This window comes from Liolophura sinensis, chromosome 7, assembly GCF_032854445.1.
Source record: "Liolophura sinensis isolate JHLJ2023 chromosome 7, CUHK_Ljap_v2, whole genome shotgun sequence".
NCBI classification, from domain to species: domain Eukaryota; kingdom Metazoa; phylum Mollusca; class Polyplacophora; order Chitonida; family Chitonidae; genus Liolophura; species Liolophura sinensis.
This window is the reverse complement of record NC_088301.1, coordinates 46,920,109-47,048,732: the sequence shown is the minus strand read 5'-3', so window position 1 is coordinate 47,048,732 and position 128,624 is coordinate 46,920,109. Positions and strand designations below refer to the sequence as shown.

Genomic DNA, 128,624 nt, shown 5'->3' with positions numbered 1-128,624 from the left:
CTTTCTCACGGTAGGATCTTTCACAACTTGCTTGGCTGTCACATGAGCATTATTATTTATAGAGTGGATTGCATACACAACCTGTTTCTTTTGCATACACAAGCCATGTGTCAAGGAGAGAAAGTTCTATCTTCTCCCGTTTAGACTATTTTTTTTTGGCCAATTTATCAGCCACTGAAAGGACTATTTTCTTATAAGTATTCATTTTTCACGGCTCTCTACTTCGGACCGCTCACAAGCAGACTTCGTAGATCATCATTGTTTACAATATCAAAGGTTACCAGTCATGACAGGTTGAAATGAATAGTAAATGAAGTCTGACGATTCACAGTCACGACTGTATCCAACAGAAGTATAATCAGACATCTCAAAATCTTTAACTGCTTTCGGGTAATTAAATATCTTGAAAGTGATTGGTTTTTGTATATTGGTAGGGGCTGCATGGGATTTGTCGTATGTTAAAATAATTCGGCACAGCATTGCAAACCTCTGGATCATTTAAAATCCGTGGTACGTTGATTAAATCAAGGCCCCTATCTAGGAACTTCAATTTTAGGAACAGTTTGTTTTAGCTGTTTTGACTGGATGATAAAGTCGAAAATAGTATATGTCTTGATATACACGAATCACATGGGGTAGATCAGAAAGCGCAGAAGTGGAGGCTACAGAGGGCTTGATAATTTCTTTTTTCAGCATAATAATCTTACCGTACGTGATTTTGAGGTGGTGAACAGGCGCATAATAAGGACCTGCTTCTTCTTTGGGTGTAATTATGGTACTGATTGGTGTTCCCACTGAGGAAATGATCATGACGGGTGAGAAGACATTGTTGGTAACACTAGTAGAAGCGAACATCTTGGCCTTCGCCATGTCCATATGAAGATAAAGAAACAAACTACTTGGATCAGGAGGTGCGCGGAGCTACAGATACATCTTTTGCCAGAAGAGTATGCATCTGGGATGTGAACAGTGAAAGTCAGCGACCTCGGCAATGACGTTAGCACAGGTCAGTTTTCACATTCGCAGACTCTGGTAGCTGGAAAGCATCTTTTTTCCGCAGTGGCCCGCTTCATGAAGGTTCTACGATCAACAGGGTGCCCGGACTGTTTGCCTCTGTTTTGTGTTGATATAAATAAAGCTTCCAAGTGTGCACAATCAACTTGGGCTAGCTTAGGAAAGAGCCAATATACAAGGTAAGCTAAAACCAAAGCTAAGTCTATATTAATTCCATAAAACGCCTTCACTCCTAGTTTCTCAAGCTTTACAATCAGTATAATTCTCTCGAAAGTCAATATGGACACAGCGTCCACTATCTCTGGTGCTCTGCTTCATGATTGTGTCTAATTGCGCTTAACCCTGGGCTAGGGAATGTATATTCATGAGGTTGCCACGTTGGATATATGAACAGTTGCATTCAAAGCGCATATATCACATATGTTGTGAAATTCTAAGATGGTACACGATGTGAGTACTCATTTCACCCATTCGCCTAGAACATACCTTGTATCTTTCCAACATCACTGAAAAGCATGATTCCTCCTATTTTCGTCCTTTTTATGCACTTTCTTAGTTCTTTGGTTTGTGCTATAAATCAGTTTTGGGAATTGGCCTTGCGATTATTGACCTGGATCGTTCTTATTGGTTGACGGCCGGTATACGAATGTTTTGACGCATAGATCTGATGCATAAAAAAATGTGTAATTATAACATGGTTGTAATAACAACAATAACAGGTGAAAGTTCACTAGCGAACAGCGGCATCATTTTATATGTATACTTTATTAACTAATTGGATTAGGTATAGGGCAATACATCCTCCCCTCCTTATACAATTTTCCTGAATTGGTACTATTTAAATATTTACATCCCTCTCCTTATTTACACAGCTTTAATGAATTTCAAAGTTAAAATCTAACTTATAATGAACTGTGAATATTAATAATTTTCTGCTGATTGAATTCCGCCTCCATTTCCAGGCGTAGCGGAATTCCAGAAGCTGGCAGAGGATATCCGTTGAGGTGTCCCGAGATGATCAACTGTTTGCCAGCATAAAAACAATCCTAAACTGCATGTTATGGTTAAATCCTTTGTCTAAAAGGATTGTTGGTTTGCGGACCCAAGGGTTCCTTCGATGAATAGCGGCTCATCACAAGGCGCTTCCAGACTGTGCGTGAGGACAGCAGGAGAAGAGATGGACGAAAGCTCAGCAGGAACATCTTTGTCTGAATCTGAATTCAAAAACCTCTTCTTCAAAAGAGGCACCTTTGGAGCTGGTGACAGGAGAACTGACAATGGTAGTTAAAATGACCTCATACCTTGGTACATTGGAAATACTCATTTTACGGGCTACCTCATCAATTGTCATCTTGAATAGCATCAGTACTTCCTAATACAGACTCTGCGGCGGTATTTACTCCTGTAGATTGCTATGGACAAATTAGGTTTATACACCTTTCAATTTGACGTACATGTCGGGTCGTAATTTCATGTACATCAGCAATCTTCATCGCCATTGCATCAGACATCAATACTTGGAGAGGTGAGTGTCCCAGGAACATCACCAGTGGATGTCAGCTTTCTCACAAGTGACTGAACTTGCTTGGAAGTCAGAAATATTTGCTTTGAGATGATGATGCGATAGAAGATGCATCCTCCAGCCTTGGATGACATCCAGTGAAAGATTCTTGGTTGATCTTGATGCTGACAATGTTTAAGACCTTGTCATGTTGTGGCTTTGAAGGATTGTGTCCATCAGACTGGGCTTTGGAAGACATCATTGAGATATCAAGTTTTCTAACCAGAGATTCCCATCCTGCTTCTATCACCCTCAAACTTTCTGGCTTGACTTTTTCTGTCCAGGATAACATCAATGTACGAGCTTGAATGGATGCAGGAGTATTCCAAGGTGAACTGGCTGGCCGATGAATGAATCTATGTGCCGAAACAGATACTTGTATAATGTATGTTCGAGGCGACTAATTGAAAGCAGTATTGAAACCGTGTACATGCTAGAATATCAGTTGCCGATAAAAAATACGTTCTCTCAGTTGCTCTTTGACTGCAACTGTTCATATATCCGAAGTGGCGATCTAAGTTATAGCACCTAACCCCGGGTAAAGCGGAATTAGACACAACCACAAAGCAGGGCGCTTGAGATTCTGGACGGCCTGTCCATATGTCTAACGTGGCGATCTGATTTAATATGATGAATAGACAGCCCTTAGGCCCTTTGGGCGCACGGGATAGCCAAAACCTGTTAGCTTCTTGATAGAAATATGACTCCATCAGTAGACTGGGATGTTCATTATCTACATGAACTCTTAAGTTGACTATATCATCACACGATCAATGGATTTTGTTTTTATCTCACATTATTCCGAGTACCATGTAATTTATGCTGGGGGGTGTGTTGCCTCTCAGCCAGTGATAGTCGTTAAAACTGCAGGCTTGTTCGTGTAAACTCGGAACCTACGTCAAATATTCCGGTGTCCCCATCGTCAAGCGGAAAACGCTATGTACTATTCGCTACCTTCTGGGAAGAAGAGTTCTACCGGAAATGTACGAACTGCACTTCGGTGAATTCCAACGGCAATTCTCCTAACACAGAAGACTTCAGGACTAGTTCTTAGGCAAAATGGAGTCGCCCACAGCGGATTTTGGCGCTGACTTTATTTATAAGTTATCAACTTGAGGTACATATTAGAATATTTTATGGCATGCACCAGCGAAAAAATGCATTTTCTTTTCAATGGTATTTATTTGATATTTAAGTTTTCTTCTCCTTTAACTGGTTGGAAATATGACGTGTGATACTGCTGACCTGGAATCCAACACTGAAGACAAAACCTTCAAAATACTGTCTACAGATTCTTCCATGGTTTTTTGCCGTAAAGTTTCAATACTTTTATGTTAGAGCCTCTGTCACTGTGAACATGCTGTTCACTGTGGTCTGCAGTGGGTGAAATATCTCATCTAAACGTATTTAGCTGATGATTTATGCCATTTCCTGGGCATGTCCAAAGGCTCGAATACTGATACACCTATACCACATACAAAAAGAAAGGTCACCAAAAAGAATACAAAATCAGGCAAACACGAATAAGGCACCTCCGATACAAATAAATGAGACATCTCAAGCACTACGCACCAGATAGTGCAAGCTTTATACTTCGAACGTCGCCGGGCTATTTTTTAAGCGGAAGGGCATTGTTGCGTACTCAAATAACCCATATTTGGTTACATATTCTGTTAGAAATATCATGCTCTTTAACTGGCACTTGGTAGTAGGCCTATGCAGGTGTCAGGTGTTCCGAACTGTGACGCCCCTTTTACCCGCGTTCGAGCTGGAGAAAAACCATGAGTTTCTGAAACTGTATTCAACTGCAGATAATCGACATGGTCGAATATCGCCATTCTTCTTCGTCACTAAAACAAGAGATGATGCGCATGGTAGACATCTCTGTTTGTGCAAGGTTTTGTTGGCTTTCTTATTCTCTCCTATATCAGCGAATGGTAACCGCCTGGGAGGTTGTTTCATTGGCTGAACATTGCCAGTGCGAAGTGTCTGTTCTACAAGGCGTGTGCGACCAAGATCGTACTTCGGAAAATACACTTCCAAGCTATATCAGAAACAACCTAATGTTTTTCAGTACTTAGTCCATGAACGGAGTCAGTGTAAAGATCCTTGACTGAGATGTTCACGCACTGATGCGTTGCTTTTTATTCCTTCAAAACTGGGGTTCATTTTTCTAGCAAGAAAATTTACATCCTGAAGCAAACGAAGTTTCCTCACTGCTGCAAAGATATAATTTTCGGAAAAAAATCCCATGTTGCAGGAAGACTTTGATAAAGATAAAATACGTTCTGCATAACCATGACAAGTTCCGTTTCTAATTCGTTTTGAATCAATGAAAGAGTTCAAGACTCCAACTTTAGAATCTATGCCTCGAGACAGATATCCCTACATCAGCCATCAACCGATATGGACGTTTCAGCTCAGTAATTGCAAGCCAATTCCCGAAACGATGTTTAACACAAACCACCAAAGAACTTAGAAAGTACATAAAATACGAAATTACGATGGAATCACATAAGAGTCAACAGTTTTCAATGATGCTGGAAAGATGCAAGGTAAGGTCTAGCCGAATGAGTTCAGTCAGTATTCAAATAGTGTACCATTCTACCATATACATTGTCGATAAAATATGTATCTCACTTGCGCTTTGATTACAAATGTTCATATATCCATTGTGGTCATTTAAATCTACACGATGAACATACGTCCACTAGATCCCGGTCAAGTGGAATAGACACATTCGTGAAGAGTGACAGAGATTCTGGATGCTCTGTCCATATTTACTTACAAGAAACTTAAAGTCATTGTAAACCTGAAAAAAGAAACTTCGTTTGATGGAAGTTACTGCAATAATAGCTTGTAACGTTGATTTAACTGGTCACATAGTATATAGGATCTAACAAATGCTACAAGGCGAGATCTGTTCATGCCATATGCAGGACCCTTCGGTATATTGCTGTCCAAGTAAGGATAATTTACAATACCAAAATTGAAACTATCCGTCATGTAAAGTTGTATTTCAGTGTTTTAAAGTGTATGACCATTTGCAAACTGTCACTGTGTCGTCGCTGCTCTGGTTTAACTCTCTATGGTGTAGTCATATTGTAATCATGCATAATCCGGGATTCTACTGGCATGACTGGTAGACTTAAGCGTCTCAGAGGCCTGGTCCTTTTTCATTTTTTAAATGTGTTCTTATATTAAATATTGTCGTTAAAGAACATTTTCCGTAAATCTAGACCAGTCAACTAAAATGCATTACAATTATTAACATCAATTCATGTATAATTTCTTTTATTCAAGCATTTACATTAAAGGCAAAGACACCACCTGACTAATGTTTATGTCCACTGACAGACTACCTTCAAAGTATCTGAAATGGGCATTAAATATTTTTTTGAGATTTTTTAAAAAGTTTAGTGAAACTTCGTCTCCATTATCGAGAGCGAGGTAACGTAACGTTTTACTCTAGCTCTCTGAAATCTAAGGTATAAGCAGCTAAGCAGTAGCCCAAGACAGATGAAAGTTGTGGACTTCGGCGATGAAGGGCCAAGTGATAAATATAGTCTTCTCAGAAAGTGGGCATACTGGAAGAATATTCCTTCCACTGCTTGAACCGTTGATGCAGTAGGTCTATTATATCATTTACAAGGAACTCCATCCACCCTGTTCAAAAAGTCTAGCTGGGGAGGAGATGTGCTGGTGATTTTGACCCCTATTAAATATTTACAAAATTACAATAGGATTGTTGTACAACTAGATTCATGCTCAAGTCTGAAACAAATGGAAATAAATCTAAGCATCACTCAGGTTGATCTAGGCATTCGGCTATGGCTGTGTATTATGCTTCAGTTTTTCATCGGTGTCTTCTAAGATGAAAGCAGTGCTGACCTAGTTATCGCGGATGTCATAGAAAACACATGGGGGTTTCAGTAATTTTGCTGTATTTTATGAAAGAAAAGAAGAAAAAAAACATCCCTTGTAAGGGAGAAAGACGAAAGAGCAAAATTTAAATTCTTCGTCTGTAATAATATCAGAGAACAAAAATTATATCATAAGATTTAATCTGGGACAAATATAACCGATTAATTTTAAGCCTTGTCCGGTTGATGGTGTCACATAAACATTCGGCATCCCTAATGAATTTCGCACTGACTCTGATATTTGTTATTTAGAAACTGCTAACTAAACGCTAAAGTGAACGACAAAAAATCTCATTAAAATATGGAAGCATGATACTTCGTAGAAAGCTTGAGTATCCTGCTTTCGACTGAAATATGTTTTAGCTAGGTGCTGTCTTGTCCTTTAACAGTTGGAATAGAGCCCAAACTGAGATAGACTGACAATTTTCCGTATTCACCGGTTACGTATGTCCATTTGAAAAGCAGTGGAAGGGTAGTTAATCTAAATGGGATACTGCGGCGCCACTGGTTGAGTTCAAAAGGCGAGATGAATGCAGTCATGTGCTTGCTTGATACTCCCACAAGCCCACTGATTTTAACCTTTACCCCTTCCCTGGTCGAGAACGCTGAACCAGTGGTTGCTCCTAAAACGTAATTTCCAGTACTTGGATGCGATTCAGTGGTTAACGTTTTTTTTAAGTTGCTACGGGGCGGTAGATCTAGGGTCAATCCTGGGTCGGGTCACACCTAAGACTTTAAAAGAGAAAATTGTAGTTTCTCGCTTGGCGTTCAGCATTAAGAAGTGCAACGTATCAGTGAAACAGCACTTGATAAAAGAGCGATGCAATAAGGACGCGCATTACATGCACTCTAAGGACTCAAGAACTTCAAGCGCTCATTCACTCACTCTTCCTACGTTGGTTTTAGCTAATTCATTTAGCTAATGAATGTACTTGCTGCCTCCGTTGAGATTACCTTGTCTCGGTATCGTACGATCACATACGATCTCTAATGACCGCACTCATCCTAGAGTTACATCCCTTGGATCATTCAAGTAACTTAGATACTTATTTACCCTCTGCAGGACTAGTTGCCCAAGAAAAGATACTAGGCCCACCTAACGCTTTCCGCGTGTTGTGAGGTAGGAGTGTCTGATGTAAGCGCAAAGACCCAGGCATGAGATTTGTCCACTTTTTGGAGGAATTCGTCTTTATTTTTACAAAAAATACATCAGAAAAATGTTTAGAATGTAATTCAGGAATGCTATAAATATAAAAAATATGAGTACCGGTAGGCCTATAATGTATAGTTTCCTCTTTTTCATCCCAGTATCTGATTTAGCTTGAAGATCCCCGTTTCCTTAAGGTAATCGTAGCCTTTTTGGCGCCTGAATATAGCGTAGACGGGACGCTGTGCTAGAGGCATCTGTTAGCTCAGGAAGCCTTTATACACTACGCACGGTTGTGTAGTTGCAGGCTGGCATCTGTGTATATATTTAAGCACGGGTACCTAAATGCAATCCAGTAGCCCTACACAAAACTTCTTGTTCTATGTAGTCCCTTTAAAAAGGTTTTCCCGACATAATCGTTATCGAACGTCCACAGCAAAATTGTTGATCAGGCACACTGATAAATTTTTTGACAAAAAGTCGTGTTTGGCCTGTCGGTTGGCAGGCAAAGATACCACCATTCCCTGCTCAGACAAGAACGACAACTCTTGAGATTGACAAGCCGACCGTCACCTTCTGCCTTTCCGTGCAACCCCGGAAGTCAGCAACGAACACAAAGATGGCGGGGCATGGACAGGGACAAGTACAGAGACATATTCAGCAGGACTGGCGTGAACGCGAATATATAGAAGTCATGACAGGAAGCATCAAGAGGATTGCAGACTTCTTAAACTCTTTTGGTAAAGTCTATCATTAATGTGTCAAACTCGTACGATTTCTGTGTTTTATGAGAAGGGTCTCCTGATGTCAGATATCGGCAGATTTGTTTTCGACTCCCTATTTCTCACATCTATAATATGTCATGTAAAACAATCCTCGTGCCTTAATGCAAGGTAACCCAAAAGAGCTTTTTTAAAATATCTAATGTAATACCACTAAACAGCTAATGCAACCCACATAGACCGTAAGCTAAAGAATTTTTTGGCAGCGAAATTTGGGGTAAGGTGCACACGGCTTGTTTTGTGTTATGTTCATTACCGGGTACTTTTTCTTGGAGTAGTGCTATGTCACTAAATTGAAAATGTCCGTTCAGTTGTCTTCCCATATAATACCAAACGAATTGGAAAATATTTATTTACCATAGTGTGTAAGGCATTTCAGGAATCTCTCAGTGCATGCAGGAAGAACGAGACAGGGTGGAGGGCTCTCACTAACTAACGCTGTAAAAAGGCGTGATTTCATGGCATTTGCGGGTACCATTGGGCCGACAGGCCCGGCTACGGAAGATGTGTAGCAAGTACCATAAAATCTCATGTTTTAGCTGGGTTAGTTTGCGAGAACCCTCACCCTTTCTCATCCATATCTGCGTTAACTCGTGGGACTCCTGAAATGCTGACTTGGTTTACCGTACAGTAATATCCAACATTCACAAAGCTTTTGTAAAAAAAATTTTGTAACTAATGTCGTGGATGAAGTCGGCTTCTGTAACCATAACTTCTTTTTGAAAGAAGTTTCAAGACATGTTACTTATTAAAGTTTGCGAAAGAGACCCCTTGATGATAGCTACCCCACTCTACAAGTAGCGAGACATTATAATTAGATGGCACAGTGTACATGGTAATAGGAACTACAATTTTTCTGCATTGCAGTGAAGTCATGTCCCAGATTTTACTCATTAAGACAATGATGGTGTAAAATTCTGTTCATTTATTGGGATAGGTAGTTTAGTTTTGATTACAGGAGTTTGTGTTGACATAGTTGAGAAGTGATACAAACCTAGTTAAGTTAAAAGCCAATTGTGGCAATATTTCACGATCTCATAGTTGTGGGTTGGATGTGGTATAGTTATCAAATATTGCCACATTTGACAGTTTATTTGAACTACAACGAACCATACAGCCATACAATACTACATTCATACTGACAAGCAATCTTCACAAGGACCATGATAAATAACATGTGACAAAATGTTGATTTTTACAGGTTATAATACAAATTATATTAATAATAGTATTTCACAGAAGGCTCATTAATTTTTTACAGAAAAGTTTTTCATGGTAGTCCTACATCACGGTATCTTCTGTCCGATATTATTTTGAAGTCACTATGTACAGTGAAGTTACGTGTCCTCATATTTACTCTTCTTGGAGTAGTGCCAGAGTTCTACCACCTCACACCTCAGGCACTTATAGTGTGTCTCCTGTGAAAGTTGAAACCGCCACAAATATGCTCACGTGCAGAACATTGTCACCATTAAGGGTTGGTTTGTTTCAATGAGGGTCGATGGTCGAAACCGACAGGCAACAAAGGAAGATGAAGATGAAGCTGAAATTATATACTTGTATGGGTGTGAACTTTCACAGGAGACACACGTTTCATGGATTGATGATGTGGTTAAATGACTGTTCATGCGAATTAATGTTTGATATGTTTTAGTCTTCACTCATAAATGCATTATCAATGCTCTTACCTTTGTTTTGTAGACACATCCGTAAGGTCCAGACTGGCCACGCTGAACGAAAAGTTAATGCAGTTAGAACGACGCGTAGAATACATAGAAGCTAGAGTAAGTCTCTGTCTTCATTTTGAACCTTTTGCTTTGAATAGAATCTGTAGTCAGAAAGAACTTTGAGAGTGCAAACATCTGCCAGAGTTACATCATGATGTACAAAGTCGCGTATTGCTGACATCTTTGGTAACGATACTCTTCATTTCTGTTCGTTATGTCACTGGTGAAGTATAGTCTTAAACAGTAGTGGATCCTTCTGCAAATCACCATCAAGATTTAAGGGGTTGGAGCTTATTCCTAGGTCGGGCTGTGCACAGAATTTCATTCAAGCAAGTGAAAGAAAAGTACAAAAATGCTTCTTCGCTTTCTTGAGGTGTAGATATAGCTTTAAACGTTTTTCGTAAGGCCTCAGTGGTCATTATGGAAATTAAGTAGGCTGAAATAGTGACTTAAAGAGTGAAAGAGCTGTCCAAAGAATTAAAAATGCGACAGAACCAGGTGTGGCACTTCCATTACCTTTATTGATGAAGTCATTTCCAAAAATTTCCTACTATTGACATTTTTTTTTGGCATAAATTACTTCATTTCCCTTGAAACAATAGTCTTCCTTCAAGAGTTCCTGTTCATTTAATCTTTAATATTTCTGTTAAGTAGCTGACGGACAGACAATCAATTTCCAACAAAGTATAGCCCCCTGGGCACCGATAACTAAACAGTAAAGTTAAATAAATATTGAAAAGTAGTGTGTTATCTTAACATCATTTTCCTTATCATTTGTGATGGGAATTTTAAGGTTTATAACCCCTCAGCTGGTGAAGGGGTACACGCGCACTGCAGTGTCAAAGTAGAGGCGTTTTACTGTTATTTGGACCGTCTGTGTAGCTTTTTCGAGTCTCCCATTAAATGATGTATATTGACATTGGTTGTATTTGTTGCTTCAGATCACAAAAGGAGAGACATTGCATTAACAGAACCTTTACCTGATGCTGATACAGGAATGTGGCACTTGATGAAGATCTGAGATTATAATCATACAGTGCACTTGTGTGTGTTGATGTAAGAGGAGACAATGTTAAGATTGTGGTTGGAAGTGGATGCACTATGTACATGGGGCACAAGATGGTGCTTCAAGCCCTCATTGAAGAAAGTGAAAGACTGACAGGATTTTCACTAACATGTTATGGTAGAGAAATGCAAGCGTGTGTTTGTGGTATGCTTTTCTTTGTAGATACATTATATTATCTGCATGTAAATATTTGTAGACATCTTAGCTATTCAGTTGTTTTTAGAACACTGTGATTTGGTTTTTGAATAGTCAGTGGTAATAGAATCCTGTTTCAGTCCTATTTCATAACTAAAGTGCAGCACTTGCTTATCTTGAAAGTATATACATCATTATTGACATAGTTTGTACAACAATGTTAAATCATCACAATCTCATTATAATTACTATTGTAAATAAATGTGATGGTAGAGGTGGGGGAGTTTCTCTGTATATGCAAAGGACATTTTCCTGAGGTCATTCAGCAGGAATTTTGCATTTCAGTACGGTTCTTAAATTAGGCAAGAAATCTAGGATACTGTTCGATCAAAGCGAGTAAAATTGTCTCTATACAAAACTCATAAAGTTGTCAAACCAACTTTTGTATCCAAAAATAAATAAAAGTCTATTGTTTTTCCTTTTTCTTAAAAAATGTGCTTAGAAAATTAGAGTATTAATGATTTGCAGATCTCAAAATACTGTGACCTTGTCATTGAATCTTTTGATCTTGTGTATGTACCCTACGACTGGGACCTACATCAGTTCTGGAAAAAAGTTCTGGAATCATTTCTGGGTAAGAGAGAAATATATAATTTTTGATCCCAAGTAAAAATGCCGTTGACATGTCTATGTTATACATCAGTTCAGATCTGGTGAATTTGCAATATGGAATGTTGAGTGATATATTCAAAAAAGTTATTTAAATATTATAGGAGCTACTACATCATTTGTTACTTAAAGAAATGCAATGACTAGAAGAATATAGTTTGGAATCACACTATTAGATTTTGCCCATGGGAATGGCCATATTTTCTGTGTTCTGTTAAGAAAGGGAGATAAATGTTGAATGCAATAAATTACTGTTGTAAAAAGTAGTTCCCCAATATATGATTGGAGAGTTGAGGTACAAGTACTTCCCATCTTTGCTTGAAGTAAAATACATGTATATGATTTTATAGATTAGCTGTGAAAGTTCATATTTATCAGAAATGTGATATTTGTGTCACATAAATATGATGTGAACAATAATTCTTTCCTTATGAACGATGATTCTCAGTAACAATTTAAAAAAATATCAATTTCAGTTCATTTTTAGAGAAGGGTGAACTTGTGCTGACTGCAGTTTGTCTCATGAAACACCATCAGTAGACTCACAGTCTTGTTGATGCATGTGTTAACTGCCTTGTGTCTGCATTTTTTTGTTAAGCTCAGGTTTTATATCAATCTTCTTGCCCAGTCATTCTCCAAATTGGTAGACATCAACACACAACATTTAAGACGAGGAATATAATTAATTCAGTGGATTTTATGTAGAGTAATTGCCATAACCAGGAAATTGTTTCCGTTTCTGACTTAACTTTTGTACTGTTACTTTTACTTCAATCTCTTTGAAATGCGAAATAACGACGGAACTCAACTGGAGCTTAATTCCAGTCATTATTTGTATGCGGAGGATCTCTGTGGCCGAGGGGGGTAGCAATCCAGCACGACTCAGTGAGCCAGGAACCTCCCACCAATGCAGTCGCTGTGAGTTTAAGTCCAGCTAGCTTCCTCTCCGTGAGAAGGTCTGCCATCAACCTGCAGATGGTCGTGGGTTTCCTCCCACCATAATGTTGGCTGCTGTCGGATAAGTGAAATATTCTTGAGTACGGCATACAATACCTATCAAGTAAATAAAAAAATACAAATAAATTACGGTTTGCGAGTTCAATCTATAAAGTCGTATGACCATGATCGTCTGGGACCAACCCTGTAAGACCAGTTGAGTTCATTCGTGTCTCAAGCTCAACATGCAGTGAAATTTAAAGGGGCTTTCACACCTTGCCGAGATTCATTCCCAGATTTCCCCATCTATAACTCTGCAAGAAATTTTTCATACATCAAGAAGACAGCAGTATCTGACGAGTTCAATATAACTGAATTTCGAGTTCGGTATGAGGACTGCCGAGATATCCACAAGTTGTTCCGGTTTTAGCATGGGTTTTCACGATTTTGTTACGAGTTGTCATGATTTATGTACGAGTTATCTACGAGCTCAAGACGACTTCCCCAGAATTTAGTGTGGGAATTTTTCCCTCTCTGGCAAGATAATTCACTTTATGGCTAGAAGGCCACAGAGACCAACACATGCTTCTCTTCTTGTAGAGGAAGAGGAAACTTGGGAAGAAAAGGAATCTTCAACGACAATGAAGAACTGGTTCAGTTGACGTTGGCTCGTCACGTGATGGAAAGAATATACTTGTAGTGCACTCTTATGTGGTGCGGGTTCCTCCCAGACAGTTTTGGAGTGCGTAGCAATGAAGTATTTATGAAATCGGGGCAACTCTGAACGACTAGGGACTGCTGGTGGTAGGCCCTAACTCCAACTGAACTCGTAGCAACCTCTTAACCAACTTGTCCCGTTCAACATCCTTACAGACCTCGGGAAAGTAGCCATAAATAATAATCATAGATCGGTCGTTTACGCAGGGTATTCTTTCATCCATATAACTGATTGCCGTCGTCAAAGTATACGGAAACAAAATATTTTTGTCCATTCCACTTTGCCAGGTGTGACGTTACACACGAACACATGACGTCATCAATCGTTGACATATCCACAAATGACGCAGCCCTTTCAAACACTCCTGACGTCATCCCGGCATAAATGCTTTACTCAGCGTAACATCTGCCTGATTCGACGTCATACAGGGAGTATTATCACGTCACATCAGGAAGATTTTACGAACACAGTCGAAGATTTTGTTTTTCAAGGAATCTTCAGTTACATGGATTAAATAGTGTTTTTCATCAAAATTCTACTGAAACATAGTGTTAGGCTTACTCTGTAGGATTTCTTTCATATCATTGTAATATTTCTACGCAATCTGTATTCTGACCAGAGTTTAGTTCAACTAAAAAAATAACGTCGATTGTGACGATATTTGACGATCTGATAGTTGACGGCTGTTTGTCGACGTTTATTTTAATTGATGTAGGCAAGAATACATGTACATAAAACGCTTGGTTTTAGTGTCCTAACATATAAAAATACAATAAGTTTCTCTGGCACATTTAACCGAACATGAATAGCCAGTGCCTTATTTCGTCAGCTTGAAGGGAGGTAACCCATCTCATACAAGGCATTTGATTCAGTTTTGTCCAGTAAGTTAATCTAGCATGTATGGTTGCCAGTTCAAGGGCGTTGGAAGGGGATGGGGGAAGGGGGGGGGGGGGGGGGGGGTCAAGTGGGCCATGCATATGTTCCCCCCCCCCCCTACCCCCCTCCAAAAAAAAAAAAAACACACACACACACAAACACTTTTCAGGTCCGGAAATTATATATAGGCCTAGTTGTAACACAAACAGGCCCCTTCGCCGAATAAAACATCACACTATTGCAAATATATTTTCTCGGTAAACTAAACATGGTAAACAGCAATTTTCCAAGTGCACATTACTATTAATATAGGGCCTACATGTTTTTTCCGACCTTGGGCCTACATATTTATATATGTTTATGAATTAGCTCCCTTAGGTGAGACTCGTCAGTCGATTGAAATGGGGCCGCCTGACAAACTTCGTCGAGTGCAACTTTAAAATATATCCAACCACCTGGACATTTTTCATGGAGTTTGACATATGTTCATTTTATTGTTTTTATTTCTGTTTATGAGAGTTACTTAGCGAAGGCGGTTTTTGAAGTACAAACGTTCATGCCACATGTACTGAAATAATGGTCTTTTTTTTAATAACAATTTTTCTGCAACGTCGGTTTTGTATTTTCTGCATCCATACAACCATGGCTGCAATTGTCGTAAGGTTGTGAATTTTGATTATTTCTCAAAGATTTTGCTTTTCCAGATCACATGATATAGTGTCGCGAAGTTATATATACCTGTTTTTCCAAACTGATAATGTGCCAAAATTACATAGGTTTGCTTGTTTTAACTTTCAGTACACATGTGGAAGTAGCATATATTAATATAAACAATTCTCCCATGGATGGGCAAATCATCTACAGTGTAATTTGACCAAAAAATGGACTCATTTGTCTCCAAACACCATGTTTTTTTTTTCTAATTTAGTGACAGTGTTTCAATGCGATGACGTTGCAGTTCTATTCAGCCCAAAAAGCAGAATAATTAATATATTTGTACAATATATGCAGTAATTGGTGGTGTTGAGTTATTTATTTCATTGTGGTTTATCGTCGTGTATACATGTGAATGGCATTGATTTCAATGAAAAGCAAGCCAGCGCGAATAGGCCGGCAAGTTTACCATGGATGTTTCTTTCCACCGACTCTCCTCCATACCAGCTAAATGTTTGTATTAGTCAATCTACACCAACATTTCCCCGACACGCAAAAAATTAATGTTGAATTCTGGATAAATTGTTACATTGTTCTTTGTTGACCCGTGGTTCTCCAGGCAAAAGCGTCAACAATTGAGATAAACGTCTATTTCATTTTTTTTTCAGACAGGCTTAAATAGTCAATAACACCTCAAATGGCATATCTCAGATACGGCAAATCATCTTAAAGGCGATATAGCTCCTTCATCGCTATATCGCTTCCGGGGCCTTGACGCCCCCCACCCCCCAACTTTGAAATGGCTTCCTACGCCACTGTAATTGATTTACACAAGAACACATCAAATAGCATGCACTTTGTCAGTGCACTTCCCTCGATCATGCACGGAGGAATATATTATTAGTTGTGAAGATCGGCGGTGTAATCCAGGATTTCCACTTTCCACCACCCAGAAACCTTACTGCCGTCAGAGAAGTGATAAAGTCGTGAGCACCATGTTAAACACCATGTATAGTCGATCGGCTAATGCTGAGTTGTCCAAATTTGTCTGCATCATTAGAAAATCCGAATCAACGCACACTGCGGTATCATGAACTAGGCTTAAGCAATGGTACATGTCACAAAGATTTGATTTATTTATTTGATTTGTATTTTACACCACTCTCAAGAGCGACAGCAGCTATGCAGTCATGGGAAGAGACTGAGTATGCAGAGTCTGGGCGAATTCCACGACCCTCCACCGGTTGCAGCAAAGTTAAGGACAAGTTCTCTCAAAAGTATATCCATGCATGTTTCACAGAATTTTAATAGGCTTTAAAGGTCTTAAATAGGCCCAAAGAAATATATTTACTCTTTGTATAAGTTGAAAATACGTTCTTATTATTCCTCTGACAAGTGGGCCGGCCGTATATACAATAATGGCCGTGTAGTCTTTGCATGTAGAAATCTTAATCCTGGCGTCGACATAAGCATGCATGGACAGTGATCTGATCTGCTCTAATTACCAGATTTCATACTTGCCTCAAAGCCCATAATGTTCGATATAGTTATAGATACAAGTATTAAAGTCAGCTTTAAAAGTTATATCCAAACGAATGCATACATCGGCGATGAATCTATACCCCATGTGTTCATCATATATCAAGGTTCGCCTTACGGAGGTGCATGGACACAACAACTGTCATATATAGAGGTGTAGGGCGGTTTGGACGACAGGGAGTTTGGACATATATTGACTAGGCCCCAGAAACTCCACATTATAGCTTCTCTGAATTCGTTGAGACAATGCAGCGAATAACTGAAAAAAGTTTTGTGTCACTGATTGATCATGGTGGTAAATTCAACCCATGTTTAATCGAGAGGACCTTTCTCAAGGTCAATCCTGATCGCCCCCTCCACCCCGGTTAACGTGGTGAGGTTTCAGAGGAAAAAGATTTATTTATTTGATTGGTATTTTACGCCGTATTCAAGAATATTTCGCTTATACGACGACGGCCAGCATTATGGTAGGTGGAAACCGGGCAGAGCCCGGGAGAAACCCACGACCATCCGCAGGTTGCAGACAGACCTTCCCACGTACGGCCGGAGAGGAAGTCAGCATGAGCTGGACTTGAACTCACAGCGGCCGCATTGGTGAGAGACTCCTGGGTCATTACGTTGCGCTAGCGCGCTAACCTACTGAGTCAGAGGAAAAAGAGGACAAGGAGAGAATTCAGTTCTGTTCTTCTGGTGCAATAACCATCATCACATACAGTATAACATGTATGGTGTATGTCTATTTCATAGGTAGGCCTGGTTCGAAATTGCTGTAAGGCACAGTAGACCTAAGATCATTTTGTGCCGACACGATAGGCCTATAGCTAGGCCTTAAATTCGGACAACAATCTTGTCTCCGCTGTTACAGACAGCGTTTGGACTAAACAATATGTGCGATTTCAAACTGGATGTAGGTCAGTTTACATTTGTGCAAGCGTAAACCTGATGACAATAGATACGTTGCACCAAGTAACAAAAAGCGGAAAAATCGGTCTTGAGAGTGTTTTGAGTTGCTATCCCTGCGAGGAGTTTGTAAATCTCGTATTTTCTCGCAGGTGCCCGTGTGCATCCGGGTTAGTCATTTCAAATGGTTTGTTCAATGGAGTGAGGTCAGCCGTGCTTGATTTTGCGGCATCGGTACCATTTCTTGTGATTGTGTACTAGTTTTACAATCGTTGAATGAGGCTCGCTGAGAAAGCAACCCCCAAATCTTTGGATTTTACAAGATCTGTTGAATAATTGTGTCGTAGTTCGCGGAGGAAAGTGAAGAAATCAGACTGTTCTGTGGTGACGCCCGTTGACTTGCGGACAAAATGGGGTGTGCGGTGAGCAGCGAAGATAAGCTAGCACAAGTGCGTTCAAAACAGATAGACAAAGCATTGCGGGCAGATGGTGAAAAAGCAGCACGAGAAGTTAAACTTTTACTTTTGGGTAAGTTTGGAAATAGTTTGTGATCTGCATTGGCTTACCCGTGAGTAACACGACATTGTTGTTCGGCAGTGCAACCGACGTTATTTTACCGTAAATCCCGGTGAAGTCCAACCCGGAATGTTGCCTCTGTTTCATTTATTTCTAGGTTTCATGGTTATCCATATATATATATATATATATATATATATATATATATATATATATACACACACAACATATTTGATATATGTTTGTACTTTACTGATAATTTGTCTTCACATTTTTAGTGAACTGTCTTCTAGTTCAATGTTGTATGTTATGAAAGTTTCTCATTTTCATAATAGTTACGGTAATGGCTTTATTTCAAGCGGGATTTTATATCAAAAATTCTTACTTCAAATAGTTGTTCATAGAGTCTAGCCATGTTTTCAAATCACATTCCTGGAAATTCCCAATACTTTTATTTTATGTGTTTTAGACTTTGGATAAAAATTTAACCCACATGTAAGGTCACGATATTGTGTGATCAGAGTGAAGAGAAAACTGGATTTATGTCTGATATTAAACATAGATTGGACCTTTTGTGATCTGTCTTATCATATTTCGGTCATTATCATCTCTTTCCACATTAAATCAGTTGCATTCCGGGATCATCAGTTTTGCATTATTTCATGTCATTGCTCATTTGTTTTCTGAAATGCAACAGTAGAATTTAAAGAACTATGCTGACTTTACTAGTCATTTTATTCCATGTTAATACTCATGATTGGATGCATAATTCAGGTTGCTTAAAAATACTATCATTTAGCAGATGCACTTGTGGTGACATACATCTATTCTACTTTAATAAAATCAGGTCTGACAGCAATCTGTGATGGTCGTAGGTTGCACTGAGCTCTGCCTGATCTACTACCAACATAATGCTAGCCACTGTTGTATATGTGAAATATCCTTAAGTACAGCATGAAACACCAATCAAACAAATGTATAAATAAATTCACTGAAAAAAAAATGATTTTCAAACTTTTTAATGTATAGGCCTATATATGTGACCAAGCTTGGCGTGAGTGGATTCGCGCGAATGCTCATCTGATTTTAAGGGTGACGTCCTTTTACCTAAAGTTTTCTACATTATTCATGTGCATGAACAGCTTCTAAAGCCTACAAAGAATAAGAAGTCAGCATTTATACCTTCAAAATATCATTTCGTTGATACTTAGTTATAATTTTGGAGTTATAATTTTGGCATTTATAAATTTAAGACATGAAATTGCCTGTAGTGGAGAGTAGCAATTATGCAACTGACTTAATATATATAAGCGTGTTAGGGCCCATGTTAATTTCAGATAGAATAATAAATTGGATGAAATACTGCTAATGGGAAGTTATAATTTCTGAAGCGAATTACTCTGTTAACTTTGAATAATTTTAGAGAATAGATATATGGTTTCAAAATTTAGTCCATGCCAGTTTGAATTTCTTATTTTGCATTGAGGTGGAGTACTAATGGAAGCTGTGATTATCTTGAGGGATTTCATTCAGTGCTACCAGCTGTTATCCAGCTTGGCAGATACTGTGAATACACAGGGCAAGGGAACTGTGTACTTCTCACAGTTTGTATAAAGTGTAGATTTGGTCAAAGCTGAAACAGCTCCATGTACATGCCATCTGCTTGGTATACAAAACAACAAAGAGTGTGTGTGACACCGACTAGATTTTCTGTAGAACGCATGAGGATTTGATAATTAATGGGATTATAGATTACTCAGTAGAGTACCATTTTCTGATCCACTGATTTAACATATTATTTAACATATGTTTTAACTGCGCTCTAAAGTTTTACTTTATAAATGCATTTATTGTATTGACAACTGTACAAATATATAATACAAAGTACATCAGCTATCTGCGTGTTGAGAAGGGTATATGGGAATTTGCCTGTGGCTCAAGGTTAAAACTTCACACCCAGGGTTTAAATCCCCACATACCCTTTACAACATGCGGATAACGATTTTGTCCCTACAGTATTCATCAAATAGAGAGCCATTCTTGAGTATATGTAAAGCTGAGCTAAGAAATATCATGCAAGCCATATCGCATGCATACAGCGCTGTATGCTGCTGTGACGTCACAATGACATGCCATGAAATGCAGCGTTACAAAGAATAATGACTTCAGTTGAACGCATCATGCTCAGTGACGCGCCATGGAATCAAGTGACTCAGAGAAACCTGACGTCAGCCAAACTCGTCCATATCCATTAAACAGCGATTTTGTATCAAAATGCCATTACAAAGGGAACTTTAATTTTATATAGGCTATCAATATACCCTTGGGGTTCATTAGTAGTGGGCTTTATCTGTGACCAGCTCTAATGTGTGTACATCTATCGTGTAACCACACTTTTATTAGAATTGCAATCATTCTATTAACCAATCAAATCATATTTAATCTGGCAATCTGTGTATAACGCATGCAATGTCGACTAGAAATTTAATGAGTGAAAAATGCTGAAGCAAAAACTAGATGATGAACTGTGTAAATGAATTTAATAAGAAATTCTTCTTTGTAAGCATTTATGTTCACTTTTTATACCGGAACTCAGAAATGTACATGTAAGTATATGTAAGCCTTTTGCATCGCAGGCAAGGATGAATGTACTAACTTTTCACTAGCAGACGACATATATTTAGCGGGCCTATATAGGCCTGAAAGTAGCTCTTATCTTGGACCTTCATCTAGAAAACAAACTGCTAGTATGTTGAATTTTAATTATGTCGACATAGCAGACAACATATATACATAGGTGGCCTATGTACAAGTAGCCTTTATGTTGGCCCTTCGTCTAGAAAACAAACCTTATAGTTCAATTTATAAGTATGCCTATTTCTTAATGATTAAATTAACTAGATCAGAAAAAATTGGATCGGAAAAACCGCAAGTGTTAAAAATTGGGCCTGGCCTGAGACAAGTTTAGAACTATATCGTTCTGTGTTTGAATTTGACCCAGGCCTTTATAATTGCACAGTCTGCTCTCCAGCTCAAATCAAAATCTTGATACATATATTCTCCGTCAATCAAGGTTACTGGTGAGGGATGAACTAGTGCATCACCAAAGAAGATATTACTTGGCCAAGTTAATGCTGACTGTAAATTGGAAGCCGATGAACTGGAAGTTACAGTAGCGGGAAGTATGACTGGAATGACTGCAGGCAGTTACAGTTTTGCAGGAGGTTTCATTCCAGAGATAGGCATACTACGTTTTGTTGATGCCATACCAGCAGTCATGGTTTCCCTCATTACCAACTTTTCATCCTCTGATACACGCTGATACACAGCAATGCTTGACACACTTTTGTGACCCATGACCGCCGTAATTTGTGACGCGCTGAAGGCGAACAGAGAAAGTATTATGGCCCTTGTGGCACGAATGCTGTGATTGGTATATATTTGGGACAGATTACTTGTTCACTCAGTCTGGACATGAAGCGTGATATAGTTTCCTTCCCAACTATTTACTGGTAAACCAGGAACGAATCCTTTGGGTACTGCCAGAACCTGTCCAGACCGGAATGCGGTTTAGCGATGTATGTTTGAAATGAACCCACTGGGCACATCGATGAGTGTGGTTCTTCTGGAATGAAACCCAGACACGTTATCTTTGTCACAAGCTCTATTATTTTTTGTCAGTTCGTCCACAGCCTTATATACGTATTTCAGTCCAGTGGTACTGCCAACTTTCACTGCAGATGTTGTCTCAGTTCATTAATGGCTGTCTTGAACATTTCATTTACATTGGTAAATGCTGGGCCTCTGATGATGTCAAATTTCTTACAGTGCAGCGAAGCTTTCAGATAGCAATTTAATCGTCCAGGAAACTTTCTAGGGAATTTGTTTTTGAGTGAGTACCGTCGTCTTTGCGACAGTCAGTGTAAAAGTGCGATAAAGCTTCATTAAGACTCACTGTGTCATATGCCTCAAAATCCACATCTTGTTTCTCAAGGAGGTATTCGTGAAATATCTGCAGTTAATTTACACTCTTTCGTTGACTCTGGAATAACTTTTTTTGCTAGCAATTATTCACTGGTGTGAGATGCAAATCATTTCTGGACGCCAGTAGACACATTGACATTATCCTCCATTTTTAGCGACCAACAACTTCAGCAGATGACAGTGGGCTGAACTGAGTTATCCCCCTTATTATAATCCTGCGCAGTAATTCTATTGCGCAGGGTATATGACATGTAAACCCCCAATGAAGATTAGGAGGCAATAGAAAATATTCATTTACATATAGTTTTGTGGAAGTGAATGTTTTTCTTAAGCCATATCAGAGATAAAATTTCTACTGGTAGCAATGTGTGTTTACATGTATTCTGTAAAGTTGGATGTCACGTGTTCACCCTAGTTGGGTGAACGCATAATGGCCGCCCCATGTGGAAGCATAGAGAAATAAGCCATTCTTAAGTAAGGCCTGGTTGTACGAAAGAACATTACGCAAGTTCTACAGGAATACTCTCTCTGGAAAGCTGAAAATTATATAAATCAAACAAATACCTATCTTTGACAGCCGTGCAAAAAAAAGCATTTTCTATTTTCTATTTCTATTGCACGGTATATGACGTGGCTAATCCTCGATGAAGATTAGGAGAGAATAGAAAATATTCATTTACATTCTAAATATTCATTTTCTGTTGAGGGGAGTGTGTTTTTTCTTAAGCCATATCAGAGATGAGATTTCTACTGGTAGCAATGTGTGTTTACATGTATTCTGTGAAGTTGGATGTCACGTGTTCACCCTAGTTGGGTGGAAGCAAGATGGCCGCCCCATGTTGAAGCATAGGGAAATAGGCCATTCTTTGCCATTCTGTCAGCGACCAGTGAGGCCTGGTTGTACAAAAAAACATTATGCAAGTTCTACAGAAATACTCTATCTGGAAAGCTGAAAATTATATAAATCAAACAAATACGCTATCGTTTAGAGCCATGCAAAAATAGGCATTTTCCTATGCTATGACATTTGGAGGAAAATTTTCTTCACCCACGGCGTCTGTTACTAAGGAGATCACATGGTCTCTAACCTCTGGGCTGCATTACAGATTGTAGTCTTACAAATATTTATTTCCAAGCAATTTTGTTCAAAAGCTTGACATAGCCTGGAAAATCATATGGGTCAGCATGGTGTTAAAGGTCTGATGGTCTAAAATACCTTCTTACACACTGAACTGTATGAATTTATACCGACATATCATGACAAAGCATGTATGAATATTCTATCCACAGAATGGGGATGTGTTTGAATGTAGTGGGATCTGAGCTTACATGTACATGTATGTGTTTTCTGACCAGTAATGTATTAACATGGATTCTTTCTAGTCTCTAGGAGAGAAGAGAGTAATCAAATTAAAAGTATCATGCAGTCTCAGCTCTGTCTTTCATTAAATATACATCAATTGCATTTTGAATATGCAATATTTAACCATCTAGGAAGAATAGTACAAAGCATTATCCCCACTAATGGTACATTGTCATATTGAACCACTTTATCATTATAACTAACAAGTCTATCGTACCCGACTTGAAGGTCAGGATCAAGGGGATATGTCTCGTTTTACATGGTCACCCTAATTCCTCAACCTTTTCGCATACGAAAGAGCAACTTTCAGTGTGATTTATGCACCATTTCACTTCGATTTTTGAGACAAATCTATATTGGTTGGGTTGCCCAGTTTTTGGGCTTCAGAGAAAGTATAGTTTTATCAGTCTACACAGAGTATTGCCTTCATAAACACCTTGCAAATGTGCGAAAAAGTTAAAGAATTAGAGTAATGTATAAGTATTTAATAAATAACACATATTTTTTTTTGTGAAATATATACCCCTGAAACTACAGATGTTAACAGCTTAAGTTTCATAGTAAAATCTCAATATAAACATGTGGTGCATTTATTCTTGTGTAAAAGGAAAGCTAAAGCATGTTGACTGTGCTTGTGTGTGTGTGTGTGTGTATATATGTAAATGTGTGTGTATATATATATATATATATATATATATATATATATATATATATGAATTATCCATGAAATGAATTCAGGTTGCAAAGGTGCAAAATTTGCACAATTTTATTTAGAACATATGTATTGTATGTTTCTAGTGTAATATATTGACATTGTTTCCTGTTCAGGACATGATTGTGGTACTCTGTCACAAAAGGGTAAGCTATCACATCACTTAAGCATTAGTCATAGATAGGTGCATTGGAACAGACATGGGTCACTTGCAATATTGACTCTTTCTGCATTTCGTTTTTTTATATCAAAGTTGGCTTGATGAGTCAGAGGAGTTTTCAGGTGCCTCGAGAGTGGTACAGCTGATCTGCTTGTTATGGATAGGTCACATGATGTGTGCCATTGTATATCCCATTTTAACGATCCAATCACCTTGGTTCATACCTGGACAAAGGGTAATGCTTTCAGACAGGCAGTTGTGGAGCCTGGCATAAATGCATTACACTGAACATTGTTGTAGGCTACATACATTAGAATAGTGCTGCACAACTGCCGTACGAAATGCATTCATGTAATTTTGCATGTCAAAAACCTTACATATGTAGTGAAAACCAATTGTGCAGTATATGCAATGTTGGTGAGATAATACAAATAGAGGGAACGTTTTATATTGGGTTTAGACCAAAATGCATTGTTTGAACTGAATGAAAATACATTTTAGTTGAAGGTGCATCCATTGTTGTACTGAACTGTAACTTGAGAGGAGAAATTCTATAAAATATATTTTAGACATTCTGACATGTATGACAACCTTACCTGGAAAAATTTTGGTAAGATTAATGAAATCAGGTTGAAAAGACAAGCCCTGATTTAGGGAATGTTTTTTAATGGATACTGCCCATCCAAAATATATATACTACTAGATTTCAAGAAGAGTTATTTGTAACCTACGTGTTTACTGGCCGTTGGCTCTATTTTCATATTTATTTGACCGTTCGTAATTGGGGCCTCCTCTCTGTTCCTCCACTACTGACTCAGACAAATAAGATATTCTGTTGATAACAGCTGTCTTTTAAAAATGTTGTGCATTTAGCAGAAAGTAACTTCTTGTCAAGATGCAGGTTGTTTAAACTTCACATGCTGAATGTTTGAATTTAATTTGATCATATACACATGCCTGGCTACAGGATATGTGATTTTATTGTTATTGTAAATGTTTATTTGGTATTTATTTACTCCAAGGACAAGATGTTATATGTTTGCCTGTTTCTCAAGGTGTGTTGTATACAGTCGATTTGCCTAGGATACATGAAGCATGTACACCATCCCTTTAACTTCTGAGGAGTGCTTTGAAGCCACAAGCAAAAGCTTTCTCAGATTCTTAAAGATGATGGAAGTTTGAAGCATTGAACAGTTTGGCAGACTGGATGAAAGTGTAAGGATTTCTTTGCAATTATTTCAAATTCCAAATGAAGAATGGTTTATTAATACATGTAGGTTTCCCCATTTCAGACCTCTGAAGGCAGAGAAGGATTGTGTTCATGTGTGTGTGTGTTTTTTTTTTTTTTTTTTTTTTTTGCAATCTCAGTAGGTCTATAAATTTATACAGCTGAATGAAGAATTTGTCCCATAGAACATGTAGATACATGAAATATTTACTTGTGCTGGAAATTAATGTGGGAGCCACGGTAACAGTGATTTTCTGGATCACCTGTGAAACAAATTTATTGAATAAAAGAACAAACTATAATGTGTATGTCATGAGTAGCATAGTTCAGGATTTTTCCTGCTTCTAACTTTTCAGTATTCATTTTTTAAAGTATATCATATTTATGCTAAATGTAGCTTTAGTTTACATGAAGCTTGTGTCGATAATTTGCTTCCAATTGCATTTATTGACTTGATGCTATGATGACCATGACTGTCCCAGCGTCATGTAGCCATGGTGAAGTAACTGTTTGTTTGCTTATCATGTTTTAGCTGCCAGGTCCAACTTTTCTTGTTTCACATCTCATACTCCTAGTGCTGGCTTTAGTGTTTGTATTCATTGATCTCAGTTACACATTAAGTACATCACCCTGAAGTATTTGCTCATATAAGCTGCTACACATATGCATTAATAGATTTGGTAAATGGAGTTCTCTGTATGGCTTACTAAAGTTATAGATCTCTTCAAAAAATTTTTACGTTTCATGCATATTTACTTTGAACTGCATGTATTATTAACACAGAGATAATGACAGAGCTAATTTGCCATACTGTGTTTTTTCTTACTGAGTGACATATATTTTGCTGATACCAAATTGATCAAAGGTGTGCTTAGTATTGTGTACATTGATTTCCTCTATCAAGGCATGATACATAGTGTTTAAATTACATACATATTATTCATTACCTTTGTAAGACAGCAAGGCTTGTCGAACTTGTGAAATTAAATATAACAAATTTCAAAAGATATTAAAAAAACACATATTATGACATCATAATGTAACTTGTAGAAAAGTGAACATATGTTCATCTGTATTGTATGTGAAGATGACAATCAAAACTGAATACATCTCACTCAGGTTGTCCTATTTAGACTCTAATTGTGTGAGTACATATATATATTTATATATTATATTGTACCTGTGCATGTGAGATAAGTATTAACTCCACCCCTAAATGGACAGTTACATGCGTTACCACATTGTTGCATGTAAACAGATATTTTACTAACAAAGGCAGATATATATTGCTGTTCCTTGTTTTTATTTGGTGCACCCTCCAGTCATGTTAGAATGCAACTTATGACTTCCAGTCTTAATGGACATATTGTGTGATTTCCTTCATATGCATGCAATCACACTTGACTTTTGTAGACGTATGTAAAGTTTTATCTGTTTTCAATGTCAGCCATGCGTGCAAATGTATGTTCACACACACACACACACACATACCTTTAAGCCTTTCATGCACTTCATACCAATCACTAGTCAGTTCAACTGTACATTATCCCCAGGCTACTAATATAAGATATTGATGTTGTATAACAAAAGTATAGCATTTTACAGAAGTGATACTTAAGGCTAAAGAAGCTATACAAGAGATTTTTGGCAAAAAATACTCATTCATTCATGAAATCAAATTTAACATTTTTGCAAAGAATATCTCAAATTATTACCTTTCAGTAAATAGGAGTACCTCCTGTACTTCTGACAATTTTAAAATAATTGCAGAGTTTGGAAATATTATAGAATTTTACAAACTTTGGAACTGTAATATGAGCATGGATGAAGCGGATATTTTGTGAAAGTTAATTTTTTGGGATATTTTAAAATAAAAATTTGAATGGTTTTGGGCTGCTCTATTTTTTCGCCAGAAATCTCTGTTATGGCCTCTTTAAATAAACTGGCGTTAAGCCAAAAGTAATTCATTCTTCAATTATACAGATGGAGACACCAGAATAGGCAGTGCTTTACAGAATCTTAATATAATATAGAAAATTGAGATTTGGTAAAGCAGATGTGAAATGCAATTAAAAGTGCTATATATTCTTTGTCAAGATCTTTATTTACTTGTAAAATTTGAATTGAAATTGACCTGTAATAATGGCGCTTTTCACCAAACTTCATATTGTTGGCAATTGTTGTATACATCTATATGTATATATAAAGTTGATTTCATCAGTGTCATTGTTTACAAAAAATTGAGATTTGGTAAAGCAGATGTGAAATGCAATTAAAAGTGCTTTATATTCTTTGTCAAGATCTTTATTTACTCGTAAAATTTGAATTGAAATTGACCTGTAATAACGGCGCTTTTCACCAAACATATTGTTGGCAATTGTTGTATACATCTGTATATATATATAAAGTTGATTTCATCAGTGTCATTGTTTACAAAGTGTATATGCATGTATATGTTGATGTAGCTTATAATTCATACATTTGAAATGAATCATGGTGTTCAGTAAAACAATAGCACAGATCATTTTAGATAGGTGAGCATGTAGAAAAAATGTTGAGAATCCAAATGGGTGTATAGGTGTATGCATATTTTAGTATATTATAAATTTGTTTCAACATTACTGACACAAGGCTGCAGCTAAGTTAAAATGGATTTGAATTTAACAGAAGACCATATTGGTTAGGTCTTATGGTGCAAATATTATTTATTTGTTTATTTATGTGATTGCTGTATTAAAGAATGTTTCACTTGTACAATGGCAGTCTGAGTTACGGATGAAACAGGAGGGCCTGGAGTAAACCATAAACCAAACACTGATCGGCATAAACAGCTACATGATGCTTTTTTGTCACCAATGTCCCACAGCACAGTGAAAGTATGGGAAACCACAAATTCCTTGTCCAGGTCGGGGTTTGAACCTCCACCTGGTGTGTCTTAGCGACTGTCTTAAAATTCAACCACATCCTGCTCTATAGGGCAACCTTATACCGTTTAGCTACTGAGGCTCCTGAACTCCTAATATTGATGTAACACCAGTTATAACTGCATACTGTGTTGTATCACCAATGGAGAAAGGTTGTATGTGAAACATTAACCATTTGCACATACCTTTCCATGACATAATGTAGTACATAATTATCTTTGGTATAATTTGTGATTTACAGTCAGATGTTGATCAAGTTAGATGTTTTTTGATTTTTTTTTTTTGTTTGTTTTTTCACCTTTCTGTTTTTATCAGTTGACATGCTATAATCAAGTTTGACTAGAATATGTTACAACTTGATCACACCAAATTTTGGTACTATATTTAATTTTGTGCAAATGGACATGTACACATTATTAGTAATTGCTTTATTCCATTTTGAATAGTTCATTTTACTAAATTGTTATTCATGTGTAGTATGTTTCATGTTCTCTAACTTTCCTTGTATTGGTGTGTTTTAGGTGCTGGAGAATCTGGGAAAAGTACAATTGTTAAACAAATGAAGTAAGTAAATTTTTTTTTTTTGGTGTTGTTGTTGCATGTGATTTGTGGATGAAAAACATGTATGGCGTGATTACCCTTGCGCGTTCATTCAGTAACTAAAGAAGTGTATTCTGTGAGCTGACCTATGAAGTCGAAGGATCAAATTCAGCTCTTGCTTGTTTGAATGAGGCTTTTTAACGAAAGTCAGGAAGGTTGTCTACTTGTAATGGGTGTTGTTTAACTCTGGGTAATGTTGTTTCTCACACCTGACCACCAGTATCTGGCTGCTGTTATACGCCTCTAAGTGAAAACTTTTTGACTATGGCATATAACCAATCAAATAGAGAAATAAATATATTGTGAGACATGGTTATAACTATACAGACATTGAAAGAAGATATGTAAGGTAGCAGGGCTGTGATATTAGTTTGCCATCCAGTTTGAGGACATTTTTCCACAAATGTGTAACAGGTATATATATACTCTCCAAACTTAAGGCTATGTTCAGTTCATTATATGTTTCTTGTATTCTGCACACTTCTCCAGGCGCTTGACTCTGTCAGGTGTGTGTAATTAGCACATGTGCCCCAAGAGTTTGAAGGCGTGGAAGGGTGATATCACGCCTAAAATTTCATTGGTGTAGCTATGTCACACATTTTCCAAGCCAAATACACTGATCCATGCTGAAACTTCTACAAAATGTCAAAAATGAAACAGAAATTTTCAGAGATGCTTCTGCGCATTAACTTAATAAGAGCTGATTTCTGATGTGATCAGCCACATAATGTGTGGGAAAAGGCACCTTCACCTAATGTGTTGTGTTTACCACATTGTTGCATAGATTTTCATTTCTAGGGCTCGATAAAAATATGCTCACTGCCTCACTTTGGTTGACAGATGCTGTGGCAAGTAAATATAGCACTCTAATTGCAAGTGTGGCGATTTTTGTTTCACCTCATTGGTGAAGAAAATAAAAATGCAGATCCACTGCTCTTTGCTTTTAATGCATGTACAGAAATATTCGGTTGCAAGTAAGTTTCCACCATCGTCTCAGTGAATACTATCCATGCTTGTGACTTCAGGTGAAGAACATCATTGACGGGAGCGGTCACTGACCTTGTGCAGATACTGCTTGCGAATATTGTCTTTGGGGAAAATAATATGCTTTACTCACTTCGGACCATGTGATCTTTATTCTAATGTATTTTCATAAGACATTATTCGTGGGAGGTTTGTAGTGAACTTGCCCGAGGTTAGGTTAAATTGCTGTTTCAAGATTTCGTTGAGCTATGTATTGCCTTTCCAGGGCACTGTGGAATATGCTTGTTTTGGCATATGTTCTTTGCTCACATTGGTGACTGCTTGTGCATCATAATGTTTTTAAGGAAAAACAGTCTGCCAAGATAACATAGACTGCCTTACACTTTATGGCTCACATGGACAAAAGCCACAGTGATTTCGATTTTATTTTTTTAATATGTACTCGCCGAATAAGAAAAAAAGATTTCTCCAGATCGTTGACAAGAAACAAAAGCAGCTCAAGTTGACCTGAACATTTCAGTTTGTAACTGTTCAGTTTGGCAACTTTTGCCTTTTAAGAAAATTTATCATTAACTAGTTGTATGCAGGTTTTATAATTTCCAACCAAAGCAATTATTTTTTACTCCAGATATTTCACATTCTGAGTTTAAGAAAACAGTGGTCTTTATATGTAAATGTGATCTAGTTTGCAGTGAACTTACATACATTTTTATGTGTATATACAGCCAGTTTGTTAAAAAAAATGATGGAATAAGCTTTATTATGTTTGTGAATTTGCTCTTATGAGCATTGGAAGTGAGCTTTAACTTTATGTTGTTTGATATAGTACAGCTGAAAATGGTGCTGGAATATTTCTTGTGTATGTTGTGTTTTTGTACCTGTACGTGTAGAGGATAAAGCCGGAATGCCGCAGTGTAGTGTGTGGCCCAACACTCATCACAGTTATGCTGCCTGCAGAAATGTTGTGAAATATTCATCCGGGCATTTCAGATTTTACATACCACACATACATCCTCATGTAGATCTGGCCTGCAGACCTCTTAGTTGCATTTGCCCTTTATCAAAACACAATTACATCACCATGCAGACAGACTCCCGTCTTCTATGAAACCTGCAGTGTCACAATGGCTTAAGTACTTCCTCACAGGGTTGTACATTATACATGGTTGCTTTGTTAACACCCTGTGTTGATTATGCAAGAACACCTTTGATAAATGTTGCCTTTTGACTCACAATACTGCAGGTTGAATGAAGGCATGTTTCTTTGCAACACAGGCATTGATGCATGTACTACGTGCGATTTGTGAATATGGCTCATATTTAATTCCATATTTGTTATTCAAACAGTAAGCAATGCGATAAAATTGCTTTTCTTGTGTATATTTAACTCAGATAAATGTACAAGACCAGTGCAGCTAATACTGATATAAAGTCGTTGCATATTTACGATTTTAGCCAAATTCAGACGCGAGTGCAGTAGTCCCAGTATCAGAGTATAAAAATAGAAGATTTAGTTCACATTTTATATACTGACTGTACACAATTATTTTGGAGCTAAGTATGAAATTGAGGATTTAGCTCAAAGCTAAATCTGGTATTAGGCCTTAAAATAGTTCAGAACAACAACAACCTAACTATTAAACCAAGGTATATAAGGTGTAGAGTGTAGCTTAAATTTGGTCAAGCTCCCTTGATCACTCTCTGACATACATGTACCACCATCCCAAGCCCGCCCTATTTGGCATGATTGATGAGAGATGGAATCACTCTGGCAGGATAGGTTGACCTCTTGGTTTCTTATGAAATTAAAATTAGGCCTATTTAGGTCATAATTGGCATTTCTGTGCATGGTCTTTAATTTGTTACATTATAAAAAATTTGATCTGATATCCATGTTATGTATGATATGACATAATGTAGAATCCACATCCCTCTTGTAACCATCAGTCTGGGGTCTACAGTAAGCCGTATAAGCAGAAGATAGAGCAGAAGATCCCCTTGTAAACTAGGGGATACTGTGACTGTTACCCAGGACAGACTGTATATTGGTACAGTTGTTAGATTACATTGGCGTTCAGAACCCAGTATGTTTTCTCTAGACATTGCCTGATATTGCGAACAGTATACAGTCCTCGGCCTCAGTAGATAAATCTGTTCTGTTTCCCATATAAATATGAAATGAACTCTATTTCATCTTGAGTTGGATACAAGTATGTGAAACATCAGTATGTCATGCAAGTTCAAATGATACATTTCATGTCAATATTAATTCACAAAAAAATTCTGATGTGACCTTATTAGGATGAATCGATAAGAATTCAGCAAAATGTGTCACTTGAAAAAATAAGTTAGCATTAGTTAAAATAGTAAAAACAATCTCGTTTCAAACATTGTCTCTTTGCTGTAGATCTGACTGTGCCATGTTCTTGTGTATAATTATTGTTGCTATTTCATATCCCATGTACCCGCTTTTCAGTGATCCTGATTAATTAACTAGATGAATTGACTGCTATCCAATACATGTAATTATCTGTGTCATGCAGAAAATCAACTCTGTTCACTTGTAGTTCTCTTGGGAAGACGGACTTGAGGTCAAGGCTCCTTGGTGAATGGTTACTTCTAGTTCCATTTGCCTAGAGAACTCCAACATATTGATAACCAGAGCAGTGAAATCTAGCAAGGTCCTAGATTTCTATGGCAACCTCTATGTACTCCCACTAGCGCAGCTATGTGGTAGAATACTGTATACTATACGAGGAACCATTCTGTGTCTGTGCTAGATTTGTTGAGGGTATGGAAAGCTGTCACTGGTCTTGTGGATAACTTAATTATCTGGCAGCAGGGACAGAAGGCTAAGCTTAGGAGTCGGGGCCCCAGGCATAGTCTAACCTTTTTACCAAGGCTAAAGGGTTCCAGCTGTTGCTTACTAACACATCTTAACCTAACACCAAAACAAGTACCAATGTGATCACTCTTGAACCGTGTCCTGAACTATGTGCTACATACAAGATGGAGGTTGTACATGTATTTACCAACTGCTATAAGGGGTTGTCTGTTGAATCTCTGAGCAAAAAGTATCTTCTTGTCATACTTAACATGTACCAGTGACTTTGAATATTAATATATAACACAAAATATTGGTGTAGTGCATCAAAAGCTCAAAATATGTATTTTTTGGATTACAATACAAATCAAACGTATAGCTTTTTTGCCACTGTTTTCTTCATTGCAACTAATGTAAAACAGCTCCTTACCAGAGTATAAAAACAAAGGGGATTTGTTGAAGCACAGTGTTGGACTTTACATATACTTTTATGTCAGCTGAACAGAAGATGAGGTGAAATATTATATGGGAAGATATACAAGTAGATTGATCATTTTTGGATGTTATTCTGACTGTGTCTTAATTGAAAATTATAGTGTGGTTCGTTAGACAAAAGAACAATTAAACATAAACAGCATACATATAAGTGTACTTAACAAAGCGTACAAAAGAGTTTTATGCTTCCATAAAGTCGAGATTTGCATTAACTTCCATGTTATTGAGACTCGTCATGGTGTCGAATTACAGTTTACTTTTGTGTGTTGAATCTTCAAAGTCTCCAGACTGCCAATTACATAAGGGTTATCTTACTCCATATAAACAAGGTGCATAAGTTGAATCTTAGCATGTAGCGATGTTATGAATGCATAGCCAGGTCTGCTCATTTGTATATACTTCTGCCTGTTTGTATGCATGTATTATATATAATAAAGTCTGTATGTGTGAAACACACAAAGCATTATTGTTACTGACTTGCACTAACAGAACAGGGAAGGGTTTGTTATAATTATTTTCATTGCAGAAAACAGCTCAAGGTCACCATTTTGATTAGTGCTTGGAGCACATGTATAAAGTGGGTGTGTAGTGAAGCAATGTAAGATTGTACTGTACAACTTCAGTGGAACTGGACAACAATATATCCCACTGGAAAGAATTTCTGATTTGTTGACAGACTCATCTATGAATTCAGTGAAGTGGTTAAGAAAATTTTTGCCTGGAAAGTAAGGATTTGTGTAAAGCAAAGTCAAGGAAATACATCTCCAATGAATTCTTATTTGGCTTAATTGTTTTGTGAAGAAAAAGAAGGGGAAAAAAATTATATTATGTGGTCCCAATGCACTGAATGTCAAATTGGAAATGCGTATGCAGTGAGTGGTTGTGTAAGCCCACATTTCTAGTATGTTTGGAAGATGTGAAACCTGGCTAGTGACTTAGTACAAAATGCATGCATGTACCCTCAACCTCTTAGCATATAAAAGAGCAACTTTCTGTGTTATTCATGCACCTTTTGGGTTTGATATTGGATACAAGTATCTTTTAGTCACTCAGGTTGACCAATTTCAGGGAGTTCAGACAAAGTATAATTTTATCATCCAACACAGATAAACGCCCTCAGAATATGCTTGCATAAACACTTGGTAAACAAGCAAAAAGGGTTGAACAATTGCACATTATATGTAGCTTAGGAAATGCAGCCTGCTGTAAATTGCGGGTTGTTTTTGTAGTGAAATTGGTGGCTGCTGTGGAAAGGGTGTCCCTCCGCTCTTCGCTACATGTGCCTGCATGACCAGAAGGTCGAACAACTGTCCCACATGTCACTCAGCACCATGTGGCATAGATTAGCCACTTGACCTTCCAGGCAACCACTTAACATGCTTAATATCCTTGGTCCTCTGTCCCTATAAGTTTTTCAAAACACACAATGGCTTTTCAACTATTAGACATTGTGATACTAACTGAATGAACATACTGTACATACTCTGTTAGATGAATGTCTACACCCCAGTATATATAATATGTGTTTGTTTGTTGTACATTGAAGATACATTTCCCAGCTTTGGCTGTTTTTTTATTGATTTGCGTTTGACTAGTATGGCTTGTTTCTGTTAAACATACTAGGTTAAGGGTAATGGTTTAAAAAGGCACCTCTTGTTTCCTCTACCCATGTATTTACATGCGCTCATATAAATGGAATACTTTTAAGTGTGATGTAAACAAAAATGTCACATTCAATTGTGGAGATAATTTTGCACCATTTTCTTCTATTAGTGCTGGTGAACTGTGTAAAGCAGTTCTGTTTGAATATCACACAGAGCAACATTTCCACTGTCACAGGCAGCTCTGTAAGTACCATAACTTTCCTCCATGACTAACTTCCTCATTTTTTCCAGATTGTGAGAATTCTCTTGACTTCAGAACGGTTTTTTGAAGATTGCATGGAACATGGGATGATAAGTTTCAAGACCAAAAATAATATTTTGTGACATTTATTTGCCCCTTAAAATGCACTTTGCAGATTTCAAGGTCATATACGGTAACTGTCCATTGGTCAGTCAGTCAGTCCTTAACATTTTTTTCATGTCACCTGTGATTTGAATCCAAAACATTGTCAACTACACTAAGCATTTTCCCAGCAGGATATCATTCTACTATCCAAATAAACCTGAAGAGATGACTTAAAAGTGAGGAAAAATGACCACACAGCTTTGTCATGGAGGAAATTTTAGATGATTTACCGTAACTGTGTAACACGATGGAATCAGCAACTTCTGTTCATGAGTGTTCATGGCATTTGTTATGGCCAGACTCTTTGAATACTCATGCACATGTATGTGTGCATGGAACTTGAATTTATAACATAGGGACCTGTACACTTGTTCGTTTTACCTTACATATCCTGACATATTATTGATAAACCGATGAATTCAACTAGGATCATTCTGACAGGAAAGGGAATATTTTTTTTTTTTGGATCAAATTTATTTGAGAACAGTATTATTCTTATCTGCCTCTGTGACCTTGCCAGAATTTCGGGTGTCGCAAGTTCACGCAGATATAGGCAAGACAATGTGAGAACTCCTGCAGGTGAAAACTAAAGAGGTAAAAAAAGGTTGTTTTTAGCTTTGTTTAGCACCAAAGTACATAAAATATTTTGTTACCCTTTTTATTAACCAAATTTTCTCAAGTGAATAATTATTTTATCCACGATTTTATTTGTCCTTAGAACCTAATCCTTTGAAGTCTTAATTTAAAAATGGACCAAAACAGTAATATATAGGTAGCCTCAGTGGACATGCATGTAGGGGTTGTGTATACCTGTTGTCAGAATATGTAGGTGAACTGAAGAATAAATGGTAAATTATGGGCTCTTGACATCCATACTGTGGAGTGTTAAGGCTATTTGAATTAGCTGCAGGAGGTTATTGGCTCACCTGTCATCTCGCTGATGAGTCGAGAGATTAATGACGCTACCAGCTAGACTTTTGTTTGTGTATGTGCTGGCATGTTATGGTTTTGTTTGTGTTTGGAATTTGAGAACTGGATCTCTATGGGATCTTCAACTACAGAACTGTAGCAAATACCTGTCTGTAGTCAACGTATTGGTCTGTGATTTCAGATTGGGTCGCGTAACTTCATATCTCAGCATGTACTATTAGTCACTGTGTTTCCATACTCTTTTGTCTTTTTGGCTGCTCTGTACAAGTATGTTGACAAATTGAAGTTTTTTGTCAACGTAGGTAATGTTTTCTCAACACTAAAGCTTTCATAAAAATCATGGATGTTGTTGTGGTTCTGTGTCCAGCAAGGTTTACCCATAAAAATTGCCCATCTTTCAATTTGGTTAATATTTTATTTGAATGATTATTTGCATATGGATAGTAACGCATTTTGCCAAAGGTGTAAGAACATGAACATCGTCATGTACAGAATCTCACACACATGTCACCTGTACAGAAGGATGATTTCAAAACTGACTAAATGCACCATACATTATAATGGTACCTCTGAATATACTAAAAGATAAGATGTTTATAAGATACATGTTTGAAGCTGATGGTATATTACAGCATGCACATTATCTACATATGTACAGTGTACATCTGGTCTAGAATACATTGGGTTCCTGCATACAAGCCTTATCCATGTAGAATTTATTGCAACTGAATGCTATCAAGTTACACCTGTTATCTTCTTCCTTCCCTCTCACACCCCTGTGGAGCATGCTGACTTCAGAGGCTACTCCGAGACCAGCCTATCATATAGGTAGACATATACCCACTCTAAACTGAAGTGAAATGCTGATGGCTTGTGACTGAATTTCATAACATTGCCATACATGCTGTTTACATGTACTTTACATGTATGTTATGTGGATACTATGTACTACACTGTTGGCTTTTGAGAAGCTGTGAAACAGGGCTTTTCTAATATCATGTCATGTTTTTTAGGTTGAATATAATTCAGTATAATTAAGACACTTGGTGAACTTTATGCAGTTCAACCTGTGCAAGAACAGGGCATGTTCCCAGTTAATAAATCATATGTAATTTAATTATGGGTAGATCCTGAATGTAATGATGGATATTAAAACAATTATTTTTAAATGTTTTTGAAAATTTATTTCTGTTCCAACATCTGGCTCCTCTGGACGGGTCTGTCAGAACAGAACAACTGAACAGTATCTTGCATATGTGTATATGTATGTATATAAATCTGCCATCATGTGATGAGGTAATATGAAGTTCAAGGTTAAACCAGGACACAAGGGAAAAGGCCTACTTGGCTATGTCCCTGCAGGCCTGCAGCCTCAGTGTATACTCTCATTCACAGCATTGTCACTATACCTGGATCAGTCAGTATATTGTTTTTATGTCAGTGTTGTATTTCACACTTTGTAGACATTAGGGCTAACCTTCATGTACATGTTAAGCCAAGAATAGTAAGATAGTAGCAGTATACAGTATGTATGTATGCATACATGTATGAATCAGACGTTTGGCAGCCTATGAGTGAGTAATAGGCCGGGATTGACAATACATGTTCATGTAAACTGTGTTTACAGATGTATTTCCTATTAAAATGTTGAAGATGTTTATGCTGAACAGTGTTGTATTTAATCTAAAGGAATTTAGTAAATTTTATTTGTGTGGCTTAGTAAATCAATCAATCACTCACTCACGTATGTACTTCAGTGTTTTGTCTTACACTCTTAAACATGGGACACCTATAGTAATTTATAAGGCATTTCTTAATACCCCTACTCCTGAAATCAGCACGCTTTTGTGTATATCTATGACGGCTTTATTTCAACTGCATGTGTGCAGTGAGTTAATTCATCCCCTGTTGTAATCATGTGAGAATATGTAAACAGTGTTGCATGGCCTGCCTGTGTGGGTGTGTATGTATGTCTATAGCACAACAGGAAGCATACAAGTCATGGTGCACTGTTAAGTGTATTACAGGTTGAGGGTTGGGGGTTGATAAATCACAAACATGCACATGAACATACCACTGTGCTCACACCCTACGGTGACTAATCAGACTGTTCACTCTCCGCTTAGATAGAATACATATACATGTACAAGATAGAGTACCCCCTTGTTTAGTTTAGTAGGATAACATGTCACTCTCTTCAGTCTATCAATAACCCATGGTATTAAGCTCAATTCAGACCAGATAACTGTTCATACTGTGGGTTGTTTTATCAAGGGAACCCCTTCAGAATGAAGTCACTGTCTACACTGGCTGCCTAAATTCTTTATTAATATGATTAAATTATATAGGCGACATCCATGCGTCTGTGTATTGACTGCTTCCATGTTAGCTTATACCGTATATAAACGATAGACTACAGGATGTATGGAAGGGTAATATACAGTGAACTACTTAAAAGTTCACTTCAGAATTGTATTTTTGAGGCAGATAAGTGTCATAAAGTACTACTTTTGCTGCTAAAGCTTGAATTTTCCCAGTAGGATATTGTCCTACCTTCCAAACAACCCCAGAGTACCTTTCAAGAACTCTCAGAAAGCGCCACTTTTGCAATATAGTCATGAGCAAAATTTTAGGTAGTTTAAAATTACCATATTTATACGTTAACTAGCTTAATACAAGTAAAGGGCTCTCACTCACTCAGTGATCTGGATGGCAGTTGTCTTGTACCATCATAAAACTCTTCATCAATGAGAATATGAATGTGAGCTCAAGTCCAACTCAAAGCACATGTAGCTTGGCTGCAGAATTGTTCACTGGGAAGTGGTAGCTTGGATGGTTGCAGTGTAGATGTTCTGAAGTTGTGTTGGTACATGTGTAACTGAAAATTGGTCACCTGTGCCACAAACCCTCCCCATCCATATCCATGTACGAATACCTACAGATGAATGTGCATGAAACATAAGTTCAGAGGTTATCGACAGTTTTATTGTTATTAAAATCAGCTACATTGACATTGAAATATGATGTTTAATGCAACATCATATTTAGTGTATGAAATAGAAAAAAAAAGTAAATTGCATTAAGAACTATAGCAGAGATGAGTAGGAAACCAGTAAAGTGTAAAACAGTTTTGATGCTATTCTGCCTTGTGATTACAAATGTATTTTGTGTTAGCTACATAACTAAAGTGATGTTTGTGAATCATTTCAGAATTATCCATGAAAAGGGTTACTCACAAGAAGAATGTTTGCAGTATAAACCTGTGGTGTACAGCAATGCTGTTCAAAGCATGATTGCCATTATCAGGGCCATGGGACAGCTTCACATCGATTTTGGGCACCCTGACAGAGCGGTATGTATTCTGTGTGTACATTCAGGTGTCATGAGCACCGGCTGATTGCCAGGAGTGTGAAGTGATTGTTATAAATACTGTAATACCTACAGCTTGGTATGTTAAAATGCACTTTCAGAATCATGTAAAGGCCTTAAAATGATACTTTTGATGCCAGAACTTTTTTTGATGAATGTTAATACAAACAACTGAGTATCTGTTTTATGATTGCCAACCTCACCTGTTCCCCAGTGCATGTGTACTTGATGCTTGGCTGTGGTCAGTGCTTGCTTCCACAAGTTTGCCAGCAGCCGATAAATGTTCACAACTCAAAGTTGTCCATAACCAGCGAAAGTTCACTAGTAGTGAACATGTAGCCAATTAATATTTGCGAGTGAAAGATCTGTGGTTCTCAGTGAAAGCTCACCAGTAGCCAATAAATGGTTACTACTTTGTTGACTACTTCGGTGAACACGCGCCAATAACAGTTCACCAGTAGGCAGTGAAAACACACACACTTGATTTTTTCCCACCATAATGCTGGCCACCGTCTTAGAAGTATTAGTAATATTCTTAAGTACTTGGTGAAACAACAACAACATAAATAAATCACTAATGAAAGCTCATCAATTTCCAATGAATACATGAAATGAAATCTCACTGGTAACCAGTGAAAGTTCACCAGTAGCCAGGGATAGTTTGCCAGTACCCAGTGAATTCTCACCAATAATAAGCAGATGGTTGGATTTATTCACTGTGCAGGTAGGAAGTTTAGTGATGAAAGCTCTGTGCAGGTGAATGTTTCTCCACCACATGTGGGAAAAGTTAGTCGGTTATTTGCCAAAGGCTTTGAGTTCACTTTGAGCAATCTAGTTAGGAGTACTGTGGGCTAAAAGGAGGATTCATATATATATATATATATATGTGTGTGTGTGTGTGTGTGTGTGTATATATATATATATATATATATATATATATATATATATATATATATACACACACACACACTGGTATATCTCACAAAACTTCTGGGGCCAAATTTTTTTTGTTGGTTGTTGACAGTGAGGCTTATTTGTTTTTTGTTCAGATTAAGAACAACTATAGTCTGTTGATTCTGAGAAATGGGAGTCTAACCAAAACACATGTCCATTTGTGACTGTCATGGTACTTGGAGAGCATGCAGGACCAAGCTAGTAAATTGTTCCCTGATTATTGTTTATCGGGCTTACCCTTAGCAGCCTTCTATTTTGTGACAGACTTAACGCAGAAGGCACTCCCTGTAAGATCTTGTGACAAGGCTGCACGATGGAGAACTATGCTGTGGCAATTACACCAGCTTGATAACAGCAGAGGCTAATTGACTTATCCCAAATTTCTTGTCTCGACACGTTGGCAATTTTCGTAATAGTGATGATCTGGGCAGGCCTTTGCTATTGTCAGAGATACCCCCGTGCTCATCTCGTTAAGAAAGCCTGTGCTTCAGGGTCTCCCTGTTCATCCGTAGAATTGATTACTTCTTTCGATGACCTTCGGCTGCAATTTTTTTTGGCAATATTTTTTTTATTTTATTATAGGGAGAATTCAACCACATGTTGATGTAGGTTTACCAAAATGGTTCCCAGGTGCTTCTTGTAGGAGCAGAGCAGGTTGCAGTGTGTGCGCGTTTTTGTTTTTTTTGTTTTTTTGTTTTTTACCTCCACATATTGTGGAAGATGTTTGTTAGTGAAAGATAACTGTTCTTGTAAAGTGGATATATAATTCCTGTTCGTGACACTCTTCATTTAGCTTAAAGAAGGTACCAGAACAGCTCCAGTCAGTGAAATGTTGGACACGAAATGCATGTAAGGTGTGCGCACTTCACTAAAAGGAAATTTGGGCTCATGCAATTTATTGTCAAGAAATATGATTTTTTACTTTATCCTGATCCTGGTATTGAATAAAATTACATTCTAAACCAGAAACTTAAACAGAAGTGTGTATGTATTCATAATCGTACCTTGTTCAGTAGGAATGGAAACATAATTAAGATTAGGTTTATGACCCTTTTGTTATGAAACTAGCCATGGCTTCAACCTGCTGTTGGTATAACTTTTTGTTGATGGACTGTGTTAAGACCACATTATACTTTTGTTCAGTCATAGCAGTAGGCAAAGGTGAGGGCTCAAGATGTCCCATTTTCCCTTCGATTCATACAGTGTAGAATTTCTGTTAATATTGCAATTTAAGAAAGATTATGTAACACAAGGCTTTATCATTCCACGTTGTCTGGTAAAATGATAACAATCAAAAATGTTTACATTGTAATTTGCAGGAGGATGCTCGGCAACTGTTTGCTCTGGCAGGTAATGCAGATGAAGGAGAAATGTCCCCGGAACTGGCAGCTGTGATGAAGCGCTTGTGGAAAGACTCTGGGGTCCAGGAGTGTTTCAGCCGAGCACGGGAGTATCAGCTTAATGATTCAGCCGAGTAGTAAGTGTTTATTGTGCTCTTAGCTAATGAGGGCTCAGCTCTTCACAGGGAGTTTTAACTCTTGCATCACTTTGTCTTTAATGCATTGTGCAAGGCTGTAAGAAATAAGAGTCTAATGTGTGATAAACGGGCCAGCTAATCATTAGTTGAGAACTGGACAAAGACTAACAAGACTGTGCAACTACTCAACCACATACACCTGCATAATTGTGTGTTAACTCACCCTCTGAAAATCATGTGAGCAAGCAAATCTGTTTACGCATGTGTGTGACAATTACTCCCCTTGCAGATGACGAGGAGTGTGATTTGCACACCTAAATTCAGACTTAATATGAAATAATCAGTCATAATGTGAAATGTGTGTGGCTAGATATTGTTTCAGGAGTGTGAAGGTAGTACACCTCGGATTCACAGGCCATGTTGTCACATTCATACAGCTTTGACAATGTGTCATTTGAAGAATGTGTCATTTGAAGAAAGTGTTGAATTAGTGCATGCGTTTACCACCGTTCAGATTTAGTGTGACTGTGTTGGCTTCTTCTCTAGCCATTGTCATTGTATAAGCGAATATTCTGTAATAAGGTGTAAAACACCAATTAAGTCAAAAAATAATTTCTCATGGCACACAAGATCCTTCTTGGCTATTCACAATGATCCAGCTGTATTTAGTCATAAGAGTAATAAAATTGTTCATCTTTGAAGAATTTAGATTCATGTACATTTGGGCTAGCACTGGTATGTAACTTGATGCATTGACAGTGCCTGGAAAGAAAACTGAGTTGTATACTGTTCTTGGATAAATCATCTGATCAAGAGGTGCCAGCATTTTGGCAAAGTGAAACATTGTATAACCTGGTTCTGCCTTCTCCTTGCTTCTGCCTTCTCCTTGCTCCTTTCTTCCACATGCTGATGAAAGAGGTAGATAAGATACAGTATGGCTGGGAGCACTGAATATTGCTTTGTTAATAGCTCTCAGATATATCTGAATGTGAGAAAAAAGTCAGTGTAAAATTTCTAATAAAGCAACAGCAGCAAATGATGTGATGGTATATGAGCAGGCTTTGTCATAGCCACTTATTAGGTAAAATGTCTGAAATACTGGAATATTTTCTTGATGGACAATTTGTGGTTGATCACCTAATAACGTTATGGCATCATTGTTTTGCTATATTATCATGCAAACATTTGCCTTGACGCTCTCATTTTTCCACCCACCTCACTTACCCTTATGAGAAACAAATAACCACCTTTTTTAAGCGTGTTGCAATACCTTTCAATTACTGCAAAGTCGTAGATGCAATTCTTCCTATTAAATAGAATTTAATAGAATCCATTAGACATGGACTACAGTACGTACATTTTACTTTTATTAAGGTCTAGTGCTGCTGGTTTGCAATTTTTGGGGGGAAGATCTGGTAGTGGTTTGATGATTTATGAAGTTTACCTTTTGCTCTAAGGTCAGGGCAGCAGGTTGTTGCTGTGAGGTGTCAGTCTGGCAGCACATGTGCTTGTCTGTGGCATAAGGCTGTTAATGCTGGGGAATTGGTTTACTAAGACCAGCCTGGAAGATGGGGCTAGCTGTTTTGGAGAAGCTTTTGTGGTTAAATTAGGCTGTTCATCCAGGCAGGGCTATCCATGTAGAGTGTAGACAGGCATGTATAATGCTTCCTCATTGAGGTTCGGAAACCTACTATTAAACCGCTGTCTTGAATGCTCTAATGTTGATGAAGTCATACATGTAGTTGTCTCTCAGGTTGAGAGATTGAATCTGAAGGTGTGTTTGCTAGCAATCCACAAACGTTCCTGTGATTGCTAAAGTTGAAAATATGCAAACCTGAACATAAGAAAAATTGTTGGAATTTTGTCCTAGATGCAAGATTTTTGGCTGAAAAAATGATAGTGTTGTGACATCACTATTTTGCCATTACAGTGACAAAACATCTGCCCAGGGTTTCTGATACGCCCACTCCATTCATCTTGCAGACAAAATTTTTTTTCAAGCCGGTACTGTTTACATGTCAGTCAATGCATGTTCAGTACATGTACCTCGAAATTTGCGTGGTAGATTAGAATATTTAATATTTAAGTAAAATATCAGGCAACTAAACAGAAGTAAATGTGATAAGGAGTGTTGATATATATGTTGACATAGTGTTGTAAATTTTCAGTTCTTGGACTAAGCAAACTGGTGGGGAGAAGAGCTGAGTAACATTCTTGCATGAGCAAATATGAGGCGCAAAGCGTTGCATTAGTGTTACATAGTAAATGATTTCTGCAATGGGTGGTGGGAAGGAGTAGGGAAACAGGGCCTGTGTTCTGATTCTTTATGTATGGCAACATGTATACAGATGAATTTAGGAAAGTACAGCTGCCATACTTGCCGTAGGGAGAAGTTCAGGTTTCTGAATAGTTCTGAAAATAATAAGAAAAGGAGTAATGTTTTTGCATTAGCAGGCCTACGTCCCCTCTATTATCCTCCTTCCTCAACCATTAGGACGAGAGGTCATAGGTGATCTCCCAAGTTGTTCAGTTGTAGTAATACAAGTGTATGGTGGCCAGGGCTTTACTTTCAACAGTAATCTGTGGGAGTCCATATTCTCAGTGGCCTTATAAACAAGAACCACAAGAATTCAAGCAACTTCTGGTAAATTCACACACACAGACACAAAAAAAATTCCACAATGATTAATGTTCTTAATTTTCCAATTCCTGACTGCGATACTTCCCTTGGACAATTGGCCATAAGAGTTTAACGGCATTTAAAGCTATTAAGGACTGTTTCTGATAGTAAGTCAGGGGTCAAAATGTTGGGTCATTCACTCATTTTTATTTATTTCTTTATTTATTTGATTGTTGTTTAATACCGTACTCAACAATATTTCGCTTATACAAGGGCAGCCAGCATTATAATGGGGGGAAACCGGGCACAGCCCGGGGGAAACCCATGACCATCTTCAGGTTGCCGCCAGACCTTCCTACTGGAGAGGAAGCCAGCATGAGCTGGACTTACAGCGACGGCATTGGTGGGAGATTCCTTTTTCATTACGCTGCGCTAGTGCACTAACCAACTGAGCCACGGAGGTCCCACACACTTCTAAGGGCTTGAAATAAAAATGACCTCAAAGGATGCAGGTTGTCAGGAAGGTGATTTAGAGTCTTTCAAATATTCATAATTTCAGGCACATGAATGACTGTTTGTTGTACTTAATCTTACATCCGGATTGTAGTTTAAAAATTAAATTTAGCTTTAAGTTTTCTATCCCATGGCATTTCTGATTAAGCTGGCTTTTTTTTTTTTTCAAATCACATCTTAATGCAAAGGCTTACAACTATAAACTGACATCTCAGTGCATTTCCGTTCTGTTTTGTGGCATCATTATTTTGTTCTGTGGCATCATAATTCTCTTTTGTGATATCATAATTCTGTGATCTGATATCCTATAATTTAGCGAGCACATATATGTCTGGGCATTTGGCCAGATTGTAATGTAGCACTGTTTTAACAACAATGATTCTGTCCCCCATTTAATTTACTTTTTTTGGAAGGCATGGGCTTTGATTGCTATCTGGCTGCAGATCATTATTATACCAAATATATTAGGACATCTAATTTGAGGCCTGTCCTACACGAATTGCTCTATGAAACATGTTGGACATTTGTACAAGTATAAAAAATAATTTATGCCATATTGTAATAGTCAAGAATATATTTCTGATAACTTCACATGTGCCTAAAAGACAAGACAACTTCATGATTTTGCCTCTACTATTTAGGTTCATTTGTTTACTGGTCAGATTGTTCATATCACCAGTTATGACACCAGTAAGAAATTTAGCTTTTAAAAAAACTATTAGTCTTGCATGGATATGAGAGCTGAATGTAGATGGCCAATCATAGCTCTGTGGTGAAGTAGATGGGCCCAACCCATTTCATTTATCCAGAGCATAAGAGAATTACAGTTTACTAGCACAGACTGCCTTGCACAATGCTTCAGTAACATGTGTCATAATGCAAAAAGATCAGTCAACTTTGAGCAGCATGTTGGTGTAGTGGGTGGATAGAATCCTGTCTAGTTTCTGGGGCATGATCCCTCCATGTGACATTATTATATGAATTTACAGGCATTGAAATTGACTGCCCAAAAGGACGCTTAGTCTTGATTAAACTATGTCGATCTGTGAGAAACAAAACAAATATCTTCACAGCCAGTGGCTATTACTTAGAGTACATGTTGCACGGGTGGGTGGGGGGAACCTAAGTACTGGCTAGGTGGAAATATGTTTTTTTTTCTCAAGTAATTAGAATAACATGCAAACCACATTCTATTTCTTATTATTTCTTTTGGGTTTTTTTTAACAGGTTATACAAGATTTTAAAACAAAAAATTTTATGGATGAAATTTACAACAGAACCAACATCAAGTAGCAATAAATGTAATCATGTAATTACATGTGACGGCCTGAGCAGTCAAATCATACTTTTGAAATAAAGTAAAATGGGTTGGCCTAAATCTGGAACATATATGTAAGGTCTAGTTCATGCGAGGAAACAAGAAGCTATACTTAGCTTACCGTGTGATGTTCCCATATTTTTAAGGGAACTACCCATGTAGTTACAGGCCCCGACATAAGAGGTGATCAAACCGGCCAATCGCCTGTCGATCTCCTAAACGTAAATTCAGGGGAGCGAATTGTCGATCACCACGTAAACTCCAGGGGAATGATAATTTCACGTGTCGGCAAGTACAATGTGCTCTCAGTAGGTCGCAGATAGCTAAATTTATTTCTCTTACAGGAAAATCTGCACAAACTTTATGATGCCGGTTTAAATAGAAAAAAAACTGATCACCCATGTCGGTAAAATGAAAGTGGCTGCTTGCGTGGGTGAGCATAGACTACTTATCTGTAATGCGACCTGTGATTGGCTCAGTGAAAATTGCATGACCAATGAAATGTTTCGTTTCATAATCCCAAATAAATGTTCACACCTCTGAGGAGTTTGTAGGCACACATGGTTTGAAAAATGACTTCGAAACAGAATGTCCACTGCAATTTAATGATTAATATTTTAATGAACGCTATTACCATGTTAAAATCAATCAAAGTATATTGTTAAAATCTATACATATATATGGCAATTCTCTGTATGAGTTTTCTTTCAAACACGATCAAACCTGCTTCTTAAAATGAAGAAAACACATAGCTTGTACAATGGGGCCCATTATCTTTACACGACAACATGGATATATGTACCATGAAATACTGCCATTGATACAAGACCTTTCTGTAATCAGATTGGTAATTAAATATGTGGGTTTGGGGTTCACACGCACCTATCTAAGCTTGAGGGGATGGATTTATTTATTTATTTTTTTATTTGATTGGTGTTTTATGCTGAGAATATTTCACTTACATGACGGCGACCAGCATTATGGGGGGAGGAAACTTCCCACGTACGACCGGAGAGGAAGCCAGGGGATCGATTGATAGGGTAGGGGTGATCAGAATTTTTATCTCCTCACTGAGAATTCAGGAGAACGATGTTCCAATCCCCTCGTTCATCCTTGTGGCGAGGTCTGAGTTATTGTTTTGATTGGATGTATATGAGTAGAAGTATTCAGTATTGGTGCCTCTGTCCAAGGGTTTGAAAAAACAAAAATAGTGTCAAACACGCCAATGATTTACACCTGGCTAAGTGTTTGTCCAGACCATTCATAGCAACAAAGCCATGTGTCCTCAACTAATAGTGTTACGCATTGTCTACATGTTTCAATGTGTGCTATCATAATATGTGTATCCATAAATGTGTTAAACAAATTATTCTTTCCTGGTACCAAAAAGGCAAGTTCATTACAATTCAAAAGAGGGAAATTAAATAATCATTTAATTCATATTGTATGTTTATTTTTAGAGTAATTATGAGACTTTTAACTAGGCAAAGTTGTATACAGTGATACTGTATATAGAGTCCTGAAGCATGGTACAGTCAGCAAGAGCATATTTAAGTGAGTCTGCGAAAGTCTGTTGGAAAACAATTGCTATACACTGTTCCGCTGTAGAGCAGCTCTTTCCTGGTACATGTACATAAAACAGAACAAGCAATAATACTTACAGAATAACAGATCAAATATGATGTCATGGCTGCACTGTGTTGATGTCCCGTCAAGGATGCCGATTATTACTGATTCACTTAAACATTGTAACTTTTCCTTTGTTAGAAGACTGCCCTTTGTCTGAGAAGGTGATTTGTTTTAGCAGTTGCAGACTAGATAGTTTTATTTATATGCAAGAAACAAATATTTTTTGAATGAGCAGGCTATTTCCCCAGGCCTGGTGCACACCCATTCACATCATAACTCAATATGTAAGATGTTTTTAAGAATTAACTAAAATACCACTTAAAGAAAATTGTAGAATGTAAACACTGTTAACCTGGATGCTGGAGAGAATTTGTCTAATGGACAACTCAAACCCGAGAGATCTGTGGTTCAGATTCCTGGCTGGTATGCGTGGTCACAAATCTTCCATTTAAAAGATGCTTAGTCTTACAATTCAACTCTGTCACTGTCATTGTTTTTCTTGTATTTCAGCTACCTGAACTCGCTGGACAGGATATCCACAGCAGACTACATCCCTACAGAACAAGATGTGTTGAGAACAAGAGTGAAAACTACAGGAATTGTGGAGACTCACTTCACCTTCAAAGATCTTCACTTCAAGTAAGACCCTATTCCACCTGATTTTATAATGTTGAAGGCATTTAAGCTTTGTTTTTTTTTTAAATTTGATGTAACTCTTGTCTCTTTTGTATGACAAAAAAGAAAAGAAAAAAAAACCTCATATACAATGTGCGTGCACATAATGTTCGGGGCCCACTTGTACAAAGCCCACTTAACGTTACAAGCTTGTAAGTACCATAGTGACTGAATAATGAATACATTTTGGTTGCCGTGGTAGTTACATGCTTGTAACTTTAAGAAGGCTTCGTAAAAGTGGGCCAGGGCACTTTGTGAAATGGGCCCCTGCTTTCTAAGTTGAGATTCTTTCCACATGCATGGCATGGTTCTTGTGTAGATGCTACTGTGTCTACAGGCAAATCTGACTATCCTTCAGCAGGCTGTTATATCCTGTGTTTCTTACTCAACACAGCTTTGCAGAGCAATTGTAGTGGAACAGGGCTTAATGTTGGTACACTTTTAGTAAATGCTCATGATTTTAATCAGATTGTTGAATGGCTATAAAGCGTGGTGTGAAACTACAGGGGAGCGAGATGTGGCTTACCAGCATGTTGACATGTTGGGATTAAGATGAACTCGCCCAAAGTTTGAGATGAACTCACCCGAAGGTTGAGAATGTCTTTTTTGTGCTTTCCTTCATTTAATACATTGATTTAACAGGACATACATTAAAAGAGTGAACATTTTTTTTTTTTTTTTTTTTTGTTCAGTATAATGTGGTCGCATGATCAGGTTGACAGTAGTCTGCCAAGTCCGCCATTTTTATCCCGAGGCATTTTAAATTTCATGAGTTACTTCTGATACAAGCAGACATGGACAAAGCAGATGTGAGATATAAAAACTGAATTGATTTCAGTTTGTGGAAAGGTTTAACATACACCAAGTTCAGTAGATCACCTCAGGCCCGTGTTTAAGCAATACCAGGCTAGCTTCACGGGATATGAGCTGGACATTGACAAGATGCTGGTGTTTCGTATATAAAACCTTGCGTACGGTAGAACACTATAATTGGATCTTTAGGTAACAAAACTCTTATGCATTTGTAGTAAACTAACAACAATGAAAAAGCCTTTGACAAAACACAATTTGCATGGATAAAATTTAGTTCATTGTCAAAATCATGTAGGCCTATATACTGGATCCCAAGGTTATTTGGCTATAGTGCGATGGAGCTTATATTGAAGGCGCCCAAGAAGTTGTCTCCATAACAATACGCTAGTGCGAGGCAACTCTATAAGTGTATTTGCTGTTTATTTTTAAATATAGATATTGTTATAATTTAAAATAAAGCTAATGCAGACACAGTTGCCAGTATTCAAATTGGTTGAGATGATGTTATATTGAGTTATATGTCTCTGGGCATTGATATCGATTGAAGCTTGTTCCCAAGTCTCTAGGTAAATTGCAAACAAAATATCATCACTTCCTGTTACACGTAGTTAAAATAGATCTTCAATCTTAGGTCAAGTTGCAGTTCTTTTTAATGTGTACTCGTAATCTGAGCGCAAGGCTCCATATTGATGGTGACATGCCTATAATTTTATGACCACATATTCTTTTTTGCTAACTGTATTTTTTGTTTTTCTGATGACTCCTCTTTTTCTTGTCGTTTGATCAGATGACATTGTTCTTGTTTAGATATCCTCTTCCCTGTACAGCAGTATTTTATGCATCAAAGAAGTGTTACTAGTTATAGCAGTATTGTAAAACATGTGTCTTAAATTTGAGAATACAGTATTTACATGATTAAAAAGAAGCTTTGATTAGAAAAACTTGAAGAAAAGAGGGTGTTGTTGACAAAACAGGTACATTTACTTATGCTGTGAAGTACTTGAACATTTATGGATAGAAAGGGTACTATTGGCTTTGTTTTTCCTCACCATTTTTGAATGCTCATCAAGGAGCTGTTTCCTGGTGTGTTATTTTTGGTTGATATCTTGTAGTGGATTATCACAGAGAGGCAAATTTAGTTTTGGCTGCTTGGACCATTAAAACTACTGCATGCCGTGGTACTGTTGGATCTTAATGAAGATCCCATTATCTTCTGGCAGACTTTGCATTCTGCCTGACATGTCACTACTTGTCTCCAGAGAGTGTATTGATTTTTCAGTGGGATGGTCGCTCATTTGATTAGTGGCCATTTTGGTCTCAAGTCACAGAAAGCCTATTAAAAGTGCACACAGCCACAGATGTACTAGGGAGATGTATGTGTGCCAGAACGGTCAGTAGGCCTTATATAGGCCAGAACTGGTCCAGTTTAGATAAATCAATCAGGGTTCCAGGATGGGGTTAAGACATAGTCTCTTGTGTTTGTATTCTTTAACGTGATGGTTACGGTCAGCATGAGGTAAATTCAAAACTTAAAATGTTCCGTGGATTATGTACATGTTGTCCCTATGCCCCCCCCCCCAAATAAAAATAAAATAAAATAATATAAAAAATAAGTACAATAAAAATAAAAATTGAAATATAATTTTAAGTACAGATAAGTGTATCCGTCTGTTTGGTAGTAGAAGACCAATCAAAATAAAGAAGTCAAATTCCTTCAATTATTATCTCTACCACCAGAGCAGAAACACTTTAAATTTACGTCCCTTTCTCTGATATATTGGATTTCTGTATCAACATTATGTTTCAACAACTGCTTCAAATTTCATTGATCAACACCAAGTCTTGTGACGTCTTTTATTTACTGGGTATCTTCTGACTATTGTTGTCAACAAGAATCATTTTAGGAGGCTTTTTGGCAAGTTCTAAAATTATTTTGTGTTTTTTTCAGAATGTTTGATGTGGGTGGACAGAGATCAGAGAGGAAGAAGTGGATCCATTGCTTTGAGGGAGTCACAGCCATCATCTTTATTGTGGCCATGAGTGAATATGATTTGACGCTAGCGGAGGACCAAGAGATGGTTAGTTCATGTCATTGTTACGTCCTAAGTCTTCATCCAAATTACTGGGAATTGGTCTGTCCCTCTCTACTTGGCATTCCAACTGTTATATTAGAAAAAATAGCAGCATATATCTGACCAGTATTTCTAATGACAAACGAAATGACAAACACCACATGGTGTGATGTGTGGACATACATTGCACCAATGTGCAATATGAAAACCTCGAAATATTTTCTGTAAGTGGGCAAGAAATAAATAATATCAGTGATCTTCATAAGTGGGTAATTTTATACCATTATTATGGTAAACATAATTTTAGCCATTTTTATAAATGACCAGTCCTATTCAGTGAGAATTGAACACAGTAGAATCAGATCCTGTCAAAAGTTCAAGTAAATGTCGTTTTGGATATTTTGACAAAAACATGTACTGTACCAGTTATGCCATAGATAATGATTGATATGAAATAGGTGTAAAGCAAAATCATGTTTTAAGGTGAGATTTATGTTGTACACGATATCAGATAATCACATTCACATGTTAGCGACCGGCCCGGATAGCACAGTTGGTAGAGCGTCCGCTTCGGGACCGGTAGATCCAGGATCAATCCTTGGTCGAGTCACACCTAAGACTTTAAAAGAGGAAGTTGTAACTTCCTCGCTTGGCGTCCAGCATGAAGGGGATAGTGCAACGACTGGTTGACCCGTATCAGTATAATGGCTCGGGCGGGGCGGCTTACTTGCCTTCGGTAAGTCGTCTCAGTGATGCAGCACTAAATAAAAGAGCGGTGGAAATCCGTCCTGCAACAAGGAGGCACATTACACATGCATGCACCCTAATGATTCCTTCGTCGTCATATGACTGAAAAATTGTTGAGTACGACGTTAAACCCCAAGCACTCACTCACTCACTCACATGTTAGCCCTATCACTATGAAGAAAATTGATCTTGAGAAGCAGAATTTCACATTACATATCCAGAAACATTTTGTTTGTGTTAGCTTAGCCTTTCAATCCATCCTTCTGTGTGTTTCAGAACCGTATGATGGAGAGTATGAAGTTGTTTGACTCCATTTGTAACAACAAGTGGTTCACAGATACCTCCATTATCCTCTTCCTCAACAAGAAGGACTTGTTTGAAGACAAAATCAAGAAGTCACCTCTGACAATTTGTTTCCAAGAATTCACAGGTACTGTGCTCAGGCTTCTTTTTTAGTCTCTGCTATAAACATTCTGCATAAAGTCAAATGCATGATCCTGGTTTACCAGAAAGAATATTTTCAGTTAACATTGTACATTAAATTATAATTGGTGAGAATATTCAAATCTGATATTTATGTTATACATGTTTTATAATATTGATTATTTTTTCACGAATGTACTATAATAATTCAAGACAAGCTAACAGATTTTCATCTGATAACATTTGAAGATCCACTGTTTAATAAACTGTGAGACTGCTTCATTGTAAAGAATGTGAGTACTTGTATAGTATTTCTTGTATGTATGACATACTTTTCCTACTGACTCTGCTGATATACATATATGTGTTAACTTTATGCTCAGTTTATTTTATATCTGACAGGGGCCAATACGTTTGAGGAAGCTGCCGCTTATATCCAAGTGCAGTTTGAAAACTTGAATAAGAAGAAAGATACCAAAGAAATCTACACTCATTTCACATGTGCCACAGACACAAACAATGTTCAGTTTGTGTTTGATGCTGTCACAGATGTCATTATCAAGAACAACCTCAAAGACTGTGGCCTTTTTTAATGTGTGAAAGTTTCATATGTATTATACAAGGTAGGTAATGCTTCCAAAAGTCATAAAATCTCTTGTTTCCCTGTGTTTCCATTTTATATTTTTATGAGCCAAAATTGTTGGAGCAAAAATGATTAATTACTTTTATAGATGGAAGGAGTCTAAGTATGAGCCAGGTCTGAGAATCCAACTTCAAGTGTTGTTTTGTAACTTGCACAATAACGCAAAATGGCTGGTAAAACAGGCCCCTGCTTATATTTTCACAGGGGCTTCTGTGGCCAAGGTGGTTAGTACACCAGCATGGCGCAATGACCAAGGAGTTTCTCATCAAGAGTTCAAGTCCTGTTCATGCTAGCTTCCTTTCCGTCTATACGTGGGAAGGTCTGCCATTAACCGGCAGATGGTCATATGTTTTCCCGTGCTCTGCCCAGTTTCCTCCCAAGAAAATGCTGGCTGCATTCATATAAGTGAAATATTCTTAAGTATGGCATAAAACACCAAATAAATATCATTCAGAACCTGCAGATGATTGTAGGTTTCCATCTGGTTCTGTTAGGTTTCTTGCCACCAAGAAGCTGTCTGGTGTGGTGTACTTGAAATATTCTTAATCATACCATAAAACACCAAAAAAAAAAAAAAAAAATAGAAATAATAATAAATAAGTATCCTTCAGCCACTAGGTTCTTTCTTGGATTTCCTAATTTCCTGGTCTGTGGTGAGGGCTAGATTTTTGTTTAAATGTTACTAGTAGAGTAGAGATGTTGCAAAATTTTTTATATGTGGATGTATATATTTTCAGGACGTTTCCAGATGGAGATGAAATTGTAGGCATGTACTAGTGAAGTGGCACATGGATGGAATCTTCTCTCATCACATGCTTCTGGGTTCACGTGTGCAAGATAAAGTTTTTATTGCGAGATTGGCAGCATTTTGCTAGTCTCCGGCATTTGGCTTGATTGTACATTGATGAGATGTGCACGACAGATCCCAAAATTGAAGAAAGAGGCCGTAGCTGCGAATTATAAAGCATAAATATTGTTTTAACTCATGGCAGCCATAGCCAAGTCAAAATCTCACAGAACTGATACGTCCTATCAGGAATTTGTGAGTGTTTTGGTTTTTAATAGTTTCCATTGTATACACACAGCTTAAATGCAATATTGCCACTTGTATGTACAATTTATCTACACATGATGGATGTATTTTGTTAAATTTGTTTTTCCAAGAAATTTGAACAAAAGAACTTGAAATCAAAAAATTTACTTCTTGATTTTAAACTGGTGATAGATCAACAAGCAAAACAAAAGTGCATGTGGTATCTCAGTCACAAAAGATGTATGAGAAATTTTTCCTTAATATCATTGTGTCTTTTTTTTCATGTTGATTGTCTTCATGTTCTTATCACTTTGTATGAATAACACAGCCTTGCTACACATTAATCTTATACAGTTTGGGCCAATTAAATGTTTTGATAATGAATATTCATGGGTGCAGAACGCTAAGTCATAATTCCTCAAATGTATGAGTACATAGTTAGATTTTTGTGAATAATAGTGATTAGTTGTTCCAACTGTTTTCTGATGACAAGCAAAACAGCATTTTCAGGATGTTTGTTTGGAGGATATTTTGATTCTTTTGTGTCAGTACTGAATGAAAGACCATCAAGGTGCAGGATGTTTTTAATCAAAATTACAAATGTGGCTAGCATAGTACCAAATGATGTATTTTTGAAAAAAAAAAAAGGAGCTCGACGTCTGAGGGCCAACTTGATTTTGAGTACCAGTATATGTGTCTGTGGGCAATGTATTGTCCTTAATGTACTGTTTTGTTTGTTTTTTTTTTCTTAAAATTTTAGCGTTTTAATATGTTTCTTTGAAGGACCAACGAGAAACATTTCCCTGAGATTCATGCGTATGGAATTGTCATGTAAATACTTATATATACATATATATATTATACTACTGAAGTAGTACAATATCCCAGTTCATCACACCTCTATCAGTTGTAAAACTTAATTGTGGAAAAATAGATTTTTATTCAGCTTTGCCTTTACCAAGGTAGTCCAAAATATTCAAATGAAACATATGCCTTAGATTTTTGTCCACTGAAATGGTGAAGCAGCATTTATTCTCTAGAGATGACTACACTAAAAAAATTATTTGCATGTTGGATGTTGCCAATTATCCATATTACATCAGTAAAATATCAGGGAAAAGAATTTTGCTGAAAATTTAATGTTATATTTTCACGAGATCTGTGCTCAGAAGTCGTGAAAATGTTAGGCAAGGCAGAATTTGTGTTGATATAAGGAACACAAAGTTGGCATCCACCAGATGTATGGAACAATGTTCTGGTCACCATCAAATTTTCCATCATGCTGCCTGCAAAAAATGTTTTTTTTCTGTACAAATGTCATCATGAGGCTCCTTTTATCCTTACAATTTTAACTTATTCCTCCTGCTTCTCTAGTAATTTTCTTTCAAGTATACACAAGATATTAATTTATGTTTGTGCAATATATGTAGTGCCCAGCTTAATAGTTAGCATTTTAGAAGATAATATTGAGAAAAAGAAATTTAATGGAGAATGCATGTCATTATGCCTTATTTTAGTTTGCATGATATTCCCTGGAATAAGCAAATTTTTTGTGTATTTCATCATAAAAGAATGAAGTTCTCTCATGGTTAACTATCCAAACAATGTTGTATGTATAAGAAAGCATGTCTAATAATAAATTTCTAACTTCTAACCTGGCCTGTCTTAGTCACCTTAAGCATTGGTTCATCATCTTTTTTGTAATAACCTCAATTCTCTGTCCAGTGTAACATACTTTTACTCTAACCCTCCACAGAGATTTCTGTATGTAGAAACAATGAATTCTGATGTTTTCTGGACATATTTCTATTCTCAAATCATGCTTCACATTTGTAAATCTTTGGCTGTGTGCATCTTATCCTTCCCTAAACAGGGGAGATAACCCTTTCTGTATCAGCTGTGGTCCATGTCAATAAATCTGTGTTTGTGTAAATACTCCTTGATTCCAGTTTATTTTTTCTTGCATAATCAATTTGAAACATCAATAGTGGTAAAAAATGTACAGTTCATCTTATTTTTTACTACAACTGGAAAGAGAAAGTGCCAGGATTTCACAAATTGTATAACAGTATTGCACTTATGCAAGAAGAGAAATTATTTGTTTGATCAAATTTCTGTTATTCATGGCAACTGACAAGAAATAGCAAGTTTTACTGCGGTCATTGTAAGGTCAAAATGCTTCAGATAATGATTTCATCTTTGGGATGTTGGTTCCTACGAAAACTAGGGCTGTTGTGATCAAATGTCTTTTTTTTCCATGGCAAAAAACTGAAAAAAAATTATATTATGTGAAGAAGCTAAACAGCCTGAGATAAGGATTTTATGTTGGTTTATACTGAGGTGAACTGTGTTCCTATTTAAAATGGAGCTGATGCGATCAGTTTTCTATATTCCATGGCAATTCACCACTGGAAATATTAGTCACTGCGTTTCACACAGGACTGGAGCGGTTTAGCTTTTTAGCCTGGGGTTGTTTTGATCAAATTTCTGGTTTCCATGGCAACATAAAATAGCTAGTTTCAATGATGTGAACACAACAAAAAAATGTGGTTTCACAGAGGGATTCCAGTTTTGTTATTAAGGTCATGTGCTGATAAAGCTCTTTTTATTTAAACTTCATCTGATCCTGTGAAATTTCTGGTTTATGAAGAATTTCACACTTACAAGGCTGTTCTATCCAGAGATGGACGTGTGTGTGTCGCACTCAGATCTTGTCAATATTTGCAGAAAGTTTGAAGGCAGTATTTAGTAATATTGTTTCCAACCAGTGTTCAAGTCCAACAAACCTAAAATTTGCAATAGCTACAATATCACACAAAAAGTCATCACGCACTGCAGCCCCACGTTAAGTGAATTACCCATGTTAAACAGGACGTGAAAACGTTGACCTGCCAATAGTACAGCTGCTTGTTGCAGCTAAAAACAATTGGTCAGCATTGGCCATGCGTGGTGTCTTTGGCATGCATTCCAGTTAAGCAAGCTGAAAAATAAAGCAACACTGTGGCCCATGACACAATTTCATGATATTATGTAAATACTGTAATTCTTCTCAACCTCTAAAGCACTTTTTTCAGTGGAATTTATGGGCACAATTAAGAAAACAATGCCAAAAGTGATGTTTGCGTCACTAAAGACACAAACATCATAAAACTTAAAAACTATCTCTCTACACTCAATCGTTCCCTCAGAATTTTTCAAAATAGGTGGTTGAAAAATTATGGTAATGTGAAAACTGATGCAAGAACCAACACAGAGAAGGAAAGAGTGAAGCAAGGCAAGAATTTATGCTTTGTGCATCCAAATGCAACACATTTGGACCAATGGAACCACCATTTCTGACATTCCATTCCTTAAACACACATATAGTTCAGGCTGAGTTTGCGTCAAAACAGATATTTTCTATAAAATGATTCTGAATGTGAGTGAGAACACACAAATTTTGTTCCAGTGATTTCGCCAAACCATTTTCACGTCCTTCAATTATTCTAGATCGGCATTTGCTTCTTATTATTACTTACAATCAGCAAGAAACAAAAGATAAGAGAATATTTGCAAAATGAACCCAGATCTTTATTTTAAATATGGTTATCCACAACAGTTGGATACAGCAGTATTAAAGTAAATATTGGGAAACAATCTGGTACAAGGTAAACACATGTTTCAGACAAATATATCCATTATCATATTTTCTGTTTTGGAATTAATTTCACATATCCTATACCACGTTAATGGACATGTACACTGGTGGGCATATTATAACATGACATATTCTCAGTCTGTTTGGTGTGATAAGTTCTAACACATAATTATGTGAATGTTCACAATCAAACTAATGTGAACTGGAGACATTTTAGGATCTTTATTCATTACATAAAATTAGAACTGCATAAGAATGAGTTGGAAAACTTCATACCTGTCTATTAGTATCTGAATAAAGAGGAATCATGACTGGTAACACCTGGCTGAAAACAGAGAAGGACATCTTGGATTGAAGGTGCTACTTGGGTCATACTAAATCCATCTTCATCAAATCAGAGCACACAGAAAACATGGATTAAGTATTTGCCTTGGTGACACAAGGCCTTCGAGGATCAAATAAGGTTCACAACCTCCAGCCTGTAAAACGATGGGCCATTTGACTATAAATTGTAGGGCTGACAGACCTATCAGAAAAGTGGCGGTATATAACGGCAAATGGCACATACATGTAATTACCATTACATAAACCTAGCACATCCAAAATTAGTAATGGCCAAGGTAATCTCCTAAACATATTCACTGTTAAATTTGTGGTAACAGATTGCCTGGCATAATACTGACATTTGGCTTTTGAAGATATTTTAGGATCTACTAAAAACAAACTGCAAAACTCAATTTGATCTTTATATGCAACTTTGAAAATGAGCTAAAAATCTGAACAATTTAGTCTTACTAAAGTGAACAGTGGAAGATAATATAACAATGAGAAGATTAAACATCTTGAAAAAGAATAAAAAGAAATCTGGTGTAAAATGTCACTACACTACCAACAGGACAGAAGTGAAGATAGGAAAATAATAACTTGTGAGTGTTTTCGAAATAAATGAAGGGGAATCCAAGGAGAATATTTGTAGCTTACATGTATGTAGATATGTAAGAAATAACCATGCTGGGATCAACTGTTAATATTTGTATAATATGGATAAGTATGTAAATGAATTAGCTAAATAAACCGATTATCACAATATAAACCTGATACCTAACAGGTAAAAATGTTCCATTATAGATAAGCAAAGCTTGTTCCAAAGTAAGTTATTAACAGAAAAAGTTCTCTCCTCATTATTACCACATAAAATTATACAAGACGAGTATATATCACAGCATAAAATAACAAGGGGCCTTTCTCTAAAACCATCAAAAACCTCTGAACCACAACTAGTTTTCCTATGATCACATTTTCTCTTCATGTAACACACTCAATAAACCCTCTGCATAGCAAAAACAGTATAAAACACATAACACTGCATCACGAGGAAGGCAGACAACAGCTCCTGTTTTTCTGTGATGGTAAAAATCTTATTAACAATTATTCATGAGATTTTCTCCATCTTCTCAAAACTGACATGAAATATGATCCTTACTCACAACTTTGTGCAAACTCAACAAACAACTGGCATTTTTTGGCAGACAATGTGGGTTTCAACCTGACTGTCAGGTATATGACAGTAATATGAAACACTGAAGGTGGCCAGATATCACAACAGATTAGTAATGTTCATGTGGAACATTTCATGTCATCCTCAGTTACATGTTTGAAAGATATTAACTTTTTGGCATACAAGAATATTAAGGTAGGGAGATGAAATCAGCATACAGAATAAACTGCAGTTCTCAGTATAACTGCCATTGGCATATTAAAAATGCACTTGTAGCACCAAATGCATGCTGTCACCCAAGGAAAGATGCTCAAACTGCAGTCTCATATTTCACTTTGGTTCCCTCCATAACTTGTAAAAATCTGAAAACAACAAAATTACTGTTACTGAAACGCCGTAAGAATATACAGTTGCGATAGACTAGATGTTAAGTGTTCTGTTGTTTTAACCATTAAAAGGACCTTTTTCCACGTGACGTAATACCAAAAGAGAATTATGTTTCACTGTATGCAGTTCAATTTAATTTTCAGTTATTCCTCCTGAAACAATGAATATTAAAACAAATTGTGGCATAATACATCTTCTCTCACAATAATAATTACCTCTAGATAATTATGTACAAACCTTTTTTTCCTTTTTATTTTATAAAAAAAGGATAAAAATTAGAAGGACAGTTATAATAATTCAGGGTTCCCACTCCAAAATCAATAAAATGTACTTTTCCAGGTTTTCCAGCATTTTCACAGACAATTTAGTTCAAGTAAAAACTCTTTGTTGAGAGTAATGGGGAGTACTGTTATCAGCAGTTTATTCATCAGTTCATTTGGAACATATTAGCATTAAAAATCAAGCACATTCAAGGACATACAAAATCTTATCTCAAAATAAACATTTTTTCATAACCTGTCAACAAAATTCAACCACAGACCTAACACTTCTCCCTAAAAAGTGCATTTTTAGATAAAAACATACCATAAAATATTGCTTTTAGAGCTGAAGAATTTTTTCTATCTTCAAAACAAACTTCAGAGTACCTTTACGAGATCTATGGAACTTCCAAGAATCAAGCAAAATGTGCTTAGTCATACTTTTAAAGACTGATGGGAACCCTGATAAGTGTACACCAGCAGAGAGTATACTCACTGGTCAATGATTTGGTCCAGCCAGTATCTGTGCTGTAAGTTCTCTATCCAGGCTCTAGGTATAGCATCCAGACCAAGTTTACAGCCTAGCAGAGCACCAGCAACAGCCCCATTAGCATCAGCATCTCCACCCTGCCAAGGAACAAACACAATACATTTATTATACACCTGTACATACAGTATTAGTCCATCAACACATCTACATTAGTTTTCTTCATTAGAGTTTTCTCAACATTTATATGCCCACTTATATATATAAGGGGAGCAACGTGGCTTTAACAAGTATTTTACATACCTGTCCCTGTATACATGAGTCATAGTTAACTAGAGCACAAAGCTATCATTCTTTGTTAATACCACACACAGCCACATTTAAACTTATGCTTATCACTGTTTATCACTGGTCAGAAATTCTCACCTCCATGACAACAGCTTGTATGGCCTCTCGAAAGTCTTTCTGTCGCAAAGCCCAGAACCCTGCCCCCAAAGTCTTGTAGGTATAGCTGACCCGCCCTGGCTCGTCCAGTTTTAACTCACGCAATGAAGTGGTGAAGATGTACTGCTTTAACTCTTTAGGCTGAAACACAGAAAATAGCGGAGATGCACGAGTAAAATGAAATGAAACAAGTTTAAAATACATGTAAAACATATGATTACATGATCAGCTTAAGCCATTCCAATCGTTGAGTTTCCAGTGGAACTCTTTTGGAAATCTTTTGTTGTCAAAGGTGAAAACAGTCCCATTGTATCATGTGACTTGTGAAAAATGTTTGGCAACTTTTCTTGACATTTAATTCACTGATTACCTCTCATACCCTTTTACAGAGGCACAAATGTTCTTTTGACATTTTTTTCTCAAGTTCATATTTCAGATTCAGATTGCTGATGATTGCGTTCAGATTCTCAATTTTGCAATCATTTGTCTGCTCTAAATTACTTTTTATTACACTTTTTTCACATGCCCATGTTATTGTGCATGGGATCAAACATAGTTGTCTAACATTTTGACAGCTTCGATACAGTTGGGGTTTTTCTACCTTCATCAATGCAAGTGTTCGAACTAGAAACTTCCCTATCAAACTTTCTTTCCCCAAGGGGTTGTGAAGTGTTTATGTTGTTTCACATTTGACAGCTGTCTAAAGTTAGTCCATATGTACTCACATCATGCTTTGTTCCTATGAGGCACTTGGAAGCATATGCATAGCACTCCCTTGCTATCATGTCCACATCAAACTGGCCATTTTTTCTCTTGATTTCAGGCTGTTTTTGCAGCAGGAGAGCTATCGCTAATGTGACAGCCACACAAGATGCTTGGCACCTGTATTAAAACAAAAACATTGAAAAATATTGTATATTTATTTTATGTGAATATCTTTATGGGCACTCTTCAATTTTTACCAATAAATCTACACGCACATACTATGTTATACACCACAGAGTGTTCACTTGTTCTCAAAACCAACCCAACAAATAATATTACTAGCTGTTAAAAAAGTACTTTGTTCAAAATAACATGTATACACAAGCTCAAATTTATTTATTCGGCTTTAATAACAGTACAGAGAAAAAATGTCCAAACATTAGTCTATGTAATGACTTGATTTAAAATATAAAATATGAAATATCAGAGAAAAGCTGCACATATCGATGTTAATAACTACAAGGAAGCCATTATGATATGACCAAAGATGTTATGAGTTCTCTCACCTTGGATCTGCATGTGTGGTTTTACAGATCTCTACCGTGTTCTGTATCACTTTCCCCATACACCTGAACATGTGTACTCCAAGAACTGATGTCCGTGAAACTGCCTCATTTGTTGCTGGATAACACCGGCTATTCCTCCATACAATCTCCGCTGCCTGGAACAATTTTAACAAACACATTGCTTAAAAATTTTTTGCGCTTCTGTGACAGTGGTCATACTTGTGTGGAGGAATCTATATATAACAAAACAAACCTGTGACAACATGTCAAGATTTTCTTAATATTACTCTTTTGGTCAAGACCCACTGGAGAGCTGATGAACTTCCATGGTGAGGATATCCTGTCTACAGGGTGTGATTATGGTAAAGAACAAAAATTGGATTTTTTGTTCACTATGTTTAACTTTAAGCTACAACACAGAACTATTTGTAAATTAATCAGATTCACAGAAAAACCACACACCTGTGTCTTGTCTAATGCTTAAGATTACCATAAATCTCATACCTTCTGAGGTTCCACTGAGAACAGAGAATGTGTAATGACTCCTTTAATAGATCCACAGAGACCTACTCCTCTTACATCTTTCAGGTCAGGAAACCCTCCTTCCCACCATTCCATTAGCTTTCTAGCAAAATCTTGCATATTCACCTGTTGGACATAAATGCTGGATAATAAAATCATTTTAGAGAGTTCTGAGATTACTAAACAAAATATGACACTTGAGATAAACTGAGCATCATTAAATGTGCCATCAACTTTGGCTTCATAGAAAGCCATTTCCATTACTGAGTTTAAAACACAAAAAGAACCTGAAAATCAAAATGTATCATCAGAAGTATAGCTATTTGTAAAGTTCAGCAATGTACACAAATATCTGTATGATTATTGGTAAAATCTTTTCACTAATGTTTGCACCAAAGTTCTATCAATATCTTTCTAACAATATTTTTGCTTGTAAAATAATTTAGTTAAGAACATATCTAAGCCTACAGACAAGGATTTTTTTTTTTACTCACCTTCCCATTGTTGTCAATGAGGGACTGCATTATTAAAATCATCTGGTCGGACTCATCTGTCCAGTCTCCCACGTCCCACTTGACACGGTGAGCATCAGCAACCATCTTCTTGTGTATATAATCAAGATGTTTTCCAACCTGACTGTAATGCTGTTCATCAGACAAAAAATCAGAACTATTAGATACACATAGCCCACACATATTTAAAATCATCTGTATATATTTTTCCAAGTTAAAACAATCATTATCATAAATGTGATCTAAAAATAATTATGTCTCAATGACAGATATTTTTGCAATTCAAATAATGTACACAACATGTATGAAGGTGTTAAACACTAACAGACAGCTGACATTAGCGCTGAACTTCAATTGTGGTACAATAATGTAGCTCTAAAGCCTGACATGTAAGTTGATAATGAATACATGAATGCCACAATGTGCAACTGTATGTAACAGTATACAAACTCGTTTGGCATCGCCTTTGGTGAGGGTTTCTGTCAACAATCCAAGGGCATCACCAATGCACTGGCCATACAAGGTAGCATAGATCTGGTCATAGAGATGATCGATGTACGTCTGATTAGCCTGGATGTAAAACACATCAATAATGCTTTAAATACACAACTGCAACGCAAGCAGAAACACAGCTTAGCATACATTCACACAACGTGAAATCAAACTGTCCCCAAAGAAATTAAGGTGTTGACGAATGCCACTTGCCAGGCTTTGATCACATGAGCTTTATCTAGTCCAATCTCGTCTTTCCACACAGTCTATAGTGGTTGTGGAGAATCTGAGAAGAGATTGGACTTAGGGAAGATAAAAGCTCCTGTGGCTTTAATTTCATCCCATGTTGTTGTTGTTGTACGGGACTGTTTGCTATATAGTTTATAGTATACAAGCAATGGTGCACATCAAGTGTTTTCACTTAGTCTTTGTCATATAACATACTTATAATACACATCAAGTGCACTTTGTTTATATAAAATGACTTTCCTCTAACCTTTCTTTTTCTGGATTTAGATTTCCCGCTAGCTGTCGCCGCCATTTTTCCGAATGACAGCCTCGATTTCGTGTTTGTTAACACTTCCGGTAACATTAAAACGTGCTTCGCGGCATTGGAAATAACATGAGAATGCCAAAGAGTTAAAACAGTAATGAATGGTCATTTAGATTTCTGATTAAGTTAAAAACTGGCTTGTAAATATGTTACCGGTTGCTGAAGAAACGGATGACACGTCGGTATTACGTAAAATCAGTTGTAAGTTAGAGTAATAAGATTTCAGCCATGAACGCGCATGGTCAAACTCGTCAGTGCTACATGTATGCGCTACATGTATGTCCATCGTCAGATGGAAACTTTTTCGTCGTGTTTCTAAATTAAGCTTGACGTGTGGGCAGCGGTCGAGGGAACCCACAGAGTACATTTTTGTGACCTACACAGAACGTTAATTTATCAGATCAAGGGTAGACATGCACTGATAATGAACTTCAAAACTTAGCGAAGAAAAAATGTACAGACCCTGAGTATTTGATTCATCACCAATCTACCAACCAAAAACTGTTCAAGATTATTTTCATGCCCACCGTTGCAGTCAGCGTCATCGCTGACACCATATAATAGAGTCTGTGTTATGGACATGATATGCTGTTTTCAGTGGTGAATGGCACCTGTGGAGTAATGCCTACTGTAATATTTGGGAATCCTCCAGAAATGTATGTGCCATAGAATTGATTCTCATAGTCGCTAGAAAAAAAAAGGATTGCCCAACTGTTATCAAGTTTTGTCTATGAAAAAATGTTATCTGCAAACAGAAGGGTTTATTTCTTGTTCCTTAAGACAACCTTACAAAAAATTGTGGCCATCCATGGGACAATTTAGGTGGTTCTACATATAAGGTCAAGGCCTTCCAATAATATGACATCACATCTGAACATCACATGTGAGAAAGCTTGTCAGTTACATGCCAAAAGTTTCCTCCACCAGTAAAGCTGACAACGTTCATTGAAATATTCTTGAGTCAGATATTATAAACCTTAAGACTGTCATTGTGATGGAGAAGACAGATGCACGATGATTGTCTCATATTTGTATCAGTGAACTGGATCTGAGGTTCACGGTACATTCTCAGTCTGTCAAAAAATTATGTAGCAAAATGTCAAGCTGTGTTGGTTTATTAAACGAGCAAGGTCTCAAGAACAGTGACAATTTCTTATAACTAGCTATACCCAAACAATGCCAATGTCTGATTTCGTTGTGAAATAAAAGTATCTAATTGTGTAAACATGTTTTTGTTTTTCTTAGCATTAGTTAAAGTCCGTGTGGAGCCAGTTGGCCGATGGTATGAAGCACATTGTTTGAGAAAACGCCACAAGCAGACACTCTCAGAACACTCTGTTTCTGATTCGTCATCATCTGATCAGGGTGAATCTGTAGATGAAAGCGATGAGGCAGATGAAGCACTTTTACAAAGCCTTGATCCCAGAGAATGGAAGGTACACATTCGCATTTTCACCACTACGCATGTGTGTATGAAATTATGCAATAAGGAGTGATTGCTCTTGAGATCCAGTTTTCTAGCTGAAATACTGCCAATGTGGAAATAAACTTTCATCATTTACTCTTTCCAGAGGATGTTAAATTAACATTTTGAGGATGGTAATGTTTGAATATTTGTTTGCATATGAATGTGTGTGATATTTTGGTCATGGTTGTTTATGAAGACATCATTGTGCAAAAAATCAGAGCTATTCTGAGTGTGTTTTTTAAAAAGAGGACTTTGGTGCCATGCATATGATAAAAAATTTTGTCTTGTTTTTAGAATCAGGACCATTACGCAGTTTTAGGGTTGAAGAAAATACGATGGAAAGCCAGTGAAGAACAGATCAAGAAAGCCTGTAAGTGATATTCATTAAAATGTTTCCAGCTTACTATCTACAGAGTGGCCAGAAGGGTAGCAGGCCAGTGTGGTGCAATGACCACCAATGAGGTTGCTGTGAGTTCAAGTTCAGCTCATGCTGGCTTACACTTATAAGGTATATGGGAAAGCCTGCCAGCTACCTGCTGGTTGTGGGTTCCCCCTGGGCTCTAACTGGTTTTCCCCTCACCATAATGCTGGTTGCCGTGGTAGGAGTAGGATGTAAAGCACCAATCAGATAAAGAAATAAATAATTAAAAAAAACTATGTAGAGTGTAGCAACATTTCATTGAGACTCCTCAGTATACATCGTAAAATATAGAATGTGTTATTGTTGTGCTCTGAGGTCGTGTGAAATCAGTCTTGTGGGAGCAGATTATGAATGTCTCCTTCTGCTTGCATGAGATACATGTATAGAAGTGCAGGACTGGTATTCCGGGGGTGTATTACAGTGCTGTTAGCAGCTAACTACAGCCTGCTTATTTCTGTAGAAAATGGAGTCATTAGTAGCTGCCTACTTTGACAAAAGCTCCTATTTTACTTCATTCAGTTATTTAAGTCGGAGCTGGCTGTTTTCCCAGGGTGTCCTGCTCCAAAACATAATGAAAGCCCTGTGCTTATGTATCTGCCATCTTTGTCAGTAAACTTGTAGCGAAAACTGAGCCTGTGTTGGGTTTGCCTGATGCTGCCTACACCTGTCTGAGGACGTCTTCGTGTACCAGGCAATGTCTCTGGAGAAGCAGTGAAACACCATAACTAGTTGAAAGTGGTGACTGAGGATATGTATGGGACAGCTCTATACCTATGGAAGATATATTTTTATAGCAGGGTACACATTCTGTTAGAAAAATGTAAGAAAAGGTCACGTTAATTTGGTAGCAGTTTGACTTGATGGAAGTACATGTAAATACTGTGCTGAATATTTGATGACATGCCACTAATGGATTACTGGTTGAATCCCATAAAGCATACATTGTCCGTAGGCAACGATTAGGAGTGAGATTTATGGAAGTCTGAAACTAAAATTTCACTCAGTGTCAGCATTGTACAGGATCTGGAAATGCTAGCACAAACTGTTCACCTGAATTGGTTAATTTTAATGAAAAAAATGTGTTATGCTACATTAACACATCATCATGTGGAATAACTTTTTAAGATAAATGTAGCTACCTGTAAATACAGGCATTGAAAAGGTGTGTTTGCATTGACCTGCTGTGCATTGTTGTTCTTCATGTTGAAACATCATATGTTTTATTGTAAACATCTGTGAATATTTACTTTGAGATTTACCTTACCTTGGGCAGACAAAAAGAAGGTGTTAAAACATCACCCTGACAAGCGAAGATCAAGAGGACAGAAAGTTAAAGACGGAGAAGACGATTACTTCACATGCATAACCAGAGGTAACCTTAATATAAATGGTTTTTTGATAAAATCTACTAATGCCAAGATTAAAAAATTCTGTTGAGAGTTACCCAGTAAGTGTTGTGGATGACCCAGAAAGAGTTAGCCAAGAGGGAAATGTTTTATTTTTAAAAGAAAGAGATAGTGATTTAAAGAAGATAACATCAAGTGAGAGAAACAGAAGTAGAAATTCCATCAAAAGCTCAATAAAATCATTAGAGCAGGACTTAAAAGGTGAGTGATTTACCCTGGGCATTCCTCTTTCCTCCATCCACTGACTTGACTGCTTATCGTATATGTGATAACTTTTTGAGTGTGGCTTTGAACAAGAATCAAATAAATAAATGAAGAAATCTACTGACTTTTGTGTTTGGATTTTTGAGTTCCACAAAAGAACTTATAAAATGGAATCCTATTTATTACTATTAATACTGTAGTCATCTTATGAATTTTTGTTTTGCCATCAGTAATGTTACTTATTGTTTATTTTCTGCAGCTTACGAAATCCTAGGCAACCCTACCAAGCGCAGATCTTTTGACAGTGTGGACCCCGAATTTAATGACTATATTCCTCCAAACAATGCAGCATCAAAAGACCAGTTTTTTGAAGTATTTAGACCAGTGTTTGAAAGAAATGCCCGTTGGTCTAGGAAAAAGAATACCCCAGGTTTTGGAGACGAGAACTCGTCATATGATGATGTGTGCCACTTCTATTCTTTCTGGTACGAACCAAAGAAACGTTAGATTACTATTTCAAATCCCACCTCTTTCTAGGTCAGCTATGGCATTAGATCAGGAGGTTTGTTAGCTAGCTAATAAAGCGAGAGAAATTATCCTTCCCCAATCAACCTTACCCACCTGACCTGTCTTGAGCACGACATATAACGTCAATCAAATAAATGAGTAAATTACAATATTATCAGAAATTCTGATGCTGTGCTGAATCGGGTGGTATAATATAAGGCAGAAAACATTCTCCAGTGTACTTATTAATTCTCTGAGCATTTGAAGTATTGGTGTATAATGGGATTATGTTTTCCTGGCATTCATCAGAGATAATATCAACATAACAAGGTAGGAGCTGCACCACTTTTAACTTGGTCTTAACCACTTCTTACCTGCTATGCTGCTTAATTACTTTCCTGTATAAAGTGGACCACTCCAATTTCTGGTTGTCCTTGGGGACAAAAAGCGATCAGAAATTGTGAACAGGATTGGACCTGAATCTAGGCAGCTATGATCTTAAAGTAAAAGAAAGTTAAAATATGATGTAAGGCTCATCAGATAGACAACTGAAAACTATGTGTAAAAATACTTTCGTTCATTGTTTTGGATTTTTTTTGAGGAGATACCTTAGATTTCAAAGGTCCATATTTAGCTCAGAAAATCTTTGTGTCATATTTACATTAAATTGGTTTTGATATACTGTCAATCAGATTGATTTGTAAAATATTTTGAATATTATTGCTCTTTCATAATACCAAGACATATTGATTATATTGTGTTTCTCAAGGTATGATTTTGACTCATGGAGAGAATACTCGTACCTTGATGAGGAGGAGAAGGAGAAAGGAGAAAAGTGAGGAATTGTCAATTATTTTTTATTATGATTTTTTTTTGTTTACAGAACAGCTGCACTATTTTAATTGGCAGTGTACTTTGCACTGCACTATAGTCTTCATGACCAATTTTTTCAGAGTTGGTGCACTCAACCCCCAACAGTCAAAGCAAGGAATATCATAAATTGTGCAGAGCGGGTAAAGCTGTGCTTCATGTCTAATTCAAGAGGTTAATTTAAAGGGAATTGTAGAGAATGAGATTTATCAGTACTCTCAGATTTTAAGGTCCATAAATGCCTTGACAAACATGTGGAAAATTTACTTAGACAACCTGGAAGGGGATATGTACTGAAGTGATGTTTACAAATTACATAATTACGTATAAAATTACTGCCGCTGAGTGTAATGTGTGTTTATGTTTAATTCCAAAACTGAGAGGATAAACATGGGGATTTTGTTGGTCTTGTTTTCAGTCGAGATGAAAGAAGGTGGATAGAGAAACAAAACAAAGCTGCAAGACAAAAACGAAAGAAGGAAGAGACAGCCAGAATACGGCAACTAGTTGGTGTGTAACTTACTTGCATATATAAATATTCAATAAGTATTGTATTTGCTGTAAAAGAAAGATCATAAAATATTCCCAAAAGTACTGCATGTAAAGGATGTGCATGTAAAGCACAATCACATGAGGGGAAGTTCCATCATTTACGCCCAGCATGTGTGTTAATAACCTTCATGTTTCGTTTGCGCATTAGAATTCATGCTGAAGTAAGCATTTCTTGTTTTGTTTCTTGCTGAACTCTATGGGTCATTTTACTGTAAATGACTTTTAACGGCATGTGGAAGATGAAGTTCAGGGTTCAAATCTAGTTTGTGGTTACTCTGAAGTGAGATTGATCGATCCATAAATTGTGTTTGAGTAACAAGAAGTCTAACAGCCAGGTTTTTTTTGGGGGGGGTGGGGGGAGTTGGGGCACATTATTGGCATGTTAATACCACTCAACTGAGACACTAATATCCTTTCATCATATTTCTTAAACAGATAATGCATATGCCTGTGATCCTAGGATACAGAGATTTAAAGATGAGGAAAAGGAACGGAAAGTTGCAATAAAACGGGCAAAACAAGAGGCTGCTCGAGCCAAAGCAGAAGAGGAAGAAAAGGTATGGGTAGACAACGAATAAATGCCTACAGCACAGTAAGGAATATTCCTAACACCCAAACAACACCAACATACCAATATTTATTACACCTCTATGCTTACAATACATGTTATGATATGATATGACATGATACAACATTATCAAACATGGTAAGGTGTAAACTCGGGTATGTAGTACTGTTGCAAGGTGTATATTCAAGCATATTCTCAAACAATTATTCTGTGTGAAGCCTAAAATTGTGAAGCCTGAAATTGGCCATCCCAACTAATGTAGTTTTGTATGCAAAATGAAATTAAAACTGTGCACAAATAGCACTGAAATTTGCGAAAAATGCGAAAAAGGTTGAGGAATTAGGTTAATTTCTTTACTCACTATGAAAAAAAAACAAACCAAAAAAAAAATAGAATACAACTATACATGATTGAGTATATCCCAGGGCTTCAGGTTTGACTGTTGCCATCTGTTAACAAAACATAGTCCTTACCTAGACAGTCAGTTGAGAGTACTTATTTTGGCACTTACCATTTTGAAACACTTAACACATAGCTGTCGTTCTTTCTCTCTTGAGTGAGTGAGCGCTTGAGGTTTAACGTACTTAACAATTTAAGTCATATGACAAAAGGAATCCCTTAGAATGTATGTAATGTGCCTCCTTGTTGCGGGACAGATTTTCACCACTCTTTTATCTAGTGCTGCTTCACTGAGAAGCCTTACTGAAGGCAAATAAGCAGCCCTGCTCAAGCCATTATACTGATACAGGTTAACCAGTCCTTGCACTATCCCCTTCATGCTGAACACTTCCTCTTTTAAAGTCTTAGGTTTGACTTGAGCCAGGATTGACCCTGGATCTCCCGCTCCCAAAGCAGACGCTCTACCAACTGTGCTATCGGGGCTGGTCTGTTGAGTATAATGAAATGTTATGTACATTTCAATCGACAGATGAATTTTCAGTATTACTGGGGATTTACTTTATTTTGTTTCAGTTGTATTTTTTGTCTGAGCTGTATTAATCATTGATCCAACAAATTTGTTTCAGGAGCGACAGAAGGTGCTAGAAGAGGAAAGAATTAAGAGAGAAAAAGAGGAAGAAGAGGCCAAAGCACAAGTATGTTCTGACTGAGACATTTTAATTTCATTTTGATAAATTCATCATTTTACAGTCTTTTTCAGATTACAACAGGAAACTTAAAAAAAAAAATACAATTTATTTCAGTCTTTTTTTATCAGTTTTCAAGTATTATTTTATTCCTCTGAAAATTCCTCTGTTTTCATTTTTCAGGTTGCTGTTTCCATATGCTGTCTCATGATATTGTTTAGAGTTTTATGCTAGAGGGTATTTTTTCTTTTTTTCCTTGACAGGCTGCCATTGCCAAAAAGGATAGGGAGGCACAGAAGAAAATATTGAAAAAAGAAAGAAAGACACTAAGAACAGTGGCAAAGGTCAGTATTTTAGCACTTCTTAAGCACAGGCTCTTTCACTGCGTCTTTTACCTAAATATAAGTAATAATCAGAGTAATAGTTGCCGTTTAATGAATTTAGAATTCATTAAATTTCTTATTATTCATACATGGATTTTAATATATCCACTGTTGTATGTTAAATTCCGCTCTTCTATTATTTCCTTTGTATTGTTCTCGTTAGAGGAATCTTTCGGGTTCTGTAGAATCAGAATTATTTTCTTAAGCCAAACAGAAGTTGCAAGAACTGTATTAACCTTAAAAGAATATAGTAAACTCACATTGCTCGTACCAGTAGGTGAATTTCATGTTCAATACAAAATGGTATTTCTTTGTTAGGAGTTGGAATATTTTGCCTCAGACGAGACAGAACGGGTAAATAATATGGCTGAAGTGGAGAAATTGGCAGAGCTTTTATCGCTGGGAAGGTATGTCAATAAATGCTTGAATTTCAGAAAACTTGTATTATCCTGTAAAATCCTGTTTTGTTGAGAAGCAAACTAAAACAGAAAAAATATTACTTCTGAAGAAGAGTGTCTGAGTTTGGCTATGTGCTCAGTTGAATGAAAGGGTATTTAATTTTTAAACATACGATAGTGTGCACAACCGGTTTATATTGATATCTTTGATATGATCTTTTACAGCCTACAGTCATTAAACCAAGTATTAGCAAACGGGGACCCAGAAAAGTCAAAAGAAGCATTCTTAGAAAAGGTATGTGTTCCTGCGATTTGGTCTTTTGATGTTGAATAAAGAGGCCCAAGTAAAGCAAAACGTAATGTATGCAATATTCTGATTGACAACATCTCCAAATAGATGAATGGTAACCAGTGAGCCAGCCCTGGGGCTTGTTGCGCTCAAATGCGCTCAACTTTACGTTGCGGCAGCTTTGTAAAACAAGTCTGAGATTTCTTATAACCCTCATTATATTGAAACGCATACAGAAGTACCTGAGACATTAAATCCATATATAAGAATGTTCACACAAGAATATAATCAGTTTTTCTGACTTCCACTTTCATGTTGTCCTTAAAACAGTTACGAGAAATGAATGAAGAAATAGAGAATGAGAAACAAAAGTTACTGGCAGCTCAACAGAAACAGTCTTCCTCAGAGACATCCCAAGGAAACAAGAAGGTCTGGAGGGAGGAGGAAATTCAGATGCTGATCAAGGGAGTGAACTTGTTTCCTGCTGGCACTAAAGAAAGGTTCTCTGTTGACCTTGTTTTTAATAGGCTTACTAATTCGTTTGCATATGCCTCTACCTCTCCATGCGAAAAAAAACAAAAAACAAAACACTTTCTTATTATGTGTGGTATTCCACTGGCTCATTTGATAGCTCATTCCACTGGCTCATTTTTTATATAGTTTGTCTTCAGCTTAAGGGTTTAGCCAGATGATGAATCTAATGACATACCCTATTTTTCATCATCATACCATGAAGCTGTCATTAACTGTTAACTATTTAGGTACATAGGTAATCTCCTTTAATAGTGCCCAAAGGTAAACAATGAAAATTACTATTTGTCCGCTAAATTTTTTTGTTCTTTTTCATTGTCTTCTTCAGATGGGAAGTTATTGCCAGTTTTATTTCACAGCATGTGCAAGGAAGTCAACGTTCAGCTAAGGAAGTCCTGGGAAAGGCTAAAGAACTACAGAAAAATGGTAATTTTTGAAATTGAATTTGTGTTTTGTTTTGGAGGGGCATTCTGAGTATAAGCAAACACCTATCAGGCTGATGTAAATATTCATGGTTATGGATTGTGGCTAAAGTTCTAATTTGACTAAATTCATCTTCTGTCTGTCATTTTTAAATACCGGTACTGACCCCAATAGCACAGTTGGTAGAGCGTCCACTTTGGGAGGCGGTAGATCCTTGGTCAATCCTGGGCTGGGTCACACCTAAGAGCATGAAGGGGATAGTGCAATGATTGGTTGACCTGGCTGGGGCAGGGCATTTCGGTAAAAGAGCGGTGGAGATCTGTCCTGCAACAAGGAGGCACATTGCATGCACTCAGAGGAATCTAAGAAAAATTGTTAAGTACAACATTAAACCTCAAGCACTCACTCATTCACTTAAATACCGGTATCTTAAAGTACTGACGTCTTTTTTATTGTGATGAAAAGATTTTAACTGGCGAATATTTGTCGTTAGGACGGATAGCAAAAGGTTAGAACCAGGTCCAAACTTGAATTGGTACTCACTTGCGACTTTGAAATTAATTGAGTAATGTTGATACATGATCACACATGTATTGGTCTGGTGAGTGTCACTAAATGTACAAATATACTGTGATTGTGAAAGGTGACATTTCTGTTATCTTGGATATGACCAAGAAGATGCTCAATGTATTCTAAAATAACTCGATCGAGCCAATGAAAAGTCAAAATAACTGGAACTGTAAAATAGAAAACAGAACTAATTGCCCAAGAAGAGAAAGTTGTAATTTACTGTTAAAGTATTCAATTTACTATTGCAAACATTTTACCAAAATAGCAGATTCTGTGCGATTTTTACATGCCATACATGTGAACGAGAAAGGATGAAGCATTGGTCCGGTTTTGAGCAATAACAAGTTCCTGAAATGTTTTGGACTCATTATGGACCCATTGCTTTTGTAAAGTTTTGTTGAGGTTCTGAGTTGAATTACTCTCATTCCAGATACTTTCCTGAAACAAGAAGCTTCCAAAAAGGCATATGAGAAGTTTGAGAAGGAACACAAGTCTAATAGCAAAGCAGAAAGTGAACCAAGCCGACGGATGGAAAGTAAGTGCAAATCATATATGTGTGTTGCATTATTCATGGTTATGGTTAGAGAATCTTTTAGGGAGAGAAGATAAAATTTTGTAATTTCCAGGAACGTTTCAGATTCTTAAGTCAACAAGGGTCTGCAAACAAGTATGTTTTTGGGTAGTTTTACTTCTATTTGAAACCTTGCGTTTTAATTTTACTTGTTACCTTTGTGATCTGATCACAAAGTATTATTGTTGTAGTGTGTTAGAATTAGTTTTATGGTGTTCAGGCCTTGAAATTTGGGTGGTTGACGTAATCAAAAAACCTGTCATTCGCATAAATTAGTTACCTGAACTTGTGGCCAATAAAGTCATCTACAGCGCTTCCTAGCAGACTATTTCCTTTTATTTTACTGTAACTGTGGCAAAGTCTATTAATTTGAGTATGAAGTTAATTAATTTGAGTATGAATTTGAGTATGCAGCACAGTCCAGCATGAATGGTGGTCATCATAGGTCAGGAAACCTCTAAAGACTATATTTGTTATATACGCTGAGAATCAGTAGGATTTCAAAGTCATTGCGGCATGTGTTATATATTCCTGAATATTTTATTTTCTCTTTATGATTAATAATTACTTTTACAGTTAGCTACTTGTAGTGTGCGTAATATCCAACTGGCTTATGGAGCCCTCATCATCCCTGTCTGATAAATTTGGTTTCGTCCACAGGTTGAAATGATAAAAGCATTGGTATTAGGGAATATCAACGATGACCAGCTTATGGAAAGTTGTTGACTAGTGAAAGTTGGAATTCAGATCAAATTGAATGTCACCTTTCTCCATCTAGCACTAGCTCATTGAGCGCACAATACATGACTGACGAATGCCTGCTATTACGTGTTGTGTAGCCTACATAACAAAGGAGACATGTAGTACGCATGCTCACGGCAGGAAAATGTAGCTGAAAGTTGAATAGTACTTTCTTAGCCAAAAGTTTAAATATTTGTTTGAACATGAGCCTTTTCAGGAGTTTCTTATATGCGGTAGCAAATTTAATAGGTGGTTTGTAAACGGAACTTGACGGCACAAATGACAGGACCCGATTAACAAATAGAGCGCAGATCTCAACAAAATTTGGTCAGAGCAGAAAGCTATTGACTGCATTTAGTGCATAATGGCACTGAGTTCAAGTTTAGTAGGTCACTTTTCAGCATCATGGCAGCAAGTGACGCTTTCGTCACAGCCATATTGCTAATGGAGAAGTATTAAAACAACTTAGGAAGATGTAGCTCTAACAACTGACACGACTTATATTTTGTGGTAGCTTTGGTGATATCATATGCTGAGGATAGCCAGCAACCTTGTGTGGGTAACTCCAATATTCAGTTCAAGGGATACATTTGTGGAAGAGTTCGGGGGGTGGAGTGGGGAGGTGGTATGATCAGCAGATCTGCACAGTTACACTCCACGTAACTGACATGCGAACGATTGTTTTGGTTGCACCAAATTTCATGACCTGATGTTGCCATTGTGGGCAAAGTAGGACAATTCTGAAAAGTAATCACTTGTTCAAGGTTGAAGGTGGCTCAAGAACATGTTAACCAAACTTTGTCTTGTGTATGTGCAGGTGTGGCTGAGCAGCAGATTCGGGAGACTGGCACAAACCCAGCACCTTGGACAGTGGAAGAACAGAAAAGACTAGAGCAGGCTCTGAAGACCTATCCTGCTAACACCCCTGACAGGTGGGACAGGATTGCGGAAGTCCTACCCTCTCGGAGTAAAAAGGACTGTATGAAGAGATATAAAGTAAGCGTTTTATTACAAGGGTATTGAAATAGCTTCTGTATGTGGTAAGTTTTAAGGTCAAATATCTAATGGAAACTAATACGTGCTTTGAGCGACATGCCACCAAATGAAATTAGGAATTTTTGAGTTAGTTCAGCTAAATACAAAATTGTAGAAAAAAGAGTTGCATTTGACTCCTAACTAAACCTAATGGGTCCATACTTTCCGCCCAAGGAGATAACATGCAAATGAGGCAGCACAAAGATTCCAACAGTGCAGTGTTCACTTGTGTAAAACAAATTCGATCTCCCTTTCCACCAGTAATGTTTTATAAAGTATTTGTAATTCCCAATGATCTGTATGGCAGAACTGAAGTTAAATGGTAGACCACAATTAATTAATTACAACACAACATGATGTCTGACATTCCCAGATTATTGTCGAGATAACAAGGGGAGGTAAAATCAGCCTTTCTAAATATAGCTACTTGAGTGAGTTGATGGTCAAAGGGAAACCCTGAATAAAACTGATTATTCAATACTTCATTCAAAGTCATATACTTGTCAGTAGACTTCAGAAAGTTTCTTTAAAGGAATAATTGTTGGTGACTGTATAGAATACTTTAACTGAAGAAATTGTTGAATAGTCCTGAATAATGAATAATGCCATCTTGGTATGGCATGTTCATCAGTAGAAATGGTGGGTCTTAGGTGTTTCATACTCCACTAAGCCACAAGAAGATTGTCTACAGTTTTCTTACAAATCATTTTGCTGAAAAAAATATTGACCCCATTGTTAGGAAAGAAATTTTACCAGAGAAATACAGTATTTTTAACATTGTTCACAGGAATTGGTTGAAATGGTGCGAGCCAAGAAATCAGCCCAGGAAGCTGCTGCCAAGCTGAAGAAAACATGACGATGGCCTGATGCTAACACTAAAAAACATTGTATTTTTGTACACCAGCAGTGATAACTTTTGTTTGAAATTTGCCCTCTTTTGTGACCAGAAGTTGACGAACTCACCAAGTTTAAAGATATAATGCAGTTTGGAGATTTACATTTGTGGAGTCTAAGTAATCTTATTCATCAGTCTGAATTGTTTATCTGTTGAGGTGGTTACTAATGGCAATATTTCACAAGTTTTGCATAGAATCCAATCCAGAAGACCTCAAAAAATATATTTAAAAAAATTATTTTATCATACCATTGTGTTGAAAGTAATATGGTGGGTTAACGATTAGTAATTTTTTCAAGGTTGAGTGTCAGATAGTTGGTGATGGTTCAAGACCTGCCCAATTACAAAAATCTGCTTCATATGTTCAGAAAGTCTGGTTACTCTGTTATATCCAGATGGTCAAATGAAGTGTAATTTATTTTAGGCCAGTTTTTTTTGTTTTTTTTTACAAGATACTCAATTTTTTTGTACGTTGTTCAATGGAACACACTGGTCAACGTCATTCTAGCAGTGTGACGATTCTGAGTAACACTTAATGCATGTTACACCAACAATATCAGTTGTTTCAGAGCACCATATACATGTAGCTGCATGGTAAGCAAGAGCCACAAAGACATTAGAAGCTCATTAACTTGACTGACCAATGAATGTTTAAGAATGATCCCAAATAAATCCTGAGCATAACTATGTTACCATACAATATGTCAGCATTTGCCATTTTGGGCTTGCTGGACTTATAGCAAGATATATTGTCTGTTAAAATGTACAAGAAATTGAAGTGAACATTTTGTTTCAAATAAATTCTTTACCCGTGATAAGAAAATGATCAGTTGTAAATATCTCTTGTAAGCCTTATCTACCTGTAGGTGCGTCATACTAAGGCTATGACGTTACTGTGAGCCTGGTTTGTTGTGCTGTTTAAAAAGAAAGTCAAGTTTACCCTTACTTTGGACAAATTCCACAAATACATAACTGATTTCACTCAAAACTTAATATAGATTTTGGGCTTAAGTTTTAGTCCCTAATAACTCGAAGTTTGACCACATCATCAATGTGATCTGGAGACAAATATGTAAAAATTTCAACTTTAAGTTCCAAAAACTAAGCATTATGGTGACATTTTAAATTTAGTCATATAGGAATCTGTGCCTGATGATTTCCTGATGTTAAAATAAGTGAGCAGCACTTGAAATAAATCATTTCTCCTCATTCTGCATGCTTGGTGGTCATTCTGATCAAGCAAGTGTCAATCAATTACTTCATTACACATGTGGATGCAGCATTGTAGGACAAACTGTAATTTTAGGGGATGTTATAGGGTCATGGGCTCAGTTTCAGAAAAAAAATATCCTACATGTTCACTTGGTGCGATTGTCAAGTCGACCTGTAAAATTCAACTTGTCAGATGAAAATAGGACATGGGCTATTTAAGGTGCATGCAGCATTTGACAACTCGCATCGTCTGAACGCAGCATTAAAATGAAATAGGTTTGTCATTTTGATTCCACTTGTGTGGATTATTTTGTATGAACACGTTCGTAATCATATTTAATGAGTTGGCCTCGTCACGTGACAATGTCTTGAACAAAAGTGTTAAAGGGACACAGAACCAATTCTGATTGGCTGGTCTGAGAGATTAGCAAGTCTAGGCTATGCCTGGCTTAAGCTGAATTTTCGGTATGGGCATTAATTCAGTCGTGAACAAAGCTGTAGGGTTTAACCCAGGAAACCTTATGTGCACTGTCAGCCAATCAGGGTTGATTGTGTTTTCCTTTTAATTGCAGCTTAATTGGACCTGTTTCACAAAGGACACGTAGTGTTGGGTTCACATGTAGTCTATGTGGCAACCACTATGGCAGGTAGTACATAGCGACAGTAGATACAAATGCTCATAATGTTCGGGGCCCACTTGTACGAAGCCCACTTCACATTATGAGCTTGCAAGTACCCTGTTGATCGCCGTGGTAGTTACGTGCTTGTAACCTTAAGAAGGCGTCATACAAGGGGACTCGGGCACTTTGTGAAATGGACCCCTGCTTTCTAAGTTGAGATTCTTTAAACATTCATGATATGGTTCTTGTGTAGATGCTACTGCATTTAAGGCATTAGGCAAACTTGAGTGTCCTTCAGCAGGCTGTGACATCCTGTGTTTCTTACTCAACACTGCTGCGAAGAGCAGTTGTAGTGGAACAGCTTCTGTTTTTCTTTCAGGTATGGAAATTTATTTGTGCAAGAATAAAATAATTAACATGAAACTGTGCTCAGCAAACCTCAAGCAAGTCTGGGCTGGTCATGAAAGGGCTCCAAATCACCAAGCATACATTTATACATGAATACACAACTAGGTTTAGTACTGGTAGATGATGTAGTGTTGATGAGAATCAAAAAACCAACCATGAGAACCTGCCCAGAAGGCTCGGTAGAGGGTCCAATTCTGGGGCGGTAGATCCATGGTCAGTCCTGGGTCGGGTTCTTAAAAGACCTTAAAAAAGGAAGTTGTACCTGCCTTGCTTGATTTTCAGCATTAAGGGGATTGGTTGACCCGTGTCAGTATAATGGGTCGAGTGAAGCTTCTTACATGCCTTCGGTAAGTCATCTTAGTGAAGCAGCACTAGATGAAAGAGTGGTGGAAATCTGTCCTGCAACAAGGAGGTACATTACACGCACTCTAAGGGCTCCTTCGTCATCAAATTACTGAAAAATTGTTAAGTACGACGCTAAGTGGAGAAAAACAAGTTGACCAGTCTTTATAAACAAAAAGTAACAAGATTTTTAGGTAATGATTGTGATCACACTGTAGAAAGGTCACAAGTAATGAAATATGTAAAGCGAATAAAATACATACAAATCCGGTTCTGACCTACCAGTAACTATTTTATTGCAGGTTCAAGAAGCTGTACCACTAAACTCTTGTCAACCCTACTTACGAGAGCGTTACAAGAAGTAAAGTCATTTTGGAATAAGTATTGTGCCATAACAAAAAATTCAGGTGTCAACTGCATGTGGATTCTTAACAACTCCAAACGTCTTACAGAAGAACTCGATGCTCATATGCATATACCGTACAAAGACGTACAACATGGGATTTCTCTACTCTCTATACTACGATTCCTCACAAAGATCTTATTGAAAGAATATCGTCGTTAATTGTCTCGGTATTTACTAAAACAAGTAACCGTTACATTAACGTCGGAAGCAATAAGGCTTTCTTTAGTTCTACTCTTTATAAAGGTTACCACTCATGGGGTGTTACATTATTTATTGAATTTCTCATTAGTAACATCTATGTGAAATTCGGAGACACCATTTACCAACAGTGCATAGGTATTCCAATGGGTACCAATTGTGCACCTCTTTTGGCAGACCTATACCTGTTTTCATATGAATACGACTATATGCAGAAATTACTTAAAAGTAATATCTTTAAAGCTCGATCCTTTTCATTTACCAAGCGGTGTATTGATGATCTACTGGCGTTAAATAATCCCCATATTGCTGAGGCGGTAAAGGAAATCTATCCGCCTTCATTGGATTTAAAGGAGACAACAGATAGTCCTGATGGTGCATCTTATTTGGATCTATATCTGTACAAAGACGAACAAGGTCTCCTTTCACGCCGCCTTTACGACAAAAGGGATAATTTCAATTTTGATATTGTAAATTATCCTTATTTAGATAGCACTATACCAAAGGGTTCTGCATATGGCGTATACATATCTCGCCTTGTAGCATTTGTCAGATCTTGCGTTAATTGTGATGACTTTAATCTGCGTCACAAGTTGCTAGTTCAAAAACTAGTTTGTCAAGGATACTCCATCAAACGCCTTCGTTCTAAGTTTCTCAAATTTTTCAACGAGTATAACACTCTCGTTGGCAGGTATGGACAGAGCGTTCAGGATCTATGGCGATCTGCATTGTGATCAACCACATAGACGGCGCTGTTATCTCTATGTACATATCTATCACGTACCGGTACATGGTATTTAACAACATAGATGGCGCTGGTTGCCCAGTGTAACCGTCTATCTTGTATGTCATGTGTAACATCATAGATGGCGCCTCTTGTAGCATGAGATCTTTACATATTAACGGGAAAGACGTAATCGTCCGTTACTTTTGAATCACAATCTGATCGGTTAGGGTCTGTAACGCTCGTCATTTTCAAACTGTATCTAATACCGCTTAACCTGGGGCTAGGGGCCGTAAAGGTAGCCATGCTAATTACATCAGCATGATGCCTTTATGAACAGTTGCAATTAAAGCGCGACTTGTTTAATTGTTATTTGACAGGGAAGTGTTAAACGTTGTTTTGGATATGGATCTTGCGATTATCGACTTGGAACGCCCTTCACGGACTACAAGTGGTATATGAATGTCGGACTTGACGCTTATATTAAAGACAGTCTTTGTTGTTCAGCTAGATCCAGTACTTAGAAAGAAGGTGAATACTGAAGCAATGCAACCTTAAAATCTTGACAGGAAGAAATTGAAAATGTTTAGCATTGGAAGTGGATTGCCTATCACTGTACTTAGGACACTGTGCAAATACAAATTTGTCTTAAACTACAGCCAGTGGGAGCCATGTGATGAAGTGACAAAAGCAGCATTTCCATATAATACATGTATGTATTTCCCATTGACATGTATAAAGGCTTCATTCGTCACGTGACCACAAATAACTGGAATATAAACACTTCATTCGTCACTAGACCACAAACAACTGGAATATAAACGCTTCATTCGTCACTTGACCACAAACAACTGGAAGTCGATCATAAGTCTGGGGTAGACGTATGAAAAGAATACAGGAAAACTCCTGTAAGGGGGCTGTCTTTCCACACATTTCACATTCCCATCTCTTTGAAAGAAATGTACGTTCCAGTCACAGTGAGGAATATGTTCTGCCTGATGTGCCCTAATTCCTCAACCTTTTCACATGTGAAAGAGCAACTTTTAGTGCAATTTATTCACATTTATAATTTACTTTTAGACATTGGTTGGATTGACAAATTTTGGGGCTTCCCAATTTAATCAGTCTACACAATAGTGCCTTCAGAATATTCCATCTGATTAATTACATTGCAAACATGCGAAAATGTTGAAGAACTGCAGTAACGCTTGACTAAACCATTTAGTCACTTCCTGCTTTTCCAATGAATAACGTTCAGTGGATATGAAGACCACATAATACTCATTCAAAGCAAGAAAACAATGGTCAAGTGAGCTTGGAACTGAGTTGCCAACTGGTAGCAAAAGGTACCGTACTGGTGTTTTATACCAAGGATTATACAATCAAAACATACATTCCAAGGAACCAATACAAAAAACCAAAAAAAAAAAAAAAAAATGGAAAAATCAACCCTCTTCCTGACGCTTGATTGTTGTTGCTATACTTCAAGTATGAATTTTTTTACCTGTGTATGACAGCCTTCACTTTTATTGTTTAAGGAACCGGGAGTACCCTCTGTAAACCATTCATCCTTGGACAGGTCACTATCCAACTTTCCCCTGTATGACAGATGATACACTCCATACTGGCGTCATACAAGCAATCATCAGTAAATGGCAAGATGACGTGAACGAGAGCCATTGACCACTTTTTGAGTCCAAGACCACAATAGTCGAGGGTTTACCTCCGGCCTCTGCCCTTTTTCCCCCCATGACCGCCGTCGTATAAGTGAAATATTCTCGAGTACAGCATTAAAGACAAATCAAATAATAAGACAACATTAGCAACAAATGTGGATTAATCCACAATCTCTCCATCCAATGCCAGGATTAACGCTGCACCTTACCAGTTGCTGTAGTACCAGGAGCTGTACTATGCAAAGTATCGGGGCTTAAACTGTTCATTGATGTGGGAAGGACTGCTAGCAACCTGCAGTCGTACAGGTAAGTAGGATTCTTGAGTATAGTATAAGACGCCAATTAAATAAACTGTCCACTGTTATAATTCTGTCAGCAGATCTCCATTAAAAACTTAGATGTCCCTTTAGAATACTAATACAGAACAACACTAAATACACATCACCTGCATGAAAGATACTGATGTTCACCTGTGGAAGACATGATTTAAATACTTCAGCATCTACATTAACGTGGATAATACACGATATGAAATCCAGAATTTTGTAATTTATAATTCCTGCACATACTGGACATCAATCTTGGAACATTCCTCTCTTGTAGTATTTGTTTAAAGATTCCACCCCTAACAATGCTTATAAACAAGACAAAATTGGAAATTTTGTAATTTACGGTAATTAATATGCACAAAGCACATCAACGACGGATCATCCCCTTGTGTTAATGTGTTGTACATGTATTTAACACCTGAGCTCAATGCATTCAATGCATTTTGTGATGGCCGCCGTCGTACAAGTGAAATATTCTTGAGTACGGCATAAAACACTGATCAAATAAATAAACATTTTGTGATGCCACCTTTAACATTTACTTAAACAATGATTTATCTGTTGTTTGACACCCATGCTTGCAGTATGACATGAGCTAGAACTTATCTGTTTTATTAAGCACAACTGAATTTTACATAGATAAACTCTCTAAATACAATGTGTGGATGTGCAGTATGGCTTCAACGCGATCATGCCAAGTAATGAACTCATCACAACTTCAGTAACTGGTCACCAGTTTTATTGACTAGCGGTCATTTGTACAGCTGTGGTGCCAACCACAATAATGCAATTTTATGTACACTTCAGAGAACCTCTCATTGTAAAACATTAGATTTAACAAAAAAGGGTGTAGACCCAGTAGGCTACAATAATTCAGGGTTAGGTAACAGTGAACATCCACCCAGAATCCTATTTACAAGTTCTACTTGTGAACTGAGCAATAACATGTGATTCTGTTCATTATTTTATAAAGCACTGAACACATTTTTTTCTCAGGAAAGTTGTTCCAATTAATGTGATAAGTTAAAAAGTTATCAGAAAATCAGGTAACAGAGAATATGTGTAATCAATCTTACATTCAGACCTCTCAAATGCAGAGGGCTGCTATCATTATCTCTCAATAAGTACATCAGGACACTAACTGTTGTAAATTTATAACTTTTCAACACATTGTTTTCTACAAATCTAAGCAATTACTGCTTGAATGTATTATCAAAGAGAGGATTGAAATTGTTCTAACAATCTATATGCAATCATGGTCAGTAAAAAAAATAAAAAAAAAATTGATAAGCATGCATATTTCTCCAAGGGTCACACACTGTATATGTACTAAAGGGATTCACTTTGATCAGTTGAAACAAACTACATATATGGATATATGTTACGAAGTAAATGACAAACACATTCCTCTCCATCATAGTACATACAATGAATGAAAGGTGATCCATATATAAGCATAGCAAAATATATGACATAACTGTATGTCAACCAGCAACAAAATCCCATCAGAAAACTAATGTCATAATTGGTGTGCTAATAAGAAAAAGAAATCCTTCCTCAGTCCTTATGAAATCAAGTTGCTTAAATGTACACGCTTCAATGTAATTGCTAGAGCTGAGATCTACAGCTTACATTGTAAGGACTAGATGGGTACATATGCAGTGTAGACTACGCTTTCAACTAACCTCAAAAAATCACAAAGCAACACAGACACTGTGTTTGCATTTGATACTCTTTAATTAGTTACTGTAGATCTATCATAAAAGCCTCATCACAAAAGAGATACAAATTAATTAAGGGTTGCATGCAAGGGCCAACAAATCACATAAATGTCTTCTGCCTTAAAGAAATTGGCCTTTAAAGTTAACTATAAATATTTCAAAATGGTATACATTAAAATTGTTCTGCTTGAAACAAGAGTGCAGTTTAAACGTATTACTGCTCAAGTGTTGTGCACATGTATTTTAAAGCATCAGGCTATAACCTTACATGTTATTGACAAGCTGCTAAAGCAGTAAAGTTAGGTTATAACCATGTGACAAAAAAAAAAAAAAGGACAAAAAGCTACATGGCAACACGATAACAGTAGGCATGTGTAACAAGCAGAACCATTGTGTCCTACTTAACCATATGCCATATGGGAGCTGTTCATATATTATCATGTCAGCAGTCCATGCATAGAAAAAGAAATTTAGGTGTTTATAAAGACATTTACAAATACTAACCACTCAAAAAAACATTCAAAAACCTTGAATCAAATCCCGCAAAGAATACAAACTTAAATATGTCTCTTGTGTAAACAAAAGAACTCTGTTTAGTAGTTCAGGTAAAACCATTTTGACACATATATTATTCAATTTCATGACAAAAATGTACATTGATAACAAATAAGCAGAGGCGACAAACTACATAGCAAAAATTATTGGAACAGTCTTATGAAGTTGTACTCTGAAGGTTTCCATGGTAACAAGAGTGATGATCCTCAATAATACCTACACAGTAACAACCTGGCTTCTCCTCAGTACATGTGATCTAAATAAAGGACTGTCTTCTAATTTGAAGCCCTAACGAGTTCTATTGAAGTCACAAATAACTGTGTCACAGTTGTGCTTCAAGTGTACTCAAATTTCTACCCTGAAATGTACACGTGTAAATATTAATGATCAATATCCATTCAATTTTTGAAAGTACTTTTCTGTTATTATATTAAGTGTAAAATTTCCACATAATTAACTCTTTTCGAGCCTTTTCCTGAAGCACTCTGCTGAAACACTTTGAAGATCATCTGTTGTAAATAAAATCTCAAAGAAATGATCTTATCAGCTGTGACATCTTATTTTTCAATTCAAAAAAGGTGAAGGCACTGTCTTCTTTCAATACTGATGCATAAAAGAGACCAGCTGACATACGAAGCCTCAAAAATACAACCAAAAAGAAAAAGACATAAAAAAATGTAATGTCACCGGTTCATTTACAAAGGCAAGAGTGACAACTGAGTACATTGCCTACAAACTACTGTAGTGTACAAGCATATTTTTGATGCTCAACCAAATCTTCCTGGTCACAATCATTCCTTATTTTAATCAAACAGATATTGCATATGAGCAAATAAAACAAAAATATAATACTTTCATGGCACAAAGACAGACTACGCTACAGGTATACATGTCAGTATAAAGTACTCTTAGGCAATTCCACACTGCAAATTTTGACTACTCACAAAATTAAAGGTATCATGTAAATATTTATATTAAGATCTTAGAAGCCAAAATCATTCAATTCAAACAGTGCTAGATCAAAAATGATCATTATCCCATGATGAACTAAACATTACAAACTTGCTTACATTATTGCCCACAGTAACCCAATTTGTATTCTTATTAAAACAAGTGAACATAAATTACATTTTCAGTGTGAAATTAACTTCTTTTCAAAACAGCTTGGCATTCATCAATACACGCAGATATGTACGTATCTCGTAAGTCAACAACCAGAGTGTTTATGGCCATGTATACAAATGAACACAACCGACTCTCTCTACAAATATCAAACTCTCATGCTCCTCTCTATTATTTAAGGTCAAGGTCACACCTGGTTAAACAAACGTTGTAGTCTTTTGGAAAGAAACTTACAAGGGAAAAGAATAGTATAGCCATAAAATGTGTACAAAAACGTAATGTCTGATCATACAGAATTTGTCAACTCATGAAAGTCATGGAGAATTTTTGACCTGCTTATCAATATACATTTCTTAGCACCTTCACTAAAAACTTATCCCTCACAATAACATCATACCCTGTTAATACAGATGGAATTAACTAATCAAAAGTGTACACCAGAAAACCAGGTGTTAACCTTTGTGTTCCACAGCTTTAAAGTGCGTGGACCAGTCAAGGTAGTTTCTGTTTAACTCAATAATGTAAGCACAAGCCATCTTGATCCAGTCGTGAAATTACATTGTGGTTATTACACTTTTGAGCAACTAATCGCATTTAAACAGTCCACACATACATGAACAGGGATCATTTTGCAACTTTTTTTTTTTTCTTTCATTTCACCCATATCTATAAAAATAAACACTTAAATGAACACTCATGGCCACAAATGGCACACTTCAACACTCCCTCTTACAACGTAATACAGGCTTGTAAAAAACATCTGTACAGGTAGCAAAAAGTTTGACACATAGGTCTTGTCGACTTCATTGGTTTAACAATAGCTTCAGTAGACTCACTGTTTCTATATATTTTTTGTTCCAGAACTAATATCGTGGTTTACATATAATTTGATGGCAGACATTTAGAATTTTGTTCAACACTGTAAATCACAAATGCCTTACTAGATTAAACATATCCCATTGCAATTGTTTACAGCAACTCTCCATACATTTTGAAAAGGACATATATAAAATCACATATGGTGTCCTGTAATGGAATCAATTTTCCAGAAATTGTACAGAAGCAAATTAATAAGTTACGTCTTTTGGAAAATATGTATACAAAATGGCTGAACATCCAAATGGTCTAAAATTGTGTACAACTGAACAAGTTTCTTAACAATTATAAAAGGTTTAAACATCTGACTTTTTGTTTCTTAATGATTAATTAAGGAAATCCAAAAGTCGTAAAGAGCATCAAGGGAACAAAGTAAGTTGGAATATTAGATGCAAAATCCATTATGATAATGCAAAGACTGTTCCACTGTGGGAGTGCCTAATCTTGTCTGTCTGGCTCACCCTATATGTAGTAGGGTGGTAAACACATCTTCCAAATAATTGCCATCTTCTTGAAGCAACTAAAATTTTCATCTTTCAGGATCAGATATGCTATTATTAATAATAATGCACTACATATATGTATGTGTTCTTTAGAGATTTGGAATGTCAATTTTGTCATAAATTGGTAAAGTAGAAAAAGATTCTGAGTGTAACACAGCACTACTCAGGTAACTAATGTCTCTTGCACTCTGATTTTGTCAAAAAGGATTAGTTCTTCTTGCAGACACTACTTAGCATATGTCTCATAAAAGGCAATCTTAACTCTCTCGATATGGTGACACAATTTGATTGCAGGTCCAAGCTTGAGTTCCATGTGTTCTTGTACGGTAGGAAGGGTTAGCAACAGCAACGCCTGGCCATCTATTTCCTGTGAAAACAATACATGCTGGTAACAATACAGTGTATAAGTAAATACTTAAAAGTATTGTATGAAAGAGCATTACAAATGAACAGGTAAATGTAAAATATTGCTTTTCATGAGAAAAAGATAATTCGAATATAACTCCACGCAGGTTTATTAGAACTAACCATGGCTAACTTGTCCTTATGACAAAGGTATGTCTAAAAACAGTGGTATTAAACTTTTGGCATCCACAATAATGGTCTCAATACTGTTTAAATGTTCAAATGAACTTTAAATAATTCAATGCATTACATAGATGAAATCTGACTTTAGGTCTCAATTTTTTTATACATATACAGCTTCAGGCAGAATTAATGAACATGGCCATGCCTTTACTTACATGTTCCTTGGAAAAGTCGAGCCAGGTGTGCACAGTCTGTTGTTTTTATGAACTCCACTACCTGTCCCACGCTCCATGTCAATGGGTTGGAATGTAACTTCAGCACATCCTCACGTTTCGTTTTCTGGAAGTAAAGCAAGGTACAGGGTCTAACTTAAAACTGAAAATAATAATGATAATTCATCTTTATTTAGACCTACATATCATTTGCAATGCTCATGAAAACTTCAGCACAATCTTTCATTTTTGTCTTTTTTCATTTACAATAACCATTTAACCATGATGGGTAAATTTTTTCACAATCATTTCACGCATAAAAAGTTTGCACAACCCATGTTAAAGGCAATTTAACAGCAACAAGTAATTCTAACAATAACAATGACTTGAGATCTGGCATGGCTTAAAACAGAAAGGCTTGTAAGATTTATTTATTTATTTATTTATTTATATGATTGGTGTTTACGTCATACTCAAGAATATTTCACTTATACTATCCGCAGGTTGCTGCCGACCTTCCCACTTATGGCCGAAGAGGAACCTAGCATGAGCTGACTTGAACTCACAGGGATCGCATAGGTCAGAGACACCTGGGTCACTTCGCTGTGCTGGCGTGCTAATCCCCTTTGCCACTTAGGCCACGAAAGGCTTATTAAGGATGACATCAATTGGATATTGTACTACATCAATCCTAAATATTATACTACACGATAACAAAATTATGTCTCACACTGGGGACTGCCTCTGTTGGCCTTTTGAGCCTTTGATTGGGCTGCCTGTACTGAGCAAAATTTTTCTTGTGAGTTTTTCTCTCGAAGCTAAATTTTTGGTAGCTTAGCCCCTCGAGTTTTGATCCCTGAAGGCGGTGGAATATGATGGGTGTATTTTCTCTTTCTTTTTCCTGGCGGATTTTTCACAGGTTGATCCTGGTCTGGATCAGCAAACACTATTGCGGTCGTTACTTTTACTCTCGCTACTCCCACTGATTGCAGAGACATTGTCATCCTCGGGAACTACTGCCTCTTTTGCCACATGAGCTTTCCTAACCAAGTTAATCCTTCTTCCGCTTCTTTCTCTTCCCAGGCTTTTTTGCACCATTCTCAAGATTCGTATGTCCACCCGGACGGTCGACCTATTTTTCTTTTCTTCTTACCATAGGTAATAAGCTACAAAAGAGGAGGAATGAAACATTTAACATCTTACACGTATGCACGTGAACATTTCTATCTGACTCATTTTAACACTCTACAATTATATCATTTATGTACCTGATTTTAGTTTTACGCTATGCTCAAGAATATTTTACTACTATACAATGCCTAGCATTATAATGGGGAATAAACTGGGATGCCCAGACCATCTGCAGGTTCTAGCAGACTTTCTTCACATAAAAACATGAGCTGAACTTAAAGCAATCATATCCACGGGAGGATTCCTAGTCATTGTGTTGCTCTAGATGCTAACCACTAGGCCTGTGTAAACCCAAAGCAGTGAGCATTTAATCTGATATATTTTCCACTGCTAGTAATGTGTCTTTAAAACAGTTTCAGGCTTTGAGCTGGTTTATCTTATGCTCATACTTATGTGGTCTATCTCATAATACTTTACTTGATCACCAGCTGATAAAATATAGTTACATTCTCTGTTAAAAACAGCTCTCTGACTCAGTTATCAGACAGGCAATCAAATGGAATCCACACATGAAGTATTACTGGATGGTTTATGTCATGTGATCCTGTATAAAGGGATACAGAATCAAATTCTGGTTGCTGATTCTTGTATACCTTTAAAGCACTAACAATGTGACTTACTCCACATGATAGCCAAACAACAGAACTGTAAAGGAGATTAATACAGACATTTCCAACATTTAAATAATGAACTTATACTACGCTTTTCAGTGGCGTTAAGCGAGTAATCATTCATTCATTCTTCTTGTGCAGGGCGAGTCCATGCTGACAGTGTGCTAGTGCCACTCAAGTATCAAGCCGAAGACACAAGACATGGACATCCACCATCAGTTCACATTTATACTGGCAACGAGTCAACCAGATCTGTTCCCTGCTCTAGCGTCTCAGTGCTAAGTGCCAAGCATGTTAGAAAAGAAGTAGCATTTTTAAGTATTTGATATGACCGGTTTGATCCCAGATCTCCTGACTTTTATTTTCACTGTAACTATATTAACAATAAATGCACCTTATATACTTACTACACATAGTGAGTCACTGTCCAAGAATTCATCAATTTCTGTCCAAATTTCTGGCAGTAGATTCGTATCAAATTACAGCTGTCTGGCTACATTATTTCTTTTTTTTTTTTTTATTGTGTTTTTACGCCGTACTCAAGAATATTCACTTATACGACGGCGGCCAGCATTATGGTGGGGTGAAACCGGGCACAGCCCGTGGGGGAAACCCACGACCATCCGCAGGTTGCCTGGCAGACCTTCCTACAGCCGGAGAGGAAGCCAGCATGAGCTGGACTTGAACTCACAGCGACCGCATTGTTGAGAGGCTCTGGATCATTACGCTGCGCTAGCGCGCTATACCGACTGAGCCACGGAGGCCCCCTCTGGCTACACTAGGTACATTTTTTTTGATTGTGGTTCTTGTTCTGAATGCCTGCATGGTGGTTGGCTGTCTAAAACAGACCCAGTTCACTTACTGTATTTGGTTTTGGTGAGCTAGGGAGCAGGTCTCGGGACAGTGATCGCCCACAAAATGGGGACTGATGAGGTTGGGACAACACTCCAACTTAATACAGATCTGTCGGCCAGAATTCATCGAGTTGCTCCAGGTTCTTACAAATTCTCCACCACAGCACGGTAGCTTTTGGTTTTATATCTGAAAAAAAAAAAAAGAATCATGAACCACGAGAATGCATAAACCTGAGTGGTATTTTTTCACACCAATCGCCCCTAAATTTCTGTGTTGTCTTCCTGAAAATTTGACAAGTTTCCACTTCAGAGCATATCCAAGAAACCAAACTGGGTATCAAATACATCATTGTCTATTAAAGTCCTCAAATTAAAGTCAAATTTCAACCCTTGAAAATACTTCATAACATTTAAAATAAGTATTTATGGTGAAGATTTTCCATTGTGGTACCGTGATTTGCTGTGACATACTTGGCTTTGAGAACTTGTTGATGCATGTTTGGTTTGGATCCCCTTCCATCTGTATCTCTCTGAGCACCCGCATGACTTGTATGCCCACATTGATCAGCATGGACAGCACTTCCTTCATGACCAGCAGGATAGGACCAGGGCCTACACACTTAGGCAGCTCAGCAATACGACCCTTACTCAGGTATGGGCCAGAGAAACACTTGTGGTTGAAGTAGATCTTTGGACACCAGCTATTGCCTACATACAGACATGAGCAGAAGTGAGGTTTAGATCACATGTGTACATGTAGCATCAATGAAAGCGGCCACAAATGGGAGACGGAAACCTGCAATATTCTGGACAGACAGTTCTGCTCTAATCCCCTCCATCCCCCCACCCTAACCAAACAAAACACATACACTAATCCCACAACTTTCCGCATATGAAAAAACTTTCATCGCAATTTATGCAATTTTTAAAATTTTTTTTTTTTTAATTTGATTTTTTTTTGTTTTCATTGGTGTTTTCACGCTGTACTCAAGAATATTTCACTTATACGACGGCAACCAGCATTATGGTGGAAGGAAACCAGTCAGCGCCCGGGGAAACCCATGACCATCCACAGGTTGCTGGCAAACCTTCCCATGTATGGCCGGAGAGGAAGCCAGCATGAGCTGGACTTGAACTCACAACGACCACATTGGTGAGAGCTCCTGGGTCATTACACTGTGTGCTACACAGAGGCCCCTTTTTAATCTGACTCTGGAGACAGAACTACATAGGTTTGCGTGGCCAATTTCAGAACATTACAAAAAAACTGTACTTTTATTGCTTTATGCAGAATAATGCTCTCATAATATGATTGCCAAGTTTGAAGCATTACAGTAATGTAATTTCAAAATGCGAAAGTAATAGATCAAATTATGCATGTAACTTCTTTAAAAGAAATAGAAAAAAAAGGTGGTGTTATAACTTGTGAATTTGAAACACCTCGGCAAAGTTGATAACATTACAAACCTCAACCTTAAAAGCGAGACACATGAACAAACATAAGTGATACCTACCTGCAAGGTCACTAGGAATTTGAGTATTCTGACCCTCCACTCTCCTACAAAACATTTCAAAATGTCAGTAAAATTTCTGCTCACAATGCAAGCTAGTTTGCCACCAAAAAGGAAAAACCTCTTCCAATGACAGAGCATCCTCTGTACAAGTTACTATATCCAAATAATTAGGAAGTTCAAGGAAAAACGTACTAACATCTAAACAAGCAACGGATCATCCCTTTGCCACAAAAGTCTTGATATATGTCTTGCTCTAGCTCATATAAATCAAATTCTTACAGCCTTGACAAATTCTGCAGTTCACACAAAACATTTTTTTCCAGCAAAGCTCTTTAATATGATAAAAATATTCTATCATCGTATACACACAAATACTGTTCTGGTACACTACACCACGAAGACATAAATCTATGCTTACTCAGGCTGCACCACAGCTACTCTCTTGCCAGGTTTTGAACTCCCTTTCCGTGGAGGTTTAAGCTGGTAGCCATTACTTTCACACCAGCCTACGGGGAAGAGGTTGTGAGATTCTATATCCTCAATGTGACTAGCTACCACTTTGACGTTACTGTCCAGGTGTATCCACAGAAGGCGGTCAGACAGCTTTGTGATGGTTGCGGCACACACCTGGTTTGGGGACACTGGGTTAACAGCCTCCAACTTAAGGCCACGCTCAAACTCATGCGGAGGCACAATCTGATTAAAAAGAAATGCTCAAATTAATTTAATGCTTTCTAAATAGGAGACTAAAAGTGCATGCAAAGGAACAGTCATTGATGTTATTTAGGTTTGACACTACGGATAAATTCTTAAATAGTTCACTTCTAAAATAGCAAAGTTGCCTAAGAGTAATAAAACAGTTGACCTACTACATAATACATCATCGGTGAGTGTGATGGGTTACTTAGTCAGTGACATAACTGCCATAGTTTATGTAAACATAAAAACCCAGCCCAACTCACCATGTTAAACCATGTATCAGGTGCTGCTAAAGCTCCACAGTAACTCAGGTACTCTGACCAGTTGAAATCAGACTTAATCCACCCTGCAGAAAAACAAAAGCATATTTTATCAGAATCAAAGATAAATGCACCTCACGAAATTTCAATTCACACAAATATGCACACATTCACTATGAAACATCTACAACAACACAGACTTATCAGCAATGACTAACACTTCAAGGCATTCTTATTTTTGTAATTAAGAACAAAACATAACTTTTACATTGTTATTTTCATCTCTCTATTGGAACATTTTTTCAAACCTCTCTTCTGGCTCTGAATGCCAAGTTGCACAGTGAAATTCTTGAATTTCAAACCTAACCATTTAGTTGTTCTGATGACAGGTTAACCAATGTGTTCCTGATAATTCACCTTTTGGGTGAGTGAGTTTGATGCCATTGCCCATGCACCACTGAGTGGGGTAGATGCCAGGTGAAAGGGCATGGCAGCAGAACTCCACTGGCTTCTCCTCTGTCAGGAAAGAGTCAATCTGCACCACAAAATACTTCCTGCTAAGGATCTTTGTGACTGTTGCTGGACATATTTGGTTTCTTGTCACAGGATGCAGGGCTTCTAGCTTGCAGCCCACTTGGAACCGATGTTCTATTATTTCTACTTGGTCCTAAAGATGCAGGACAAATCCAGAAAGACATGTTAAGAACCAGACATAGGACATTTTCACACACCCTTGAATGTGTCACAATCATTAATCATTTTAAAATAATATTTTAAAAAATAATAAAAGTTCCAACACAAACACTGCCTGATTGTTACAATGGCTATCAGCTATTCAAGCTTAACAACACATGTTAAATATTTGTTCCATTACCACCGCATGTAATGACTAAGATATTGAACTGCTACAATCCTTGACCAGATATTTATTTTTTGCCTTAATTTTATTGCAGTAAGAATCCAGCACATTTTATTTTTTTCAGGCACTGTCAAACATTTTCTTCAAAGAAGCCTGTGGGAACTACCTTCAGTACGTCAGGAGGAAGTGAAGAATCTTTGGCTTCCTTTAGAGCTGTCTCCAGGACACTGTCCAAGTCCTTCACATTTACCTTCAGATCTAATAATATAAATTTCATGGTACACAGAAAGCAAGGCTGCACAAATACATGCAAATGTTAAACATATTCATTCATACAGGTATTTCGGCCAGAAGCTACTATCAATAATAAAGAATAAATAAAACTGAAACAGCAAGACATAATTTTACATCTTTTATTAAGTATTTAAAAAACAGAACAAATGTAACATTTTCATTACCAGTGCATACCTTCAGGGGGCTCATAGATGTACCCAGATCTTTCCTTTGCCCATCCAATTGGATGAACCCGATGATCCAGGTAAAACAACCAGAAGTCACCACTACCAGTCTCCGCCCCCTCAAACCGCAGGTAAAGCCTCCCACCTACATTCTCTATCACCTTCACAATCCACACATGAAGAGGGTTAGAGGCATCCTGAAGCTCTAACTTCATGCCTCGCTTGATCTGGTCAATAGGGGTTGTTCCTGTGCTCTACAATATATATGTACACAGTATTAAGTTTGTCAAATCGCCTGCAGACAATGTCGATGTATAAATGTATACAGGGAAGTAATAAAATTTACTAGTTATTTATCAATTGAGTAATAATTAATGAGTTAATGTACACATTACCACAACGTCATGATCTTGAATACTTACATAGCATATATGTAGAAAGTAAAACATAACTAAGCCACGTGAGAGTGTTTATCTATAAGATATATTTTCCATGACGATGGATCACTCCAATTAAAGCAATTCGATTTATACTGTAAATCTCACTTAATATTTGCTCTGTATAGGTAGTAGGTAGAAAGCTAACAAACCTAGATTTGTGTAATTTACTCTTTATAGTGTGACGGCCTCTACACGTGAGAGCTTGTACAATACTTACTTTGTCCAGTAGGTAAGAAGGGGCTGTTCTTGCACCTGTCAACGCCTTGAGTAAAAACTCCCCCCAGTCAGAGTATTTTGATTTGATACCTACAAGTGATACATAGACAATACAGATAATTATTGGCTAACGTTAAATATTATGCCACTGAATTATATACAAGTCTTACAATCTGAGTTATTTCAGTATAATATCAATAACTGTTTACATCTCCTCCCTCTCTAACTTATGGTGACTCACCACAGACCTCCTTTCTCCATTTGTTCTGTAATTAACAAGTCTGATTATTCAGTATATGGGATTATTTTTCTACGAACTTCAACAGTTTGAGCTCTTCTGGAGCATACTAAGCCCATCAATTACATTCACACTAAAAAATCATTGCCCTATATGACCTAATGCAAGGAATCAAAAGTCCTTTACCCCTAGAAGCTTACAAAAGGCTTGTAAAATTAAGATCGCTACAAACACACGTGCCAGTTCTTTATAATCAAAACAACCTGAGTTTTGCTTGCCTACCTCATTGGCCCTAAAAATTCACTCCAAAAGTGCATATGCAAACTAGAATGCAGATGTCCAAAAATACCTCCTTTTCCATCCCCCAACATTTCCAAGAATAAAAAGAAAGAAAGCTATGAAACCTTCAAAGAATTGACAGAACGTCAGTTGCACTACTGATACATCCAGTGTGAATGGAGAAACGTTGGAAATATTTGTGTATGGTTAGAATAGGCCAATGTAGAATCCAATGCTCTAAGTGACTAGTTGAAGAAGTTACAAATAATATAAATAAAAATAACAATCAGACTGTCACTATTACTAAGTATGCAGATGTTTAGATGATATAGAAGCTATACACAAAGTTTCAGGGAAAGTGGAGCAATACTTTAGCAGGAGTTGCATGGGCGTGTACATGAAAAATCCACTATTGCACTAAGTGCCTGGGTGGGAGTAATCATGAAAATAATTAACCTATTGTAATTAAACTTACGCATGCATAAGTTTAGATGATGGGGCAGATGTTTGCAGAGTTTCAGGGAAATAGGTTTAATACTTTAGGAAGAGTTGCATGGAAAGTACTATTATGCAAAGCCCTAAATAGGGGTAACTATAAACTTCAGCATACACAAGTTCATATGATCCGCAAAATGTATGGTTCGTTTCATCAATATCAGCAAAGCAGTTTGAAACAAGATGTATGCACAAAATCATGTCTATAGACAGTCAGGACAGACAGGGTGATTCCTGTATATCCTGTTCCAGTTACTGAGTGAGGTGCAATAAAGGTTAAAAACACATTATTTTTTAGTTTTATATTTTCATTTTTCCATTTGGATTCTAAACAAACATAGAAATACCTTTCTACATTCAACAGAGCTCTCAAAAATACCACAAAAAGTCACACAGGCATGAACAAAATCTTTAGGTTATATACATGTATAATGCACCTACAGTGATGTTCTGGTGGAAGTGATGAACAGGCTCCTACCTTCAGGAGGCTGAAGAGTTTTGTCATTCTGTGCACACCATCCAATGGGATGCACTTCAGAGGTTGAGAGGTCACACCAGTAGTCTGCGGAGCTGTCATCCTCATAGCCCTCATATCGCAGCCTTAGTAACGGACCGCAGGTCATCACAACAGATGCCACCCAAAACGTGGATGTGTCATCTTTGTTAGGCACTTCAAGCTTCATACCCTTCACAAAGCCACTCTGTAAACTGCATTCCACCTATAGGCACAAAGAGAACCCCTGGAGTCAACACATGCTCTTTTAACACACTCAAAAACATTCAAATACATGTAATAAAAACAAAAATAGAATAAAACATTTACTTGATTGGTGTTCCGTACTCAAGAGTATTTTACTGATACAACTGTGACCAGCATTACGGTCAGAATCAATTGGGTTCTCTGCCCAGTGGAAACCCATGGCCATCCAATTGCTGGTAGACCATCTTAAGTACCACTGATGAGGAAGCCAACATGAGTACGACTTGAACTTACAGTGACTGCATTGGTGAGAGGTTCTTAGTCATTGTGCTGTGCTAGCGTGCTAAGCACTAAGCCAAAGAGGCCCCAAAAAGTAGACAAAATAGCCTTCCATTTGAATCTACAATCCTTAATACCACTGAGATTAGAAAGATCTTACTTACCAGTAGTCTATGGAAAAAGTACAGTTCAGCTGTTTGGACGTTACTTATGGAACTGTTACAGTATGTTCAAGGATGACTGCATACATGCAATGAGTACACCAAGACGAGGGTCAGAATAACTACATGTATATTTATAAGGAAATTCTTAGTTATTGCCTGTGTGCCTGCTTATACAGTGCACATGGTCAGTTCACAAAGATGTAGCAAAATTTTAACATGAATTTATAAGATCCCATTAAAACCAGTTGGCAATTATTATTGAACTGCTATGAACTGACAGGTACAGGTAAATATAGAGTGCAGAATGGCTTACATGTTTAAATGCTGTTGGAGGAACTGCCGAAGATCCAGTCTCCTCAAGGTACTCTTCCCACACAAATTCAGGCTCATCATACTCTATTGGTACACCATCTGTGGTACACAGGGAAGCAAGATTGTATTACTAATACCTATATATACATACATAATACATACATACATACATACATACATACATACATACATACATACATGTACTTGTAAAACAAAAGGATGCATTATTTTAACTTCAACTCCTTTAATGTTCAGAACAGCTATGTTTTAATTGTGCTCAGACTGTTCTTAATTTTTCTACACTTACATGTAAGTCAATAATGAATAATTATCCAAATAATAACATATACATGTATTTTATTTGCACATGGAACTGTCATATCCATGTAAGTAGCACATCCATCACTACCATAATGAGAATAATTTTACAAAAAAAACTTTGTGTAGAGTAAGTTAAACGATTAGCCTTCCCTTTGCCCAGCTGGCTATCACTGGACATCAAGTGTGATTGACTGATTGTTCGCCAAACCTCCAAGTTATCTTTTCCATATCAGTAAGCACCAAGAAATGCCCGGTAACATAGTTCATGAGAGTGAAGATTTAATAAAGGTTAAATAAATGGTGTGGGGAGCACCAAAACTGCTGATGGTCCAGCTTACCCTTGGGATATCATTTGTTCAGAAAAAGTTCTTAAAGCATGTGTAACTAGGATTACCACGACAATAACAACATTGTCATGGAGTAGGTCAGAGTGAATGCACCAAGAGACAGCAAGGTCAAAACTGGTACCGAATTAATAGCCGAGAGACAAGAGCCTTTTGGTTACTCATAATTTTGGCTCAGTAATTTTACATATCTAGTACAAAGCGATCCAGCCAAATATGACCTCTTAGGCTGAACACAAGAAGGAGGTAGCAAAAGTTCAGGGCTCAGTTGTTTGAAAGTGTATTAGCTAATACTGGTATTATGTCATATGTTATATTTAAGATTTTAGCCACTTTCAGCAGTCAATTCAGTTGTTCAAAATTGGAGTATAAAAGCAGCAGAATTAGTTCATATTTAATATAGTATTACACAATTATTTTTGGGACAAGTACAAAATTGAAGACTTGGCTTAAAGTTAAATCTGGTCTTCAAACAGTTTTGAACAGCCGGGCCCAGTTCAGTAAAATTATTAAATACTGTCCAAAAATATTCATTTTCAATGTTCTTCCTACAGCAACAGCCATAAAAAAATTCACCAAAATTTCATAGAGATTCATGAATTAGTTCTCAAGATATTAACGTGACAATAAACTTCAGTCAAAGTTCACGGAGACGTAAAAAGAGCACCAGTTATATGAACCAGTATGGTACATACCATACACGTTTAAATGTAATGTTTAAATACAGGTATGCTTCTACAACCCCATTAATGTTATAATAATTGAATCATAAATTTAATAACAATTATACAATAGTGTATACTCCAATCACTGCACATATTACCACACCAAGTTAAAATTTGATGCGCACAATATTCAATTTAAGGATGGTATAAGTACATTTACAAAATACCTAGACAAGAGCATAATGCAGGACAAGTACTGTACACATACTGTTTATAATTTACTCATGTTACACACATGTATGTTTATGAACTGGTAACTAAATAATGTTAAAAAATTAACTGAAATATTCAAACCAAGATGCGCCTGCATGTATTTAAATGTATCCAATCATGTACAAGTGCATCAACATTTTTGCTTGGGTACTACAAAGTTTTCATTTTAATCAAGAACAGATACATGTAGAATTTATGTTCCAATTTCAGTTTGTGTGGAGGTTAGCCCAGATGCAATGTTGTGTTGTACAAGTCTCCCATAGGCCAACCTATTTAGCACAATATATCTTCATTTTTGAGCCACAAATTTTAAAAACAAGGGGTACTACACAAAACAGACCATGGGTACAACATGTACATGTATATATGGACAAAGTCAATTGATTGGATGAGTGTCATGAGAAAAAAAGACAGTACATGTATGCGCTAACAATAAAACTTTCATGTACATGGTAATCCTGTCAATTGATGGTCAGTATGTGATAATATTGTACACATTAAAATGTAAACATCTAATGGTGATACTTATTTAGTATGTTTTTCACGTTAGAAGGAGCGCTGAAAACTTTTCAACGGAACTGTAATGTTCTTTTACAAGCAGCTATTCCCTGTGACCCATACTGAAACTTTCTACATTCACTAATTGACAAGACACAAGTGTATCATAACCTGTAGCTGTGCAGGTACATGACATATATATGTACTTTATACTTTATACTTCTATATAACTATATTAAGTCCTGTCATGTACTAGTGAACTTTTTTATCCAAATATGATTGCTTACTGACACCGGTACATCCTTGTAATACCAGTAAAAAATGTTCGCATTTACAAAAAATGGTTTACATACATGTAAACACATTTATCACAATTCCTAGAAAATTCTACCCTATTGTTAGTCATCCTGCCTTGGATAAACTACTGCATTTGCGTGTGAAAACACATCACGCGCTGGCTGAAGTACAGTTATTAATTCAAGCAAAAATGTCCATAATGCTTTACGCTGCGATAAATTCGTTATACCAGCCTATTGCAAGTTTATGTGGCCTGATACTTCATCTCGAAGATCAAATTTTCACTCACTCTTCAGGCCTTTGAAACTATTGATCATCTTGACGAAATGTCTGGCCGAATATCCTGGTACAACTTACAGTGTGTGGTTTGTCAGTGTGTGTATAAATGTTCAACTTCAAGTATCGATCATAATAACCTAAATTTTCACTGCAGATGTACATCTAAATGACTACTTTAGTTCTCCCCACGCCTTTTAATTTTAAATGGCATATTGGTGTGATTTGTCAAAATTTACCCGATTTGCATGCTCATTCACCTACAAATTCCATACAAACAATACCCCCAAAGTATAACATGAATCAAAATAATATACAAAAAAGTAATCTTCAGAACAAATATACATGTACATGTATAAAATTAAGCATAAATTGATATATAATGTAAAAATATTCACACTTACCTTTAAATAAATTGTAAAATGGGTGGAACTGGCCAATATAAGCCATTGGGTATACTGTACATGTAGCTTGGCTTATCTCTACTTACATACAATGTTTACAAGCAGCTCCATAAATAAAATAGTTAGATTTACCAGCTTTCTTTGATAAAGACATGTACATGATGTACATTACCTTAACACTGTCTTTAAACCCAATCTACATAATTTCTAGGAAAGGGTCACTAAAATGACCTCAGGTACATGTAATTAAGCCAGTGTACACTCATGGCCAATTATCAGTATTCATCAGGAGAGGAAATAACTTTTTAACACATGACAGATGAAACATAGGTGGCTTTCAATACCACAATAGTTTGACAGCCACTTTTAACACTTTTAACACTTTCCAAGACCCCTACACTTTCCAAGACCACCTCCCCATCCACCCACTTAACCCGGTTGACCCTTTTGATGGTTTCTGAGTAGGCATACCTTCGTTATAGTCACCTGTATCCACATGACTGTATTTGGAAGCATCCAGATCACAGCCATCATCTCTTACTGTCGCATCAAGAGATTCCAATGTTGATGCCTGACTACTTAGCAAGCTAGAATTCATCACAGATGGATCATCAGTGCTTGTGCTGCAAACATCTGAGGCCTTTATAACAGTATCCTCGACTGCAACCTCCTCTGATTTCATTGTGACAGGTGACACGTCCAGGGAGGGACTAATTTCAGTGCTGGTCTCATTGTCATTGGAGCCTGAATGATTGTTAAGTGGGTCTGACAATGTGGAGAGTTGGTAAGGGATGTTTCCACCACTTGTTTCCACATCTAGGGCAGATGATACACATGGTTCCTGGCATGAAAGAGGTTCAGGGCTGTTCAGCACCTTAGGTGGTTCACTGCCATTTGAGTCCACAGGTAACTGAGTGCATTTCATCAGTGTGCATGTGTTAACTGGAATTGTACAGTCTGATTCTGTGAATGGTGATCTAGTTGAAATGTCTTTTGAGGATCCCAAGAGAGTCTGGTCCAAATGTGGAATTTTAGAATCTGCTGTGTGTAACACCTCAGCAGCCATACTGTCGGGTTGGTCTGAATCTGCTGGAAAATAAAATGAAAGTTTAATACAAGGTGAGCTACATGTGTTTCAAAGCCTATGAAATCCCTCCCAGCCCTTCTTTTGATAATTGCACAAGATAGGGACAAACTTCTGTAAGTGTTTCAAATACACAATTTTACCTGTCAGCCTAATGATTATCCTTTATCTTTCAAGATAAGAGCAGATCCCCCCCACCCCCCAAATCACTATACATATGCTGCTCCTCTCCTCTCCTCAAGATGGAGTCATATGCAACTACATGTGATTTCAATGAAGTTATACCCCATATTTAATATGCAAAACTCCATATGTATGTACTGTATATGTACATTAACTTGATATAAGGGGCACAAAATAAACTAGCTAACAAAGTTTAATCGAAATTCAACAATACTTTATACTGCAATTATTGCATAGAAACCAACAACCAATCAGAGCCAAAGAAATTAATAAATGAGCAAAACTTATTCACTGATCAGACTGGACTCCAAACTAATACTCTGAGGGGATACTTTGTCAAAATTGGACATCTAAAGTAGTTATTGCACAGGAAACAACAAGGAAATAATTAAATTATGCAAAACTTTTGTTTGGATTGTCTGCTTTCCAAACTTAATTGGAAGTTCATAGGACATGTCTCACATTAGCACTGTGACCTGCAGATTTCAGAATCTCCTTTCGTTTGTAACGTTACACAAATCTTTATTCATGTGCACAGATCAGTCAGAATCAAAGCAATCAATGACTATGCTAAAATTATGCATGGGTCCTGCTGGTTTTCACACTCAAACTGAGGTCATACAAAATGAACCACCACAAATTCTTTGCTAAAAATCGGACAATATTTAAAGCAACTTTGGCACAGAAACATGCAAAATTCGCAGCAAAGTTCTGGGAGTGTCAGATCAGTTGCTGGTTTCATTTCATCTATGCCAGAATGCGATAAACAGCAACAGCTGGCCCAGGCCAAAGTTGATGAAAACTGAGCAACCAGTTTTGGATACATTGCAACCAATCAATTCAGGCTTATGGAACCCTAAACAGAGTCTTCAACTATACACTGTATGGTGATTGATTGAATTAGACAGGTTACACCAGTTTTTGGAGATGTTGTGCTGACTAAAACAAAGAAATCAAATGCAGCCAGTCCTTTGACCTGGGCTATTGGTAAATTGTAACAATGTTCAGTCAAAGTGAAATACATCTTAAGTAAGTACAAGTAGTAAATAACTAAAACATGTATATTTAATTTTACTTATGTTGCCATACTTTGTTAAACAAAACAAAAATAAGGCTGTAGTTAGTCATGGTGAAATAGACATGTTTAAGGAGCTGACATTACATGATGATACATGTACATCATTATTGACACATGACGATACATCAAAATCTGCTTTAAAAGAGGAAGTTGTAACTTCTTCGCTTGGTGTTTAGCATGAAGGGGATAGTGCAACGACTGTTTAACCCATATCAGTATAATGGCTCGGGCGGGGTGGCTTACTTGCCTTCGGTAAGTCATCTCAATGAAGCAGCACTAGATAAAAGAGCAGTGGAAATCCGTCCTGCAACAAGGAGATACATTACATACGCCCTAAGGATTCCTTCGTCGTTGTCGTAAGATTGAAAAATCGTTGAGCACGATGTTAAGCACCAAGCACTCACTCACTCACTCAAAATCTGAGCATGTATAGTAATTGCTATTACCTTTGGTTAAAATAAAAAGCAATTACTCAGCTACCTTTTTCTTACTGTCAGTTCAGTTCTTTCCTATAAAGCTGTCTGTGCAGATCTACAGGTGCAATGTCAGCTCCTTAACCATGTGTATTTTCACCATGACTAACTATTGCCGCGTACAGCCTATATATGTATACATATATAAATATACATTTTTTTTTGCCATTGTTGTTGTTGTTCACCACAGTATGGCAACATCAGTAAAGCCAAATATACTTGATTTACATATTTGCGCTTACTTCAGATGTTTTTGACTTGTAGGCTTCCCTTAACACATCATTTCACAGAAGATTATGATAGTGCTTCACCTAGGTGACAAGTATACATATTAATTCAATTTATTTATTTTATTGGTGTTTTACAAGGATATTTCACTTACAAGTATGCATATATATAGGCCTACATATACTATAGTTATCATCGATATCAGACATTTGCCAGATAAGATAAAAAATAAACCTAAAGGTATGTCTACGCTATACCAATACATGAACTTTTAAAATCTTTCTGATTTTAAACATACCATCAGGATTCATTACCATGAACAAACATGTAACTAAGCACATCTTCAGTTCTTTTTTTTTTTCTTCTAGATTTAATGCTTGTAACTTCACACCAAATGTAAACTCCTTAGTTTTTTTTGTTTTCCAGTTCATTAGAAAAGCATCAATCATGGGTCTGTCCAAGGTTAGTTACTTACCTGACTATACTTTTATAAAGTTACAAATGCATTAATTTCTAAACTACATATTCTATATTAATATCAACTGCACAACTCCATCTGCAACAAATTCTAATTGCTCAAATACTTCCACTTTTCATGGAATTAATGGAAAGATCAGGAAACTTTATCACTTCAAAAAAGGAAGCAAAAAATATCCCCTACAACCTAGGAGTACAGAGTATAAAGGGTTCTTTTATGAATCTGTTGTGTCAGGTTGCCCTAACAAATTGGAACGGAAATGCTTTTCCACCCTGGGTATGACCTCATAAGATACAGTTAGCACATCCATGAACAGCTTATTCCTATAATATATTGTAGGAACACATAGGGGCAAACACCCTTGTATTACAGTGTAGATTAAAGCTTGCAAAAAATGTAGGTCACTATAAATGAACACTAGTGAGGATAAACGGTTATATCCTACCTACCCACCTACTGTACATACATGTACACATATAAATACATAGTCTATATACATATGCAAGTCTTTCACATGTGATGATTTGGAACTATTACATTACCTTTCAAAGGTTACAAAATCCTCAAAGCCCTATGTCAAGGAATTAAATACACATAAAAAAAAATACACAAAAAAAATTACAATCATGATATGAGCGTGATAACCCAGCCCCAGATTTGTGAGGATCTTTTTCTCAGATTTACATTAGTCAGACTCTTGGTAAATGTGTCTGAAGGTGACATCCCTGCAAAACAACACGTACAAAGTAGAACTTGTGTAAATACGCATATATCCATCTGAGTCATTCCTTCACATGCACATGAACACATTATAACAGTGTCATTTACATGTTTGTTTTCTATTGAGTTTAAATTACAACCCTGCATACAGCTTAATAAACTAATTAGCTTACTACCTGGTTGCCTTTTAGGATGTCCCTTTTAGTCAAATACAGCAAACCAATATATCACACAAACAACAGAATTGCTGTAACACTTACAATTGCTTAGCTGTACAATAATAAATGTATTCAGAAATGAGATTTAATGATACAACCAATGGGGACCTGTCAAACGCCCAGCTGTAGGACTGTGACACCATTTTATTAACAACAAACCTTCCCTCTTCAGCTCATCATTATGACGTCACAATACAGACAGAAAGACATCCAGTAGAAATGGATACATTGTAACAATAATTTTTGGATGGAAGAACAGACCAAGGTCCTGCTTCACAATAGCTGCATGGGTTTAAAAATATGCTGTCGCCCCATAACTTGTTTAATGAAGGTAATTTCCAATGTCAAAAAAAAAAGATAGAAGGGTTCACAATAAAACAAAAAGACAACGGCAGAGGTGTAGAAGATGTTTACTCCTTTGCTCTTTCCTGTGATAACGGGAGACTGTTCGGACGAGCTACACAGAAGGTCCAAATGACAGTGGACGCATCGTTTTCTTCTGTGACGTTGTAGTGTGTGTGTACTTCATAAATGTTTTATGAGCACATGTACACTGAAAATTGTGACGTAATAAATAGAGGATATTGTACAGTGAAGGTTGAATACTATAAATATTGTTCGAGTGAGAGTTGGAAATGATAACCCACTCGACGCAAAATTATTTATATCCTGACATTGTATCAGTTTTTCTGTTGCATCCATGAAAAAAATAAGCCATGTGCCATCTTCGTCATATTTCTGATTCTATTCATACGCGCCGCAATTTTCTTCACGTCTGTCTAAACGCTGTCTGTAAGTAATTACACATTCTACCAAGGTGCTTAATGCTAATGCAATATAGGTATTTACGTAAATTAAGCACATGAAGAATTTCTACCACATTTTTTGGTGAGCTATATATTGCGCAGAAGTGCACGGCCTTACACTCTCCAGCAGTGTAATAGCAAAATGTAGAAACAAAAGTGATATCAAACTAGTGAAGATATCATTTTTATCAATGAAGGAAATACTGGGATTTCACTGATGTATAAATAATAAAGGAAATAACAATTTTGAGACTAGTAGGAAGGAGTTTCACAAGTTCCCCACTGGCACAGGAGTAGCTCTAGGCAGCAGGTGTACTCCAAAATTACACAACTGTAATGTCACAGCACAAAATGACAAACCTCAAACCCTCAAAACTTCAATAGGAGTGGGTCCAACCGGTGCACTCTTTAGTTCTTTTCTGTGCTGCACGTATAGTTATGCTTGCAAAGCAAAGAGGTACATGAAATTCACAAGGACTGCATGGCAGAATATGAGTTCTTACACAGTTCAGAACCGAAAATGGCTCTAGCGTTCCAAGATGTGTTTGGTGTATAACTCAAAGTCACAAGCACACAAGACATTTAACTATAACAAATATGCAGGTAGCTTTTGTGAGTTTGGAGTGAAACAACTAGTACAACAGTTAGATTCCAGGTTTTTACCCCATCATCTACATAGCAAAACATGTCTTCTCAAAAGTTCAGTCTCACCTGCCTTACACGTATCCTGTCTGCATGTTACAGTAGTTTTCACATCAGGAGGTACCCATGGAACATCTGGAGGTGCCTAGAACATTAAAATATAAAAGCCATCTCTTAACTAAGTTCCTTAGATCATACCGGCTGAATGTCCAATGGCCAAGAAAACACTAAAATGAAGTATATTTGACATGAACGACTATTATTAACTGTCCAGGAATATAGTTTTTTTTATAGAATTTTTCCAACCAAGTAAAATGGTTTCAAAACATCAAATTCTATGGTGGTCTATAGCGACCCAAAGGGTCTCAGTGACATCACATTTTTTGCTTGAAATAGTTTATTTCAGTGTCTATTTGCGAATGCATTTATAGATATATATGTGTATATGAATTTTAAATGATAAAATCTAGCAGTCTGTGTGTGTTTTGTGGTAAAAACCTGATGTGACATCACTGGTCCTAATATGACCAGAAAAGGCCACTGTAGAATCCAAAGTTTCAAATGCTTTAAACGTTTAATAAATCTAAAAAAATTACTCAAAGTATATTTGTGGGCAGTGTTTAACAGTATTTCATCTGAAAAACATTTCATGCTAGTGTTTTCTTTGCCTTTAACAACAAATTCTCATACAGGTAAACCACAAGAATATGATCCTGATGTTGTATATTCATCATGGATTTACTGGCAATTCTATACCAACAATCAACATGTGCTTAACAAAACATTTTTCAAATGCATTTCTCAGAAGAAACAAACTATGAATTTCAAACTACTTAATCATCATCTTTACCTATCAAAACGCAGGTGGTAATGTATAAATCATCTTAAAATCTATGATGATTCAACTCAATTTGTGCATTTTAGACATTGTAACTTTAATAAAATGGCAATTTTAATTTCTAAATCTCCTGACAAGTCTATGTGAATCTGTAAACAAATGTTTTGTACAATTATAGACAAAGCATGACAAGAACAAGTTTACCTGTCAAAGAGACAAGAGTGCCCTGGTAAACTTTAGCCAGTTACACATAAACTTTTCCACACAACAAATTAGAGGGTTAAATAATAGGTGTTCAGCGAACGTTATACCATGCAAACAGCAAAACTTGCCAAAAATCAGATAATACATTATTTAGACTTGCTAACTGAAAATGAAAATTATGCAATCTTATACAGTGTTTTTGGAATTTAGAATTAGTCAAAATACTACTAGTCTAGAGCATGCACGATAATATTAATACACGGAAGAAACACTTGGAGTGGTGATTCTTAATTAAACTGCCCTAAAATTATGCTCAGGATGGGATAAAACATGAGAAGTATCTACTTGTATATTTATAATAATTTCACACAGCAGGATGTACACTGACTAAAGACTAACTCCACTCTGCTAAAATTGATTGTCACAAATCAAAACACCATGGGAATTAAAGCCTAAGTCTGTTTACATATCATGCATGTACATCTACATACATGTAGATACCTAAAACACAAAATCACTAAATTTTTAATTCTAGAAACAGGGGAATCTTGGAAATTCCCTGTCTGAGAATGGTACTGACTGCATGTCATGTTACCTTGTGATCAAAAGGCAATTAACCAATTGGACACAGCCCTCTCCAATACGAGAATAACATATAATTCATAACCTAACTGAGGTCAGTTTATGATTTCATGTAAAATCCTACAAGGTAGAAAACAAATTTTAATTATGAAGGAAAAAAATACTATCCTAGTACATATATTTATTGGAGAAAAATTAATTCTATTGTTATCAGTTGCAATTGTTCAATGTATATAGCATTGTATATACATAATGCACTATACTTATATCTCTTTGCTTTTAGAACATATTAACACCATCAGTCGCACTTGTTATTCATGCTTTAAAAATGTAGTGCTCAATTTTGGGAAGTTAATGGTTAGATGAATGAACAAGCCAGTTTGATGACACAATGTTCTAAAGTATATTGGGAGCAAGACATTGCATTTTTTTTTTTCGTTTTTAAGAAAACTATATTGTCCTGATTTACTTCTGACCAAACATAAGCTACAAATTGCATACCTGGACACAGAATAACAAAACTATATACCACTATCATCACCACGTATTCACAGTGTTAATTTTCAGTTTCGACAGGAAATTTTTTCAGGCTAAAATATATGAATTCTTACCTCTGGTGAGAAAATTCTTGATGATTTTTCTATCATTTGCATACATAATTAGGGAACTATTATTATTTCCTTGAGTGGCACATTAAATTTATACTATAATGTCATTATATGTAAATGTTTGGTAAAAAATATTATACATGTACAGCTAACCAATCTGGAAAAGTGGAGGCATTTCTATCATACATCCTTGTATTAAAAGGTGTCCAGGAAATTAAGTTTCACAACTAATGTAAATTTCAAAGTTTTGACGTTCATGTACACATAGGCCTACATGGATAACATACATGTACATTACAGCTAAATTTAGATGTCCCTCCAGTGGGTCCCATGGGAACCTCACCCTCTCAGAAAATGTCTCTCACCATTTATTTCAACTAGAATCAGTTGAGGGTCCTGAGGGGTAGATCCCAGGCAAAAAAAGTGTACATACAAAAATACTGTGATATATACACATTATTCCATACATTAATATTATTTGGGATAAGCATTGGATATTATTTCCAGATATAAGTTAACCCACAAACCTAGGCTTGAAAGAGATAAAAAAAGAATAGGGTCTACAATAAAAAATTACCCCCTCCCCCACAAGAAAGAAAACCATAAATACAATGAAGAACATGCTATCACAATGCATGTTGGGGGCTGATAGTATAGTTTTGTAATTGGACTTAACGGACAATTAACCCCATAGAGTATAAAAGACACTGCATTTTATTTTCAAAAGGCAGTTATATAAGCTAAAGGTAATATTAATCAACCTGCATGGCAAAATAAGACATTGCTGATTCTATCTGAATTTGGCCCTATGTTTTTACCATGCTCATATCCTAACCATTTCTATACCATCATGTATTGTAAGGTTATGTATTGTTATGTTTTGGCAGCAACATGACATTGACAAATCCAAAAATGGAATAACAATAAATCTGATTACCCAACTTTTTATTTTGTTTAATCTTATAACTTTCATGATCTTCCTGCTTTCAAAGTTTTCTTATCACATGAACAGAAAATACTGCTGTGAAAATCTACATTTCCCACAAACAACATCATATTTAGGTTTCGTTTTTAGTTTCATACTCTCATCCACCAATGGAAAAAGATATTTTATCTTGCTCGTAATACAACAAACTGGTTTGGCCTTATACAAACAGATGGTTAGGTTAAATGTGCTGTCTTATTTCACAGCATCGCCCAATTTAACGTACAAATCAAAAACACTGATAAGTGGTTATCATTCTAAGTTTTTTAAACACCAATCAATATATAAATAAATAAATTTAAGTTTTGTTAATCTCTGACAATGTCTTTTACATAAATCAATGCATGTATGTGTAATCAAGATAAAGTGAATGGTGCCTGAATGTTATCAATAAGTGACATTTGCATTTTAGGATGTGCGCCACTACACTCGCCACAACAGACTAGCCACAGTCAAGTTAGCACCCAGTCAAGGACAGTGAGCTTTGAAGTTTGATGCTGCAGCTCTACTTTATAAAAACACCAACACTTTGTTTTACTTAAAAACAAAGTAACACTTTCTACTTGGTATTTTCAGTTCCTCCATTGTTTTTACTGTAAGTCTGCAGAAGTGGAAACGATTTCCAATGCAGAATTTCAATGAAACAAATATTTAATGTAGTTAGCATGCTGTTGAGTGAAAATTAACACCCAGCTCATGTATAATGCAAGATCTCGCAACATTTCTGTTAAAAAAATGGTAGCCGTCTCGAATGCAAAAGTGACTTATACAACATAAATACTTAACAAATGTTTATATATTAGAATTAGTAAATTCCAATTTAACAAAACAAACAAAAACTAGACCAGTTTTTGTGAAATGTATTTCTTAGTTTACATTTAAATATTATTTTCAAGGCTCTATTTTTGCCCCAGGTAAAAACATCAAGTAGGCCTATACAGTCAGAGCAAGATCAGTGAAAATGTTTGGGAGGGGGAGAAATAAGTATCTGGTATTAACAATGATCAAAAGTGCAGTTTGTCTAAAATTAATCAACCTGACATTTGAAATTATTACTGATTTTTAAGATATCTAGCAAACATCAGACATGTTCTGTAAATTACACTGTAGTGTACATAAAGTTCAGGAGTCAACAAGCTGCAAAAATATTATATAAACTTCGTAATATTAAAATTATGATTATTTCTAAATCAATTCTGCTGCATACTCGAAAAAAAAAAGTGCATCATTACTGGAACATAAAACCGTTCATTTTTTTTACAGTAGTAAAGTTCGAAAATACAGTCCAAGAGTAAACAAACAAATATTTACACTTGCATCCATATTATCATCGTAAGGTTTAAAATAGTTCGGTGGAGTGATCTAACACAAAATGACGTAGGATAATCAACACCGGTATGTACATGTATGCGGAAATTTAAGGATCTTGGTCGATATGCAGCAGGCTACCATGATATCTAACTGTATGCAAATACAATATACAATTCTTCACCTAAATTGACTTTAATTAATTAAATGTAAGGTAAAATTTAAGCATATCGGTAAAATACATAGCACAAATTTTCAGTGTTTGTGTTGTAGAATAAAACAAATATGTATGCTTATGAACATATGACATAGAAACACACCCACGACAACTGTTTCTATATTGCCTGGATCTGAATCACTTATTAATTAAGTATGTACAATCGTTCCAAGGGTTGGAAACAAACAAATTGCAAGAAGGGATGTAAACTATTTCACATATCAACTCTACTGTTTATAGAACAGTGTTGATATTAAATATAGTTACATGAAATAACTTTAAAAACTACAGGCATAAATATAAATTATATACGACCGCCATGATGAAAAGCCGAAATGAAACTAAACACAGCCATTCGTTTTCACATCCTTCAAAACCTCTCGAGAAAAACTTTTGTAAAACTATCCACATTGTTTTAGATATTTAAAAAAGATCGATGAATGATTGGCATATTGCATAAAAGTGGTAATTTAACTGAAGACTACACAGTTACCTAACAAAACTGTACTTTCAACGACGCAATAATTACGCGAACAGCAAGTTCATAAATCGCCGAAACACATTATACTCACAAATCGAGACTATTCAACGGAGGAAATACTCCTACAAAACAACTGAGATCTGCCTACAAGTATTCATATGAAGGAAAAATACTGACGAACACATATATGGATTATTTACACGCTATGCATTTTTAGCGCTGACACAAAACTAAAGATGTAGTCATTTTTTCGCCAGTTACATTACGTTTGCAAAATAGACTGAGTGATAAGCCGAAAGCCAGCACACAGCCAGGAAGAATGAATTTTGTGATGAAAAATTTGATGCGAAAACACACCGATGTCTCAAAAAAAATTTATACTGAGCCTTAAAAGTTGTTGAAATGTGTTGTAACAAAATTCAAATATTACCTCAATGGCTTTTTCTTCCATAATCTGCGTGAAAATATCGACAATATTCTCTCAGAAATCATTCAAAATGGCACCGATTAGAGAATACGCATGCGCAATGTTGTTTCGGGAGGACGAAAGTGGACCGGGAAAACGTTTGTTTATTTCTTTATAACAAAATGTTTTTTAAAAGTTATGTTGTGTTATTTAAGCTAGATTTTACCTGTTTTATGATAATGCACTGTCAAAGTGTGTTGACAATATCAGTAGAAGCCGAAAACAACATCTAAAATTGGTGACATTATTGACAACTACTGCGCATGCGCATTGTGCCATGTGTCAATTTATTTTACGAAAGCAAGAGGAGAAGGTGAAAGGGATCCCTTTCGCGGAAGATGTTTCTGAGAAAAGTGTGCCTTCTGTAGTAACTTCTTCAGTTTTATGTCTCATAAGAAATGAAAGTAGTGTACAGGAGTTTAATCCTAATGGGATCGTTAGGAGAGGGGTTATTTTTTGTATCAGGCGATGAGCCTGACATTTCTCGAACTGTCACTCTTGATGCAACAACAACGTCGCTTGGTTCACTTGCCAACAGAAGTCGGGAACATGCAGATCCACTTAACCACTGTGGGAATGGCTCTCTAGTTGGCCCTCTTAGTTTACTTGTCCAAGGATTATTAGCTTTTCTAGCTTTTACGTCACTTATAGGTAAGTTCTTATAGGTAAGAACTCATGACATTACTTATTGTTTCTTCTGGTGTGTAGGCTACTTAGTTCAATGAAATTAAACGTTGAAGTCTATTTTCAACAATTTTTGATATTTACCTGCCTGATCGTTTTATGGCTGAATTCAAAAAGCTGTTGGAAGCACGAAGTTGGCCATTATACCCACTCCAAAACAGTGGCACATGCCGATTTCTGGTGTGGACTGAGAAGAGATGGGTATTTTCAATCACTCAGTACACTGCATAAATTCACAGAATAAATACATTTTGAGACACTACCCCCACAGTGGCCGTAAGCTGTCTGTCACCATTTTGATCACTTGCGAGAACAAACGAGACTGAAGAGAATAGACGACAGGGGAAGTCAACTAGCCAAATGGATTACTAGACGTGCCTAGTGTTGCCATAGGTATTATCTCCCTTGGACGTGCTTATTGTTTTTCTGCACTTACATCAATCACGTGACTTGTATGTACGAATATCAGAACGAGATGGAACGCTCCGATACCACGGTAGAGCATCGGCTTAAAAGAGGAAGTTGTAACTTCCTCGCTTGGCTTTCAGCATGAAGGGAATAGTGCAACGACTGCTTGACCCTTATCAGAAAAATGGCGACTTTCTTGCCTTTAGTAAGGCGTCTCAGTGAAGCAGCCTTAGATAAAAGAGCGTTGGATATCTGTCCAGCAACAAGGAGACACATTACATGCACTCCAAGTGTTCCTTCGTCGTCATATGACTGAATGAAGTACCAAGTTAAACCCCAAGCACTCACTCACTCAGAACGAGATGGCGTCCACAATGGGTGTAGTGTCTGAAAATGTATTTATTTTGTGAATTTGTGCGGTTGTCATGGATCGTTTTTTGTTTGACGAGACTCAGAACAGGTTGTTTGATTATGGGGACCACTTGGTTGACATCGATTTATGCTAGGGAAGATTTGATGCGTGTGTCAATATGCGTTAAATGTGGCTTACCATCAGTCCAACACATTAGAAGTAGTTATTCCAATAACTCTCCCAACACTTCGTGTTGCTCAATACAGAGTGTTACATTCAGCAGCTAGACAGGACAAAGTTATTTTGACAAGCAACAAGGAAATATTTCTGTGTATTTCAACAACATTTCGACTCGGGAATGGATTTACACATGCAGGAGCGGTAATAAAGGAGCTATTCTCATTAAAGCACACAAGAAATTGGGGGGTGCTGTAGTTTGGGGGTGGATTTAACAGCCCACTTTGTTCTGTAACGTGCCTTGCGGAATGGACCTACAGGGCTTTTTAATTTAACAATTAAATGTTGATGTAGGTAATATCAGAATTTGTCGAAAATAGATTTGTACTAATTCGTACTATACACCTTTCTAACCAGTTTTTAACAAGTTCCAGGACACCTGCCCGAGTTAATCAGCTACCACAAAGATAATAAGAATAATAAAATAAAAAAGCAATATGCTGAAAATTTGTTGCTTTTGGCTATCGTGTTCAAATCATTACTTACTGCCCTTAGTAGCACACTACTGGATTTTACCAATTCAGAATTCACCATTCGATTTTGGTTCACACTGTCAGCATGAGGATGTCATTCATTTATGCAGAATTCCAGCTGTTTAATGGACAGGGGTTAATAGAACATGTACAACAATGATGGAGAAACAAACCTTATATGTTGTTAGTTGCGCACTCTGGTGGCTGTCTCGTTCTGATACAAGGCTCAAGATCATTGTGAGCACAAAAAAATTAGGTCATTAGAGTGAATAATACCTTTGGCACTCATGGCAGTAACATTAGGCAAGTTTAGTCACCCATCAGTTTGAGGCTGGCAGAGGTCTTAATCTCAAAGCATTTAGGTCAATTTCCTTTGTCAATTTCGTTTGTCATAAGTGATCGGAATAGCGAGAGATGGTTTTTGGTCGCAGTGGGGGGTGGTGTTTTGTACAGTTTCCATGAGTGATTTTTGTGCGGCGGAACTCAGAACAGGTTAGATGCTTATGAGGGCCACCGAGTTGACATTGGTTTATGATAGGAAAGGTTTAATATGGGTGTGAAGATGCTGTAAATGCTCCTTACCATCAATTTCACACATTTTGACACACTCATGCTGCTTGATCTCAGAAGTACCCCACTCCATAACTAATTTGTAACTTGTTTCTGCAAGTGTGCCTCTTCACTGACAGTATTTTCTGAACTCAGACTAAAGGGAGATCACTCCTATTGCATCTGGCAGCAGCATTGAATGGGTGATTCATAACTGAGCAAAGACCCATCTTTTTCACCCAAACCTGGAACTAGTTAAACAACTAGCTGTTGGCCTATAGTAGGGCTTCAAATTTCCTATATACATGCAATAATAATTCATGTAAAAGATTGTTTAGATGAGCTCTGCTTTTATTTATATATTACAGTCTGGGTAAGTATGTTTAGGGTTGTGTAGTCTCTCACTTTTTAATACTCCAACTTACATCTGCATTTTCTGTAAGCAGAATGGTTGAGTAGAATAATGTTAAAGTATATTCAACAAGTGCTAGAGTGAGCCATTTATTTTCAGCTCAAATTTGCCCGTTTAATTCCAATTTCTGATGTTTTAATTCAAATGATATTACTGTTACGTGATAAATAGTGCACTCTGTAGTTGTTTCCAACATCTTTGCAAAAGACATTTCAAGGTCTTTTTATGGGAATAAAAAAAAGAGTGCAGCCAAGAAATCATGCTACAGTGTAGATGTCAAGCTATACATATATCTGAATTTTAAATTAAGGAAAAAAGACTTCAGTTTATTTATTTATTTAGTTAACTATCTTTGTGGGATATTGTCAAGTCCCTGACAAAGGATTGTGGTCCATATCCCAGCCACCATTGTTTACATGAAGTATGGATACTGGTTGGTTGTGTTCACTCATGCTAATGGGATGTGAAAAATGGGCAGGGCCTTGAGACATTCTAAAATCTTCTGTTAGTGGATAATCCTGCCTACAGTTTCTTCCCAAAAATGCTGGCCACTGCTGTATTTTTGAGTATGACATAAAACGCTGATGAAATAAATAAATCCAATAAACAGGCGTCAGCAGTATCAGCATATACAAAGCTTGGTAAAATTGGCAGTATTCATAAATATGTGATTTGTTCACATTCAATCAGAGATTTTACACAGTCAGTTTCACAGTGCATTTTGAAAATTAATTTATAGTTATTTAAACTTTTGATACATTTGTTTCATAAAAACTTTCAGTCCTAGGGCTTTCATCAAGCTACTTAACTGATTTTTTAATCAATAGCAGATTCTTGCAGATTTAAGCAGGTAACTCACTGTGAGGCAAAGCTCCCAAATGAATAATGAACTTCAAGAAGAAATATCCAAACTTGTTGGCAGAGTGACATTTTCATGGGTGCACTGCCTGAACTCCTATCTTTGTTTGATTATTATTTTAGTTATTAAGGATGCATGCTGGTTTTACCTATTGGACACCTGTTGTTTTTCTTTTATTATTATTACCATTAATTTTATTTACAAAAAAATTTTTTGTTACAGTTAAAAGGTGCTGTGAACCAAAACATGAAAGAAGGACATGGATTATATGGTAATGTTATTTATGTTATATCTATCTTAGTTTACTACATTGTCTTAGCTTGCTGTATATTGATGGAACTTTTATACCGTTATTCATTAAAGTGAAGTAAAATACATCTTGACAGTGAAGACGAGGGCGGTGGATCCAGGGTCAATCCCGGGTTGGGTCACAACTGAGACCATAAAAGAGGAAGTTGTATCTTCTTCGCTTGGCGTTTAACAATAAGGGGATAGTGCAAGGACTGGTTGACTCATATCAGTATAATGGCATGTGCGGGGCAATTTACTTGCCTTCGGTAAGTTGTCTCTTTTAAGCAGCACTAGATAAAGAGGTTGTGGAAATCCGCCCTGCAACAAGGAGGCACATTACATGCACTCTGAGGATTCCTGACTAAATATTGTTGAGTACAACATTAAATCCCAAGCACTCACTCACCTACTCACAGTGACAAAGGTCTTTACACAATTTCCACAACCCATGCTCAGTTACCAATCTTGGTGATATGAGGACATTTCTGTATTCAGGAGATGTTTCATGGGGCATGCATGCTCTTAATGAATAATAAATATTAATATGAGTCTAACATGAGAGACAAGAAACCTCAACATGTGTATGTAAATGAGAAACTTAACATATTTTAAAACGTTTATTTTTATAAATATGTTGAGAAAAGTAAGGAATCTATAAATCTCAAAATTATGGAGGTAATCTGTTGTTACAGCAATAGTACAATGTTTTAAAGTTATTGTAATAATCTTTTGCAGGTTTTACGACACTTCCAAGCAGGCCATTGGAGCTGCTGTGATCCACTTTGCCAACCTTTTTTTGGCTGATGTTTTTACAGGAGATCCGTGTACATGGTGAGATCTCAAAAACTGAATGTCTTTATTATCAGATTTATAATGTTACATTAGTCTCTTGATTATACTAGAAATGTGGTGATCTCATAAGGCAGTAATGATGTTCTTTTTTTCTTCTGAAAACTATTCTTCAAAGGTCAGAGAATATTAAAAATGTCAGTAATAGGCCAGGTTAATGATTTTGCATTGTAAATAGGAAAGACCAAAAGTTTTAGTTGTATGTAGACTTGTAGTTACTTTTACCAACAGAAAACAGAAGAACTGTTGTTATTTTAATTCTAGACCTTTGCAAACAACACCAGGGATATAGTGAACAGTTTAGTTGTAAAAAGTGCAAGGTGACCTTTCAGACAACTTCTGTTTAAAAAGTTGTGAATAGGTGTTCAAACTATTGGTGATATAAAGGAAAATTTTAATTCTGCTTATTAAATGTAAATTTCTTTCTCTTAGAGTCATATGTAGATGTATGTTACATATTCGAATGTGATTGCCAGTTGTCAGAGACATTGCTTTTATCTCAACATTTTACATGTTTGAGCTTCCTGATGTAGACAACAAAGTTCATAGCAAAAGTTAATAGCATAAATATAGATTAATGAAACTTACTTAAAAGATTAAAGTCAGTCTGTTTTCACATTGCTATTATATTACATGTAATTACAGATGTGTGAGATACTAAATTTACACAAAAATTAATTCTGTTTAGGCTGTATGACAGCCCCCGTCTGAATTTGTTAGCAAGGTGTATTGTTCTGCTGCCAAGTTAGGTAAGGTTTATGGGGATTCAATAAAAAGTTGATGAAAGCTGGTATGGACATGACAATAAGTACACAACACCTACTTTCTTTCTTTCGTAATTAACCAGATTTAGTACTCACAAGGTTTTGGTTCAGTCACCTCAATTTCCAGATTGACTGTCTAAATAAGGGAATATCTCGACACATTTTGATGTCTGCACGCTAGCTGTCAAAAATATTGCCACTGGCACAAAAGCGTATTGAATGGTAGTGGTCATGTCAATGTGACACTGATAAAGTTAACATGTAAAATATTGCTGCCTAGTCTCTTGCTTTTGGTCCACCTGCCTTGCATGCCCCATGAACTATGTTCTTTGCTAAAGGAATATCAATTTCTGATGATTTGCTGATCTTTGTGATCCTGGCTTTGACTTTGATCCATCATCAGCATTGACAGACACCATGTTTCCATCCATGTAGTGTTCAAACCAGTCCTGTGTCAAAGATTTACAGTGTATTATTCCTTTCATCATGACATGATACCCAGTATTTGTTCTTGCAGATCAGCAAATTTTCAGCCTTGGCAGGTGTTATTTAGCAACATTTTATTTCTTACATGTTCATGTAGTGGAAGCAGCACTAGACACCTTCATTGACTAAATGGTTAGGGTTTCTGCCTCGAAGACGAGAGATCTGGGATCAAACCTGGATCGGGTCATACCAAAGACTTAAAATATGTGAGGTTAAAGCAAGAAAGCAGAACGTGACAATAAGATATGACTGAGTGGAGTGTCATGTCTGATGTCTTGGGCATGATACTTCTGTGGCGGCATGGACAAGAAGTTACAGTATATAAACACACCTAATGACAACACGTTGTGACTGAAAATTTTTAGGGATTAGTTAATTCAATGTGATGTAAAACCTCAAGCGTACATAAATACATTTAAACAAATCTAGAGAGATGGTTTCAGTGGGTTACTGACTGTCGTTCTGCATGGAAACATTGTGCCAAAATGACTACAGTAATCCTGTCACAATGTAAACAAAGGATCTGTCTACATAGGTGTATTTCAGAAAAGAATAACATGCAAAGTGTTCTGCTGTTGATACTTTTGAGCCCTTGGTGACAGTAAAGGATCAGGTCAGCAAGCAGCTTCTCAGGATTCAGATGCATAAGTTCTTCATTAGCATTATAGTTGACAGTTATGACAGTTTTGGCTCCAGACATTAATAAATAGGCTGATGTGTTCTCTATTTACCATTTTTACTCTCAAGGACTGTTTATGAAGATATTATTATGGGTACTGTTTGTTTCATGAAATTTAATACCATTTGTACTGTTTATTTGTTCAACAGGTATTTTGTGAGCTTCCTATTGGATTCCACCATTGGTTTGATCATCATATACATAGGGCTGAAATTGTGCCAGTATATTGTTATAAAGAAGGGCTGGGATTCTCTTCGGTTTGGAGAATATGGTAAGAAAGATGTTGATTTATTAAATCACACACATACATGTACTTTTGATTAAATCTTTATGAATGCCTGTGTTTGACCTATTCATATTTTCATTGCCAAGAAAAAAGGGCTTTCTTGAAGTAAAAGTGTCTGCGTTAGGTACATTGTATATGTATGTTTACTTCAGTCGCGCCAACAATCAAGTCATCCGTACACATCAGCTTTTAATATTGTTTATTTTTAAAGCAAAACAGCATAAAATATAAAGAATGATTTTGAAATTTGTATTTTTTTTCTTCTTCTGGTTCTTACAGATACATAAATACCTAAGGAAATCTGTGTGCATGTTCATTTAGCTTTCACACTCGGGTAGCATGAAAGGTGTGTAAATTTAAAATGTTGAAACACATACGTGTTGGTCCCCTTGTGCTAGCTCTGGTAATAATGACAGTATAAACATGTGGAATGAAAATATTTATGCACAAGCACAACGTAATTTTCCTTCCAGGCAAGCCTCCCTACTGTAATATGTGCCGTGCCTGGTTTGGCCAGTGCCTGCTCTATATCCTTGTCATGCTGGTGGAAAAGGTGCTTATGACTTTGCTGGTACAGTTTCACTTTTGGGTGGATGTAAGTATAAATACATTGAGTCCTTGCCAAAGATATACAAGACCACATGTGTAGCAGGAGTATTAACAGTATTAAAGGAAACCATGCATCAAAAAAAGAGCAAAAAAAAAAAAAAAAACGGATTGAGTTTGGTAATCTATGCATTATGTAGCTTTGTATTTTTACGGGTTTCCATTAAAGTTATGAGCGAAGTATTTTGTACGCTTGACTCTAATATACTATTGGATTTGGAGTGATAATCACCATCATTTGTTCTTGTATGCAACAGGTCAGAGAGTTTCTGATGTCCTGGGTGAAGAGCAAGAATCTGGAGGTGGTGATTACAGTGTTTATTGTGCCTTTGGTGGTAAATGTAAGTGTTGCTTGCTTTTACATGTAGGTTCTCTGTTTACTGTGAATAGGAATTAATGAAAACTAATGTGCCAGATTCCCGACTTTTATCCACCACCTAATTTTTAAATTTTTTTAATCTTAAGTTGTTGGTTAGTAAAATGTGTGTTGTGGCAAGAAAATTTATTTTCATTGTCATTTTTAGTTAGCCTGTGTAAAGTTCAGTGAACAGGCATAAATAATATTATACCATGAGTGTTGGTTTCAGTGGCCAATAAGATTGAATACAATGTTAAGGTAAAACGTTAGGGGTGATATCTTAAAAAGTACTGAACTTATTAGACTCAGGTTTTTTATACATGGAAGCACAATAACCTTCCTTTTTGATGTTTTGTGTTCATACTAGTTACTGTAAATCATATATTCACAAGTTACCCTATAGTGTATTGGAATCAATGTTAAGATAAATGTTAGGGGTGATGTCTCAAAAAGTACTGTATGTATTCATCTTAGGTTTTGCATACATATAAATCACAGTGACACAAGGGGGATGCTCCATCATTGGTACTCTGTGCTGAAGTGTTTACTGTAAAGTAAAATTTAAAAAATTCATCACTTGTCTATAATAGAATAAATGTTAGGGACGGTGTGTCCAAGTGTACTACAAGTATTTTGAACTCTGGATATGCATACAGTTAAAGTATAATAACATAAGGGGGATGTTCCAGTGTTGAATTAATTACCGAAAATCACCAAAATTTATGACATGCTCCTTCTGTCTCTTGCATATTAGAGTCCATGTGAAGGTAAAATATTCATGTCCTTTATGTATTTGGCTGAAGTTTTGCACATGTGTCCCCAAGTTGTGAAGTCTTTGATAGACTTGCTTCTAATCAAAGTTGATGACCATGTAAAATGTAAAAAAAAAAAAATTAAATACATGAAGAAAAGGACAACCCATTCCTTTTTTATGGGGTTTGTGACGGGAACTATTAATTCCAGGAGCTTGGTCTGTCAACTTTACTCTCTTGTAAAGGGAGGTAAATACATATATATTTATATATATTTAACTTTGATAGGGCAGGACGCAAAAAATGTTAGAAAGAAGAGCAAAATTAAAGACATGTACCATACTTTGTAATCTCGATTCTAACAGAGATAACTGATTTTCATGAGCAGTGAACAAGGATTTACAAAATTTCTAGGACAGACAGCAAAGTAAAGAGCAAAAATGTTTGCTTTGCTAACCTTTGCTAGTCCTTTTGTGCTAACTACTGGTAAGCTAAAAATTTTAAATGTAATAGTGTGTTTCTCTTTAAAAAAGAAAACCAGAAATTGTGTAGTGATCATGTACTAATCTGTGCCAGGAATTAAATCCATGTAAATGAATAAATAATCATTATTTTTGTGTTCTCTGTGGTTCTTGTTTTGTTCCCTAGGTTGAAGTCAGATTAGGTAAATCTCATCTAGTTACTGTCAGTTTTGCCATTTGTTTTCTAAACTGATGCCTTATTTCTTTATTCAGGCTTTTATCTTCTGGGTAGTTGACAACTTCTTGAAGAGGAAAATTCGCAAGTCTGTTCTGGTGGATACAAACAGCGATCCTGAGGCTACCATGAAGTTTTTCAAATCCTCAGACAGGGTGAAATATTATCACAAACTTGCTAAGACAGATGATGCTCATTGCCTTCTGGCCAATGATGACGATTCAGATGGCCGATACTCACATTCTGAATCTCTGCAGGGTGAAATTAGGGAGCGTCTTGTTGACACATAGCAGAACAAGTAGACTATAGTATGTCTCATGGAAAAGTTATTATGCTACCACGTTGTGCCAATTAGAGTAGGTTTATTTACAGAAACAGCTGAGTACAAATCTACACAGCATATGGAATTTTTAATTTTTGTTTTTGTGAAGTTTCCAGTGCATATTGTAGTCTTTGTGTTAAATGTTGACCTGTTTTGTATTTATTTCTCTGTTTATCCCTTTCAACATTCTTTGTGGATATTAAATATCAATTTTTCTTGCATGATTTATAGGACATTTTACACAGATCTTGCTGGTAGAAAATGTACAGAAAGTGCTTGCATTGTCTCATATCCATGCGTAATCCATGAAGGTTGGGTAAATGTGTTGAAAAAGATATTTATGACTGGAATCACTGGCTATTATTATTGATCTTTCATTATTACCAATTACCTGTTCATACATTTAGTTGAAGCAAGGAGGATGAAATGCTGTTGTGGTATATACGGTATAGAAAATTCTTCATTATAAGTTTGTTGGTGTCTTTAGAGAGCAATACTCATGGCAATATCCTTAAACCTGGTCAAATACATAAATTTCTTTTATTCTCTTTAATATGTTGAATATGTGAAGAAATCAAGAATATTTTTTTTTATTTTGAAAGTGAAATTAAGTTCCATTTGTATTTAAAGAGTCTGTTTTAGTATACTACAATAGACTGTACTTGCATCTTAACAGGATTATTACTGGAATGGCACTATTCAAGCATGGTTAGTTCATTTGCATGGTCGTATTCATACAAAAAGTCCACCTCTCTTTTGATAAAGAGTATTCATGTTAAAATTAGTTCAAATATTTTCCCTATAGCAAACACTTTATTTTAACTATTTATTATTATTTAACTAGCTTAGTACCCACCGCCCTGATAAATGTAGTGATACATCTACCTCCTAGATTAAGGTATGGTTATGGTGTTATTTGAACTATTGCCAAAATGCATGAAATGTTATACTCCATAAATGGTTGTACAATCAGTATGAAAGGTAAATCTGTGGAAAAAATGTTAGGTAAAAAAAAAAAAAACTATGCAGAATTAACAGTTGTACATATATTATTGTCATATCACATTGCAGCTGGTACATGTATGTAAAGTACTTGCTTGTTTCTTTAAAATAATCACACACTTATTGGCTAAAATTGGCCCACACTTTATCGCCACAATGACTATAGACCGGCTGAATCAACAATATACACTGTATATTGTAGACTTTTCCTGAACCTGGTTGAATGAGTTTTAAAGTTGAGATATTGTGTGCTTGTTTGTTAACTTGTTCATCTAGGATTATTTATGTGAATTTGATTAAGTTTTATTCTTGTATTAAAATTTCACAGTGGTCATTTAAGTAGAAAGGACCAAAATTTTAATAAATGTTCTCAAAATAGTCCTTATCTCTGGACTTTTATCTGATACGTCATTGGAAACACTGTGAAATTGTTTAAGTGATAGGAGTATGTAATGTGTACCAGCCAGATTAAGGTATCGTAAACACTGGAAGTGATAAGGTCTTATTTGTAATGTTTGGATGTATGATGTATGTCTGTTACCTAAACCGTCCAGTTTTTAACATTTGAAGGTAAGAAACTGAATGTTTGTTAGCTTCTGAAAAAGAAGTATAAATAATGTGTAAGATGAACATTGTGTTATGTAGCATTGTGATAGACTGTATGCCTGTCATGGTCACAATTATTCATATCATTGGCATGGTATAACTGCAGATGTAAATCATATCGTATCTGGAATTTGAATCTTTGGTATGCTGTAACAACACAAAAATCATATCTGGAATACGAAATTCCTCTCAAAATTCAGTTGTCTGGGCATTGTCATCATAACACATACCTTGTGTCTTTTATTGGTTTCAAAAAAATTGGGCGTTGAATTTTCATGTTTACTTTTCAGATCTATCCTCTGACAGATCTATCTTCTGACAGATCTATCTTCTGACAGATCTGTAGACAAATATTTTAAAGAAGACCGCAAATTGTCTGCAGAAGTATCAGAATTGCTTAAAGGGTGCATGAAATGCCTTTTTGATTTCTTAATACAGATTATATGAAGTGGCCTAACATATGAATGTTCAAAAAGCTTCTCAGCTTTCTTCTTAGGGCGCAAAAATAGCTTTATACTACAGTTTTCTTAAGGTCCCAGCAGACAGTCGGAAAATAAAGTAGCCCGCTGTAGTGACGCCAACGATGAGAGCTGTCAAAACAAATTTGTTAGGTGGAGAAAGTCCGAAGCTCGTCCCGTGTTCCAAGTAAATTCATTGATGCGGAAATTTCCGAGTCTAGTAGGGATTATTAAGAAATATAAAAATACCTCAAAAGTGAAAAAAGAATTCTTAATTTTTGCCATAGGTTTCTAGAAAATCAGACTCTGCGTTTCACATAAACCTTACAGGGCCTGTGTCGCTATCTACACACTTGCTTTACATCATTCGCATCACTACACCAGCTTGACTTTTGGAGCGCTTGTGAGCCTCAGCTTTTTTTGTCCTGGCGTGGACCTGTTTAATCAGCAATTATAAATAAAATTGTCCAAGTGTTCGTTAGGATCATGTACACAGTTTAGATATTAAAGGCAATGCATGGTGTGTACCAGGTATATAAATGTAGGCAAGGGTTGAGGCAGATTGTTTGTGTTTTCTGACATTCACAGTCTGTCTCATAACCACGACCTCAGTGACGTCGGGCTTGTTCAACATTCCTATACAAATTTGTAAGTGGTGGCATTGAGCGGCGCATGCGCTGTAAGGAGTATGTTCTTTGTGTAGTACTTGTTATTTTTCATGTATCCTTCAAGTATATGTGTCCTTACTTGTTTTTCTTTTTTTTTCTGTTGTATGCGACTTCTTCATTTTGTATGCATTACTTTCTTTGCTATATCCACTGTACGATCACAGTTTGGACAATATGGTAAGAGTTCTCAAAATGACCAGTTACCTGTATTCTTTTCTAATATTGCATGTGCAGAGAACCAAATTTTAGTCCCAGCAAAATTTTAAACGTATTCTACAAATATATAAACCTCCATATTGATACCTTTTATGTAACTTGAGCATTTTTACAAACTATTCTGACCTCAAATCCAGCTGTTGCCCTTAGAGAAAGCGCAATATTCATCATTAGCTTATGACTGACAATCATTGATGAAGGGTTTTGTGTCTGAGTTCCATATTTAAGATAAATATCATTTAGAGTATCGCGTTTTTATTTGGTACTAAATTAACAATGTTGATTTTCAAGAGTTTCATAATGGTCACAAGTAACATGTTTATGAGTACTATGGTTTTTCTATTGTAAGAATTAGGGAGAGGTACATTTGATTTATGTCTTGTTCCCGTTTTTGTATTTTTTGTACTGGTTTTGGGCTTTTTTTCACATGTTGACAATTGAAATTTGCTGCTGATCCATTATGCCGTGTTAAATAAAAACAATAAATAAATAAATAATAATAAATAAATAAATAAATAAAACATGAAAACAACGAATTATGAAAGACTAACGAATGTCATTGGCAGTAACACTCAATATTGAAAGGAAAGGAGAAAAATATCGCTTTGAGTGTACATGTGTAATAAAACATAAATTTGGCCATGTCGCAAAAAATGTCAGAGACCATTTATTATTTGGAATTGTTCGTCCCCTATGGGTGCACTGAGCGGTGAAACTATAGGTCTTCAAAATCATTCATCCTATGGAACTGACAGTTGGATCATGGCTTCACTGTGACAAGTTACAGATAAAGTTCGAATTTTGGGCCGTTTAACCAATTTTCGACAAATTTATGGCCCTTTTTTCACTTTTGAACATTAGATTTTTTTTGGCAAGACTTGACATGAAAACAGTTCATCGTATATTCATACCAGACTACCTAAATGGTTTCACCATGACAAGTTATAAAGTTAGATTTCTTTCGACAAAAGTATGGCTGTGTTTTTCCTGTGTGGTGGACTTAGATATAGATGCATATATATTTGTGACAGCTCATATAACCGCAGGGGACATTTATTGTGAAAGCAATACTCCCAGATTGCTAGTTTATACATATCTTAATTGTTGAACATTATTGTGTATATGTCATCACGTTTTATATACAAATTTATATTGGTTGTTTTAATTTTCCAACCTAATTTTAATTCCTTATAGGAAATGTTCATTACCTTATTGTACTCGTAGTATACTGCCATCTTTGTCCAATATTTTTATAAGTATCATGCCAAAATGCCAAAAAAAATGTTTTGGCACTAAGGCGATTCTTATAGGAATGGCATTCTTCTATCCATCATAAAAAGTATGCCATGGTGCCACAGTTACGTGTATCCATCATAAAAAGTATGCCATGGTGCCACAGTAACATGTATGTCACGCTCAAGGCGAAACTGGAAGCATCAGACACATGCTGGATTTCTGTAGCTGAAGTATTTTGGCCTCTGAACCTTCAACATCAAGATGTATGTTTAGAAAAGTCATTCAAGGATGAACGAAGTAGTCAAAACAAATGTATTTACCGGAAAACCCCCGTAAAATGCGACTGAATGTAGAAAACTTTGAAATGTTTTTCGTAAGGGGCATTTCGGACTAGCAGTTTTAGTAGCCTATATATGCATTTTGTAAGTTCGTATAGTATTGTTATATTTTCTTTACATGTCATGCATCATTGTAGTGGCCCCGAAATCGAAGGTTTCATTTTTAGCTGTCCTAAATATGAAATCCATTTTTGTTTTTTCTGTTGGGTCTGTTCTCGTCGGCCGAAAGGGGATGCAATATGCACCTCTACTTTGCCATTAATTTAAGAACCTACAGTTAAATGGTCATTTGTTTTTTGGGTGAAACATTTCGTTTGCTTTCTTACTTTCATTAATGTTTTATTGTTTCGTTTAAAATGCCTCGTTACCCCTTTCACTTAGCATGCCTGGACTGAACATAAAGATCGCATTGACGTTTCTTCTTCGTGTACAGTTGGTGTTATTAATCCATCATAGTGCAAGAGCTATAACATCACGAGGACCGCCCCGATTATAAGTAAGTATATTAAATGACATACAACGATGTTTCTGTATATATCTTGTCTGTATATGCTTACCATATTTCATTGCTGGAACCGCTAGTACTTTTACCAGCAATAAGCAGTCATTGGCCCCAATGGTTCCATGGCATGGGTTCAGAAGTCCACCAAATCTCTCTGTTGAAGATTATCCTTCATTATACTTTAGGATGTGCCAACCTTATCCGCTTCTCATTT

General features: G+C 36.6%; 6 protein-coding genes across 7 annotated transcripts; 4 read left to right on the top strand and 2 right to left on the bottom strand.

Moving 5' to 3' along the window:
• Positions 1–8,250: 8,250 nt before the first annotated feature.
• LOC135470486 (probable protein BRICK1) lies at positions 8,251–13,107 on the top strand. Its single transcript, XM_064749461.1, has 3 exons — positions 8,251–8,385; positions 10,129–10,211; positions 11,096–13,107. The coding sequence occupies exons 1-3, from the start codon at positions 8,265–8,267 to the stop codon at positions 11,120–11,122; spliced, it is 231 nt and encodes a 76-aa protein (XP_064605531.1). The 5' UTR covers positions 8,251–8,264; the 3' UTR covers positions 11,123–13,107.
• A 4,733-nt stretch (positions 13,108–17,840) lies between these two features.
• On the top strand, positions 17,841–56,021 carry LOC135469717 (guanine nucleotide-binding protein G(i) subunit alpha). The gene is made up of 9 exons (XM_064748279.1): positions 17,841–18,175; positions 29,056–29,098; positions 39,588–39,729; positions 42,020–42,177; positions 48,768–48,896; positions 51,694–51,823; positions 52,841–52,994; positions 53,390–53,610; positions 54,368–56,021. Exons 1-8 carry the CDS (start codon positions 18,058–18,060, stop codon positions 53,578–53,580), a joined length of 1,065 nt encoding a protein of 354 aa, XP_064604349.1. The 5' UTR covers positions 17,841–18,057; the 3' UTR covers positions 53,581–53,610; positions 54,368–56,021.
• Positions 56,022–58,321: 2,300 nt separating this feature from the next.
• On the bottom strand, positions 58,322–71,351 carry LOC135470476 (ADP-ribosylarginine hydrolase Tri1-like). Of its 2 annotated transcripts, none has more exons than XM_064749451.1 (9): positions 71,234–71,351; positions 64,132–64,251; positions 63,664–63,813; positions 63,152–63,295; positions 62,648–62,802; positions 62,102–62,258; positions 61,359–61,517; positions 60,942–61,072; positions 58,322–60,160 (listed from the first exon to the last, which is right to left on the bottom strand). In XM_064749451.1, exons 1-9 carry the CDS (start codon positions 71,234–71,236, stop codon positions 60,109–60,111), a joined length of 1,071 nt encoding a protein of 356 aa, XP_064605521.1. In that variant the 5' UTR covers positions 71,237–71,351; the 3' UTR covers positions 58,322–60,108. The 2 variants fall into 2 exon arrangements, with proteins under 2 accessions (XP_064605521.1, XP_064605520.1); XM_064749450.1 differs by lacking the exon at positions 71,234–71,351 and adding an exon at positions 64,670–64,719.
• LOC135470475 (dnaJ homolog subfamily C member 2-like) lies at positions 64,524–79,075 on the top strand. Its single transcript, XM_064749448.1, has 17 exons — positions 64,524–64,927; positions 65,972–66,162; positions 66,489–66,564; positions 67,889–67,987; positions 68,485–68,710; positions 69,502–69,567; positions 70,021–70,112; positions 70,590–70,711; positions 71,748–71,816; positions 72,071–72,151; positions 72,509–72,597; positions 72,814–72,883; positions 73,208–73,377; positions 73,737–73,834; positions 74,832–74,936; positions 76,531–76,709; positions 77,536–79,075. Exons 1-17 carry the CDS (start codon positions 64,873–64,875, stop codon positions 77,602–77,604), a joined length of 1,857 nt encoding a protein of 618 aa, XP_064605518.1. The 5' UTR covers positions 64,524–64,872; the 3' UTR covers positions 77,605–79,075.
• A 9,486-nt stretch (positions 79,076–88,561) lies between these two features.
• LOC135470967 (scm-like with four MBT domains protein 1) lies at positions 88,562–113,354 on the bottom strand. The gene is given in 20 exon segments (XM_064750016.1): positions 88,562–88,702; positions 89,140–89,202; positions 90,229–90,241; positions 91,740–91,846; positions 91,848–91,883; positions 91,885–91,918; positions 92,203–92,239; positions 92,242–92,439; positions 93,246–93,289; positions 93,664–93,941; positions 94,208–94,290; positions 94,622–94,871; positions 95,230–95,321; positions 95,532–95,775; positions 96,179–96,267; positions 97,668–97,908; positions 98,646–98,743; positions 102,194–102,811; positions 107,702–107,777; positions 113,286–113,354. Coding segments are annotated over 20 exon segments (2,763 nt in total). The 5' UTR covers positions 113,307–113,354.
• Positions 113,355–113,632: 278 nt separating this feature from the next.
• Positions 113,633–126,785, top strand: LOC135470310 (store-operated calcium entry regulator STIMATE-like). Its single transcript, XM_064749171.1, has 7 exons — positions 113,633–113,972; positions 117,518–117,566; positions 118,322–118,417; positions 120,514–120,635; positions 121,124–121,245; positions 121,514–121,597; positions 123,101–126,785. Exons 1-7 carry the CDS (start codon positions 113,720–113,722, stop codon positions 123,350–123,352), a joined length of 978 nt encoding a protein of 325 aa, XP_064605241.1. The 5' UTR covers positions 113,633–113,719; the 3' UTR covers positions 123,353–126,785.
• Positions 126,786–128,624: the final 1,839 nt, after the last annotated feature.

Bases quoted from the DNA above. Each gene is read 5' to 3' on its own strand.
- LOC135470486 (XM_064749461.1), top strand. From the start codon at position 8,265: ATGGCGGGGCATGGACAGGGACAAGTACAGAGACATATTCAGCAGGAC. The intron at 8,386-10,128 runs GTAAAGTCTATC...TTTGTTTTGTAG, and splicing joins AGACTTCTTAAACTCTTTTG to ACACATCCGTAAGGTCCAGA. The intron at 10,212-11,095 runs GTAAGTCTCTGT...TTGTTGCTTCAG, and splicing joins TAGAATACATAGAAGCTAGA to ATCACAAAAGGAGAGACATT.
- LOC135469717 (XM_064748279.1), top strand. From the start codon at position 18,058: ATGGGGTGTGCGGTGAGCAGCGAAGATAAGCTAGCACAAGTGCGTTCA. The intron at 39,730-42,019 runs GTATGTATTCTG...TGTAATTTGCAG, and splicing joins TTGGGCACCCTGACAGAGCG to GAGGATGCTCGGCAACTGTT. The intron at 42,178-48,767 runs GTAAGTGTTTAT...CTTGTATTTCAG, and splicing joins CTTAATGATTCAGCCGAGTA to CTACCTGAACTCGCTGGACA.
- LOC135470476 (XM_064749450.1), bottom strand. From the start codon at position 64,714: ATGGCGGCGACAGCTAGCGGGAAATCTAAATCCAGAAAAAGAAAG. The intron at 63,296-63,663 runs GTGAGTAAAAAA...TATGTCCAACAG, and splicing joins TCATTGACAACAATGGGAAG to GTGAATATGCAAGATTTTGC. The intron at 61,518-62,101 runs GTGAGTACATAT...TCTGTGTTTCAG, and splicing joins TCATAGGAACAAAGCATGAT to CCTAAAGAGTTAAAGCAGTA.
- LOC135470475 (XM_064749448.1), top strand. From the start codon at position 64,873: ATGTTACCGGTTGCTGAAGAAACGGATGACACGTCGGTATTACGTAAA. The intron at 70,712-71,747 runs GTATGGGTAGAC...AATTTGTTTCAG, and splicing joins AAGCAGAAGAGGAAGAAAAG to GAGCGACAGAAGGTGCTAGA. The intron at 72,598-72,813 runs GTATGTCAATAA...GATCTTTTACAG, and splicing joins GAGCTTTTATCGCTGGGAAG to CCTACAGTCATTAAACCAAG.
- LOC135470310 (XM_064749171.1), top strand. From the start codon at position 113,720: ATGAAAGTAGTGTACAGGAGTTTAATCCTAATGGGATCGTTAGGAGAG. The intron at 113,973-117,517 runs GTAAGTTCTTAT...TTTTTGTTACAG, and splicing joins AGCTTTTACGTCACTTATAG to TTAAAAGGTGCTGTGAACCA. The intron at 118,418-120,513 runs GTGAGATCTCAA...TTTGTTCAACAG, and splicing joins ACAGGAGATCCGTGTACATG to GTATTTTGTGAGCTTCCTAT.